This window comes from Gymnogyps californianus, chromosome 10 (genome assembly GCF_018139145.2).
Source record: "Gymnogyps californianus isolate 813 chromosome 10, ASM1813914v2, whole genome shotgun sequence".
In the NCBI taxonomy this organism is placed as follows: domain Eukaryota; kingdom Metazoa; phylum Chordata; class Aves; order Accipitriformes; family Cathartidae; genus Gymnogyps; species Gymnogyps californianus.
Window position 1 is genome coordinate 29,874,200 of NC_059480.1, and position 144,179 is coordinate 30,018,378.

The 144,179-nt window shown below is 40.3% G+C and overlaps 3 protein-coding genes, 1 long non-coding RNA gene and 1 pseudogene across 4 annotated transcripts; 3 read left to right on the top strand and 2 right to left on the bottom strand.

Moving 5' to 3' along the window:
• Positions 1–6,984: 6,984 nt before the first annotated feature.
• Positions 6,985–8,805, bottom strand: LOC127019934 (uncharacterized). The gene is made up of 3 exons (XR_007767000.1): positions 8,603–8,805; positions 7,724–7,880; positions 6,985–7,168 (listed from the first exon to the last, which is right to left on the bottom strand). It is a non-coding gene; the product is annotated as an uncharacterized LOC127019934 (long non-coding RNA).
• A 1,807-nt stretch (positions 8,806–10,612) lies between these two features.
• WWTR1 (WW domain containing transcription regulator 1) lies at positions 10,613–89,497 on the top strand. Its single transcript, XM_050902540.1, has 6 exons — positions 10,613–11,043; positions 57,350–57,486; positions 77,283–77,482; positions 86,039–86,172; positions 86,715–86,827; positions 87,902–89,497. The coding sequence occupies exons 1-6, from the start codon at positions 10,652–10,654 to the stop codon at positions 88,084–88,086; spliced, it is 1,161 nt and encodes a 386-aa protein (XP_050758497.1). The 5' UTR covers positions 10,613–10,651; the 3' UTR covers positions 88,087–89,497.
• A 9,575-nt stretch (positions 89,498–99,072) lies between these two features.
• TM4SF4 (transmembrane 4 L six family member 4) lies at positions 99,073–103,670 on the bottom strand. Its single transcript, XM_050902471.1, has 5 exons — positions 103,497–103,670; positions 103,142–103,231; positions 100,827–100,960; positions 99,383–99,572; positions 99,073–99,090 (listed from the first exon to the last, which is right to left on the bottom strand). Exons 1-5 carry the CDS (start codon positions 103,668–103,670, stop codon positions 99,073–99,075), a joined length of 606 nt encoding a protein of 201 aa, XP_050758428.1.
• Positions 103,671–113,671: 10,001 nt separating this feature from the next.
• LOC127020215 (glutathione hydrolase-like YwrD proenzyme) lies at positions 113,672–136,460 on the top strand (annotated as a pseudogene).
• Positions 136,461–138,709: 2,249 nt separating this feature from the next.
• On the top strand, positions 138,710–143,473 carry LOC127020216 (transmembrane 4 L6 family member 1-like). The gene is made up of 5 exons (XM_050902690.1): positions 138,710–138,886; positions 140,623–140,712; positions 140,802–140,950; positions 142,354–142,534; positions 143,459–143,473. Exons 1-5 carry the CDS (start codon positions 138,710–138,712, stop codon positions 143,471–143,473), a joined length of 612 nt encoding a protein of 203 aa, XP_050758647.1.
• The last annotated feature ends 706 nt before the right edge of the window (positions 143,474–144,179 follow it).

Consider the following 144,179-nt stretch of genomic DNA (forward strand, 5'->3'; position numbering starts at 1 on the left):
ATTTCTTTTTAAAAAAAAAAAAAAGAAAACTAGCTGCTGTAGAGCTCGTTGGCATCATGGTAAATGCTGGCAATTTATGTGTGTGAGATGTCCTGAAGCATGTGCTAGAAGAGAAGGGGAGGGTTTCCCTCAGTGATCGTGAGTAAAATGGACGGTTCAAAGCGGATTTTGTGAATACAGAATGTCATCAGAAAGCCTGCATATTCCCTTTTTTTGAAGCGTATTACAATAGTGTACGAGTCAAAACTGCGACGCTGAATGGTCTTGTTTCCTCTAACAAAGAATGACCTGAATTGAGGATGGTCAAGGTTAAATTTCGAAGCTGGGTGAAATTTAGAGAAACTCGAACTCTGGCAGTGATCCATGAACAGACTCAAGAAGAAAAGTAAGGAGAAAGATCCTTTACACCAAGCACGTTGCTTTTGAATTGGACCTTTCCCTTTGTTCTGGGGGAAGTACTGAGCCTGGAAAAGCAGCTTCTCAGCAGCCAGGGATTTTAGCTTAATTATTAGAAAGGTCGGTTTGCCTTCATGTGAGGTTGGAACAGGTCTTTCCACAGCTCTGCAAATTCTCTCTCTCCCTGTCTTCGTAGCACAGGCTGCAGCTACTGAGGGCTTTGCAGCTGCAACGACAGAAGTACTAATGTGCAGACAGAGCGGAATTATATCTAAAACACGATGATTCGTGCGAATGCACAGCAAACGACACTTACTGCTGTCGCTGTAATCGTACCGGTTTGAGTTACCAATGTTGGAACTGCGGTACTGGTGTAGCTGCTGGTTCGTAGGGCAGTTGAAGCAGGAGAGGGAAAAAGCATCTGCTTCAGTACCCCATAGATAGTGGTAAAATAAGAATTCACTCGTGGATCTGGATTTTTCAGTTTTAATGTAAATTCTATCCAAAATTAAAGGTGACATATGAAGCTGTATTTAATATAACTTGTTTCCTCTCATGGATCTGCAGTTGCTTTGTAGAAACCCTTGAACAAGGTATGGAGAGTACAAAGCATTATTCACAAGCTATTTAAAAAAAAAGTAACATTGCTACTTTTAACCCATTTTATTTTTAATAGGCTTTTTAGAATTTGCTCTGGCATCTAGCCACTAAAAGCAAAGTTAAATTTGAGGCCATTTCTCTACTATTTTTTTGCAAGTGTGGAAGAACTGATTGTTGATTTTATAACAGAAAAAGTGACTTTCAACTTACCTCTTAAAGAGTTCAGTAACTTTTTTGCAAAGTGACTAATCAAATTTGATTTGTAGGCGGTGCAGCATTTTAATCTTGAAGCAGTTTACTAACATCAGTTAAGTTCTGAATAATCTGTGCGGAAGTTGAGTGTATTACTATTTCATCTTTAGAAGTCTATTAAGTACGGAACATAATCTGTTACAGTGTAGAACTTCTGTATGTTTTGTTTTACTCCAAATTTAACTTTGTTTTGCAGAACTGCCCTTCCTGTCTATGTCAAGTCACTTTTGGTTTTATGAAGCGAGCAACTTGTGAATGGCTCCCTGGCACCTTTTTGATAGACCACTGAATTCAGGCGAACTTCGTGCCAGTGCAGAGTCCAAGTGCATAGAAAACTAAATATCCATCTAGTTACGCGTAAACTAGATTATTTTCTTAAAAGCAGAGTTAGGCTCAGCCCTTGGCTATCTGCTTCTCAACAGATTTGCATCCCAGTTTATTTTTTCCTGGTCTAAACAGCAGAGGGCAGAAAGTTTGTTTTTTATAATCTACAAAGGAGAAGTTTCGCTATACAATCATTTTCAGTGTTTGTCTTCTGATAAGAATTGTTTGTAGTCTCAAGACTTAGCTTGGAATGTATTTCACCTTATATTTTCCAAATTCGTGATCAATTGTAAACTGAAAACAATAAAACTTCCAGTTTCCAACCACTGTAAAACATTGTTTCTTGAATCTGCTAATTAATTTGCTAAGCCACTTAGCAAAGACCATAATATAACCCAATTCTTAAAACCCAGGATGATGTAATTTGTTTGGTGTTGTAAAATGTTTACATTCTTTTAAGCACCGAGTAAACTCAAGAAGCAATGCTTTTCTTCCTCCTGGTTTTTTTAAAATCCTTTTGAATGAAGTCTGTATGATCACTGTCCATTTTGTAAAATCTATTGTTTCAGTTTCTGACCCAAGTTCTAATCGATTCCCCATCTCTGAAGCATGTTTAGACTCCTACAAGCTTTATTTTCTTGTACTTTTGCTTGTCCCTGGCACGCCTTCTTGCAAGCTTTTAATGTACTAGACTAAATACTTTTTCACCTTTTAACTGGTTAATTAATTAGATGTTCCTTGAATTATATGGGGAAAACTTTTCATTTAAACAGCTATGGAGTTAGTTTATATATATACATGTACATAAATAAAATTAGTATCTGAACTTTGGATTAGGCCTACAAGTCTCATTTAACAGAAAACCCACTGAACTAAGATTTTGTCTTAACATTGTATTTTGAATTTAATGTTAAATGTATTAGACCTGTTTTAAATTTAGTGCTGTTTACGAAATGTGTCCATGTATAGACTCAAGGGTATGAATGGTGATTTTGTTTCAGTTCCAGTTTTTGTAAGAATGCCTGTTTCCTATACTGTGACTTTGTAATACTAACAATAGATAGTGTGTAGGAAAGGAAGTCCAAGATTAGGAATAACCTGGCAAAACTCCATGAGTAAAGCTCTGCTGTTTCTTCCTTACCTAAATAAAGGGAAGGAAGTCTCCTGTCACTCTGTGCTTGGCTTTGTGGTCAGGGTCAGGTATATGACAGCACAATCTCTTTTTTTAAATACTCGTGCTGATGCTATTTTCAAGATAAGTATAAATTGTGGCAGTTTGATTACTGCAGTTGTGTCTTGAAATCTGAAATTTCTCTCACCCATCAGGTTATTTGTATCAATAGAAAACACTATTATTTCATTTAGGGTTCTGGTTTTGATTTATTTGAAATGTGGCAGGTTTTAAACATTACCAGTAGTTCTACTGAAGATGGAGTAGTGAGCAGACTGCTTTTACGTGCATAAATGCAGTTTTTACTGTGATTGTGTAATAGAATTTTAGAATACATTTTAGGAATTACCGTGATCATCAGCTTTATGACTTGCTTATTGTAGATTCTTTATGACAACTTACTCTAAATACATAAGGACAGGCAATCCTTCAGTCCATCTATCAAATTAATGAAGTTTGTAAGAGGAATACCACTCTAAATAGTTGCATCCTGATTGTCCCAAAATGTAGACAATATTCAGGCTAAGACAGAAGCCATAGTGACCAAATATGCTGCAAAACACATTAAATAATACATTTTTTTTTCCCCACCATTAAAGATGTAAGAACCTTCTACTGATCTTACTCTTTTCCTTTCCCTATCTATTGCTCTGTCAAAGTTATTTTTTTGGCAAAAGGAAAACTTAAGTAAATAGATTAAAACTGAATTTCACTTTATGGAATCTATCTTACTCCATAGTGTGCTTGTGTGTGTGTGAACATTCCAAGTAATATTCCTAGTGCTCCTAACAGATACTTAAAATATCAGAACTGCGGAAGTCAGGAAGCTTCTCTACCAGGCCTTTCAAGCATTCTGTGTTCATAGATCTACCATAAGATAACAGAAAAATTTCTGTCCTGTTAGGTTTGTCTTCAGCAGAGGCGCTAAGTGAGCCCTAATTTTAGAGAAATCCCTCAGTTGGTAGTTACAGTATTACTGAGACAAAACTTGTTGTAAACATTTTTGTTCTGAATTTCAGGAATTGGTCAATAATTTGACATGGGTGGCCTTGAAAATCACCATTGTTTATGCTTTTCTACATCCAAATGTATCTTCTAATTTCCAGATCTAAGAATTCACAAGTTTCCCAAATACTTCTCAGTTCTTGCTGGGGATTGCCGTTTTGGATTTTGCTGCCAGACAGCTAACAGTCTGAAGTGGAAAGTGTGAACACACCGGGCAGCCATCTCAGCCTGCAGCGTTGACGAAGCTGGTCTACTTAAGTTGGCTAACTTTGCACGGACCCAGAGCGTGCATGAAGCGCTCAGATGTTCCCTTCTGCCAGCGGAGCCCTCTTGGACAGTAGCATCCAGGTAGCAGATGGCTGCAAGCAGTCTGAGGGATGAGAGCAACTGGAACTGTTCCAAGTAGATCTAACATCAGATCGTCAGAGCTTTGAGAACCAAGAGTTCAAGCCCCAACAAAGCTAACTTGAGATCTTTTGAGAAACTTTTGCTACATAAAAAAGATGAGACTTCATAATTTGTCTTGATTTTGTAATTATTAGAGGTTGTGGCACTTTTAAAAAAATATTCTCTTCAGTGATCTTTGCTTCTTCACGTGATCTGAATGTTGAGGGAATTTCCTCCTGACCGTGGCTAATTTATGGATGTGTTGTAAAATCTCGTATCACAAAGAAGTCTAGCATACAGTCTCATAGTAGCTGCAATCAAGAATTCACAAGAAAGCAAGATACATGCCTTTTATAAATCAGTCAACAAATATCCTGAAAAGGATGCATGCATTTTGAGTACTTCCATGCAGGTTGTTTTTACCGTACAAAGTTTTCTTTTTCAACCTTTTTGAATAAGTTCTATCATCACACCTTTTAACTTTTTAATACCTTGCTGCACCGGATCCAATATTTCAGATCTTCCTGCTGAAAATCATAAAACCAAACCAAGGAGGAAAGCAATACTGTGTCTTCCACTCTTCCCAGGTATTGACATTAGAAAAAAGTGTGCAGTTTTATCTCTGCACAGAGGATCCTGCAATTCAAAAATACGCAGAACAAGTCATGTAGGCCTTATCTTCTGCAGAGCGGGGAAAAGGTGAAATATACAGCGCTGAGGAACAAGTACAACCAACAACATGTGTTCAAGATGTGTCAAGAAATATATGACACTGCCTTCTTATTTATTTTTTTATATATACACACTTACTAGGTGACAACTGGTATGTTTTACACTAACAGCAGTAGCAGGATGTCGGAATAATTAGGCTCGGTTTCAAATCGCCCTGCTGAGCTTGAGCAAATCATACGCCCTCTGTATTGGACACAGGAAATTCAAACTGGAAGACTCTCCCAAAATATCAAATCCGTCTGTAATTAAACTATTCGCTTTGTTTCCTGGCAAAATTTGCCTCAGAAAACCCTCTCCCTGTACATGCAGTTTTTATTAACAAAAAAGAAAACTGTATCTTACTGTATCTTTCTGCAAGTTAAATTAGTTATGCTAGAAAAAGTACTTTTCATGCTGGTATGATTCTCAGCACTGTTCTACACTACCCTACTGCTAAAGTTTGCAGAGCTATTCCAGAATATTTTTTCCTCTGTAGCTACTCCTGTGTATTTTAGTCTTGTTAGCTGGGTAATTATTCTGGTATTGTCAGCAGTGTTCACACAGGGAGCCAGACTGAGATATAACTATTCCAGAACAACTCTTGCCAATAAGATCATCCCGTATTAAGCAATTTCTTTTTTTCTTTTTGGCCTTTTATTCTGAAGCACCAGAGCAGATCAGGTCCCACTTTATTTTACGTGACTGTTTTAGGACTCATTTATCCACAGAATTTGGCCAAAAATCATCTTCCAAATCTGTCTCGAGTAACTGTTTTTCTGTCCTTTATACATGACCACCATTTCCACAAACGTGAATTTGTTTCCTAATTCATTTATGTGCAAAGTCAGCTATATTAGCAAACCTCATTTTCATCAGCAGTTTAAGCTACCTGAGACAGATTATGGTGTGCCTATGTATTTTGTTCCACTGTCTTCTTGGGAGGGGGCATGCTAACCTCAGTAAAGAAGTTGAAACAAGCAGCTGTAGTGTGGTGGCTTCTGACACGGCTTCAGCTGTTTGCAGACGAGACACTACAGCTCTTCCCAAATCACTGTTGCAGACTGTTTAAGTGTAATCTGACTTTGTACTGATGAGGATGAGCAGTGTTGGTATGTCCCATTCCACTGGCTTTGCTGTAAGGGGAATAACCTCTGAGACACAAACATTGGTGCAATTTTTTGGTTAGCACAGCTGTTTCTGAAATGAATGTCTGAGCAGTCATCTACTATAGAGGTTTACATAGCTTTCTTGCCAGTAAAATTACATCAACTTATAAAACAACATGAACTGAGCTGACAGAAGTTATCTTTTTTTTTTTTTTTTTTGCTAGCAGCCTGTGTCCACATTGGAGGTTTTGCTGTCTTGGAGACGTTGGCTGGGGAGGTATGCTGACATAGCTATTTTGGTGAAACTTTGTAATATACACCAGGTCTTTGTATTAAATAAACCACATCACAGTTGGCTACGTAGGATATTCTTTGCGTGCATTCTGAGGTGCCAACCAAAGTCTAAAAGCTGTTAGGAACCTGAGAAACAAATACCTGTCAAATGCACACAGATAAAAAACAGAATCTTAAGCATTGACCCCTTTGTTAAAAAACACAATACATTTACTGAAGTATACCTTTCCAGAAGAAGTCTCTTGAAAATTAGATTAATATAGAACTATTAGCAAGAGCATAATATATATAAAAAAGTCTATCAATACCCAATTGCCACAAGTGCAAATAAAAATTACTAATTTGCGTAACAAACTATGGTTGTTAAAGTGTAAATGTGTGTGTATGATGCACATGTATACCTTTGTATAGTGAAACTTCATGTAACGTGTTTACTGTTCCATTGCATTCTTTGTTCTCCGTTATTTATTTTGGAGGAATAGAAGCTTTCTTTTTATATATGACTCTTCTTCACTGAAGTATATGAAAGCAACTAGATGTAGTTAATGACCGCCTGAAGTCTCTTGGCACAGCGCACACCCAAACAGCAGGCAGGAACTGCGCACGCTCTTCCTGGTCTGCACTGTGTAATTGTTACTCAGTTACCCAGAAAGCATGAGATTTTTCCAGGGAATCCTGAATGTTTTATTTTACAACAGACATCACACATGCATCTTCACCTATGTAGGCTTTCTCAGAAAAATTTTAATGGATGTAGGGTTTTGATACAAAGCAGTGACGGATCTAGATTAAAAATTACAACACGTGGTATTGTTTCTTTAAACCATTAGATGCTCATTATCTAAGGGTACATTTGAAAGTGCACTTACTTCCTCTGATCTGTTTGCTTGGCTTTCCACTGAAGTATAGATCGAATTTGCTGCTAGAAAATGTATAACAAATAGGGTATACTCAAAGTACTGTGCTTTTATAAATCCTTCAGTTGAACAAAAAAGGTCTGTACTATTCAAAAACATTTGAACAGCACAGGAAATTGAGATAAAATAATGTTATTGTCTTATTTTTTATAATGCACGATCTTATAATTAGAAGAAAGAAGTAATGATAAGGAAGCTTTCTATGTCACATTTGTGGTTTGGTTCCTTTATCGCTTAATCCAATCCCATTGTGATGGAAGTGTCATTGTCTTCCATGGACTTAAACATATTGAATCATTTTCTATAAAAGCTGGTGGTCATATCCTATTTTTGTATCCAAAGAAGGAAGGTACTATTTTCTAAACAAAGAATAATAACAACAATACTATGAGATTCAGATGAGTGGAGAAAGATGATTTAGCCTACACCAAGTGGTACAATAGCAGCTAATTATATTATTCAGTAAAAAGTGCAGCTGAAATGCTATCATCTTGCTGAAGACGACAGTTCTAGCTGTAATAAACACTGCTTGAGTTTAGAGCAGATGTGCATATACTTACTCATGAGATGCCACACTGTCTTATGGAAGTGGTCTAATTAATGTAGATGAGATGTCACCATGAATGAGATGATCAGAGCCTTGCCTTGAATAGGCATGTCATCTGGAAAGGAATGTAATAGGTAGACGGGTGTGTCTTTACTCAAGGGTAGAGAGGCCTGGAGGAAGCAAAAAAGCCCTTGTAAAGGCTGTCTGAAAAATCACTCATGTTCAGATCATTATCTGTACAATAACCATGTGCACGCACACACACACAATCGTCTAATATCCAAAGGTTTTAAACAAGGAAATTGCAGGAAAAAAAAAAGATCTGTAATATCTGCATAACCCTGGAGCAGGTGCTGTAATTAGCGCAGCTGTCGGAGCTAGTAAAAATGCTAGCAAGTGACCCAGTAAGGAAGCAGTAGAAGAATGGTACAAAAGATAGCATGGAAAATTCTTAGGGAAGGGAAGCATAAACAAGTCTCAGGAGTACTGGGTTTCCTGACCAGAAATATGGCAGATGTGGGGAAAAAAAAAACCCAACAAAACCCAAGGAGGAGATCTGCCTAGTCAATGGAAACATGAACAGGAAATGTAAGGAAAAATAAATGACAGGGAATTATTTGTTGAAGCAAGAAAATCAGGAAATGCACAAGCAAGATCTGTTCCATAGAGCTAGCTGATCCTAATCTGGAGTTCATCTACAGGCTTAAACTGTGAATCTCAGAATCTGCATTACCAATATTAAATGCAACACTGACCAAGGGACAAAGATTCTTCAAGAGTTAGGTCTGAGTTCTAAGCTGGAGAAGCCAAATGAAGTTCAGAATAGTTCATGCTTTTTCTTAAGAAATAAGGAAAAGTAAGAAATAAGTCAGTTCAGAAAAAAATTACTTACCTAAGACTTTTCTAATGTAGATTCTGATTACCGAGGAGGATGTATTCTGATCAATCAGCATAGCCTGGAGTCTGTCCAAAATGCAGAAATAAAATGAAGAAATGCATTACTAAAATAAAGTTGTGTGTTTGTATAGCCACTGTGTGATATCTATATGTGTGTAGTCATAAAAACACTGTACGCTTCCTATTGTAAAAACCAACATTGAAGTTGGAAAGTGAACAATATTATTCTTTATAGATACAGCTACTGAATTTAAGCAAATTCTGGTCACATCACCATTCAAAAGTTGTCCCAAGTGCACAAAAAAATGAGACAAGATTCAAAAAAATTGTACGTATTACATTTACTTTATAGAAAGCCTCAAGAATGCATTTTAATGACAGCTCTGGCTTCTAGTATAGACTAAATAGAGGACAAGTGACTGTGAACAGGCGGTCAGGACAGATCCACAAAGTATCACAGCTATCTTTGAAATACCACCTATGGATAGTGAGTTGGAAAGATTTATGGTACAACTCTGCACTGAATTCATACCTGTCAGCGAAGGGCTAACCCTTACCTAAACTACAACAAAGCAGTTGTAGTCCATGTCACTATGAATGCCTCCTTCCTTTTTTCCCCATTACCATAGCATCACTAAATCATGCTCTGAAGCTTGTACGTGAACTAATTTAAGCATCACTTTGCTTCCAGAAGTTAGTATCGCCCATGAACTTCACGAAGAACGGTTTTAAAGCAAAGCTATTCAGGCTGACAAATTCAGTTGCATCAGGAGAGAAAACGCTCTAAGTTTCCTTGCACACTAAAGCAACGCCCGTAACTCCATTGCGTGACAGGAAGGTGCAGCTGCTCGGCCTGCTGCGGGCCCCGGGGCGACGGCCGGGCCGGGCCAGCTGCTCCCGCCAAGGGCCCGCCGCGGCTCCCCGCGGGGCGCCTGGGGCCCTCGGCAGCGCGCAGGGCTCCGGGCCGGCGGCGAGCGGGGCCGCGGCCGCCGCGCTCACCGGAACGCCCCGCCCGGCGGCCATGGCGCCGCCTTCCCCCGGCCTCCGCTAACTTCGGGCGGGACGGGGGGAGCAGCGGCCCGAGCAGCGGGGCGGGAGGGGTGCGAGGGCAGACCCCGGCGGGCTCTGAGGGACACCCGAGCAGGTCCCCGGCCCCATCCCCGGCGGGCTCTGAGGGACACCCGAGCGGGCCCCGCCCCATCCCGCGGGCTCTGAGGGACACCCGAGCGGGCCCCGGCCCCATCCCCGGCGGGCTCTGAGGGACACCCGAGCGGGCCCCAGCCCCGGCGGTCTCTGAGGGACACCCGAGCGGGCCCCGGCCCCAGCCCCGGCGGGCTCTGAGGGACACCCGAGCGGGCCCCAGCCCCGATCTCAGCGGGCTCTGAGGGACACCCGAGCGGGCCCCGGCCCCATCCCCGGCGGGCTCTGAGGGACACCCGAGCGGGCCCCAGCCCCGGCGGTCTCTGAGGGACACCCGAGCGGGCCCCGGCCCCAGCCCCGGCGGGCTCTGAGGGACACCCGAGCGGGCCCCAGCCCCGATCTCAGCGGGCTCTGAGGGACACCCGAGCGGGCCCGGCCCGGCCCGCCCCAGCCCGTGGCCCCCAGGGCCCCTCCGCTGCGCGGGGAAGCCGCCCCCGTCCCACAGCGGCTCCGAGCACCCAAAGTTTCCGCGGCAGTTGCATAACGGCGGGCGGGGCGGGGGCCGGGCCCGGGCCGCCGGGGGGCGGGCGGGAGGGGCCGGCGCTGCCCTCGTCCCGCCGCTGCCCGGCGCGGCCCGGCCCGGGGGAGGGCGCCGCGCTGCCCGGGGGCTGACCCGCCCGCCCCTCCGCCGGCCGCCCGGGACACCGACAGTGCCGGCGGGGGCGCAGAGGCAGTCCCCGCGCCGCCCGCCTCGCCCGCCCGCCCGCTCCGGCAGAGCGGCGCTGATCCCGGAGCGCCGGCCGCCCGGCTCCGAAGGGCACGTCCTCGGCGGCGGCCTGCAGCGGGGCCGGCCCCGGCGACTGCCTGCCCGCCGGGCCGTCTGCGCCCGCCGTCGGGTTGGAAAATGAACCCCGCTCCCGCGCCGCCGCCGCCGGGGCAGCAGGTGATCCACGTCACGCAGGACCTGGACACGGAGCTGGAGGCGCTTTTCAACGCGGTGATGAACCCGAAGCCCAGCTCCTGGAGGAAGAAGATCCTGCCCGAGTCCTTCTTCAAGGAGCCCGACTCGGGCTCGCACTCGCGGCAGTCGAGCACGGACTCGGGCGGCCCGCCGCCGCGGCCCGCCGCCGCGCAGCACGTCCGCTCCCACTCCTCGCCCGCCTCGCTGGTGGGCTCGGGCGCGGCGCAGCAGCACGCGCACCTCCGCCAGCGCTCCTACGACGTGACGGACGAGCTGCCGCTGCCGCCCGGCTGGGAGATGGCGCTCACGCACACGGGACAGCGGTACTTCCTCAAGTGAGTGGGGCGGCGGGCGGCTGCCGGGGAGCGCGGCGGGAGCTGCCGCGCTCGGCGGTGGCTGCAGCCCCGGGGCGGGCGCGGAGTCCCGTGCCGGAGGGCTTGTTGTCCTGTGTCCCGGTCCGCACCGGGGGAGGGCTGTCGGCCGAGCTGCACGGCGGCCAGCGGGGGCTAGCGCAGAGGAGCGCGGCGGCGGGTGGGGGGGGGGTCGCCGGGCCGGCCGGACGAGAGCTGCCCCGTAAGGCGGCGGCGGCGGCGGGGGTGTCAGCGCCGTGAGGCGGCGAGGGCGCCGGGGGAGGGGGGGAGCAGCGCCGTGAGGTGAGGGCGGCGGGGGGCGCCCGGGGAGGGGGTGGCGGCGGCGGCGGAGGGCGCCCGAGGGGACCGGCGCCGTGAGGTGAGGGCGGCGGGGGGAGCGGCGCCGTGAGGTGAGGGCGGCGGGGGGAGCGGCGCCGTGGGGTGAGGGCGGCGGGGGGCGCCGAGACTTTCCAAGTCGGAGGTGGGTGCGAGGAAACTCCTTCCCGCTTCACCGGCGGGCAGGGGAAGGCGATCGAGGTGAAGCGAGCCGCCGGGCGCGGGCTGGAGGTCTGCTTCCAGAGCCGGGGGGGAAAGCCCTGCCTGTAAACTGTCGGTTCCGTACTTCTTTCCTGCTTGGCCACACGTCCGAGATTCAGAAACTAATTTTTTAAAAGTCGGTTTAGCAGCAGTTGTTCCGGGGAGTTTTCCAGAATGTGGGAAGAGGACGCTGTGTGTCTGTGAGCTGTCGGAGGTAAAATAGGCTGTGGATGGGGGAACTGCATAACGCGGGCTCCCGGGTCCCCAGTCCAGGCTTGAACTGCGGAACCGCCGTGTTCGTATCATGGGTGGCTTTTCACTAATGGAATGCACTGCTGCAGTACAAGTGGTGTGTATTATATTTATAGCACCCGTATCTTTAGGGACGCGGGAGGAGGCTTCCTTATTTTAGTGACAGATTTTGGGAAGTGTGGTAACATAACTGCCTATCCCTTCTGGCCGGTAATTTTGGCCAGAGTGTTTTATGTATGACATTTGGAATTTGATTCAAAGCAGTTTAATAGGCCTGAAAATGTGTAATAATTGTAATATGTGGTAAGGCAACAGTGCCCTGTTTTGGTAGATTCTGTTATCTCTGCTCCAGACTCATTACAGATTAAGTGGCACTGTATTAACCCAGTAAATGCGCAGTGACAAAATTTTTACTAATGAAATAAAACATTTACTGATGAAGCATCTACCTAAGGATTTTGAGGGAGTTAAACTGCCAGGGCTACAGGAGATCATTTACTCTTTTCCTACAGCTTTCTCAGTCAGAAGAGTAGTATCTTGAGTTCATATTCAACTCTGTGTGTGTGTATGCAGCCATAATAAATGGCATATAGACAATGCATGATGGGACTCGGGGGAAAGACAGAGAATGTTTACTGTTTAGAAAAATGAATAAATGCATAATTTACATGATTCTGTAATGATTTCTTTGCCTTGTGGCTTTGGAATCTCCAAAGGGTTACTCAAGAGCCCAATCTTTGAATTACTTTGCACAGAGTTTATATTTTTGCCTCTTGTAGTATTCTGAGTTACTAGCAAAGCGTGAAAATATGTTTCGTTTCTTTCTGCCATTCGGTATGGTACTGTATATGGTTTATAGTACTGGGTGGACATGTACCAGGGTCCAAATTAGTTTCTTTTTTAATCTGGTTTATCACTTGAATGAGAAGATCTTGTTGCTCTGCACTTTGGATGTATTTTTCTCAATAGAACAGGACAGAGAACAAGCAGCTGACTGATAGGAGCACTGTTACAGATCATTCATAAATAAATATTTTATATAAATTCTTGCTAGGGCTTGGCTAGCAGGTGTTTTCAGATACCTCTGGCTAAAAATTACGTAACATAATCTTTGTGTGCTGTTTGGTTTTTGACTAATATCAAAATGAGCTCATGTGGTTTCACCTTCCTGTCACACATTTCTGACACAGTTTTCCAAGCTGGTGGATTCGTGTTGCTTAGGCCAAAAATGCAAGTCCCTTATTAAAAAAAAAAAAAGCTATGGATAAAACCCCGAAGTGCCTTTCACTTTTTTGCAAATCCTGTCAACAGTAGTACTCTGATTAACAACATCCTTTTTTTTGTATAAAATAAAATTTTCATTGTGTGTGTAATTCATTACCTAGGTTAGTCTTTGTTTTGTTTCCTCGGTTTTATTTATGCAACAGAACTTTTCTCATTTCTATAAAAATTAATTGGAATAATATATTTATACCTATAATGTATTTCTTTATACCTCAATGCTTTTGGGAGTAATACTTAGCTATAAAATAATCACATATGAATTACAATACTTTGCAAGTGGTGTAATGTTTTTCAGGTGAAAATAGAATTTTCTGCAGAAATTTAAGATTGTTTGTGGAAAGCAGCATTTAAAACTATGTGCAATAATGTGTAGGGTTCAATCAGATGATGTGCTTGAAAATCCTATTTGGTCAAACCAGGCATACAAGGTTACATTTTCCTATATTCAAGGCCTGTCTGTCAAAAAAAATTTGCCATTTCTTTCCAGCTTAATGATAAAGATTTGTTTTATAGTCATTAGTGAAAGAAAATTGAGAAGGACATTAAGAGCAAATAGCCAAATTAGGTCCTGTTAAAGCTTTCATTATCTGTTGATGTTTAGAATGCAATTTGTTGTATTTAAACATATTTTCAAGAATTATTAAACAAAAGTAGTGATGGGACTTTCAGTGAACAGTGAGCTAACCTTGTTGACCGGGAACCAGCTCTAACTTGAAGCAGTCACACTCCTGCATGTCAGTTCCTGCAGAAATTTTCTGGCTGTGACTGGAAGAAACATAAGTAGCCTGGGGACCACTCCACCCTGTAATTAAATACCAAACCGCAGAAGTGGGGGATGGAAAACAGACTAATGAACACACACTTAGAGCAGTGTTATCTAAAGCATTTTTCTGTGTGTGCATGTGTGGAAAAAAATTTAAGTGTGATTTATTTCTGATAAAAAGGGTTTCTGGAAAGACAGGCAAACTGCCTTGCGTAGCTCTTGTGTTGGTAAGTGGGAATATCAGTTGCATATCGATCCACATGCTGAGCTGTGTACACATATTCTGTAAAAAGAATTTTTCAAGTATTACTTCCCACCAATTTGTTTTTAGGTGGTACAGCCTCATATTTCAAACGAACACTAAGGTTTTAATGTTTTCTCAGTGTGTCTACAGTGCTTCTTGGTCAGACTCTGATTTCATTCCAGAAGGTAAACAGAATATAGAGAATACGGCGTTTGCACTGAACAGATTTGTGAAACTGTCGCCACTGTTATCTTTATCACAGTGTGTTTTCTAAAATGTTACAGCGAACATTTGCCATACCAGGACATATTTGCCAGTAAATCCTGCTGAAGGGGAAAGAAGGCTAATTACTTTCAATATTTGATTTACTTGACATGTTCACATTTTTTCCTACTGGTTTCTGTTGGTGGAGAAGCTTGATTTAACACATGATCAGTTTTATATTACTGAGCATGTTCAGCAGGACAACAGGAGAAGAAAAGTAATGTAAATACTATAAAAATAGTATTCTTCTGAAAATGACAAAACAAGTAATATTAAGACAGTTGAAGTGCTCAAATGATTTCCAAATATAGCCTTTCCCTGAAAGCCATTTGTGTTAATTCTGTAGAGATTTTTATTATTTTATATTGATATTGTGCTTGGTGCTGTACAGTATTCCTAACAGAGGTACTTTTCCACCTCAGGAATGTAGTTACACAAGTAGAAATGGGGGAGGAGATGGTCAATGCATGAGACAGTTACTCTGTTAACTTCTGATAAAAATATGGAAAACACTAACACCTTTGTATGACACTTTTGCAGTATTGTTCCACAGTTACGACCGCAATTACTCATGGACATGATGCGTGCCCTGTAAGGTGGGGCTTACATCGATGTAGCTTTCTTTGGTCCTTGTAGAAAAATGGTGCAAAGCAAGAGGCCATGCATCCTCGCTGTTTTTGGTGTCATGCATTAGAAAGAGACATTTACAAAAGCATACGGCTTTTGGAGCATTTAATCCACACTTTAAGGGATTTGTTTTGTTCCCCGTCTCCAGTGGTTATTCATGTGGGACTTTGTGCCTGAACTCCTCCCCTTGCCAGTGTCCCTTTATTAAAAATAAGTTATAATGTGCAAGACAGTGTCAAGATGTATTACTACTAATGACTTTTATCTGGAGTGAATGCATGCATCTACTATTTTAAAGAGTTCCTAACAGACAGGAAAGCTGTGATACAATACCAAAGTTTAATCAATGGAAATTCAACTATAGCTCACCTTTGTAACTCATTTTAGAGGTGCTTCGGAAGTTCTGAGATTGGGATGTACACATCAGAACTAAATTTGCAAGCTGTGATTGACAGCATTAGAGGTCTATCTGATTGCTCCTTTGACTGGAGTCTGTAGTTCAAATGCTGTTTTAATGATGATGTTATAAATCCAGAGAACTTCCTTAACTTTTGTGGAAATGAGAATTGTTTTTTACCTTCCTGGGATCAACGTGATGTACGGAGTAATTTCGGCCTCTTGATTCTGAGATTGGGCCACATCTCATTTTGGCAAAACTTAAGTGATTGGGCTTTGTCTAAAGGACCTCTAATGTCATCACATAGGAGAGAGGATCAGCACATGAAGTCTTCAGACATATGCAGTTAGGTCATTTAGTTCCTACAAATGAAAATATGAAATACAAAAATAGGAAAACTAATTTTAGGGCTAGAAATAAATTGTTGTATTTTCTTGATTTAATGATGTCTGGTACTATGTACAAGCAAGAAAAACAGTGGAATTTCAAAGTTGTCTCCCAAAACAGGGAGTTATTTTAGTTTGCTAGTTAGTTTATTGCAAATATTAGGCCTTGATAGGATTTGTACCCAACTGAGGACAGAATAAGAATTTCAGAAATTGACCTTATACGTTGTTCAGGAATAACTGTTTTATTTCAGTGCAAAATATTGTCTGAATTTCTGGTAAGGGAGAGTTATATAGATAAATTTGAATATGCTCCCAAAATTAGGTGTGTAAATTTTAAAGTACAGTAGGAACAATAGAATCGGTAATCACAAGAGTATTTAATAAGTTTTATTAAGGAACCGTTGATATTGAAAGTTATTATTGGGACATACTAATAAAAGCCATAGACACTAGTTCATATTCTTGCTGTTACATACTTCGTAGGCTGTTCTGCTTCATTAGAATTGCATACCTATGACTCTAGTCAGAGTTTTCATTTCAGTCATCACAGCTTTAAAAGTTTCTCAATTTAATATATGTACATTTAATTTCTCAATTTAATATGTATGTACAGAATGCAACCATATTTCAGATACAACTGTATAAGCTTAATTTAATTACTGTACTTGGCAAATATATTAAATAATAAACACTGACAAACTATAACAGTAATTATTTCATAATAATTGCATACAAAGTTAAAATCTTTTTTTTTTAATATTACATGAAGGAAATGCTGTTTCCTGGTGGTTTTTAGGTACCTTTTTTATTTATAATAATGTTTTCTTATCGATATGTTCCACTAAATCATGAGTAGGTTCTCATGATTGTATTCAGCTTGATATAAACATGTAACTTGATAGGAATGTTCAGACAGAGCAAACAATGAAGTTCATGTGATCACTTGAAAGTCTACAGTGATGTTTTTGTTTTTGAAGATGTTTGTTAATTTTATATTTTAGATGGCTCTTTTACAAGTGCGTTGAAACAAAGTATATATACTGCCTAAGAAAATTCTGTATGATTAGCTCTTAAGTACATCCGTACAACAGTACCAACATGGAATTTTTTGTTATTTGTTTATTTATTTATTTTGTGGATTTGAAAGGTTTAATAGATTAATTTCCATATTCAGTGCTACATTAGTAGTGAATTGAACTAAAAACAGACCTGCAGTGGTCTCCACAGGAAAAAAAAAACGTTTGTAGTAATTTAATTTCTTTGTGCTTCTGTCAATGCAAAGGAGTATATGGAAGTAAAATACTGAGAAATAAAGGGCGATTAAAATGGTATGCGAAATGAACGGACAATAAATGTGATCAACTTGTTATGCACAAAGTGCAAGCTTGGATAGGTTTCACATCTGTGGATTACAAAGTTGATAGTGAAACAGATGTAATTGGTTCTTTCTCTTACAGTGAATTGTCTGGCTGAACTGTTTCTTGGGTTAAAATTTGCATTTTGCGTAATCTTTGAAGTTCAGTTGCTTTTGATTGAGTACACTTGCTAATATATTTTTCAGAAGTGGGGCAGAACCATTGGGTTTTTTTTTCTGGTGATCAAGCCAAAATTCACATTTGTGTATGAAAAAGGTTTTGTTTATATTCGATGTTGTGTATCTTTAACTCAGTAAGGACTTAAAATCATATCTTTTGTAAAATTTATGCAACTTCCAATATAGACTGCATCATCATTCACAGCAGAATGGAGCTTGTGAAGTGCCAAATGCTTTTAATTTTCACTGACTTTCTACTGAATTTGGTGAACTGAACTTCCTTCCATTTAACAGGAGGTTTCATCTGATTCTGTGATGAAATGTTTAATTAAAAAGCTGGTCTCAGGACATTATGTGTGCCATATGTTAGATTACCTGTTCTTTGTATTTTTCTGTAGCTTACATTTTAATAATTGTTGGACTATGATAATTATTTACCCAAATTATATTTTTTAATACAGAAGTTAAGAGTAAGTTTATGCGTTCACTTGCTGACAGTAGTTTACAAATAATATCTTCAGATTAATTTTCATAGAATCACAGAATAGTTTGGGTTGGAAGGGATCTTTAAAGACCATCTAGTCCAGCCCCCCTGCCACGGGCAGGGACATCTTTCACTAGGTCAGGTTGCTCAAAGCCCCATCCAGCCTGACCTTGAACATTTCCAGTGATGGGGCATCCACAGCTTCTCTGTGCAACCTGTGCCAGTGTTTTAAAACTTCGTGCTTTCCAACTAAATGGTGAAGCACCACGTGGCCAAGTAGTTTATGGAAACAGCTTTGTAATTTAATACACAGATTTTTAAAAATCGGAACGTCAGAAATATTTTTAATTTAATGTTATAATGGACCACATTTTGGTTCATGAGCTTAAAATTTTGGGTTTGGTTAAACACACTTTTTTTAGAGGTAACTGCATTTGTTGCCAAAGGCACATGAGTGTGTCAAGCATGCAGATTTAGTTACAACAACAATGGCCTTATAGCAGAAATCAGTGATATGTCAAAAACTATTTCTAGGGTCTTTGGATGGTCCTGTTCAGAGCTAGGTCACATCTTACTGACTGATAGTTATCTATTTTAGATCTTCACTGAAGAGAGCTGGTGAAAAGAGCAGAACACGGTGTTTTAAGTTATTGTATTGTAGGCTGACTCTACAGACCTGCTGCAGCCAGAGCGATGGATCGTGTTTATTGACACTGGTTGTAAATGGGCTATTTAACGAAGTCTGCTTTGAGTACTAACAGTAAGACCTGCCAGGCTTAAGCTTACGATTTACAGTGAAGTGAAAAAAAGTTATTCATGTGTTTATTTAACTTTGTGGAAATTAAAGTTTTCCTTCCAATTGACAATTATAAATACTTGGAATAGATAACTTCAAAATCAGATTGATTGACTGAAGGAAATTTTGACCTGGATAGACAAATAACTTCTTTTGATATAAGTGTATAAAGTATAGCTGAAAAGAAAAATTAAGCTAATTTCTATGTTGACATTGGAGTCCCTCTTAGATCCTTGGTGGTTTTTTAAGTTTTTATGAGCTACTTTTTTTCCTCTGAATTTGGTAGTAGGGACGGCTACAGAGTTTCCGATTAAAGCTTATAATGACTCATTTTCTGGTGCAAGATGATGTCTTTTCATGATCAATAGACTGTTTTCTCAGAATCTAAAATCACCTATGGTGTTTAATGAAATTTGGTGGTTAATACGGTGCTTAAAACGTGGTGCTTAATAAAATCTGAGGATGAAAGCAGGTCTGGAATAAAATTGCTTCAAGGACATGTTCGATTTACAGGATGTGATCCAGTTCCCTCTCTTGTTGGGTCTTCTGAGTTTGGATACAAGCTATATTTTTGACTTAGCTGTAAAGTGTCAGTGAAGAAAGCTTTAAGCAAGACTACGCTGACCCTAGAAGTGTTACCAAGGAGGGTTTCTTTTGAGGAACTATTTAAGACATTTATTGTAAAGGGCTGTCTAGACACAGAAGTTGCGCTAAATTTAGGTGTATGCACTTCTAAATGATTTAAGGAAATCAGTGAGAACCCTGCTATACACACTAGTGTGTTAATATAAAATTGGATATATTGGACTGATGCACACTTTTAAGCTAATAAATTAATGATGTGCATGCAGGGAATTGCATTGGTTTAATGAAATTTGTCTTAAATTAATCCTTTAGTCTTAGTGTTAAATCCAAAGTCCAGGAGTATTTGTGCATTAATGGATGACAACTTTCATGCATCCATGTCATGATATGAGCTGAAAATACAATTGCTTTATGCATTAATCATTAGAAAAGAATGTCAATTAGCATATTTTTAGAAAGGTGTGTATAGAATAGATACAGGTGTTAATTAAGAACGCTACCATGAAAACGTTTTTCTGGAGCCATCTGAAAGGGTACTGGCTTTACTAATGGTTTGGGTTGCTGAAAGAAAGAAAAATGAGCAGTAGGTGTATTTTTGTAATTTTTGTGAGCAGCTGTAGTTAACATCTAAAAGATGGTCTGCTTGACCGTCTTTACTCCATAATTGGTAAATAGATGACAGTATGCAGAGCCGTCTGCTTCTTAAGTTGATGAATGTGTCTAACTTCGAACAGGTTCGACAACGTAGAATCTGTAAAGTCTGTCCTTTCCAGCTTTTTACTGTTCACTCCTTCCAAACATGTTGGAAGAGTCGGTGGTTAGGCTTTGGCTTGTTTCCTGTTTGGATGCTTTGGATGAAGCTGAAAATTGATTTTACCCATAATTCCGTCTCTTTGATTAAGGAGGTTATTACAGGACAAGAGCTTCTTTGTAACAGCATATTTAGTGCTGTGGGGCCTAGCGTGACTAGCAGATACAAATTGTATGGAAGCAATTAAATCCAAAGGAAATGTCATGTGGGCTGAATTTCAACATACAGGCTTGTGGTATTTTCCCCCCTCATTTTAGAGAGAGAGAGAGAGGTGGGCGTGATGTGGGGTAGAGGTGTGGGGGGGGTTGGTTTGGAGATTTTTTTACATTGATTAAATCAAAGTCCAGGCCTAGCATGAATGCTAATGCCTGTGACTGTTGTATGAACTCTTCAAGAATGTAAAACTTGGGAACATTGCACTGTACTGCAGTATTCCCTACCTATGACTATTTTTAAGGCAGATGTGACTGAAGCTACAGTGAAGAGACAGATACAGGCTTGCTTAGAGATCTGAACAGAATGTATTGTGTTAAAACTGAAATAATTGCTTAGAGTGTCACCACAAATTACTACAATATAAGAGGAGGTGTGAAAGAGGAGTTAGCTATCTTGCATTTCCTCATGGCTAATAGCATGCACATAGGCAGTTACAGCGTAAGCACAGCAATAGTAGAGCTGCAAGTCCAGACACAGCTTTTCCTGCAGTAACTTGTTTGTCTGCCTGTACCCTCTGCAACATCTGCTGGCCCCTCACTATTTTCTTGGTCAGAATGCTCCTTTTTGTTCATTGGGTATTGATCTGTCCCTAATCCTTTTTGGGTTCAATATTCTGACAGTCTTTCAGGTTTGTAAATAGAAGGACAGTTCCATGGTACATTTGAGTTTTTCCCTGTACCACAAGTAATCCTTTTTTTCTACCTGTGATTAATTTTCCTAGTCTGTCTGCTGTTGGTGTTTTTATTACATGTTCTACATTCCTGTTTTTCAATGGTTGATTGGTGAGCAATGGTGTAAGCATCACAAAATGAAGTGACAGTCTTCTGTGAAGAAATTCTTAAAGTTTGTATTAAAGTGTATTGTGTTTCTGAAATCAAAAATTGTATTTGAACAGTGAGATTTCTGTTTATGTGAGATTCTTAGAGGCCACTAGCAGTCTTAAATTCTGTGGTGGTTTTTTTTTTTTAAACTCAAAACTCCTTGATTGACATGTTTTCTTAGGCTTCACCTTCACTGTGAAGCCCCTAAATACGGCAGCATCAGAGAAGAAGGAAGTACGAGTCATTGGGAAGCTGACCTAGGTTGAAGGAAACAGCAGTGCGGTTCCTGTTGTGCTGCAAAGTGTGACTCTTAGGAAATCACGTAATCTCTCTGTGCCTTCATTTGTGGTATGTAAAACTAGAAGAATATGTTTTCCCACTTTCTAGTAGCTCATGTGAAATGGCGTGTTAAAGATTGAGGCGCTAGCACGAAACTCAGAAGTATCTATAGTGTTATTGATAATGCAGGGCATATGCATTGAGAACTGATCAGCGTCTGTTCTTGTCCATGAAGAATTTTTGTGTATTGAAGCAGATAGTGTACAGGAATAAACACTAAATTTTTGCTCTGTGGAAGTTGTTTCTTTCAATGTAAGCTTACATCCTTTTGCAGTGTTACCGTTCTAAGTGGATACAAAGCCTGTGTTTCCATAGGGTGGCTCAGACTTCAACCACCAGAATGTCATAGTGCAGTCATTGGTGATTCTTGACCATTCTGCCAGCAGCAGGAGTTCCAAATCCGTGAAGAGGACTACAGATTGCTCTTTAATGTCCTTCTCCTGCGGCCTTGTTTACAAAAACTAGCTGTAGTTTGTACAAACTACAGCAACACCCCAGACACGTTTGGAGGTAGAACAGAGCTTTTCATAGGAGCAGGCTTCACAGATGTAAGAGGAAGGCACCTTGCCCAACTGGAGTTTGTTAGATTTACAGACCATATTTTCAAGGGTCTCTTTACCTGATAAATCATTTGGGGGATGTGGGTTTGGAGTCTTCTTTTTTAAAAAGGAAGAAAGAAAAAGAACAAAACCAAGCGGTTTTGTGTCAGTTGTTTGCCTAAGCAGCCTTTTGTACACATTAAGGTGGAAATGTGAATGTTGTTTTCAGAATTTTCTCAAAATATGGTATTTTCAAAAGCTTCAGGAATAAAAGTAATTACCACTTGAGAAAGGCTTTGGATTGTCTGCTTAGTTGGACAGTTTGGACAAAAATAGCTTTTCTAATCTTAACATCCATTCTGTACGATTTCTTTTAGAGCCACAGAGGAAGTTACATTGTGTAGATACACTTCTCTGCCGCCTCTTGCCAGTGCCATTATTCACCTAGGTTAGATATCTGGGAACTGAAACAAAGCAGGCCTTGCATCAGTAAATGAGTACAGCCTGCACTGTGTGGTCATCACTGTACAGCTTTGTGGGGAATGTAGTAAAAGGTCAACATTTTTGAGCTTACAAGAGCAGAATTTAGTGTGGGAGTTCTTCACAAAAGGGTTTTTTTATTTCACATTTGGTTTTGACACTACATTTTCCTAGTCATGTTTGTCATTTTACTCGTTCTACTGTATATATTTAAACAGAAATGTAAGTCCTTTTGCCTTGAGAGGTTAGGAAAAAACATTTTTTTGCAAATGTGTATGGCTTAATTGCATAGGCACACGTCAAAAATGAGGATTTGATGTGATGTGAAGTTAATGTGAAAATTGTGGACCAGATTTTAATGTTGAATAAATGTGTGTATATGCAATCTACAACTCCTCTAACTGACATGGCAGCCTTGCTAGCAGGAGTGGTATAGTGATACCAGTGATTCTTACCATCCCTTCATACTGCAGAGGATATACCTAGTATAATTTTTTGACAGCCATTCCTTTAATGAAGACTTTTCCAGTCATGGGATGATTTTTTTCACAGATGCTGCCATCACTGTCTCTCAGCCCTGACATCACCCAAATGGTAGATTATAATTTTAGACAAAACTAATTCTTATTAGAGGTGGCAGAGGGTTCTGCTGCTTTATTCATGTTTTATATTTGGCATTTTGATTTTTATCTACTACTGAAAGACTTTATAGCAGTGGAGAATCAATGAAATTATGCCACTGCAAGAGAGTGGACAATGTAAAACTGAATAACTAAAGAGATTTCTAGTGAGACTATTTACAATTTATTGAAAATGGAATATTGAGTGATTGATATTTAAGAGAAATTAAGGTTTTGCTAAAGATTCAGCACTGAGAGTAGTCAGTAAAGGTATGTCTGTTGTAAAAGATATTTTGTCAAAGCTAGGAGAGATCCTCATTTGAGATTTGTGACATTCCCAGGATTAAAAAAGCATCCTTTTTAAATTCTGCCAAACTTGAAAGCAGAAAATGTTGAATCAGTCATCATATTGAAGGAAAAAAAAAGAGGGGCACAATTCCAATTTTCCGATTTAAAAAAAAAAAAAAGACATCTATTTATGAAAATTTCTGGAGCTAGTGATTTTATATGACTTTTACTTCAATTATGTTCTATTTACATTTCCTTTATTTAATTTTTTAATATGATTTCCTCTAAGTTCCCTCCAAAAATAGATCAAGAATATAAAAAGCTCAGTTCCAAAGTTATTCTGACAGCCTTGTAAAGGCCTCTGTAGACGATTGTTGGTACAAAGATTGTAGATGTGATCAGCTGTAGTGGAGCCTCAGCTGAAGGTCACCCAGCCAAAATTCTGTACGTTTTTCCATCTTTGGGAATACTTGTTACTGTTCTTGTTGTCTTGCTTTTAATACATCTGGAAAGGGAAAACAAGATTCTCTGGGAAGTCTGAGACATTAGGTGACAGGTCATTTTTTTCAGTGTCACACTCAGCCACACATAATTGGACAAATTTTAATTTTGAATTAATAGTTCACTTCTGTGTTTGGGGCTTGTTGAGCTTGTTTTTAAATTTTTTTTTTTTTTAAAGACAATTTCAGAGGGCTTTCTTGTTTGAAAAGTGCTGTTGGACTTGTTCTTCTATGACTTTATTTTATAAGTCAGCAGAAAAAAACAAGTTGATGTAATGGAAAGGCAGAAGCTTAGCTGTTTTGATAGGTTTTAAAAGTGTCTTTATCACCTCTACATTCTAAAAAAAGTGTTGCAAACCATGTAATTAGATAATTTCCTGGTACAATGAAACATCTCTTTTGGAAAAGATGCTTTGCAAAATGAAATTGGTGATTGTTACACTGATTTTCTTTGTTGCAAATGAAAAGTTTGATCTCACAAATCCATACTTGAGATAAATAATTCCTATGCACAAGAGTGATGTACTTAAGGATTTTGAGGATGGAATCCAGAAGCAGAGGACCCAGACCTCCCTGCTTCATAAAGGTGTGAAACATAAGATTTGAAACACGTGCTCAGTTACCTGGCAGGGGTTTATCCATGACAGTGACGTGACTGGGGAAGGCTGCAGTGCAAGGCAATAGCTGGAGTTCACAACACCCGATGGCGGTCTGTTCAGCATGCAGTCCTGTTGGAGAGAGACTTCTGACTGCAGTGTAAACATTCAGCGACCTGTTTCTCTCTCTCGGGTCCCACAATGACAAAGGGCTGGTAGGTCAGGCAGCCTGACTGCCTGCATCTGGTATGCAGGGGTCCCAGAATGACAGAGGTGCCTGAGCTGCTGGTCACAGTGGGGCGTGTGTCAGGACTCTTTGGTATGTTACAGTTCATGCTTGGAGAGTAAGAGTCGGTGAGAATATGTCTTTCAATGGAAGTTCAATGGAAAGAATTCCATCTCTCATCTTCCCAAAGAGAAAAGAGAGTCCCAGAACTTTAAATTTAGAATTGATGGGTTTGGTCTTCTCTTGTGTTCTTACTCAAGAAGGACCATAGGACCCATACTTCAAACCAAGCAGGTCCTGAATAAGTATGGAGAACCCTAGTGACTCAGTTGTGGGATTTTGTTCTCAGAGTTCCCTTTTGCACTCTTAACAGAACGGTTTGCCTCTTAGTTGGTAGCCAGTGACTGTGACTGCATTTTGGTCCCCTGTCCAAGTAGAGACAAGATGACATGGAAGTCAGGAATGCCCCTAGAGAATTTGTATTCCCTATTCCATCCTGTTGGTTCCCTAACAAAAGGCTGACATGCTCTAGTATGGGACGTGCCACCCACAATGCATTTTATGCATTGCTTTATCACTGGCTTGCAGGAAGTTTGTTTTGCAATCTGTGATGTCTGCGGTCTGCGTAAATGGTTTATTGATTTTACAGATCGTGTGAAAATTTTTCTCCATTAGCTGCAGAGAATTAATAAGAGTATTTCTTATCCTTTTTTGATAGTCCAAATATTGTTTCAAGCTTTTATTTAAATTTCTTATTATCTCATATTGCCAATATTCCTCATTTATCCAAACGAGGCTCCCAAAAGCACTAGATGGTTTTCTAAGTTTAGATTGTTGTTAATGATCTGAGAGGTGTCAAACTCTCCATAACTTCTGTAGGCAACAGTTTGTTTTAAATGCTTAACACTTGCCAAGATGAGGCAAAAGTTTACTTTTCAAGGTTTTTCCCTTTGGAATTTCTATTTTTAGTACCGAAAGTAATTATTTTTTCCTGCAAACAGCTGAAGTAAGGGGATCTGTGTACTGATGTGTTCAGTAGCTGTCCCAGCGTGGAGACCTCTTAGCTAGGACTTTCACCAGATGTGCTTGGCTTTTGATGTTAATTAAAATAACCCTGTTGACATGATGAATAAGCTGATTTTGTTCACTGATGCCTCCATTTGTCTCACCCAGCCACAGCATATTGTTAGATAACTCCTTTTCAACAATGACTAGAATGTAGGGTTTTTTCCCCCTGGATTCTACCTTGTTATGAGAAAAAATAGTTCTGTTCTGCATGCTGTAATAGTTCTTGCCTCAAAATTTTACTTTTATGGGGTTTCTTATTCTTCAGGTTTCCAGTGGATTTTTTTTCAGAGATGGAACACATAAACACAACAAGGATACACAAACACAACAAGTATACAAGTAATAAATGTATAGTTTCTTCTTTGGAGTATCTCTCTCTGTGAGAACAGCATTCTTATTTTAGGATATGCAAAGTACTTCATATGATGGAACTGTTGTAATTAATGTAGTTATTTTAGGCTACTGAAAAGGGACTTTCAAAAAATGCTTGGTCATTTTCCTAAATTTATTAAATAAGTAAATAGCATGTTAAGAGGTACACCATTGGAAAACATGCTCTAATTGATTCTACCTAACAGAATTAATGATTTTGAACTTCTTATGAACGTAAGATAAAGCGTAAAGAAAGAATAAAAATAGAAGGAAAAGAAGCTAAAATATGTGTAGAAGTTTTACTTTTCAGGTTCCAGAGCAAATACCAGTCTAGTGCTGACAGAAGTAGTGTATGGAGTGTGGATCCCTGCCAGCAACATTTTAAAACAGCAGTAGAGGAATGTAGAGGGGTTTATAGCTGACCATGGGCTTGGAGCATGCGACACCTTCGGAGTGCACCTACAGGTTATGGGGCCAATCATCATGCTGCTTTTGCGTGAAGAAAACTTTAAAATTCTCAAAATATAGGCTGCTGTATTACTTGAATGAAAACTAATGAGAAGCAGAATGCTTCAGTAGCTAGTTAGTGTGAATAACTTGAATTGCTGGCACCAAGATTAATCGTCCACGTTGTGACCATGTACATGTCTTTCCCATTCAAATTCTGCAAGTGCTGTAAAATTACTGAACTGTAAGGGCTTTTTAACTGAGATTTCCCTGACTGGAAAGACAACTGCTTTTGAAACAGAAATAATGAAAATGAAAAAGGCATGTAAATATTCCATCTTTAAAATGAGCACAGTATCATCAGAAGTTATGATGTGCAGCTGCATGTTCTCCTGTTTTGGTTTTTTTGGGGAGGGGGGCATCCACCAGGCACTGAAGGCAGTGCTAGGACAAGAAGAGATTTACAGCTCAGTTTACTCTAATGAGATGGAGAGTATCATCCAACTTCAAGTGAGTATCTGGGGCCTTTGTAGCTTCCCCCCCCAAAAAAAGTTTAGACCAAAAGTTTGCAAAAATGTTGAGAGTTAAGTTTTTCTTGTAAGCAGATCACAGGAGAGTCTTGTCAACCTTGTTTGTTTGTGACAATATTAAAAAAAACCGCTCGTGTTCTTGAGAATGGGAAATCTGAGTCATTGACACTTCAACAGTTTTGCAAAAAATTTTTTGCCATGGGACTACTTAATGTGAATTTTGGTTTACAGTGACTACTTTATAGAAGCATAGGATGTAGTCGGAATCTAGTCCAGTCCCCTTCTATTAGACAACTCCTTCACATAATCCACTTTACATTTGTTAAAAACTTCTTAAGTTTTTTTGACCCTGCTCTTCCTGTTAACACAGTTGCAGAAACTTCTCTGATAGGCAGAAATCTTGTTTTAATATCCTGCCTTTTTATGGTGTGTAATGAGTGTTGTTATGTGTGTATAATGGGCATGTTACAATAGGGATATAAATTTGTAGGCTTCCGTATCCATTTGTGTACTGTAATTCAGTGTACAGTAACTTCGCAAATAACTTTGTAATTCTAGTCCATAAATTGTAAAGAGGATAGCTCTTGGTATTAGCCATGCCAATACTCACCCAAATCTAGGGAGAAACATTATTTTAAGCAGTCGTCTGCAGTGACTGAATGATTCACATTATTATGTTTATTTTCTTTCCATGGTAGACTTGCTCTGAGGATAGAGGGATGGTCTAACTTCGATTCCTTAAATTCTGTTTAATTATATCAACAGCTAGATCTACCATCTCTTGTGAATTATTTGACAGAACAGACTTGCCATGATGTTCCATTGCCAAACATTTGGATGAAGTTTCATGCTGCTGTGGCAGGTCACCGTTTGTGTTGCAGCATGAAATGTATAACAGTCTGTGGCACCAGAAGTGGTTTCAGGTGCTATACGTTCCAGAAAGCAACTCTTGCATGATCTGGGGTTGTGCTAGATAAAAGGAGTAATCCTATTCATGTCTGATGGTCTGCTTTTTAAAAAACGCCTCAGATTTAAGAGACCCCTTAGATTATCATATGGAGACTCTTGTGTTGATTTTCTTGTCAAATAATTGCCAAAACTTAGGCATTGTAATTTATTCCAATATTTGGTGCAGTATATTTATAGTGAAATACTTCTCAAAACATCCATTAAATTTTAAGGTTTTGACATGCTGTTTTTTAGCAATTATCACAGATCTTTCTTGTAACAGAGTAATACATTAAAAGGTGAAAGAGAAGCATAAGCTTGCATATAAAACAAATAGGGATGCAATTAAGACACAGGAGCACTGTCAGTTTCCATTTTGTGCTACTTTTCCTGTAGATACAGACATATGTTTACATTTATTTGAGTAGTTTTGGGGTACTGTCTGGTTTGCTTTACTAAAAGCATGCCTTTTGCTGAGGATATTGTCTCATGAACATTTCCTTTTTCTGTCAGGATGGCCTCTACTAGAACAATATTTTCAGTAGTCTTTTTTTATCTTGGAGAAACAAATGTCTGGTGCATTTTTCTAGAAAAAAACAGGAAGCTGTAAAGAAGACAGACTGAAAAAGAAATGCATACTATTACTTACAATTTAATTTATAAAGGTATAAAGCAAACTGGAAGTAACTCTTCGTTAGATACTGAGGGGATATTACAGTTTTACTGTTTTCCTCATATTATCTGAACCTCATGTGAAGAACAATTTAAGAGGAGCTTGTTAAAAAACAAAACCAAAAAACCAGCTACACGTATGAAAACCTCAAATTAAAGCAGCTTCAGCACAGCAGCATGTATTTTGAAAACATCAGTCTGTGCACCTTTGTAAGCTATGTTATCTGTCACAATGCTCAGTATTACTGCTGCACTATGGCTGGTACAGATTCTGACTATAACTAAGTGCTTTTCAAAGCAAAAGAAAACACCAAATGGGGAAATTTGAGTTGAAGGTTCTTCCTAGCCTGCATGAGTTTGAGATTTTTTTGAAATGGAATTACATGATTAATGGATAAAATGTTCCAATTAATTTTAGTAGACTGAGAAACCCCTGCATATTAGTAATCACGTTACTAAGCATGGCTCTTTTTGCTATAGAAATGATTAATCCTGAAGGCAAATTCTTCTCAGATTTGCATGCAGATCTGTTATTCTGGCCTTCCTCTACGCTGGAAATGCCCACAGACATTTTGCACCTTTAAAAAGCAGAATGACTGCCTGCTGAAAGGCAAGTGGAGTATTAAAAATTACGTACCACAGTAACCACTGCAGTAGGATGACGGTTCTAAGTGTATGCAATCCCAAGCAATAACTAAGTGATGAGGTGTTGATACTTCGGAGTGTCGCCGTACTGGTCTTGTACTTACCTTGCTGTACATAACCTGGTCCTCCACTCCAGTACCTTTGTTGCTATTCTTTTTCCCTGGGGGCAGTAGTCTTTATTGTTGCAGTGTATGTTGGTGAAAAATTATTCCTGTAACACAAGCATTGTTAAAACTTAAAAGATTAGGCCTTCATGTTTTATTACCCGTGACACTGGAAAGAAGCTTAGAAATTTAACAGGAATGCATCCTAAGAAAAAGAAAAGTCAAGTTAAAAAACTTCTGTTATTCTCATGCTTTCGCCCTCTGATGGATACGAGATGAACTCCCTAAAAACTGTAAAGAAAAAGCTGTATTGAAAATATGTGAAGTTCAGTTTTCACTTCTGCAGATAAATAAAACACACTGTGAAAAGATTATCTTGACTGTATTTAAAGAGCGCTTGCAGAGTGCAAAGTGCAGAACCATCAGAAATTGATCTGACTCTGTGTAGCTGAAGTCTCTGCCTTTGAGGTGGTGCTGGGAGAAACTGTAGATTTATGTCCAAATGAGGAGCGGTGCCACTTGGTTCACAGCCTTCGCAGATTCATTGAACAAAACAATTCAATTATATTTGATGGTTTGTAACTGCCAACAACCTGCTTGACCGGTACCAGCTCAACTCTGTCAGGCATCTTCACCCCAAGCTCCAAAGTTGCTTTTAGGCTTTTGATTGCAGAACACAAATTTTCTCATAATAAATAAATTTGGCTATTTTGAAGTGGTATTTTTTTCTTGATGACTGTACTAGGAACAGCAGTGAAGAAAGAAAGTCTTAACTGGAATTCGTCTTGGTGCCGTACACAAAGAGCATATCACTGCAAAAATTCCACCTGATACAGACATGACATTTGTCCTGACTTTGTTGTGCATGTCAGTGTTGCAGCTTGCCTTTTTAGATAGCGTTTTAGATATTGGCAGAAGGGAAATGTTTTCTAGTCAGTCAGTGTCCAGCCTTTTTACGAAAAAGCAAAGTTGCAAAGGCTGCTTTTGGTGTTTTACCTTAGGGTCTTTGAGACAAAGCTATGCCAATCTTTAAAATTTTAATCGATACATGATATCTTACATAAACCACAGCTTAAAAAAAAAAAAGTTAACTGCTGAGAGATTGCAGTTTACAAATGACTCATTCCTTTGAGTCATTTGAATGAGTATTCCTTTGATAGTGTAATTCCAGATGGGATATGCAAGAGTCTTGACCTGCCAGATCATCTCTGCTAGACCTAAGTAAATCCTGCAAACTCCTCCGTTATACTGAATTTGCATTTTTAAAAACATTTATTTTATTTCAACTTAAAATCCTGGTGAGATCACCTCAGTGTAAAGCATTTAAATACAGGTATTTCAAAATAAAGATAAAAAGCTTACCAATTTGGTTTCATTCTGAGACAATTTGGATTTTACAGGGCAAAGTTCTGCTTTCATGAATATTGAAGAAGAAATACACAGTGCAGACCATATGTGGTGAGTTGCTTTAAAAGGAAGATCATACACGTGAGTTTTATTCCAAAAGAGGGCTTTTATGAAAAAAGTGCCTGTGTGTTTTAATGCAATCTGCATGCACAAAATAGGCAATAGAAGTACCATTTTTCACTATTTGATATAAAGAGTTTTGTCTTCAATTCATGTGTTTGGAATTTAAAAAAAAAAAGTTGTAATGAGGATTAATAGCAAACATTTTAAATAAGCATAAGAAGTTGATGACAAGACTGTCTTTTAATATATTTTGTAATGGATTGTTAGTCCAATGTGAAAAATTTTCTAATATATTTTAGCCTATTGCTTTCCAGCAGTTGAAACAGGACTGAGAGCTAGCTGATCAGTGTTCCATTCCAGTCCATCACTGCAGGATGATTGAATACAACATTTGGTGTCTATTTCCATACTTTTTTTGTTCTTGGTAAGCCAGGAAATTTTAATACTAACTGGGATCTGGAGCTGGTTGAATGTGGCTGAGTCCCAGAGGTATTTAATTGGAAAGTGCTAGGTGAGTGGAATATTATTTATCATTGTAACAGACTTACAGGATCTTTATAGAACTGTCACTGAAATTGGTGGATATGATACATTATTCTTCCTTTGTAATTTTGAGAGTCACCTTTAACAGATCCGTTTCTTTGTATCACGTCGTCTTGGTGAGATCAAAATAGCTTTTTTTTGTTGACGTAACATTTGTAATTGGTGTAATGACTAGACAGTGTTTTAGTCCTTAATCTGGTAGCATTATTAAGCTAATTCTACTTTCACTTAATGCTTATCTGCTTAAAATAATCTAAAGCAAGATGATCATCACTTTAAACGTAAGCGAGGCATACATACGTGTTGTTCAGTTCACGCAGCTGGTTTGGCCTTTCTTTTCTGTTTGAGGTCAAACCTCAGATATCGGGGCTAATTATGCCATAAAAAGGACTACAAATTTAAATCCAGAGTTGATAAATGACATACCTTCTGACATGTTCATGTGCATGTGGAGCCCAGGTTCTTTTTGCTGTTGAATAACACCATTGTTACTAAAGATCTTCAGAATATTTTTCTTGGGGTTAGTAAAAAATGCAACTGCTAGGATACAAATATTTTCTTTTTCTATGTCAGTGGGAAGGATTTATCCATCAATCTGATGGATATCCACATTTTTGTTTGGTTGCTGATGAATGCAGTATTTAATTGTTAAACTTTTTGTTTAACTTATTTGTTGATCTTATTGTTAGCAGTCACATTACTGTTAACTGGTAGCTTTTCTTTAGTGAAAGAACTGTTACTGAAGACTTAGGAAATCTCTCTTTCATTGAAAGTTGATAAATAACAGCCATTCTTTTAAGACTGTGTAATTCAGCAGTGCACTCTCAGTGTTCCTTTAGCTATTGAGAATTGCAGCGCATCTAAGAGCTGCAGCTCCAAGTGCCCTGTTGCTTGAGAAGGTACAAGCATTACTCCTCCAGAAGAAGAAAGTACCATCTTGGATATGCTCTGCTTTATCTTGCTGCAGATGACCACTTCTTACTTGCCCTGAAGTCAGTAGATGTTTTGTCATTCACTTCAGTAGAAATAAGACAAGGGAGTTGAGTAGAATAGCCATGTCTAGTAAAAATACTAAGCAGTTGTTTAATGGGTTAATAAGAGTTGGTGGTTTTGGCTCTCACTAAGCAAAATATTGACTGAAATCAGTTGGAGTGTTGGATTAAAGTCCACAATATTTGGCACCTGAGAGAAAACAGCTGATCCCTATCTGGACGGATTTTTGCTTTGTAGAAAGATGAAAGAGAAGTGTAAGTATTCGTCAGAAATTGTTCATATAGCTGCTCGCAGGCAGACAAAAGTAAGCCAGTGCTACATAATATAGGGGATAATTAATTGATTTCCATAACTGCTGGAGAATACTCTCCAGCTCTTGCCGTGGGGAAAGTTTTTTGTTGCAGGAGTTTGGCCCAGCTCCTCTCCTCCTCCCCCTGTTCCTTTCTGCTGATGCCAGGTGGGACTGTGGAAGTGGGTTTAGTTTTGACGAATTGAACAGGCATATTAGTATGTATGATACAGAGTCTTGTTTTTAGGTACATCACAGTTGCCAAAAAGAAAGGGACCTCTATCGTACAAGATACAGAGAGAACATCATGTGTTATAACAACTATGTCCTTTAGGAACATCACTTTCCTTTAGGAAAATCACTTGTTCTGGGAATAACCACCATTTTTTCTCTGACCACAGAGTTGTAACTGCATGGTTGAGCTGAAATTCAAAGTGTATTTCTTTCTGCCAAAGACACCATTCTCTTGCTGGTGTTTTGTAGTTGGATGCCTCTTCCAGAATTAGTCCTTGAAGCTGATGCACCTCAGCGAGGCATATGGAAACTCCAATCTGCTTAGGCAGTGCTTCATGCTCTGTGGATTTAGCAAGCTAACTGCCTGCTGTGAAATACAGCAGTAGATGAGTTTTGCAGTTATGGCTATGCAGAACTCATTGAAGTTTATTTTCCTTGCTGCAAGTTGTAGTGAGTAACTTACTGATCTTCAGCGGATGACACTGTGAAGGTGCTTGCTGGCCTTTTAACCCTTTTTTACAAACTGGATGGCTAGCAACTTACTTCTTTAGAAACAGAAGCCAGACATGCATTCTACATGAAAAAAGATCAGAGGGACTTGAAACTTGTGTATAGCTTGCAAGCAATTTAGAGCCTGAACAATTATGACTCCTCAACCCATCTTTCCCCCCCCCCCCCTTTGTCATTCATATTTATAGTAACCAGGCCCATTAGTGTAATTTTTTCTATGAAACTTCCTACTGCTGTATTAGGTCCAGTTTTTATTTCCCTGGGCAACCTTTATTTTGACCCCTTTATTTTGACAGCTAAAGCTGTCTTTAGTTATGCTCTTGCATATTATTTCTCTGGCTTGTTGACTCATTCAGTACACAGGATAAAAAGTTCACAGTTAATAAACATCTAGGTGCTTTACTTCATCTCCTTTCATGTGTTCTCGTACCTTACTTACTGCACACTAGTGAACTTGTTCTGAAGACAGAAATACTATCTTCTCATTGGAGTTGCTGTGGTGCCCTTTGGTGGGTTGTGCCAGTCCTATGGATAGCCTTGTAAACTTTCCTGATCTGTCCAGTCCTTTTCCTAGTTATGAGAGATTGCCTGTGAAACAAGGGGATCTGTAGTTTTCCTCCAGCTTTGAGGTTCCAAATGTGTCTCTAGTAAAATAAAAAAGGAATTCATAATCTGGTTGTCTGATTTGTGGGTATAGTCAGGCAATTGTATACTTAAAAATTGCTAATTTAAGATAGCATTTAACTGTGGGTGACAAAACTGTCTTGTAAATTACAGGCACAAAATAGTGTTTTATTTTTCAGCTGGGTCTTTCAAAGCCAAGCCCTGTAACTGGGTGACCTGCGGAATGTTTAAGTGTAGGGGTTCCCAGCAGAAGCTGTTACATGTAATGTTCATTTCACATTGAACGTGAAGAAAAGTCTGTTTTGGTTTTTTTCTCCATATGTTCAGCTTTGGTAGAAAAACATGCACTTGTCTGTTTTTGAAGAAGATGTCTGTAAGAAATTACTTGGAGTGTAGTATTGTGGGGTTTTGTCTGTTTGTGTCTAGTATGTTCATACTGCTAGAGTATTGTTGCAGTTTTTCCAGAGAGCATACAGCAAAGCTTGGGGGGAACAATAATCATATGGAAATAGTGAGTTGTTATTTGTCTCAGGTCATTTATTGACCTTCGTGTCTTAGAGTCTGGAAGGTCCACAGAAGATCGATGGCTTCACACTTGCCCAGGAATCAGGAGTTTGTGGCAGCAGAAAGCAATTAGTTGCCATGAGAAAAAAACAGCAATTCTGGTTTCTTTCCTATGCTTGTCTGTTTTTATTTATATGCTTTCTGTCAACAAATCAGTACATAAGATTGTATTATATGATACAGTCTGTCTAACGGGAATTAGCGTAAGTACTGGCACTGACTTCAATGGAAATAACGGCACAATAATATCCTTGGTAGTGGAAGATACTGTGATGTTGGAAAGTAAAAAATAAAGTTCAACAGTCAGTTGAACCCAGTGAGAGTTCAGCTGGGTTGAGTTGAGTGAGATGAGAGCAGATTTTAGAAGTGAAGTGTAGAAAATAATTTTTCCACTCCTTTTTGGTGGTTCAGTTGGCAGTGGCGTCCAGGCTGCCCCTCAGGTTACTTACATTCTGCCTCTTGTTCAACTGTTACTCAGTTCCCTCCCTGGTAGGAGCAGAGAGCTGCTCTTCTGTTGGGTCTTCATTCCTGCTGCTGGTTTTACTAATGGAGATAAGGGGCTGATAAGCGGCCAGACATTGAAGTGGCCTCCTGCTCCTCTTGGTCTGGTATGAGCCCTGATGCAGAGGCTGGTTGATGAGACAAGGAAATAGCTCCATTTGATTCCCTGCCCTGGCTTCTTTCTATGCAAGAACAAAGACAACTACACAAAGCTATCTGTGTCAAGGACAGTAATGTCAGTACCCTCTGACTTCATCAGTGTTGTAGTCGTGGCTTTAGGGGCACATATCTGATGTCTGTCTTGGGTCACAATTCAGTTGTACCCAAAGAAAGAGACTCTGTGATTTTGTTTTGGCTGATAGAAACTGAACTGAAAACAAAAATACAGGATGATTGCTCTTACCTCTCAGTCAGGTAATAATCTGATTACTTTCATTATTGTAAATGATGAAAGTGCCAATGTATGGTTAAATTTTACCAGATAAATTTTTAAATAGGACTGCTTTATTCCTCTCCTCTGAACTCAGATGCCAATAAAACATCACAAATCTTCATTAAGATGACAGAGCTCCTTGCAGGTCATATCTTAATTTGCATTCTCACAAAGTTTCTTTTGCCTCCTAGTAGCGTATTTTTGGTCAAGGGTTCATTTTCATTTACTGTTTCGTTGAATTTGGATATTACAAATTCTTTGCCTTTTTTTTAAAGACCATAAAGGATTTTAAGGCTTTGAACTCAATAAAATACAGTCTATCAAAAATACTTACAATGTGAAATTGTAAAGGGGGGCAAAGAAGGTGGTGAAAGGAGTAGAGGACGTGACCTGTGAGGAGCAGCTAAGGTCCTAGATTTGTACAGCTTGGAGGAGACTGAGGGGTGACCTCATTGCTGTCTTCAGCTTCCTGGTGGAGGGAGCAGAGAGGGAGGTGCTGATCTCTTCTCCCTGGTGTCTGGTGATAGGAGGCAAGGGGATGGCTTAAAGCCGCGTCAGGGGAGGTTCAGATTGGATACTAGGAAAAAGTTCTCCACTGAGAGGGTGATCAAACACTGGAACGAGCTCCCCAGGGGAGTGGTCATGGCCCCAAGCCTGTTGTTGTTCAAGAAGCATTCGGATGACTCTCAGATACCTGGTTTAACTTTTAGGTTGCCCTCTGTGGAGTCAGGAGTTGGACTTGATGATCCTCGTGGGTCCCTTCCAACTCAGGGTATTCTATGTTCCTACGAAATAATTCCGCATTTATTTAATAAGAAGTCCAATTGAAATACAGGGAGACTGTTTTCCAGGTAAGAAGCTGGTCTAAAACACTTCATTCCTACTAGATTTTAAAGATCAGATTTTAGATACCAGATGTTAAATGGTTTATTAGGAAATGTTACAGCGTTGTATGACACTGCCTTTTTAATGTTTTTTCAATCAATGTCAGCATTTTTCATAGCTATGGTACAGCATTCTAATATTAAAAAAATAGTCACACCTTTTCTGAGGATAGAAAGCCTCTTTCTCTTCCCCCCTCCCTGAAATTATATTTGTTAGCCAGGTTTAATGCATAGGTTAAACATTACCTGATCAGTCACTCTCTTTTGCATTACTAAATAAATAGGCTTAGGGACTGCTTCTAAACTGCTAATAATGTAGTTAATATGTGCTGCTTCAATATCACAGCATTATTCCTTTTAAATACAGCACAGTATATTCCTTTGAAATGTACACAACTTCTCATACTTGTACCAGTAATCCTCAAAAAAGGATGCACTTGTACTTCCAATTGAACAGTGCGCCCCATTGTAAATTGGTGAGATGCACCTACATTGTTAAATGTCTGATATTTTTATACATTATTCTCAGCTTAAGGGAAGTCTTGCTTGTCCACATTTGTACTTAAATTTTAAAAAGACAGATTTACTTTCAAATAGACTATGTTTGATGGGAATGTTACTACAGTGTCAGAATTGACAGCAATTCCATATGTTCAGCTAAATCTTATTTGAAATTCTGGCCTCATTTTAAAATTCTCAAATTACGTACAGAGAGCACCAATGCAGAACTGTCACCGTTCCTCAGCTGAGGTCAACTGTCAGCTACCAGACATTGTTTCTTTATTTTGGAAAGGCTTGTTTGGGCAAAGACTTGGTCTTTTAACCAGATCCTGCTTTTCATCTGTTTTTCATGGCAAATGATCACATTTCCCAACCATTTGCAAACAGTGACTGTCTGGCAGGATTTCCTGGATACACAGTAGTTTGAGATTGTAAAAGGCCAACTTTCTGAACTCTAGCAATTAGTATGGTTATTTGTACTGCCTTTTCTTCCATGGGAACTAATCAGCTCATCATATGGAAGGTAGAAATAGGGCCCAAGAAAAATTCATCTGCTATCTAATCACTTCCACCACAAATTGTAAAGAAAAAAAAAAAAATCTAAATAGGACACCTCCCGACCTTTGTGAACTAAAACTTTCTGAAGAGCTAGAACCAATATTTTGGGAGTCAAAGTTTTGTAAGAAACTCCTGAAAAAGTTGTAAATAACCTGATCCCATTTTTGTCTAGTAGAGTGAGGTGCTGAGGACCTTGCAGCACATAAACCCATGAGCTACTGGTGTGAGCAGAAGGCAGTGGATAACGAGTGCTGACTGTGAAAAGAACCATTTCTTTATTAAACTTTTTTTAATATTCTAAGCTGACCTTCAAAATTAAAAGCAAGGGGGTAATAAAAACATGTAAACCCACAGACGCTATGAGAAATTCGACCACTTTAATTTGTTTCCTGTGAGTCAATTCACTGGAAGAAGTGGTGGGATTTTTCTTGTGTGCGTATGCCATGGAAGAACCCTTTGAAATTTTCCCATGTTCTGAGGGAACCCCCTAAATGGGTAATATGGAATAGCAGAGAAGATGTTAATGTTGATGAGAGACAGGTTTTTGTCATGATTTTCGTAGAATCCATCAGATGTTTTTCAGGTCCTGAGACTGAGGGGCTTTTTTGAGTATCGGGAGTCCTAATGGATTTCTTCTTAATCTTGCAGGGAAGAGGACGGAGCTATGCTCCATTTTCCTTAGCATACATCAGTTGATTTTGGTTGATTGCTTTCCTTTTCCTCACGTTATGAGGACTTTTGAAGAGGGCAACATTCTGTTCTACCTTCTGTCTGTTAAAAATTATGTTTATCCTGAATTGTCTTTTGTCCTTACTGTATTCTCAGTAGTGATAAAAATGGTCCAAATAGAGGAAGTAAGATGAAGTCCTGATCCATTCAAGTTCATGGGCGTCTCAGTATTAGTTTAAATGAAGCAGATTTCGTCCCACTGAATTTATTTTACAGAGGAAATGTCAAAGGCATCCTGATACCCTCTTTCTCTGCCCATATTGTCTAAAGTCTAACTTTTTTCCATTGTGTGAATGAGATCTAAAAGTTTTGGGTTTGTAGGGTTGGGGTTGGGGAGGCAAGCTGGTTAGTTGGTTGTTTTTTAAATATGTATGGATCCTCCACCCCTCTGGCTATGATTGTCTGCAAGAATGTCATCTGTGTGTAGTTACCACTGACTAGCAGGCTAGTTAGTACAGAGCCTGGTGCGGGAGGGCAGGGTTCTCAAACCTTGCGAAAATGCTTGGGCAGTACAACTCTTTCAAGTAACCATACGTCCACATCCTTATATACATATTACACATGATAAAAGAAATTTAGAAGTGTTTATTTAACTTCAGACGCATAGGTTTGAAAGAATGCTGCTGCTTCTACACCATGTAACACTGAAAGGAGAGCAGGGACCAAAAAATGGGGTTTGGTGGTTAGGTAAGCAGCATGAAGCACAGATTCTTTCTTATCCCTCTGAGCGATTCCATACTCCTTGTACAAGCATCACTCCCAGTGAAATCAATGGAAGATTTGCTTCCACAAGTAGCAGGCAATCTTGTAACGCAACTGTGAGCTGCCCTTTTTTCAGTGTCTGCTTCTTTTATTAAATAAATCTGCAAAATAAGTGTGATGCATTGCATCACTGGCAATTTGATAAAACTTCAGCAATTAACAGCTAACAGTCACAAAGTTGTTCCTGACAATTTTTCAATAACAAAAAAATTATTTTCTAAAATACTGAGAGATTTGAGGGGCTTGAAATTTAAAATAATTCTAGCTATCTCATAGCCACCATTGTGGTAGATAAATATGCATCCAGAGTAATTTTATTCACCTAAATAGTTATGTCTGTGATACAATGAATGAAGCTGGTTGTCTAAACATTATTTTTAATTGCTTATGTTGTAACTAAATCATAGGAGAAAATGCTTTTGCCAAAGTAATTTTGGCAAACTAGTTAGTCTTACTGACAAGATGTAACTCTTGGTCTGAACAATTAGCGATTTGAGGCTTTGAGGAAAAACAAAAAATATATTTTAGGATCTAGTTTGGCTCTGCATGTCTGTTGTGCTGTAGCCATTGGCATTCATATTAAAATATAAAGATTGCTGCCTGTAAAGTTCAGAGAGCAGAAGCTATGTTGACTTTTTTTGGAGCATAATAAATGTACTGACCTGAAGGCTGAGGTTGTGAGAATGATCTCTGAATGAGAGTTGCAGTACCAGGAACTGCTTTGCATAAATGTGTGTATTTTGAGCCAGAGTGCTCAGTTTCCAGTGAAGAATTGTCTGTTTGGGAAATATATTCCTGAAGCCAATTCATGTTATCATTTGGAAACTCTGACCGAGCAGAAATGGAAAAAGAGAGCTTGTCATAGGAAAAAGTTAGAACAACTGCTGTGCATTTGTGGAAAGACATTCTAGAGACTGTGGTAACACCATTTTGTTGTCTTTTTAAGAAATGCTGATCCCTGTATGATATCAGCACCAGCAGGTAGACAGGATTGCAGATGTGCCTACTTTTGGAGTAGAAAATAATTATTTCTGCAACGAAAACCTTTTACAGAAGTGTGCTTGAATATATTGCAATGATCTGAAGCTCTTGGCAGTTATTCTTCAAATTACAAAGAGAAAACAGTACATGATGGTTAGTTAAATAGCACAAATAGCAGAGTTTTATTGGTATTGTGATAATGAGTTCAACCCTATTAATTCTCTGATCAAAAGGGCACCGGTACTAGAAAAAAATCCCATTTTTTTAATGCATACGCAAAATGTACAATGCTCTGGAAACATTAATGGTGATTTTCTGACAGACTCAGAAAGCAAAACATGAAATAAAAAATCTAGACTGCAGAATTGAATTCTGGGACCAAGTTCTGCAGTGTCATACGTTTCTCTGCCTCTGGCCAATGCAGTGGGATACAACTTTAAAAGACAATTTTTCTATAACTTCGTAGGGATTTTATGTCCTGTTTTGTTCTGGGTTGTTTGTCTGTCCTACTATCTGTTCTTGCCTGGGGAGGATTTTGATTATTTGCCTGTGAGGGGTTTCTGTGTAGTTGAAAGGGGATTTCATGTTTGTTTGTTTATTTATTTTTACTGGAATGCAGAATATGTTAAAATAATAACAGCTTGTCTAGAAATGCCAGCTTGGTAGTAAAAGAAAATTTATTAGATTGGGCTGCTTCTCCCTTTCTTGACAGCACCATTTTATATTTCATGTATGTAAACCCTGATTGTTCATAAATACGGTCACTTTTGACTTGGCTTTTATATTGGTAAATAGAGGCATTCAAAACAAAACCTGATTATAGCCCTCTAGCTCAAGTGGAGAACAGTTAATTAGTTTTCATTCTGTAACGTCTTTAACAATTTCTGTAACTTCATGAATCTGAAAATGTCATGTATCTCTCACAAAGAAGTATTTTGTCTTCAGATTATTACATTTTTCCCCAAAATAAAATAAACATGTTTTTAATAGAATCATTAATGTGTCTCTAAATATGAGTGCTACAGGCACTCATCAAGTAAACAAATGCATTAATGCCATTATATATTGTATACATTAAAAAATCCCATAGGAATGTTATATATAATAGTTTCATTCAGTACCTTTTTTTCTTAGGGATTTCATCCAAATTCTAAAGGTTAAGTTGTCAATAGAACTCAAAGGGTGTTTTTGTTTCCATTTGTGTAACTAATTTAATGTTTTTTAAGTCCTCAGCATATACCAACAATGGGATCAGTCAGTTACAGGGAAGCTTAGCAGGACATTCTTAAAGTTCTCTTCACAGTAGCAAATAATGCTGAAACTAATTCAGGAAAAGAGCAACTCTTTTCACTGAGAAGTTATTTTAATTAGTACTTAGCATAGGATAATAAATATTCAAATACTTATGTAATGTTCCAGCTTCAAGATTAGAAATTACGATGAACATGCAGTAGGAGAACAAAGTCCATGGTTCAATCAGTTTAATAATTACATTGTGTCTCCTTGTTAAAGCTTCATGAAATTTTCATGAAACATTATCTGTGTCTGAAAAAGCAAGTGCCGTGAATTTTATTAGCTAAACCTGCAGGTTGAAATACTGTAGACCGTCACTTGAACCTACTAGAGTAATGAATAGTTGACCTATTGAACGTTAGTTATTAATTTCTGCACTTTTAAAGGAGAAGTGATTGAGAGAGACTGGGGTTTATGTGTTTGTGTGCTTTTAGTGATATAATGAATGAGAAGATCTTACTCTTTCCAACTGTTGAAATGAACAGTATAAATTAAATCAATAGCATGCAGCTTTAAGCTCTTCCACCTAATAGGTATTTTCTCTTCATATGTATATACTGTGTGCATGATCTTTTGCAAAATATTATTAACATTTTGGCTTTGAATGAGGCAAACTTTTTTGCTTTCCTGATTAACAGTGAATAATGTCAGCAGATAATTAAAATGCTGAAGCTAGAAAATAATACTTAACAGCTGTTCTGGCTGCCTACCACCAGTTGTTTCAAGGATATCAATAGGGGCCACCCGGAGTGCTTTGCAGCAGCTGTAAACGTGGACTAGCTAGCTAGTTTACTCTTGAGTGCCAGCGAGTGCTTTGAGAGTGCCCTAAGAATAGGCAAATGTCTTCCATTTAAGAGAGGGAAGTTGTAAAAGTTCTTCATACTAAAAATCTAGTAAAGCATGTGTTTGTTGATGTCTGGTTTTGGTATAAAATGAAAATATTGCTGTAGATTTTCATTAATCTTTCACATTCTTCCCTCCTCTGTCAGAAATCACTACACCTCAACTGAATATGAAATAGACTGAAACTAACCTGGCCATCTCACAATTTAAGGTGTTCTGGCTGCAGGGTACTGCTGAAAGGGGTGGCCTGGCCCTGCCCTCGTATTTCCAAACCGTTTTCTCCATTTTGTTTTGACTAGCAGTCATGGGGCTGCAGAGTCAGTCAGATCAATCTGTTAATCTCGCTGAAATGATCAGCAAGGTTTGTTTCCATAGGTTCAACAAGTTGACCAAGGCGTTCATTCATTTCACCTTGCCACCGCATGGCTATTGGGACTGACACAGAGGAAACGGTGAGAGCGTGCCATGCCCGGTAGGCCACCCCTTTCAGCAGTGCTGTGGCCATGAAACCACGGGGATATTCTGTTACCCAAGTGTAGGCTACCTGCTTGTGTTTTTTTAATGCAATCTACCGGGATTGAATTGTGACCTTAAACTGCCTCATGCATTGTTTGTGATGTAGACCCACAGAAAAATAAAACAGACTTTAAATCTGTTTTTTGTTTGATTTGCAACGACCCAAGTGTCCCATGGTCTGCCCCAGAGGCTTGGAAACATCAAGAAGCATCAATATGTTAGTCAAGTCACCTGTGCTAAATAGCAGGAAACACACTGCAACTGTCTGATTTTCCTACTTCAGAGTATTGTCCCATGAAAGGAGAATCTTAACCATTTGTCAAGTTTGCCAGCACTCTGTACCATATGCCTGCAGCGTGGCCCTGGATGTAGGCCAGTGCCAGACAAATACTCTGTGTCTGTACTTAGCCAACCATACATACACCAATAGTCTAACTCATCCTGTCTAGGTTCTTGTGTAGTACCATTGCTATGTTTTTTTTAAAAGAACTTACATTTCTCACATGTCTTCTTAGAGGAGATGGGACCCATCTAAAAATAAATGTACATTCCCCTTGTGTGTATGAGAAAGAAGGTAATAGCGTTCTTCTTTAAGTACCTGGAAGAGAACCGGACCTATCAACCTTTCTTTATATGTTGGAAAATGTCAGGCTAATGGAGAAATAACTTGTTCTGCAGATAGTATTTATTTTTAATGTGGTTGTTACAGGTGATAAAACTACAAGAGAAGGATGTGATAGAAGTTGTCTGTGGGAAATGCCATTTTTACCTATTATTTGCTAAAAATATTTTTGTGAATTATTGTGCCTTCACAAGATAGCGTAAAGAAAGGCTCTACTCCTTTACCTTCTGTTCATCTGTTTTAGTGCTCGCTGTATGCAAATGGATTTTTATCTCCATTTAACTGCATGAAGGGGTCTATGTGTTTGAGTGAAAGAACCCCCTGACCTACACTAGCCCCCCCCACCCCCCTGTGATTTCTAAATATGCTAGGCACTCACAGTGATAGCTGAAATCACTGGATGCTGTGTTTTGAACACAAAAGTGATACCTATTTTGTAAGGTCAGGGCCTAGATGTTTCAAAGTGCTCCCTGAAATTACTGGATACTTCTAAACACGTTATACTCCTGATCTGTAACAAGAGGACAGCCTTGCAAAACTGAACGGAAATCTCTGAAGTTGCACTGTGATGATTTACTCATTATCTTTTAAAGACAGTTTATTACATCTATCACTAGAACTGAGTTTGAGAATTTTGCAGTAAATATGGGATGAAGCCGCATGCTAGATAAAGAAAATACTTAATAGCACGTCAGTAACTGAGCCTTTGAATAGTCAAACGCACTTAGTAAGTAAAGCAGGCACTCTCTGGAAAAATAGTGTGTGATTATATAATTAACAATGGTATCACAATGCACAACCATGAGAGGACCAAAAGAAGCTAACACTGAGTGTGTTATTGGTTCATTGTTTTAAACTTTTCACATTCCTTTTTTTGTGTGTGTAATGTAAACATAAGCTAAAAGAAAAGACTAAGACAACTGCAAACCTAATGAAACTGATGCTTTGTCTGCACAGTCTGGCATGTAAACTGTCTATGCCAATAAAGATTTTTCTCCAAACATGTTCTGTGTGGGCTCATGCCAGAGTGAAGCTCATTGTTTTTAACAAGATGTGATTCAGATCATAATAACTCGGTCCCATTTCCACTTAAGTTTGCATTTAACAGAGCTGTAAACAAGTGACAAGCCATAAAAATTGGGCTATCCTACTGTAGTTATTGCATGATCTTTAAGCTTTACATTTTTAAGAGAAGTGACTCTTACATGTTTGGAAGGTGGTTCCCACGTTGTGGGGACTGTTGCAGTCTACTTAATGAGTTATAGTTATCAAATGCACAGGTGGTGCATGATGTTAGGACATGGTGCTGTAGTTTCTGTAAAGTCTTTTCATGTTGTGATGAGAGGCAGAACTTGGGTTTTGAAATCTTCCAGTCTGTGGTGAGAGAAGGGGAAAAGAAGCATGGCCAAGGAAGAGGGATCCAACTGCATGCTACAGGCAGAACAGTGTATTCTCATACACTTACCGAACCACATCCTGCCCTTCTTTTGTGCATATAATGGCCATGGAGAAGACAGAATATCTGCAAAGAAATACAAAATATTTGTATATATAAATTATAATATATCCAATACTACTTGTTCATCTAGTGGAAGGTGTCCCTGCCCGTGGCAGGGGGGTTGGAACGAGATGATCTTTAAGGTCCCTTCCAACCCAAACCATTCTGTGATTCTATGATCTTTTGAAACTAAAGCTACTTGAAGTTGAGAATTAATTAACCCATTAGTATTTTGTTAATAATTAAGAAGAGTGCTTGATGGAGGATTCTTACAAAGAAGCATTCACAAATTCTCTTTTAATATCCAAGGGAGCACATAGCATATGTACAGTTTTCTTACTAGAGACAATCTAAAGTGTTTCTCACTTTTTTAAAAGAACAATAAATTCCTCCACCTTTCAGGATCAGCAGGATGACAGCAATAACTGAAGGTATCCCCAAGTCTGCAGAACCAGCAGGTGTTGGTATAAGGTGACCTTGGTGAGACGTGGGGCAGGGACAGTGCTGAGGGTTATAGGCTGCGTATGGTCTGGCGAGGAAGAATTTTGCTAGTTGTTGTGGCACCCCCCAGCCAGTCCTCCCACCGGTTCCAACAGCTGCCATAAGCCGCTGTAAAATGTTGCTTAATTATAGAATTTCCTTGATCCTCTTTATCCCCTTCAGAGATTCCTGGCCCCACCCTTGATCAAACTAACCACCTTAAGACAAGGCATTCATGGTGGTATTACAGCGGCATCGCTGCTGCTGTGATCCTTAGGGAGCTGTTGGTGTTTCCCTAGTGAACGGTGGGCTTGGAGGTTTCTGAACATGCTGATAAATGTAACTGCTGTTGGTAAGCATTTAAAAATACTCATTTGTGAGTTAATTTTTTACCCAAAACAGTATTTTTCTTTTTCTGTACACAGTGGGTCTCACCCTTCTCCTATTGAAGTTTCCTAGGAACAGACACTAGGCTTGGAAATAATTTTGAATTGTGTGAAGGAAATGAGATCAAAGGTTTTCATAAGAAAAAAAAGGATATTTTTATATGCACAGTAATTTTTCTTCATCCTAATTGTTACACAAGACTAAGTACTTGTGCACATTTTTTTCCATTTACCTTAGAGGGGTAAAATCATACTTCTGAAAGTCACTTCATGTGATTTTGGGGGGGGTGAATTGGAATCTTGTGACTTTTTTTTTTAATAAATTACGACTGTACTAAGTAGATTTCGTTTCTTTGGATTCTAGTGATGGTTTTTGAATTCTCTGTTTAATGACGAAGTATATTGGTTCTGTGGTCTTTCCTTTCATGCTTGTTCAGTTGCACGATGTCAGAAATCCAGTATAGTGAAGGACCTTCATGGTCCTTATCCTGTTTTTTTAGCACTATACAATAGTGTATTGTCTGTATACACACACAAATTCCATTAATTTCTGTGGGAATTGGACACATGCACGTAGGGTAATTGTTTCTAAAGCTAAAAATCATTTTCATTCAATTCATATCTTAAGTTTTGCTCACCTGTGACTGCAAGACATAAAGGTCACTGAGAATAATAGAGCTAAGATTTTTAAGAAGTTGATGATACTAGACTTTTACAGATTCTGTGAGGCTAGTGAAGCAGTTCTCAAGATGTTTTAAAAAATCATGACTTTACACTCCAGTTGAGTTCATTTAGCATTTGAAGATCTCAAAGTACTATGCAGTTTAACTGGTAGAATGGGTAGACTGGCTTTTCAAATGTTGACTCCATCTACATTACCATGAAAAATCAGAGGGTTAATTTCGGTACCTTTACACTTTCTTTTTTAATGCTGTATAACTCCACCTGGCAAGGAATAACTGTGACATGAAAAAATGGCAAGGCTTAAAATAAATTTCACTTGAAGTGAACTGCAGGTGGAAAAATAGCCTTTACAATATCTTCAACAATGCCATATTTAGAAAAAAGGCTATAAAATTTATACTGCGTGAAGCCTGGAAGAAGCACTTTTTGAAATATTCAACATTTAGTAAAACCCAGGGAATAGAAAGAAAATTTCTTGTAAATAGCTTTTATGTCAAAACTGTTTTGTAACTAGAAACATATTTATGTATCTGATGTCTCTAACAGTAAGTGGAAACCGAACCAGGCTCTTCCAAACTCATTATCTGTGAACAACCTGAATCAACAGTTCCCCAACTCGCTCAAATATAACAAAGACTGTGAAAAGCCAGCCAGAGTTTATAGTCCAAGAAAAAGGGTCTTCGTTCTGACCACTGAGAATACAAGATGTACGCTGCTTTTTTTTAACCTTTCTGAAGTAATTTAGCAAGAAGCTGAGATTTTTTGTTTGTTTGTTTATTTCTGCTTCTTAGTAAGGGTATTTCCTGTCTCTCCAATCTACAGCACAGCTCACCAAACTCCCACATCTGTTTGGCTGTTTCCCTTTTAGGAAATAGGATTTTTAAAACAATCTGCACTAAATGCCATCTAAAGCTGATTTTGTGCAGTTGTGAAGTCAAATCCTAGTGAAAGGGACTAGAGTGTGAAATAAGTTTAAAAGTAGAGCAAAGGAGAAAATATTTAAGAATATTTAAGAATTTTGAGGGACCTCACAAGGCAAAGCCATATAGGATGTCTCTTTCAATGGAAAGAGTTGCAAAAAATGCCCCAAAACCCTAGCGCCTTGTCTGCTTGAGACAAATTGTTTGAAGAGAGAGAGATCAAGCCAAAGCTAGATAAGCAAAGGATGTGGGGAGGGGAATTAAATAATAAAGTACTGTGAAACTGGCTGGGTCAAGTGCATTGACAGTTCTAAAATGAGAAATCATTTTGAACTGAACCTGGAATAACAGAAAACCAGTGAACTGTTTGCAGATGGGACTGATGTGGTAAAAGATACTGTTGTATAAAAGGTACTGGGAAAGATGAAAGCACGCTACTCTATTTGAATACTCTTCTGTAGGAGAGGAAATGAGGGACTGTCTCAGTGGTGGTTTACTGTCTGCCCTCAGGCAATTGACAAGTTTTTTCAGAGATGCATGAATGTTCCAGGGCTGATGTGTACAGTAAACAATTGGCATTTATTGTTTCGTGCAAACGGCTAGTAGCTACCACCATAATTAATGAGTATGCTAACACATGTTATTTCTCAGTTGGTGTATGCAAGGTGAAGTCTTGATTTGCTCGTGATACTCACTATTTATTTTTTTAATGTGAATGTACTGTATGAATCTTTTCCCAGACCAATAGTTGTTGAATATTTGAATTGGACTGAAGGTTTAAAATAAATTTAATTTAGAAAATAATTGGAAAGAGGTCACTCTCGATTCTTGTTTTCACAGAAATGGGTTTATGTGCATTCAGGAGCACATACAAAGGCACTTCTATTTAGCAATTGCCCATTGTGTTGTGAGGTTAGTCCTGTAAGCTCCTTTTGGGCTGGGAGTGAGTGCCTGAAGATCTGAGGCGGCAGTATCCTGAACAGGCCCCGGCTTGTCTTGTAAAGGAAATGACAGCAGTAACAGTAATAGTACAGGTTCCTTTCATCTCTGCCGTAAGTCACCTCATTAGATTATAAAAGGCAGTTGCTGAAAAATAGGTGAGGGGACTTTGCATGGTTAAAGGTAAGCAAATGCAACTGCCTGAGCCTACAGTTACCTCCTTGTTCAGGGTTCTTTTTAACCTGCTTAATTTTGTGGATCTGGATTATAGTGCAACCCCACAAAACTGTAGCGTAACTGAAGGAGGGAGGCAGCAAACTGCGTTTGGGAGTGCAGGGGCGAATGTCCAGGGACAGTGAGCTCTTGTGTCAGAATCGCTGTTGGGGGAAGTTGCACACAGGTCTCTGCTGAAGGCCTTGTCTCTGGAAAGCTGACATTTTATCTAGCCCAATGTGACAGTCCGTGAGGAAATGTGTGAAGAGTTCCTGCCTTGACCAATCACTCCAACTTTTGTACCAACCCTTAAGTTGGGCTAAATTGATCCAATATATTAATAATTGTTTTGATTGGGTCTGGTTTTAATCTGTATCACTTTGCTGATTTGAGTTGCTGTCCATAGCCTAAACCAGTTGTACCAACTGAACTGAGGAGGTAGCAAAAGATGGGAATGAACAAGGTGCAGAACCGACTGTGACATTGTGTTTGGCCTCACGAAGCGCACTGCAAAAGAGGTGATAACTTTAAACTCCGCTGAACCGCTGAATGCTTAGCACCCTTGTGGGTTAGGCCCCTACACAGATGAAGGCATTCACGAAAACGAACGTGAATTTTTCTTTGTTATTTCCGCTAGTTGTCTTCAGGCTGCGCTGGGGCCATGCTGAACTGGTGGTCACGGTGAAGGCGGGCTGCTCGTGTGGGTCGTGGTCTCTCAAGAATCCTGGGCCAGCTGACTTGTGATACTAATGGTTGCTTTGATCAGGATCAGAGAGAGAGGGCCTAAATTACTAGCTCCTACTCTGGAGAAAACCCACCTTGCCTTGTGAGAGGGAGCCCTACTTGAGAGTGTCTGAGGCCATTGGCAGGGCCGGAGGGGGAAGCTGTTCCTGTAGTTACTGGAGCATCTCTGGTTTGTGTCAATAGATTGTTTTATACCAGCATGTTTTAAAGTAAGTTTCTAAGGCACTAAAAGCTTATACACAATTTCTCTTTTGCTGCTAGATCCTGCATGATAATGGTTACTGAAATACTGTGTGGTTTGGCTCTGGCTGTAGTTTTACCAGAAATTGCACTGCAGTACCATGAGCAAGCTCACACAATAGACTGGGATGTTGTGGCCTCAAGGTAATTTTCTTAAATTTAAAAAACTTTCCATCTGTATAGAAGTGTATCTGCCACATCATGCAGTGTCAAAGCACTGCGAGCGGACTCTTACTTGAGACAAGCTTCCTTTTTGTCCCTTTTTTGTTTACAAGGAACAGAGGGACAGAGAGAAAAGGTTGGGCAATGATTTGGCTCTGCTTGCGGAGATGTAAACAGATTTCCCAATGTTTAGCCATGGTGGTGTAGCCGGAAGCGGATGACTGGATGTGCTCCAGCGCAGTGGGAGCTGTGGCCCTGTTCGGAGCAGTTAATGAGTCAGAACATGAGGGCTGTTCGTGCTGATGAGTCATCAGCTTCCCACTTGCCCTGAAGCAGCTTTACTTTGATGTGGCTCAGTCGCAAAATCCCCTCTCTCAGTCCCTATGACAAAGCCCTGATAAAGGACCCCATACAAGTACTACAGTGTTAGCCAAACTCCAAGTTTGTGTTATTTCAGGTGAGAGCGCACTAACGGAATCATGTATTTCAAATCAGTTCTTTCTCCTCGATTCCCCTTAAACCTTTTTAGATGAGTAGATCTGAATTTCATAATACTAGAAAAAAAAATATGGCCTGAAAATAGAACCCACCGAGATACGTTTGTTGTTGGAGTTAGTACAAGCAGAAAGAGAATTAGTATACTTCATGCTGCTGCTTGCTAATTTAAACTAACTGAGCTGTCTTGGCAAGGCTACAGTGGAAGTCAGGGATTAGAGCCTAGCAGTTAAAAAATGCAGTACACAGCAGTAGCACAAATTCTGAAGAACATCGACATTTCAAAGTGGGAAGCAGACACCCAAACAGAAAGCATTTAACAAAAGCCTAAGGTACAACAGGTGGAACAGAATCAAAAAGTCCTAGTAAAATACTGAGTTGTTTAGATCCGAGCTTTGCTTTAATTTTTCTCTGATGAGGGGCCACCATTAGGATACAGTTTACCACTTATGGAGCTTGTGCATCATAGGACCTCATGGATGTGAATGCTGTGATTTGGGCAGCTTAGAGGCGGCGTTTATAATAGCATGTTCTGTGTCATACTTGACAGATACTTGGTGTATCTGATTTGAGCTGTAAATATTTAACTTTCCTTGATTTCGGTGGGAACACTGAAACTTCTTGTTTGCCTATGAAGATCCCCCATCAGTCTCACCTGTGATGCAGAAATAGAAGTTAAAAGGAACTTTTAACTTCTTTCCTACCCTGCTTATTTATGAATGAAGACCTTGTTGAGAAATGGCCTGCTCTGATAATAGGATTTATAATAATAAGAAATGCAAATATTGCTTTTGAAAAACTTGAAAGTGAGAATTTGAATATGTATTTTGGGGCTACTTTGTCATGTGTTTGAATATTCCTCAAATAAGAATCTTATGAAAACAAGTCTTAAAAGTTCATTACGTTTCTACATAGCAGTTCTCTCTACTTCGTAGTGAAGCTTCAATATTATAGATTAGGCAAGGTATCTTTAAAGTTTGGGGCTCCTCCTCTTTGGATTCATACACATGTAATGGAGACACTTATCTTCAAAATTTATAGCAAAGAACTGTTTCACTAATTCTCTCCCAAACTGTTAGGCTGTCTCTTTCGATAATGTGTGTAGATGATGAACAGAAAATGGCATGCAATAGAAGAGGTAATAATAGATGTATAATAATAGTAGAATATAATAATAATAAAAGAGCAAATAATTAGAGATTTAGAGCACTCATAAAATTAGTCTTTTTTAGAATTGTTCAGACATTGAGTTTCAGCTTCATCTTTGGTTGAGCAATCAGTATAGTAATACTTGTTACATAAAGTGTATTTAAATGTGATCAGCACTTTTTATTCATATACGTTTCTAAACAAAAATCGTGTTATTGTTCCATCTCCTATTTTCCTCTCCCCCTGCCTTTTAGGGGAAAAAGGAAAGTAAAAACGACAAGGGAAATTGAAAAATATTATTTGCATAACGTTGGAGCTATTTTATGAAAAACTTTTGAAAATTAAAATGTTATTATCATTTGCAGAAAATTATGCAAAAATTAAAAGCATAAACTAGCAATTACAGAAAAATACTTTTTTCTTAAGGGAAGTGGAAACTTATTACAATTTACAGAACCAGAATATAGCTCTTAGGACTCAATGAAAGAAAGATGTTTTTGTGGTATTTATTAAGTATTAATTCAGACAGATTTAGTGTAACAGGTTATCTTTCTGTATAGATGCTGCTACACCAGAATTAAGTGTGTAAAGTGATTTATAACAATATAATTCCATTGATAAAGTGGGTAGAACTAGCATACAAGCCAGTGCCTTAGGGGACACTTAGACCAGGGGTTTAACACAGTGATACCTAATTGTCTCAGTGATCCTGAAAGTTAGATGCTTAATCTTTGTCCAGTACCAGTGTAAAGCTCAGATGTTGGGAGAAGTAAAAGTTTTACTGTCTTCCAAGTGGGTCACCCATGTAGTACAGTTTAACAATGAAGGCAAGATTTCTAGCCTATGTTACTTGCCTTGGTCTGAAGCTTTGTTTTCTGTCTTGTTGTTGTAGGCTATGTGATGTATGCCAAGAAAAAAATCCTTCTGGGATTAGTAGTTCTGGAAATAATAAAACAAGGAACAGATGGATTGATACAATCCCAGATAAGGATATTTAGGGGTTCTCTCTCTAGTGTTTTTCTTTCTTGTGTACAGATACACATTTCAGAGCTGAATAAATGGTCTTCATTGCAATGAAATTTCACACGTATGAGTGAAATTATTTTTTTCCAGGGTTGAAATAAACAATGGTAAAAGGGTGTGGTTTCACAATCAAAAATACTGCTCTTCCGCCACTAAGGCTCTGAATTGCCTCTCCCTTCCTCATGCAACCATACAGCTGGTTGGATGAGAGTCCAGCAAAAACAGAATCGGCAAAACAGAAAAGAATAAGAAATTAGTATTAGCTGTGAGGGTTTGCTTAGCCTGATCTGGCAGGCTGCACGACTGCGGGATCACTAGCATCAGCCCAAGAAAAGGGATGCGAACACATGGCTGGAGACATGGGACTTCCCTCTCACCAGCAGCATGGACTTGGGTTGTCCTCAGCCAGTCATGAAATCGCAGCTTCAGTCTGACTTACTCTAACATTGGACTGTGTCATACTTTAAAAAAAAACCCCAGTCCTATGGACAGTCCAGAGCTAAATGCTACTCTTATGCCTGCTCATTGTGACTGAATCTGATCTGGCTGCTCACCACAGTGTGCATTACTGAACGTTTGTAACAGGGTTATGGATGGGAGCCACGTGTCATTTGGTGATTGTAGACTGGTAACTGCCTTTGAATTGATTTTAATGATGAGGGTCCTGAATTTTAGGACAGTATTCTGCATTTTAGTGTTTGAAAATCACCTGTAATGTTTAATGTTTTCCCCATTGGCCTTTAAGAAAAAAGAGGCTGTTCTGAATTGAATTTTGTCAGTTCTGATACCCAGGAGGCTGTAAGGATCTAAAAAAGGCTAATTTCTGTCACTGCTACATTTTCCTTTATTCTCCTGTATAAATAAAAAGATACTGGGACAAAATCTGTTATCCCAGTATAAATCCAATACATTTCAAGTGGAATGAACCAGTACCTGTTTCTGCAAAGGTTTAACATAACCTTCTCGATACTTATGTAGAAATAAAGGGGGGGATTTACATCAGCAGTGGGCATCAGGGTGGGGGGAGGCTTCTCTGGCCTGAAACCAAGCTCTTTATTTTAGAATCTTAGTCTGATTTTAAAGAATTGTTGGATTTTCAATTCTACTATCTTAAGTTGTTAAATAAGCATTGTCTAGTGTTTAACAGCCTTTTCTTTAATAACTGGATAAAACCAAATTGGTTTAGTGGTCATAGTAATAAATTCTAGTAACAACCAGCCATTACTTGATCTTGAATCATAATATCAATGCCATATTTGAGGGTTCTGTTTCAGACACTGTGTCTGCATGTTTTTTAATGAAGAAGGTATGTTTGTACACTGCCGGGATGGCACCAAGAAGGGTAAGCAAGGCCAATCGTGGATCCTGGCTATCGCTGCTGAGAAGTTATCATGTTTACACAGAAAATTCCTGTGCTTTGTTTTGTTTTAAATGCAGTTGGATTCTTTAAGATCTATGATCCTTACATTTTTTGATGAATTTTTCAGTTCTTCTGTAAGTTAAGAAGCATTGCTAAATGGTTGTCATTGCCCTACTTCTCACATGTGAGAAAGAAAAAATAAAAATGTTCTGCAAATTGCTATGCAGAGCAACCAGTCGTAAACTGTAGCTGAAAACTAATACTGCTTTTGTTCAAAATCTCTTTTTTCCTGTTTATAGAGAAAATCTGTACTTTAAAAAGAAAATGTTCTGAATTTCTTGGGCAGGTTTCTTAATTCAATTTTTCCCAGGAGATGAAGGCTCTTTCTCTTGAATGCATCCCTGAACATGATATTTCAGAACCTCTTGAAGATGCCTCTTCAAGACTGGAGAAGTGGAGCTCTTTGCTGAGCATGTGACAGTCCATTTATTCAGCAGGAGGTAGCGCAGGAACAAAACATGAACGTTTTTAAGACAGCAGTGGGTCTCTTTGGGCTACTGAATAGAATAGAACAGAACAGAATAGTTCAGTTGGAAGGGACCTACAACGATCATTTGGTCCAACTGTGTGACCACTTCAGGGCTGACCCAGTGTTAAAGCATATTGTTAAGGGCATTGTCCACATGCCTCTTAAACACAGGCAGGCGTGGGGCATCGACCATCTCTCTAGGAAGCCTGTTCCAGTGTTTGACCACGCTCTCTGTAAAGAAATGCTTACTAATAATGTGCAGTCTAAATCTCCCGATGGATGCAGCTTTGAACCATTCCCAGGCGTCCTGTCCCTGGATCCCAGGGAGAAGAGATCAGCACCTCCCTCTCCACATCCCCTCCTCAGGAAGCTGTAGAGAGCAATCAGCCTCCTTTTCTCCAAACTAGACAAACCCAGAGTCCTTAGCCGCTCCTCACAGGACATGCCTTCCAGCCCTTTCACGAGTAAAAAACCACGAATATCAAACTTTATTTTGAGATAAGTTTCACACAGATATGGTGGGTGCTGTGGAGCTCCCGTTGCCTATGGCTATGGGGAGCTTCCAGCTGCCTGTAGGACCATGACGGAGTACAGAGACCGTGGGTGCTGCGGAGCTCCCTTTGTCCACGGCTACAGGGAACTTCCAGCTGCCTGTAGGACCATGACGGGGTACAGACTAGGGCTATGTGCGTTTCCTTATCTTTAGGTCAATGTCCTTGTTCGCTGCAATGCTCTCCGGCTGAGTGGTAGAGGAAGGAGAGGACAGGCGCGTGCCGTGACCTGGTCATGTCCCTGTCCGGGGATGTGGCTGTCAAAGACAGGAGCATCAAAGAACAGAGCAGCCACTGCTGAAAGGAACTTTGATAACAAAACAGAATTTTGAAGTTGACCATTTTGGTATTCTAGTGTGTCTTTTTGTTAAGAGCCCTTCCTGTTATTGCTCATTGTACGTAATTGCCAGTTCTAGTTGAAGGTTCCAGATTAGTAGTTAGAGTGAGGAATATGTTCAAACAAGTTACAGATTGCTTAATACAACTGACTTCATAAATACTTTAACTTGTGCTTCAAGTTTTCCTAACAGGAATTTGTGCTTTCAGTTTTTAGAGGTGAACATTACAGGAAAAAAAGTCTGATTTAATTTTAAGCTTTTTGCTTAAGTTCTACAGTTTTATATGTAAAAAAAAGTTTTAAGTGAGAAATGCGTTTTGATATGAGCTTCATCAAGACAGTATTTATTTAATCACTAAAGCTCATGCTTAAAAATATGTTTCTCAGTATTTGGGGAAAAATCTTTTCTATTATATGTTGGTATTCCAAAATTCATAGCTTTGATTAAGTGTAGCTTCTTTATTTGAATTACAATGCCAGAAACAAAACAATGGAACTTCAAATAAAAATGCTTTTCATCTCATTTAGGCACAATTAGGACTTAACAGAAAACATTGCCCAATTTATCTTCATCTTTCATTCAGAATGCCATTTCTTAATTTTCGGAGAAGATCATTTAACTGAACTGGATACAAGAATTCTTATACTTGAAAAGTAAGAGTAAAAAGAAGAAAAGCTAAAATATAATAAAGGTTTACAATGAGGGGAGAATAGAGTGTTTTAATGCTAGGGAGAAGCAATGGTGGGTGGTTTCATTGTGAATGATAACAAACATATTCTAGAAGATATGAAGAAAGGAAGTGACTCAACAGCTTCAAGGCTGAGTTTTAGACGAGCATCGAAGTGAAAGTGTGATCTTCAGTTACAGTTTTGGAACTGTACTTTAAATGTAAAATATTAGGAAAAGAAAATGGCTACAGGCTAAATAAAGACGGTGTCACTTTTTTCCGTTCTTTAAAAAATGGTTCAGGTTGTTCTTTTTTCTTTCCTGCTTGTAATTCACATTGTTTTTGGTAATATCAGAGACTTACTGTAAAGAGTTTGGATGTGGTAACATCACAATAGACGGAAACTTGCTTGTGAAATAGTGCTGGTGATCAGCTGAGTCTGAAGGTGTGGAGTGGCCACAGCAGTAATGGCAATGCGAATAATGTAGGTGAAAGTAGCAGTGACGAGTTTGAGACTTAGTTCAGTAAAGATGATGTTAGACTGTGCTTTTATGAAAGGTGTATTGGCATGGTTTTCCAGACACAGAATATTTAAATTTTTATCCTTCTTTACATGTTCTTCTTAAAGGCTTCTCTCTTTTAAAGGTTTCTAACAAAAAACTACTAGAGGAAAACCCATCCAAGTCCAGCCAGTAGTCAGTAGCCTGGTTAGTCAGTTGGACAAAAACTGGACATGGAACCAGGCAGTCCCTAGATAGATACCAGACTATTGATTGCTTTAAGATAGTTCCTTTGTCTTTTCTCGTTTCAAATAGAATTACATGCCGATCCTTAAAATCTTTGTCCTCATAAGTTTCTTTCAAAACTGATGCATTTCAGTGAAAACCTTCAGTTGCAACAAAAGCACAGTTCCTTCACCACTGTATTCCGTGGCAAAAACCTTTTTACAGAGGTCACACTTTATAGTTATCTCACTGTAAAATCTCATGCAGATTTATGCACTATTCCATTGTTTTCGGGGTAATATAGGTACATCAGGATTTACATACTAGAGTGGTAGATACATTGTTGACCTACATTGACTACATTGCAAGAAAAACTATTAGTGCCTTTACAGAGAAATTGGTGATGACACGAGTCATGAGGACATAATCTGCCCCTTTTGGTAATGAGAATATATTCTGATATTCTTGGAGACATACAGACAGACTAGTTTTCATGGTGTGGTAAGGAACAAAGCAGTTGGATTTGGCAAGACAAACACTTGTCTTTTCAAAACTCAGCAAAATGACCATATATTGCTGAATGAAGAATGGCCATATATTTGAGTATGTGGAAAAAGTCTGGTAGGACAAGAGTAAACAACTTTTGGACAATTAAATAATCTGGAAGATGAGTGTGTATTACAGATTTTCAATATCATAATAGAATTCACTAGTTGTTCAAGTAAAAGTAATTATTCAACAGTAGTGCATAAAAAGTGAGAATGGCAGGGGCAGAAGATCAGAAGAAAAAATAAATGACAAGAAGATAGATAATTTCAAGTGGGTTAGGGTGAGATGAGAAGGGTGGAAAAACGTGGGATAAGAAAAGCAAATAGGACTTTCATGACATTATGCCTAACCATGTATATTATATACTCAGGTATTTTGTGTTAAGCTTGTGTTTTATGTTTTCTTTCTCAGTCACATAGAAAAAATTACAACATGGCAAGATCCTCGAAAAACCATGAACCAACCGCTGAATCACATGAGCCACCATCCTGCAGCTACTTCCACACCAATACCACAGAGGTCTATGGCAATGTCTCAGCCAAATCTCGGTGAGTACTGGATGTCATCTCTGTTGTGAAAATACAAAAGAGAGAGGAGAGCCATCTTTTACTGATTTGTTTGCCAAAGTAATTTTTGCTTCAGGAAGGGTAGCTCTGATTCTGCTATCAGGCCTAACAGTATGTTCTCCACTTCCTTTTCTTATTTTTCGCTCTGTAGAGCTGGCAGCAAGTGAATTCGTACTGTTTGAGGTGAAGTTCTAACATCTCAACATCTCATGCATTTTATTTTAGAGCCTCTGTGACAATTTTTTTATGCAGTATTGAACACAGAAGAATAAGCTCTTCCTGTGCTTTTTCATTCAGAGGTGGTATAAAGCCTCTACAAGCCCACCATATAATTTTCAAAGCTTACTGTGCGAAGTGCTGTTAGATCATCTGTCTGCAGTCTTGCCTGTGTTTCTTCAGGTCGGAGGTTGTAGCTGGTTTGCTTGTTTGTTTATGGTGGTGGGGTTTTTTTGCATAGTTAGGTTCTGCACTGGAAGCTACTTGCAAAATACTAAAAAGGCTATTTTGCAGTATGAATTACCTGAAGACTTTCTATAAATGGTGTGGTTTCATTGCTGTTCCTGTTTAGCACTTCAAGCTTAAATTTAAGCATCAACTTACATTCCTCTGATTTTGCCAGATAGGAGCCTTAGTGAAAATAAAGCCCTGAAAACTCTGAAAATTTTAAAGAAGAGATGTAAATGGAAGAAAACATTTTCATGTATAGTTGAGAATTACAAATAATCCCTAATATTTCACTTCTGCAGCTTTAACTTTTCTACCACTCAAGAAGATGAGGAACAGATAGGTCAGCTTACAGGCTCAAGATCACAAACCTATGTCAAATAGGTAGTCTTAAAAACACAGGCCAGATTCTTGTTCAAGTTAATTTTTGGTAAGTTGGTCTCGTGATTTCATGATTATTCATTTGCAGTGTGGTTCATCAAGGCTGTCTCTTCACATAGCAAGAAAATGGTAAACATTTGGCTGCCAATGGTCACAAATAGCAGTAATGCAATATACGTATTTACTTTTGTCTTAAATTTATAATAAACACCTAGGCTGTCCCCTGAGGTAACTAAGTTCAGTTCTTTCTTCTACCTTTCTCTCAACAACTGTCCTGCTTGAATATATTCAGTAAAAAGTGTTGATTATGTTATGCGATTTAGCGGACAGTAGCAAATTGTATCATGAGAATGGATATCTGAAGAAGAAACCTGAGTAAAATCTGAAAGGTTAGGGTGTACTGCAATGTGTCATGCTAAATGGTAAAACTAACAATGGCTCTGCGCACGTTACTTCAAACCACAGCTGTGTTGCGGTCAATCTGTTTATAGCAATTCTGAAATGGCCAAGAGGTAGGAATAGGACAGTGGGGTTTTTTGTTCATACTAACTCCTCAGCTTATGTTGACATCTGTTACATTCTCTCTAATGAAAAAACAAAGGAGGTACCGTAAATCAGGACAGTGTACAGCAAGCTTTTTCCCCCAATTTGTCAGTGGAAGTGAATCAAAGCCAAATCCTGTAATGAAACACTTGTATACTGAATTTTAGAGGAGGGTCTTTCTCAGGATACAAAGGATTAGAAATACATGCATACACCTAATTAAGAGTCTGTTCTTGAAGAGACTTCAGGTGCCCAACAGGGGCATTTCCACAGATTTCAAAATCTTTCACATCAAATACAGACTATATTTCATTTAGTACCCTTCACATTTATAGATGAGGTTCCACTTTTTGGTAGGTATTTGTACAGTGCTTGGCATAGTGGTTCAGATCTGTGACTGAACTTCCTAAACATTAGCCCACTAGAAATAGTATGTAAAAATTTCCACAGTGTCCATATTTATTTAATTGAGAAAATATTTTGTCAGTATGTTTTGGTGAACTTTTTCTCATTCTGGTGGCTTTCAAAAGCCATGCTGTGACAATGGGAGCAAGCAGATCTGTTTGCACAGCTGAGTAGCACTTTCAGCACCGTATTATTAAATTCAGCATCCCTGCTTTTCCAATCCACCTGTTTGAACACACCAAGTGTGACGCTATTTTATTTAAAAAGATTTAATCTAGAAACTGTGTGTGTATATATACATACATACACACACAGAAATTACAAGACTGCAATAATCTGAACAGAATACAGTAGCCTCTGAATACTTCATGTGACAGTTTAAAATACATGTGAGTGCAGTTTCCAGTACTAAAGTAGAATGTCTCTGTTTTGAAATTATCTTGGCCAAAAGGAAGGGCCTTTCTGCTCTTTTGTGATGCTAACAGTGTTACTGCTAAACCTGCTTTCTTGGGTCTGCTCAGACATTGAAGTGAGCAATTTGTTGGTCTGGCAGTCAGACCTCTAGCCAGAAGTGATTGTGCCAACATCTTACAGACATCAGAGGAGAAATGGAAACTGGATACCAAGTTAAGCCACTATTCTGGCCATAATTTTGTAACTTTTTAGCAAATTAAGTCTGTGCATCTGTCTTTTGCCTTAGCATTTTTTGGTACTGTAGGAATTAAAAGAAGTTTTTCTTTTGAAGATGTGCCACTTAAAAGAAAAGGACTTAAGTATTCCAGGTCTGCATACTGGTCTGCACTTCCAATTACTAACACATGTGTTTTCCTTGCTGTGCTTCTTACGAAGAGATGGAAAATATGGTCTGTTCTGTACAGCTTGTTGCTTTGGTTTGTAAACTCCTTTCAGCAATATTTGCTGGGAAGTGTACAAAGGCACTTATAAACATTCTGTCAAAAGTACAGAGTGTGACTAAGTGGTACCAAATCATAGTATGCCTATGCTTGAGACATAGAGAAACATATAGTGAAAGATGATTGAAATTAGTAGACAAACCTTAAAAAATCTGCTGTATTTTTCTACCTTTTTTCTTACTGTGGTTTTATGTTGTCTATTTATGAGCTACACATACTGGTTTTCTTATAACTTTAGCAGTGTTAGTTTTCTCACTAACGTTTAAAGCATTGCTTTTTAAGTGTTACATAACAAAGACATCTGAAGGCATTTCTTCCTTTGATGCATCTTGTTAAATTTACAGAAAACTAATACATGCTAAGCAGGTTTCTATGCTCATTTACACACCACCACTAAATTCAATGAAGTTTCATGAATGAAAAGGGAATTTTGTCCCAGAGATTGAAAGCATATTGTTGCAGGTTAGCATATATTCAGACTTGTTCAGCCTGCTTTTTCTGAATATTTTACCTTTGTTGTTCTTCTAAGACAGTTTGTAGATGGATATACTAAGGAAAGGACAACATTAACAGAAATCTTTTAACTAAATATTTTGTTGTTGGAATGCAACAGGGAAAATGATCAGCCTCTGACTGAAGACAACCAGAAGCACTGTATTTCTTGCATCTTCATAAGTACTTCATAAATCCCATTTACTTTGGTGCTGAATCTGCACATGTATTAGTTTTCTGCCCAGTCTGAAACATACTCTTTTTCAGCTGATTGATGAAGTATTAACTATTGCCCATCAACTCCATTATTGTGGTAGACTCAAAGACTATATGTGGAAGGAGGGGTATTTGTACACCCTTATTTTAGGCATCTAACCTAGGTCCCTGAATTAGGAGACCGAGCTCCATGGGCTTCCTGTGAATGAAAGGAAGGAGAGCACAGTTGCAGTGGACCTAAGCTAATGGTTAAACTACTGCCTGACTTAAATGACTAAATTGTTCTCTGGAAGTGCCTAAGTCCAAGCTAGGGAAGCTATTCTGCCTTAATGGCAGTCACTGGTGTAAGAAGATTGTGGAGGATGGTTTTTTTGGCTATGTGTAGCAAGATTTAGGGGAAAAAATTAGATCCTTATAAAAGTTTATTTTGCAACAATTAATTAAATGCTGCTTGTTTTGTAGTCTTTCTCTATTCTACATTATGCAACACTCAAAACCATTGTTATTTTCATCCTACTTCCTTCAAACTGTTTTAAAGAGATTTCTTTTGTGATTGTACTCTTCATCCAGTTGGTGAGCACAATCTGGTCTTCATTTAAATGTTTTTCAAGTTTAAGAGTTTGCAACTTATTTTGACATAAAATAATAAAACCCTCTGATAGTATTTATGTTTTCTATATAAATTAGCTTGGATTTATATGCCCAAGTTCCTTAAAAAGCTCGTACGAAAAGAACAGAGTCTATCTGCAAAAGAACTCAGAAGACCTTCTGGGCAAAGTGGCAAACATCATGGTACAGTCGGTTGTAGGATTTAGGCCTTACAACAAATACCAGTTGCAGACTGCAAGGCACAGTTATTCTAGGTCCTGTGTGAGTGACTAAGCTGTGTGTTAAGTAGTGCCCAGAGTTTGGTGGTTTGAGAGTTTTGGGCACTCTGCCACTTTGTAAAATGCCTTTGAGTCTATTTGGGTGTGGATAGGGGCTTTCAATTTATCTAACTAGAAACTGTGGTTAAAATGTGTGTTTCGTCTAACTAAACTCACCGAAGTCCAACTAGGCTGGACGTCCCTGATGCTCCCTAGTGCCTGGCTACCACTGTCGTCTTTGCCTCTCTCTTCACAGTGGGCAGTCCAGCATCAGCAATAACAGAAACGCATACCTGGTTTTGCCACTTTGCATTTTCCACTTCTGGTACACAAGAGAACTTGTGTGACTCATCAGACTTTGCATAGAGACGGGATTGATGGGTGAAAAGGCTTTTAAAAGCTGCAGTCACGTATGAGCTGGCTGTCAGGGAAGAAGTGATAAGGAGTGAAGCAAAGAGACGAGCAGAGCTATGTTTGTGTGGATCCCTTATGCATTAGAACTGAGCCATCATCTCTTACCCTGTCTGTTTGTCCCCTCATAATATATTATTTTCCATGTAAGTTTGGTCAAGATGATCTTTTGAGGTCCCTTCCAACCTGGGCTGTTCTATGATGATGGTTGATAAGTTGATAATTTCATAACTTGTAATTTATTATCTTAGTGCATGGTGTCTATTGGCCCAGCTAATCCTGCCTTCAGAAAACGTACCTGGATCACTGTTAATTCTGAACACTGACATAATACCTCATAACTATATGTTCTCTCAGATTCTGTCAAGATGAATTCATTAATATGTATACTTGCAGGGAAAAAAAAATCATAAAGATGCTTAATGTTATAATTCCTGAGGTTTCCAGTATTCCCGTACTCTATCTGTATCTGGGTGTCATGGTTTAACCCCAGCTGGCAACTAAGCACCACCCAGCCGCTTGCTCACTCCACCGCGGTGGGATGGCAGAGAGAATGGAAGGGTAAAAGTGAGACAACTCGTGGCTTGAGATAAAGACAGTTTAATAGGTGAAGCAAAAGCCACGCACGCAAGCAGAGCAAAACAAGGAATTCATTCACTGCTTCCCATCAGCAGCAGGTGTTCAGCCGTCTCCAGGAAAGCAGGGCTCCATCACATGTAACAGTTACTTGGGAAGACAAACACCATCACTCCGAACGTCCCCCCCCTTCCTTCTTCTTCCCCCAGCTTTATATGCTGAGCATGATGTCCTATGGTATGGAATGTCCCTTTGGGCAGTCGGGGTCAGCTGTCCCGGCTGTGTCCCCTCCCAACTCCTTGTGCACCCCCAGCCTACTCGCTGGTGGGGTGGGGTGAGAAGCAGAAAAGGCCTTGACTCTGTGTAAGCACTGCTCAGCAATAATGCAAACATCCCTGAATTATCAACACTGTTTTCAGCACAAATCCAAAACATAGCCCCATACTAGCTACTGTGAAGAAGATTAACTCTATCCCAGCCAAAACCAGCACACTGGGGCAGATTGTTTTAATTTATGTCTGTGCTGCTGGTTTTTTATCAGTTATCTGCTAGTGGCATCCTCAAAGGGGTATTGTAAGAAATCGTGAACTCATTCAGATGTCCTGAATTGAGAGACAGCTGCTAGAAGGTAAGTAATAATGTTATGAGCTTGCAAAGGTAAGGATGCCTATTCTGAGGTGAGGAAGGAAGCTGGATGAGTTTCCACACATGGCTGAGGGTTAGGCCTTGCAAATTTAAGGTTGTAGCCATCACAGAATAATTCTTGGGAGGTCTCTAACCCAATGTTCGGCTCAAAGCAGAGTCAGCTATGAGATCAGACCAGGTGCTCAGGGCTTCATGCAATCAGGTCTTGAAAACCTTTGTGACAGATTAGAGGGTCCTGGTGCAGTTCTCATGCTTTCATCAGGTAAGGGACTGGCATCATAAAGAAAATGGGTGTTGTATTGTCAACAGTAGTGGTGGAGTGTCAGAATATGTAATACACACGTAAGAATAGAGAACAATTTCTGGCAGAGGGAGAAGGGTGCTACATATACTTTTGTTTGCACTTGACACCTGCACTTTCACCTTATCAGATCATGTGTAAATATAGAGTATAAGAAAAACAAAACAACATGGCACGTCTGTGGTAGAAGCTGGTAATATTTGTCTCCATTTTATAGATCAAGCAGTTCGGGCGTAAAACAGTGGAAAGCCCAATGTTAATTTATTTAGGGTCAGTGTATGCATTGATCCTGAGGGTTCAACGATATTAACTTATTGTGTCAAACTCCAGATGAAGAACTATTTGATTTTGATTTTTTTTCCCTACTGAAGAAGAGAAAGCTCCTTACCTTAGAAGCTTAGTCTATCAAGATCCACCAGCAGGCATGACCCAAGTGATACAAGCAGTGGAGTGTTAACTGTTAAATACACTGGTTCTCTAAGGTGAAAGACATTATGTATTACACAATAGAATTTAACATGAAGAGCCTCTTACACTGACAACTGTTTGTGTTATAGAAATTCATCCGTGAATCTAAAAAGTTTAGCTTTCAGCTGTATTGCTAATGGTAATTTAATTGGGTCTGGATACAACTGGGAGTTATGGCACTTTGCCTCTGCTTTCATTTTTTTTAATCAGCCAGGAAATCCAACCAATAAAACAATGCAATAATCCTGTCTAAGAGCAATAAACACATGAACCAAAGTTTCCATATCCTGCCATGATAAAAGAGGTGTAACTATAATTGTTTGAGGATGATAAAATGCAGTTTTGGTTACCGTGTCAAAGTGAGTCTCTGGAGATAAGAACGCAGAAACTCCCAAAGTGTTTAAAAACGGGTGGTATGTATTTTAGTGATAACTAACATACATGAAATGGTCTAGATTTTGCAAGGCTTGGTTTGGCATTGCCTGGAAATTTGACTACAAATATGTAACATTGAGAGGAACATGTTTTTCCCTCAGTGTAGCCCATACCCTCACACCACCTGCACGGTAGAAAGGCTTCCTGTTCCAGGTCATTTTTAATTACTGGATATCCTGAAAGAAGCGGACACAATTCAGTTGTGGTCAATGTGAATAATTTTGGCACCTGCTTCTAGTTAATGAAATAATGCTTACAGGAGAGCTGAAAGCGTTGTAGAGGACTTGCATGTTCTGTGGGAATGAGGGTTTTATGACACAGCTCTGGAAAAGAATGGGCGTTTTTTTGGTTATTTGCAATTAAAACCTCTAAGAAGTAATTTATCAGGCAGATTTCAAATGGAATAATTTATTTATGTTTTAAGGACAGTGGCTAATAGTCCGAGAGACTAATAGGAATTAACTTCAGTATCAGGTGAATTAAATCCAGATACCTCAAAGGACACACACCTTTAAACCAGCAACTGACTATCTAGTAAATCTGAAATGTTAAAGGTTGATGTGTTCAAGACATGTTGGTATTGTTTCAAAACCTAGTAATTTTTAATTTTAACACAAAGAAGTTCCTGTTGGTGTAAGCATTTCCTTTCAAGGTTAGTAATCCAAACATGTGCCAGTGCAAGAGTAGAGCGTCATTTTCATAGTTTCAAAGCGGACGAAATGCAAAAGCTGAAACAAAAGTAAAAATAATTTAATAAATATTTTAAATAATAATGGTCATCAGTAACTGGTCATTAGCATTAAAGCTGTCTCTCCAGTCAAGCAGCCCCCACCATTATTTGTTGTTACTGATTTATTGTTAAAAGTGCTTACAGAGTAAATCTCTAATCTTTTAAATAACTTCCTGCTAAATCATAGCTTTGATGCTGCACCTGCAGGTTGTTCATTTGGGTTTTTTTTAAGCTTGACTCATTGAAGACAGGAAAGATTAGTTAAATGCGAATATCACAGAACTTAACATAACAGTTAAAACTGTTGAGAAATTTCTGTATAGCTATTTTCAGCCCAGAAATCTGAATAAAGGAGTCTCTGTGCACTGGGATAGTACAACTTTTTGGTTTAATACTTTACAGATTTTTGGAACAAAATGCACCAGAACTGAAAAGCAGCATTTTTTGCTGACCTTGTTGGAAGGCTAATGCTGTTTCTGGGAAATAAGTGAAACAAGCAGTTCTTTGTTGGCAGAAGCGGAGAGAGAAAAGGAGCGGAGCCTAGTCTTTTTTTCTTCACGATGTCGTGACTAAGTCAAAACTGTAATATGGCTGTGTTCGTTCTTTCTTTTTTTTTAACTTCTACAGACATTTGTTTTTCATCAGACTGTGTTGCGTGACACCTGACGCTGGCCAGTTCGTATGAATTAGGCTCTGGGCTGCCTATAAACAGAGTAGAGAAAAAGATCCACAGTTGCATCCAGACGCTTCTGACACTAAAATAATAAAAGTTGGTACAATCAGTTCAACGCATATGTCAGAAACAATTTACACTGGCATGTTTTGGCTTCTGCAACTTGCAGAGTCTCTTGCCCACAAAATAATCCTTGCTTAGTATATATCCAGCAAAGTCATCAACAGAAAGGTCTTCTACAGTGTCAGAAAACCTAATTCACTAGAATATCATTATTAATTTAAAAGCAAACAAAAGCAATAAAAGAATTTTTTCATTTTTCATCTAACTGGAAAAAGAAGATTACATAGGTCTAACTTGAAATGTGAACTAAATAGTTCTAATTCCATGGACTACAGTGAAACTGTGGCCACATAGTCCAGGTTTGGAACTTAGCTCTACATTTTTACTTGCTTTCATTTGAGCTGGAAAATTGTGTAATGGCTGTTTATTGAAGAGTCTTACTTCATTTTGCAAAATAAATTTGTTTTTCCCCAAGAGAACTGAATTCAAGGCCACCCTGAGTCTGTCTGCTAGAATGGTGACTACTTTTCACCTGCTATGTTATATCCAATCTCCTTTACCATAGCATGGTAGATTTGAGCTTTTCATATTTTTCCTTTGTTTGCAGAACCTTAGAAATGTTACACTGGGAGTGCCAAACCCTGCCTAGTGAATTTAAGCTTACTGAAGACCAGTTGATTTTCCTTAGTTACCTTTTGACCTCTCAAAAACAGTCCAGAGGTCCTAAGGCTCCCCAGACCACAGGCTGAAAAGAGTTGTTAAAGTGTCACTGATTTATTAGGTGAGTGTCATTGTACTGAAATCAGTATTCATATTGGGTAGTCTAGTCGGAGCGTGAACTACAGGTTTTTCTTCTTTAACCCAAACTCCATTATGTTCCTCAGCATTAAAATATAAATTCAGAATTCAAATATAAATAATAGCAGGCATTAATAAAATTGCGTAAATAGCACAACAATGTGCCATATAATTATATCATAAGGAGCAGAGATTTGTAGAATGTAGTTGTATTGTTAAGTTGCTCACTGGAGTTGACACAAGACTTTCCTTCACTGGCCTCATTCAAACCTTTAGTGACGAAGAGTTATCAGCTATATTCAACAACAGTGTTACTGAACTGTTCAGTACAGGAGTTCAGCTCTGGTTCAGTTGACTAGTTCCAGGAAAAGCAGTTAGGTAGACGACTTTTCTCAAACTAAGCTTATGTATATACCACAGGGGTAATTTTTCCATTGTTGGGATTCTTTTCATTCCAACTAGTGTATTTAAAGATTCACTATTAATTGAAATCTAGACAATATCAGACATATCAAACATGCTTAAAGGTATTCCAGGTACTATATTTTTGTTTTCCCCATGCATATTGTTGTAGCTCTACCCTTAAGAAAAGCAACTTATTCTTTATTCCAAATTTTTTTTTCTTGTTGTTTGAAGAACTCCCACACTGGCAAATGCAAAAGCAGTGAGAAGTCTTGGTCCTGTAATAACTATGTCATTGTACTTCTCCACACTTCTTTTGAGGAGACTGGAGTTCTGCCTGGATGCTTTTTTTTGCCCAAGTAGGTAGCGTTGCAGGATAAAACCTACCTGACGTTACATATAGTGTTGTGCATAGAAAATACAGAGGGCGAGGGGGATAGAGAAAAAAGAGGGGAATTGTTCTAAGTGATCATAAGTGTTGGCACAATTATATGGGAGACAAATACGACCGCAGATTTTAATGGTGTTGATTCTGTAAAGAAAATGCTGGGAAGATGCATGCAGGTAATTACCTGTAAAAGCACACTTCATTATCGATGTATAAAATAGAGGTTGATAATAGCAAGAATCAGATACTCTATTGAAACTTACTTTTGGAATTGTCCTGTCTAGGACAGTGTTTTAATTTGTACAGATTTGTAAACTTCAGTGTCATTTTTGCAAGCATAGAATAGGTGAAAATATGTAATGATTTTCAACAAAAAAACAGGTCACAAAAAAAGGTTTCCAGCAAATCTGAACCTTGGTTTTAATTTATTTTGTGGAAAGTCCAGTCATATTAATTGTATCATTCCAGGACTACATACATTGGAAACATCCATATTTTTTGCCACAGTGAAAGGAAACAATCATATTTTCTGTCATGAAATGTGGAGAAGCATGCACAGGGCCAATATGAGCAGATCCTTTGACTTTACAATGTGTAAAGATGTTTTCTGTAGTAAGATTGGTATGGGATGAAGTTATTTTTCATATGTAGCAAAACAAATCACTTGCTAGTGTATTTTGATTTATTCCCAGATGTACCTTGCCATAGTCTCCCTGTGCAGTCAGAAAGTTTGAGACGTTAGAAAACATCTGCAATCTCCTCTCCAGCAGAGAGGCCAGCTCAGTGGAGCTACAGTATGTCCAGTCGCCTCCAGATGCGGTTTCCTTTTTTACGCAGACTTGAATTCAGGTAGAGCTTAAGGACTTTTTAAATATTCCTTTTGAATTACTAGTTTCCAGCATCCTGACTGAAAGGTACTGAAGGGTACATCAGATCAGTTGTACTGCTTCTGAACAGAAAATATTTTACAGAAGCATTTAGTTTACTATACAAGTGCTATGCACTCACCCTGCATTTGTACTGGGCTTGGCTGGGATGGAGTTAATTTCATAGCATCCCCTATGGTGCTGTGTTTTGGATTTGTGACTAAAACTGTTGATAACACACCAAATGTTTTGGCTATGGCTGAGGAGAGCTTGCAGAGTGTTGAGGCTTTCTGTTTTTTCCCACTGTTTCCCCTCCCCACTGCAAGTAGGCTGGAGGTTCGCAAGAAATTGGGAGGTGACACTGCCGAGACAGCTGATGTGAATTACCTAAGGGGATATTCCATGCCATATGATGCCATGCTCAGCAATAAAAGGTCAAGGAAAGGAGGAGGGCGACGTTCATGGTTACAACGTTTGTCTTCCCAAGTAACCCTTACATGTGCTCAGCACCTGCTTTCCAGGAAGCAGCTAAACATCTGCCTGCTGATGGGAAGTCGTGAATAAATTCTTTATTTTGCTTTGCTTGTGTGCGCAGCTTTGCCTCACTTATTAAACTGTCTTTATCTCAGCCCACAAGTTTTTCTCGCTTTTGCTCTTCCAATTCTCTCCCCCATCCTGCTGGTGGGGGGAGGAATTGAGTGACTGCCTGCATGGGGGCTTAGTTGCTGGCTGGTGGGGGGCCCAATCCGCCACAGCAGGACAACTGCAGGTTTCAAAAACTATGGGTGGACTTACTGCACATTTACACTGTATTGAACCACCTATGTCCAGTAAGCCCCAAATTGTTGGATTTGCTTTGTGTGCTCGCACACACTGTACAGCACATGCAGATTTCTGCCAGACATCTCAAAGCCTTGTAGCCAGCTATCTTCCTAGTGGAATTGTTCAGTTCACCAAGAAGTCCCTTTTCCCCGTCTGTCAGAACTCCAGTGGCAAATGCTTTTGGTTGCAGCTTGTGCAGCACTACTGCATTAGGTTTTCTGAAGCATCATTCAGTAGCTTTAACTGCTCTGCCAAACTGCAGGATTTCTGGGCCGATAGTTCGTTGAGGAGGATTACGAGTTCTATGGGTTTCACATTAGTACTGCCAGTGCCTGTCTCTGTGCCTCTGGCTTTGTGTGTAACATGACTGCATTTCCTTTCTGTGCATCATTTGCCTCAAGTGTTCCAGCTGCTACTAGGTTTGCAGGGAACAGGGAAAGCTCATTTATCACTGGTAGACTTTCTTTATGTTCTTTGACCTGGACGTTTCTTTAGGTCTTCCGATCTTCTCGGGTCAAAATTTCTCTGAGATAATAGCTGTCGATGTAGGAAGCTGCAATTTTCAGTATAAGCCTGTCTGCATTCCGGTAGTATAGTCATCTTTCTTTATCTCGAGAGCATTATGGAGAGAATCCCAAATCTGAAATTGTATGGAGATCTAACCCAGGTCTGATAACGATCCTCTCAAAGGTAGTGCTAATACACTTCCACAAAATGAAGTGGGTGCCTCTGCACTGCAGTCCGTGGGTTCCAGGAGACTTAACTTGGGGATCAAATGACATCTACATGCCTCTGGAGAAGTCATGTTGGATGACACACTGGCATCTCTGTGCTGTACTCTCCAGAACACCTGATTCTGGAAACATGTTGCAAAGACGGTTTAGATATACCTGCATGCTTTCCACAAGGTCCAGAAGGATTTATTAGTGTGGGCTTTGCACCACCTACAGGTAATAAAGCTGCCTCTAGACCCAGACTGGCCCTGGATATAGCACAGGACTAATCCACGCCTGTTCGATGCAGCTAGTACTGATCTGCGTAGGTAATAAAACTAATCTGCACTCTGAACAAACCATGTAGTTAATACTTTGAAAATTCACTGTATTTCACTCCTGGCTTATCTGGAGGATATCAGTGCTGGATGCTATTCTTAGCACCATAAACAGGAAGAACTTTTGTCTTGGGTAAATCAGGAGCCCGTACAGTGTCTTTGGATTGTTGAATATCAGAAGTACTAGACTTGCTTGTGCAGTTGCAGACTTCTTCACTGGAAATGACTGATACCGACAATCACTGCATTTACACAACACTGTGAGATGCCCAAGGGTATCTCCAGCACCAAAAATTTTAAAGTGGTTCTGTTCCTCAGTCTTTTGACTGTTGTGTACAATCTGGGAATTTTCACCACTGTCTTCCTGTGCTTACCAGGCTATGTTCTCAGTCAGCTTGTCTCTTTCTTAATTCACAGCTCCTTTAGCTGGAGCTGATATACTTGTGCAACACTACTGGCTGTTACTGTTTTCTTCATTTTCCTGGATGTTTCGGTTAGATTTTCCCTGGTACTTGAAGACATTTTGCTATCAGTTATGTTGTTTTCCTGGGAGCCACAGTCATGCTTTCTATGAATGTTTCCTGTCTTGAATCAGGGACTCTTCATGTATGTAAGATTACCCATAAGTTACTGTCTCTCTAGTCTGTCTACTACATCTGTATTACTTTTGGGGATTATTCCCGGTAATACAGTCCCATTCATTTTTGTAGACTTTTCCCAGTGAGATAATAAAATCTTTCCACCGTTTTCTCATCTTTGTCTTCTGTGGTCAGTTCTGTATACAAAGTGAGGTCTTTATATTGCTGATTTGGTGTTTGCAGAGCATTGTGTAGCACAGCTGCAGCAGCGATGCTCATCTGCAGGCAATAGCTCTTTGAACTTTTTTCTTGTACTCTGCCTCCTCGGGAGTACATTCTGCACCCCTCTCTTGTCCTGGAAAATGCGTTGCTTGGTGTGAAGCATGTGTGCGTGTTCACACACAACCTCAAGCTCAAGAATTTCTATCAGTGAGAGGCCAGTGAGTCAGCTGGTTTCCTGCACAATGAGGATGACAGGGAACTGAGCAAGCAGGGAAACATGACACATATGAAGGATTTATCTGCTGCCGATGGGTATTTGCTAGTGCACAAACTGTATGAAGATTTTAGTGCCCAAATCACGTAACGTGGGCCAGGAACTGTGCTGAGGAAAATGGCAGTGGATGCAGGGTGGCTGTTGACTGAGGGGAAAAGGAGCAAGCACTTCATCTTCGGTGCTCAGCATGTCTTTGGCCTCATGGTTTATCCTGTGGGAGTGTTTCAAACTGGAGATGATATGCTGCATTTCATATGGCCCGGGCTTCAGTAGCCCCAGGAAGGTGACGAGCAGTGCTTGTCAAAAGTCTGGAGGACCATTTGGACAGGCTGTTTTGCAGAGGACGTTCCGTGTGCCATCACATGTGAACTGCTGGTATAGAAAAGCCCTAAAACTTAACACATTAACTGAAGGCTTGCTCATAATCATTTCAGTGCCTTTCAGTGGAACCAACGCAAAAGAGTACTTGCAAATCTGCCATGATTTAATTACTAGCTAGTTCCCAGAGTCAGCTGTTTTATTACCGTACATGTAACATTTTGACCCTTGGGATATATTTTTAGAGCAGCTGAATGCAGCAGTTGTTGTGGGAAGTGCTGCAGAATGCTCCAAGTTTTGGTTTCGTTCTGTTTTCTATAATAGATATAAAAAAAGATCACCTAACAGTCTTGTGTTTTATACTATTTTTATTTCCAGTTAATATTTGTTTTGAGCTAGGTTAGATTAACTTAATGTGCATTAATGTGCATTATATGCACGCACAAAAGCTAGATTTGACTTCACAAAAGTAGACCACTTATGTCCTAAATTTGCTTATGGGACATTATTGTGATTGCACTCAAGAACAATTCAAATGGAATGATGCTGTTATGCAGTTGGTAGGATCAAAACCTGGGCCTTAGCATCTGTGTATTTATAAACTGGTTTTGAATGATATTAAAAAAAGAAAATTGATTTTATCACCATATCAATTTAATGCTCCATTTTAAGTTGGACTTTATCATAAACATACTCTATCCAGATACCTTGACAAAACTATCTGTACTTGTTTGAAAGCATAGATACATGACTCCTCTATACTTAATGTTTCTGAGTCTCTTCAGTTTGGGCTGCTATGAAAGTAGATGTCTGGTATTCAAACTGAATGGAGAGTTACCTGAATCCCATTTTTTCTTGAAGCAGTGTATGCTAGAGAAAAATGTGGTGTCAGTGGGTTCAGATGACCTTCAGTAAGTTTGTCTCTATGACCCAAATCAATGGTTCTTTAAAAGCCATTCCAATTAGCGGTAGTTTTGAACAGATCTGGTTTTCTGTGGACCTGTGTCCAGAGGTTTAGACCTATGAACCTCTGAGGAGAAAGACACTGACTGAAAGAGGAGCAGAGCCAGATAGTGCAGGTGGTGGAATTGGCTGAGGATGGCCCCTACCTACTCCTTTGCCTTCTGTCTGTGCGTCTCCTGCACTGAAACTTGTAAAACTTTGCTGTCGCTGTAGCTTTATCAAACCCAGATGATGCAAATAACTTTTTTTCGGAAGTAGAATGGATTTTTGTTGTTTCTTAGAAATATGATGACATACTTACGGCATATTTGACTTGTAGGAGATTCAGTGTGATGTAATTTCTGTACTCCTAATGTCAAGGTGTGGGAATGCTTACTTTATTTACTGTACTGAGCTCCTGTAGTTCCTTGATGGTATGTAACAATGGATAGTATTGCTTGAAAGAAAAGTAATTTACTCAAAGGTATAGAGTTCATTTGACCAAAATACTCTGTCTGTCCCCATGAGAAGAAATTACTTGGAGGGTTATTGAGGACCATAGCTCAGGGAGAAGTATTCCTCAGCATTTTCATATTGTCTTGTTCTTTGCCTTCTTGCATGTATAATTGCAGCTGTGATACAACATGGGTACAGATGAGCTGATGAAGAAGAAGGGATTATTTTGTATAGCAAAGGCAACAAATAGCCATGACATAGTACTACGACTCACGCCCTAGCCCTGAGTGTATCCCAGACACACCATACAGGCTATTAATCTTTACTTAACTTTGCCTGGTTCTATAATTTGCGTGTGCTGCTTAGATGAAAGCAATTTTCTTATGGAGAACTTACTATATTGTGATAATCCCTCAGCCCGCCTGGATTCTTAGCATCGTTGTTCTATTCACTCAGCCATTGACATGCCAAAAATTTAAGCACATCCTTATGCATATGAGAAGAGTTAAATTCCTGCTTAAGTGCTTATGGTCTGGCAATTTAACACCAGATTTACACTGATAAATTTTATATAATTGTACTTAAAATATTTCTTACTTATTTTAATGTGAATAAGACTAGATTCACTGCATCTTAAAATGTGGTTCCATATATTGTTTTCCCATTATGAAAGTGGTTTGATTTCTGCACCCAGCTCTCATTCCTACCTTTCCCCTCTCAGCACTGCACTTGCTAACCTTTTGGGGTTTTTATCCCTGAAAAGTCACTGATCAGTGCTGGCTTTGGTCCGTCTTTGCTGCAGCCACCTCATTTTTCCCACCTGGACTCCTACGTTGGTTGCACATAGGCAGTTTCATGGCTACCCAGTTACTTTTGCTGGGAACGGATCTAGCCAGAAAATACCTTCTTTTTATCCCCAGGCAATTTTTAGGTTGCTGTGTGGCCACAAAAATGCTTTTGCCAGCTCAGTAAAGGGGTAGCATGTGGGCAGGAACAAGCAGCTGGGTGGGGAAGAGGTGATAAACGGCAACACTCTCGTTTCATGCGGAAGCATGATGTCATTTGTGTGGATACAGCTGTTTGTGGACCACACATAAACTGAATCCGTGAAAAGGTTATATTACTGCAGGGCTGCTTTTAACTTGGGTTATTTCTTGAGCTGGATTTGCCACTGAAGCTAAAATACCATGCAGCTGCACTCTCAAATGGTTTCATAGTCTTTACGTGCTGGACCTGTGTGATACTGGATCACCCAGAAGGAAAAATTTGATTCACATCTGATGTGAACACATATAAACATTTCTGTCAAACGAAGCTGGGCAAAGTTTATGCTGGCCTAACGCCTGTGTACCTGCATTACTCCAGTTGCAGAAAGACAAGACAGTACCTGATTTGGCAGAAAGCTGGCTAGCATAAAGTCAACCTTTCAGAAAAATTTTTAACTTGGAACTGACAGAGTGAGTTAAGTTCAGCACTTTGCATTGTATGGGTATCATACATTTGATCCAGGCTGTAAAATCATCAACCCAGTTCTTTCAATGCACACTTCTAACAGTGCTTGCTGTACTGTATCCTTCAAGGTCAGACATTCACACAGCATAAATATGTTCAGGTCTGAGAAGCATAGAACTGAGTTGAGATTGCAGTTCTCATAGTACGAACAATGAGTGAAAGATAAAAAGGAAGATACAAATCTTAGTCCTTTGGACAGAAAAATATTGCATCTCTTCTAGAGAGTATTTTAGTATCTGGGGTGTTCTTGTTAAAAGGTAGGAGCTTTGTTAATTATGCTATTGCCCCATTAGTGAAAGAATCCTTGCAAAAATGTCAATTAATTTTTAAAGCAGTACATGGCTACCACTTGTAATCCAGACTGGCTTTAGGTACTGTGTGTGGTTTTTGCTGGAAATGTGAAGGTGGGGAAGGAAAAGAAGGAACTGTTCACCCCATGGTTCAGGAAAGGCATTAGGTTGCATTGCTGGGAACTGATAGATTTTACTCAAAAATGAAAAGGAGGTACAAGCAGAGGCTATGCAGTTTCCCCTCTGTGTCTCATTTTCCCCCTGTTTTTTCCAAGCCTATTACTAAGAGGGAAACATTTCTAGAGAGAACGGGTGGTTCTGTTTCCATGGCCAAGTGATACCTGCCGTTGAAGGTGCCAAATGATTATTTTAGCTTTGTGGCATGATTACCAGAGTGACTGTGGAGCTACACAAAGACTTGCAATTTCTTTCATAACAGTTCTCTGAATAAAAATGCCCATCCAACAGAGAATTCTGCTCTGATTTATAGTTTCTGAATTTGACCAGAAAAGATTATGTTGATTTAAGTAACATTAACAGTCTAAGCAACGTTAACTGTCTGAGCAGCAGCCTTCTGTCTGCAAGTGAAAGGGTTTAGCTGGTTTACTTGAGTATAAATCAGCTTTGCTTACAAAAGGTCTCATTTCTCACCTGCCATCTATGGAGTTATTCCCCAGACGAACCTTTTGAATATCCTACCAAAGGTGGGGAATTAATGGGTCATTTCCAAATCTGAATACCCTAACAGATAAGGTTTCAGTTGTTAATCAAATGTGCAAAAGACTACTTTGGTTTTCTTTGTAAGACATTAAGTATACAATATGGTGCTTGCATATCCAGAACTCACGAGAGAGTTACAAATCTCTCTATTGTGTTAAATCAGGTCTAAAATCAGACATCTTAATCTCTAATTTATTAGACCTTTTTCATTTGCAAATGAAACCATGAATTGTAAATTCAGCCTTACCTGATTTATATAACTCCTGAGAGGAGTTATGCCAGGCCTGAACTTGGCATCTTTTTTGGATTGATTTTATACAGGCTTGCATTTAAGAACTCATTAAACTCAATTCTTGCCTGATATAACTGTTTAAAGCAACAGTGAATTTGGGCAGTTCTTTCAGTACAAGATTGATAAAGATTTTTGCTGAGTTTGATAATGAAACTGGTATAATGGATTAGTAACTTGCAATTACACTGTTTTGCTATTGATAGTAATTCTCATACTGTGAACTCAGAGAGCTAACTTTACACCGACTGCATCCTGAAACACGGAATGGCTGAGGCCATTTGGAAAAAAGAGCAGTGTTTGTTCAAAAGAGACAAAGACATCTATCAAGAAAAGTTAGCAGTGATTCTTACTACTGTGCTTTTTTATTTATGAATGTGGTACAAATTCAATTTAATTATCTTTTCCTTGCATCTCACCTGCTTTGTAAAAGTAAGTGAAAGTATGTTAAGGATATTATGGAAAGATGTAGCTTCTCATAGTTTCTGGTGTCTTTTTATTGCACTGCTTTTGTAACTTCTGACAGTCCAGCTTCTCGCTGGATCTCATTAGATGCATTTTTTCCCTTCAGTTACAGTTCTCAAGCTGCTTTTCATTACTGTAATGTGTGAGTGCCTGTGAGGTAAGGAGTGCTTAAAACACTTCTGCGAGGTACAAGAATAATATTAACCCTCCTTTATAGATGAGTACACAGAGATTGTGACTCGTCCATGATAATACAGGAAGGCTACAGCCTGCCAGGGACAGGACCTCCTGTGAGGTTTGCTTCTTAACTGAAACTGGAACATCTCTCATCTGCGTGTCATTGAAAAAAGGGTGTATCTCCTTCATAGTGGTGGAAAACACACACAGTGCTCATTATTTATGCTGGTAATTATTCTTGCAATAATTAATTTAGATCTGTCAATAAAGAAAATGTTAAGATTGAAAACATTTTTACTAGCTTACTGCATATTATAGGCACACATTTGTAGAGGAATTTTCAATTAAAAAAACCTGCATGTCATTTACTACCTATCATTAGGTAAATATTTGAACATACCAGGATGAATATAAATACTTGGTGTATTGTAAGTATTCATGTTTTATACACATGTGAAATATTAGAAATCATTTATTAAGCAATTACTAGTACCACATCTTGCCAGATGGAGTAGTTATCTGTCATTTGAAATACAGTAATTCTAATAACTCTATACTGTAAATGAGCAACATGTGTCCTAGGCCCTCTGTTATCTTAAAGTACAATTCTACTTAACCAGCCATGATTTATTTTCTTTCCCACAGTCATGAATCACCAGCACCAAATAACACCCAGCACAGCCATGTCACAGCAGAGTCGTCCTCCCCAGACTCCGCAGCCAGGGCTGTTGAACTTGCCCAGTGCACTGACCACACAGCAACAGCAGCAGCAGAAGTTGAGGCTCCAGAGAATCCAGATGGAGAGGGAGCGAATTAGGATGCGTCAGGAGGAGTTACTGCGACAGGTAACGCCAAGGATACTCTTTATTTTGTTCAAGTGCCTTTAGTTCAATGCATCCAAATTTTTACCAGGTACAATTAGTAGCTCTGTTACTTTATGTCAAGATTAACCATTGTTTTAGGTAAGGGTAACCAAAAAGCTAATATAAATAGAACATTTCATTTTTTTCTCTAAACTAGCATTGAACAGAACGCAAAATGGCCATCTGTCAGGAGTTACAGTCCTGGTGTCTTTCTTACCAGCTATAATAGTAGTGTAAGGACCAAATTCTGTTCTGCGTCTGTTTGTAAATCTAGAGCAGCTATCACTGATTAATTCTCAGTTTAACTTGGTTTGCATAGTAGACCGTGCTCGTGCTTCACTGAAGATAAAGGCAGAACATATGGAGTTGTTCTTGACTCTGATCCCAACTCTATAACTTGCACCCTTTGCCTTTGAATTAAAATAAAATCACATTCACATCTTACATGAGTACCTCTGATTTGAAGACTTTCCAGAGATGGTTCTTTGTGGATGTTTTGTTTATTGTTCTATTTCATAAGTTTCAGCTCCATATAATGACTCATATTGTACAAAATAGATATGTAACTTCCTTTACACTGCCTTAAGGAAGTAAAAAGTTTTAACAATTGTGTTTCTTCTGTTACGGACAACTCCACTGGTGATGTTGTGTTTAGTATGGCACATTAATCAGCTTCCTTAGAGAAAATAAATAACCTATTTCTCTCAGGAACAGTGTGAACAAAGTGCATTTTATCAAGAATAACACCATTATTGGTGGCCTTGTAAATGCTGCAGTTACAGTTCTAAGTACCTTTAAAAATAGTAACTTTCACAAAAGCACAGAATCACGGACTGGTTGAGGTTAGGAGGGACCTCTGGAAGTCGTCTGGTCCAACCCTGCTGTTCAAGCAGGGTCACCCACAGCCGGTTGCCCAGGACCATGTCCGGACGGCTTCTGAGTACCTCCGAGGACGGAGACTCCACCACCTCCCTGGGCAGCCTGTGCCCGTGCTCGGTCACCCTCACAGTGACAGAGTGTTTCCTGGTGTTCAGAGGGAACCTCCTGTGTGTCAGCTTGTGCCCATCGCCTCTGGTCCTGTCACTGGGCACCGCTGGAAAGAGCCTGGCTCCGTCCTCTTCGCCCCCTCCCTGCAGGTGTACATATACTTGGGTGAGATCCCCCTGAGCCTTCTCTTGCCCAGGCTGAACAGTCCCAGCTCTCTCAGCCTTTCCTCGTAGGAAAAGCAGTGGGCACACATTTTCCCTAGCCTTTCTGTTGTCACCTGGGTACTTACAGAAGCCTTTCTTGTTGTCTTTGACTCCCCTGGCCAGAGTCAATTCCAGCTGGGCTTTAAACCACTCTCGTGGTTTAACCCCAGCCAGCAGCTAAGCACCACGCAGCCGCTCCCTCACTCCCCGCCCCGCTCCCAGTGGGATGGGGAGGAGAATCAGGAAAGAAGGTAAAACTCGTGGGTTGAGATAAGAACGGTTTAATAACGAAAGTAAAATATAATACTAACAATAATAATAATGAAATAATAATAATAATAGTAATAGTAATGAAAAGGAATATAACAAAAAAAGAAGCAGGGGGGGGAAAGGAGAAAAACCCCAGTGATGCACAATGGGGTGATGCCCCAGCAGTGATCCCTCCCGCCAGCTCCCCCCAGTTTATATACTGGGCATGACTTTCCATGGTATGGAATACCCCTTTGGGTAGTTCCTGGCCATGCTCCCTCCCAGCTTCTTGCACACCTGCTTGCTGGCAGAGCATGGGAAACTGAAAAGTCCTTGACTTAGGATAAACACTACTCAGCAACAACTAAAACATCAGCTTGTTATCAACATCATTCTCACACTAAATGCAAAACACAGCACTGTGCCAGCTACTAAGAAGAGAATTAACTCTATCCCAGCCAAAACCAGGACACTTTCCTAACCTCATCCCTGCGTGCTTGGACAGCGTCTCTGTATTCCTCCCAGGTTACCCATCCTTACTTCCATCTTCTGTGGAAATAATAATTTTGTGGAATTATTATTTCATGCCTTCAGTCCTTTTGCCTTTGGGATTGTACCATAATTCATGGTTATTTTAGGGTAACATTTGTTTATACTGTATTTAGAAATACAGTATGCCATTTCTTTGCAGCAGGTAGAAGAAGCATGTTTGTTACTGGGCTAATGATATGAATTGGCTGAACTTTTCTGATGATTTATTAGAGAACCATAAGTTGCTGTAATGTTTTGAAATGTTAGTGACGTGTAAAATGCAAAAAGAAGCCTAAGAAAAATCCTCGCACTTAGATGCCCTCTGAGGAGGAGTACCAGAATATATGTCACAGGTTGACTAGCCGCAAGCAATGAGGAGTGATGCACTTTTTCTTCCAAGTCTGGAGGAGAATAACAGAGAGAAAACACATTAGTGATGAAAACAGACTGGAGCATCTCAGTGACCTCTGGAAAACTTTGTGGGTAGCAAAGAAAGGGACACATACATATTTAAAACCTTTAGATCTGAAATAGAGATCTGGATGATCAAGCAGATTTACCAGAAGGGAGATGTGCTCACGAAGGATTTGTCATCTTTTAGAGGCAGCAGTCATGAAAACCTCAAATTAATGGCCAGCTGTTTGGTTTTCTGTCTGCAGCCTTTGAATGTTGGTTTTGCTAAACATGTTGGGCTTTGGGTTTTTTTAAACGTACTATCTCAGTAAAATTAATGGAAGAAAAAGTCTTTAATGTTTGTGATGATTGAGAATTTGAGGTGCTCTTTTTCTATGCTTTTATTTCAGAACAAATAATTTTTAATTGCATTTTACCAAAACATCACTTTTCAAAAAGTAATAATAGACGTTATTACAATCACTCACCAAATGAAAGGTTATTAGAATTGTATTGAAAGTGCTTTTTTTCCTTCATATACAGAAAATGCAGTTTGATGTGGGTCTTTATACTAATACAGACTTCTAACAACAAGACTATGATTGTACTTTTCTTCCCATGTACAAACTATGTAAGTCAAATTTCTCTCCAGTTACACCATTAGAACCTTAGTAACTTCATCTTGTGCAGACAGAAAGACCAAATGTAGGATGAATGTACATACTATCATATAGTAGGCTTTTGTAAAAGAGAGATTGATAACAAAATGAAAATGGATGTCTGACAAGTAGAATCGCAAAAACATTAGTGAGAATATTTGTCAAAACACTTTGCAGCAATATATTTGCTTCATTTATATTTTTTACTCTTTTACCTCCTTCCTCTAAATATATGTATAAGAACTTAAAAAAAATAATTGCTTAACAAAAGTAATTAACAAAAATTCATTAATACGTTTTGAAACTGTACAGCACCATCTAGCTGCATTTAAAAAAAAAGCATTAAAATTACGTCCTTTTATAGTTCCTGCAGCAACACTTGGCTATCTTTGCATGTGATTATTCCCATCGTCTTTGGTGAATATCTGTACATGCCCAAAGTTAAGCAAGTGCTCAGTGCTCTTGCTGAACAGGGGTGAAAGGCAGATACGATTCAACTAAAGTTTCTGAATTTTTTTACCTGCTCATGTCAGGGCTGAATTTGACTTCATGGTTCAGACCTGAATCTGGAAACTGTACAGAAACCAACATCTTGTGCCCATGTTCAATTTCCATTACCCTTAATTTTTGGGAGTTACATCATGAGACATTACCTGTGTGTGCAGAACTATATTCAAGGTGGTGGTTTCTGACCTGAGCAGTGATCTCAAGTCTTTTGCATACCTTCTCCTTTACTATCAAGAGCTCAGAACATAATAGAGATAGGTGTGGGCAGAGAGTGGGGATATCTGGTATGAGCTTAGTCATAATTGTCATCATGCTAATAACGTGTTTAGCTATTTTTACTCTCTTTGGCTCTGTTCTTGCTTCAGGACGAGCAAATTAAGCTTCAAAACAGTTGTGCCATTAACACAAGGGGTGGTTTCCCTGCTCTGCTGACTGTGTTTTACTTTGAAACTAATACACGCACAACACTGCAGCTGTACCGTACTTAATCAAGCCTCCAGCTTATTATGCCCAGTACCACCCTGCCCTATGGTGTTTGTTTGAGCTCCACATTATATAAAGCAGGACAGTATCACTTTGCATTACTTAAGTTTTCAGAACTGGTGTAGCTCTTGGGGAACAACATATTTGCCACCCAAGGAAAGCAAGATGCAAAATCCGTCCTTCCTAACAGAACTTTGTGAACTTCCTGCCAGTAACCTGAGCGCTCCTGAACCCTGGCAGCTGAGAAGAATGTGACAAATCCCTCTGGAGTCGTCAGCGTTCAAGTACAGTTACTCCTGCCCTGACCCTTCACTGCCGCTTTTGCTTTTCTAGTGTAACCTATCTAAGGGAAAAACGCTGAGTAAATGTGCACACTGCTGCTAGCAACTGCGAGGAGGTGCAGAGAGTTTGAGTGAGAGGGGAGGAATTCTTTTGGTGGGTCACAAACTTCCTTTCAGCCTGGCAGCAGCTGCTGGCTCCCCGCAGCCATTCCTGGCTGCAGCTGCTCGGGTGGAGCAGCACACCCAGCCGGGAGGAGTAGGCAGTTCTGGAAGCTCTCTGCTGAGGGAATTTGTTTCCTTCTTTGTCCTCCTCTTCATTTAGTTGGTAAAGCCTCTAGAACTGCGGACTGAGTATATGCAAGAAGGGCAGCATTTCAGAAAACCAGTATGACAGCTTCTATTTGAATGTTTCCTTACTCAGTTTTGTCATTCTGGAAAGAGTTCATTTTCTTTCTTACTGATTTGTTTTTGTCAGCTTTCCAAAGGAAAAGGGAGAATCTGCTTGCTGCTCAAGAGCTTCTTGGATATGGAAGTAGTTAGAGGTGATGTCAGTAAGAAATCTCTGAAAGGGTCCTCTTCAGAGGGAAGATGTCCAAGCACTTCTCTGTGTGCCCAAGTGCCATCTTGCATCTTTTTTGGAAGGGTACAAACAGTCACAAAAAAGCAGCACTTCTCAGAGGTTCCTTTCAGATCCCCCGATCCTGTTCCATGAATTTGTGCACAGAAAGATACAGGGGCTAAAAAGAGGCTGTAGAAGAAGCGGTGTATGGGGATGCAGAGGAAGATTTATCACTGTTTTGTCCTCGCAGAGTAGAACCTTACTGGCCTGCTACGGCCTGAACAGAAAAATGCGCTGCTGTGCTCTTTCCACTGCAGAGACTGGCCCATAGTCTGATTTATTGATGGCACAGGCAATATCCAGATGTCTCACTTTCCACCCTAAGTGTGAGGACTGGTAGAAAAGGAATTGCAGTGACTAGCAATGTAAACTCACTATAAAAATGCCCTCGCTCGTCTCTCGCAGCTGGAGATGACTCTTGGCCAGTAAGCATGGAGCTCAGTTCGGTTCTGCCAAGGAGGGTTCCAGGAAATGTGACAGTGAATTTCTAGATTTGTCTGGCATACAGCTAAAAGGGGTTTACATCAGAATTGTGTTCAGAGGCAGTGAATAATTCAACTCGCTGCAATGCTTTGAAGGTTTTAAAGATTTTTGCAAAAAACCACTGATGAAGCTTTTTGACATGCCTTTGTGATGTCAGAGTACTGTGGGGGATTTTTAATTTATTTAGTTTTCTTATTTATTTTGAAAATCCCCTTTGGGTTTTTAAAACGGCGTATGCTGTAGTGCCAAGCAGATCATTATGGGCGTTTGGTCCTTTTTGAAGGAAATGCGAAGGATTGGCTCTGCTGACCAAGAGGAGGCACTCCTGCAGCCCGGAGCTGAGAGCTAATGAGAATAGCTAAGGCTGCCCTGGCAGCTTGCAACTGTAACGTTGCCGTTCACAGGGCTGCGACAGGTCTCTGGTATTTTTTGCCAGACTTTTCAACCTAGGGTAGGAGATCACTGAATATTCTTCTTAAGAACCTTGTGGTCATGCTTAGAATAGAGAACAGGACATAACAGGCTATCGCACAGCTTTTGTGATTATGTAATTGGTCCATTACTATTGACCATTGCTGTAGTAATATCAAAGAAGCGAAGAAGTCTAATATCCGTAGCAGTACTAAAATTGTAATGTTACTTCTGAACAAATCGCCTGCATCAGTCAGCAGCATAGGAGGAGCATACTTTAATGTATGGTAGAGCCAGTACTCTGTTTGCTTCCCCAGCCTAATTCTGACTCCAGTATGCAGGAGTCTGTTGTTCTGTATTATAAAGTACACACTGAGTTAATACTGCAAGCAACGTGCAATATGTTGAAACAAAGACAGGGGAGGTGCCACACCATTCCCCAAATGAGAGTAGATCAAGTAACTTTATAATAAATGTAGCGTTTCTTGCAACAAAGAAGAGACAGGAACTTAGATTTGTAAATGCCAGTGTGAGTCTTTCTGTAGGATGCTGGAGGCTTTTGAGCTCACAAATTGTCTTGCTTTGCAAGGCCTGTCTAAATCATGTAGTAGACTAATCATTCATGGAATGGATTGTTGGCTCTGCTGCAGTTAGCGGTTAGGAGGGCCAGTTACTGTACCTGGGGACACGATTAATAAACCTGGGTATGAAACTCTCCGTGTTGGACCAAGCAGTAGTTGGCACCATGTTTTCCAAAGAGATCACTATCTGAATTCCCTCATTGCATAGGTCAGCTGCAGGACAGAAAACAGCCAGCCAGCATTAAGGTCTGCAGATACATGTGAAATTCACAGCACTTTGTGCAGGAGCAGTAAGTCCAGTGTCCTGGGAAGAACGGACATTTTGCAGTGCTTTCCGATTTGTGGAAGGCAGTTGAAAAAGCCGGTCTGCCCATTTTTTGAGGTTTGTACATTTTCACAGACTCCAGCTGATTTAATTATAAATGGAAACATCACCATTAGAATTGTCACTTGACAAATGTAATGATATACATAAGCTATCATACATCAGCTATTAAGAATCTTCAGACTATTTATTCTGAACACTTACTAAATAATGATACCATCTAATGTAAATTTTTATTTATCAGTGAATGTATTGATAATTTGATTATAAAGGAAACATTGCATTAATAGGTGCCAATATATGTTAATTCCCAATGAGTAATTGTTTACATTATTCATGAAGAGACCAGACTGGTCCTTCTCAATGAAAAAATTAATTGAAAACATAGTAAAACATCATATTCTAGCCTCAAAAACATGTTAATCTTTTCTGTACTTGGGAGAATGAATGACTGATTCGGTGGAGAAAAGTTTTCTACTAGGATTTAAATGAAATACTTCCTTTGCTTATTTCATTAAAAAAAATAATAAGGTTGAGTAAACTAGGTAAAAAACAGATACGGCTTTATTATTTTAAGGCCTTAGGATATTTGTTTGGAACATCCCCGTGGAACCAAACAACCTTTGTATAGACCTCTGTACCACTAGATGTCATGATTGTTTCACAGAGATAATGCTAGAAGAATTTATCTTTCAGGAAGAGTTCTGAAACAAGTTTTCCTTGGCTCTAATTGCTCGTTTGTCATCCTAAAGACAGTGTACATGAGACAGGTCATTAGGCAGATGCTTATTATTAGGCAGAGAGTTCATTCTAAAGATTATTTGGTCAAAGTGTTGGTTCCAGTGGTTTTCTTTTAACATGTTAAGTACTTTATGGTTGCAAGTGATATTCTTCTGCTTTGGTATGTAGCAAACTGTGTCATCTAGTAGCAACTCACATAGTTTCAGTGCCTGATTTTGCTCTCTTGTGCACCAGTTTAAACTGAGAGCAATTTCACTTAAGGTAAGCTGTTAGATACGTGGGAGATTAAATTTGAGTCTGTAGGTTTTAAACTGCTTTATTATTGCTACTCCAGCTCTCAGAGAACTTTGCCTCACTGAACATTAAACGGAAATTGTAATTTGAGTGTTACACAGCTCTAGTATGCATGTGAAAACCCTCAGCTAGAGTTAGCTGGCCCATGAAGCATGGACAGGCTGCCAATAATCAGTTGTAATGTGCAGGCCTATCAGTGCTTTATGATGAGGTGACACACAAGGTGTCCAAAGTTATAACATAGGTAATTTGATTTTGTAGGGATTATCTCTGTGGCCAGCAAGGCTGTAGAGGTGCAGTCATTCTGCAGGTAGTTGTGCTTGTTCAAGGCTTGACTTTCCCCTGCTGTCTGCCACTACCCCTCACTAGAGGTTGCCAATGTGACAGCTCTGCCAGTAAAGCCATTTATATGAGCATTTCGTGATCTGCGTCACAGAAAAAGAGTGAGGATAGTTTAAACGGGCAAACGGGCTCTCTGGTTTAGTGTGAAGCTGATTAGAAAGTCCTCAAACACATCTGCCTGCTGGCTGAACTATGGGACTGGCTTCCAGCCGTGGTAGTAACTGAAAGGTAGATTCTGCAGTGTTTTAAGCCAGCACAGGTGGATATGAAAGATGCTGTCTGTCTACATTATGATTTTCTTCACACCAGTGTCAACAGTCATCAGTTACATTGTTTAGAATTACTTTCCTAAATAAGATGTGTATATATTACATGTTCGCTTGTTACAAGACTGCAGTACTTCTGAGCTGTTGGAATAACCCTTCCCTTGTATTTATTTGGCTTTTCAGGAAGCTGCTCTATGCAGACAACTTCCCATGGACTCCGAAAACATGGTCCCAGTTCAGACAGCTGTGAATACACCTGCCATGACACAAGACATGAGGCCTATTACAAATAATGGATCCGATCCTTTCTTGAACAGGCAAGTTCATGTCCTCTTCATTAGACAGTTGGTTCTGTTGCCTTCTCTACACTTTTAAAGCTGTCTCTCTAAAGTAGTTTCCTATATCATCTTCTTTTGTACTTACTGTGAACAGGGGGTATGGCTGAGTGGCTGACCTGAAATCTTTCAGGTTATACTTCAAGAAGGAATCTTAGAAAAATCAAACAAATGCTAGCAGGTGGTTTTAATTGTACTGTAGGTATATGTAGAAGACTCTAGGTAGAATAGGTACGTTACCTAAGTATAAATAAACTCCATTTTTTTAGGCTATCAGAACTGGTTTTGTCCAGAGAGTTATATATACATGTGTGTATTTCAAAATTTAAGAGTGGCCTCACTTCAGTTGCTTTATATTTGGGCTGATGTAAGATGACCACATTAGTGGCCAACAGTTGAGAATGAGGCTTAATGACTCAGTATTTAACCTTAATCTACTGTGCTGTCTTTTTTCAAACACCATGATCAGGGACTATGTCTACCAGAACATCTTTACTGAGGCTTTTTCATGTTTCAATTTATAGTGGGCCATACCATTCCAGGGAACAGAGTACAGACAGTGGCTTGGGATTAGGATGCTACAGTATACCAACGACGCCTGAAGATTTCCTCAGCAATGTAGATGAGATGGATACAGGTAGAATACTTGTTTTCGCTTGAAGTATAATGATATTGATAACTGTGTTATAACCAGTAATGTTTTGTAATTGCATAACTGAACGATAATCTCTCGCTTTCATATGCAAAAGAACAGACTGAGACTGTGGGGGAAAATGCCTAAAAGGTACTTAGTGCCTAGAAGTTTCTCAGCTTTAACTTAGGTCCAGATTCTACCCTTTTACCTTAGACTGATATTAAACAAAATAAGTAAAAGTTGGAAAATGTGAGCCTTAATTTGTGTTTTCATACCATAGTCCAAGGTAGGAGGAGTAAAAATCTGGTCTTGGGTTACATTCTTGGTACAAATCACTGCGTTTTCTGACTCTGGGACATCAATCTCATTAATAAGTCTCTTACAACGGCAAAGTTGGATTTGCCTTCAAACAGAATGTATTTTGCTAGTTTAGGTTTTGGTATGTATTTATTTTGTATCGGTGCCCTCATGGTGTTTACAATACTGAAATAAATTACTAGGAAATCAACAAGTTTTTTTCCAGATAGTGAAATTCTCAGCACTTCCTCACCTCAAGTTCCTTTTGAAGTCATCAGAAGTTCTAGATGATGCAAAGAGTGAAAGGTTTCTCTATTAAAGGTTTTCATGCTCATTATTAATGTATGAAAAAAGTAATACAGTATTGAGGAGCTAAATTGCTGTGAAACACTTTTTTCAATTGTGTCTCATGGACAGCATTCACCCTTGTGCAGAGGGCAGGATAGAGGGTTTACCTAAGACCTAATTGCATTGCTCCCTGTGCAGACTAGTGAACTTTGAACTATCATGCTTCCCAAGCGGAAGGTCAGAGGCTGATTACTTTGAACCCTGCTGGAAAGGGCCTTTTGTGCTTTTGAGGGAAAAGCAAGGACATGAAATTAACTTTCAGAACAATATGCATTCTGCAAGCAAATATGGTTTTGAGGTAACGTTTGTAGAGGATAGGAATGCTCACAAGTGCCTATGGGGAAGGGGGAATCTAATTTGTATATCAATTGTGTTGTTTTAAATTACCCACAAGAGTTTGGTATTTCAAAAGTTCTTCTTTACTTTTTCTAGGAGAAACCATAGCACAGACAACAATGAACATAAATCCACAACAAACACGTTTCCCTGATTTCCTCGACTGTCTTCCAGGAACAAATGTTGATCTTGGGACTCTAGAGTCAGAAGACTTGATCCCTATCCTCAACGATGTTGAGTCAGTACTCAACAAAAATGAGCCCTTCCTTACCTGGCTGTAATCATTCAATGCTGATTGGGCCTACAATGCAATTCAACATTTCTTTTTCCTCTTGAGATAGAGGTAGAATATCTGAAAATCCTCAAGAGATACACCTTACTGCCTTAATGACTTTTGTTACATCATCGTTATGGTCAGTTTAATCTCTGCCTGGATTTGATTGACACTAATTTAAATATAAAATACATATATATATATATAAAAATACATATATGCATACATATTTCTTCCTCTTTAAAAAAAGCACACTACTTTACACATCTGTATACTTCTTTACCTTTTCAGACCAGGCAGAAATCTTTCACTTCAAGTACAGAAAGTGGGTGGTGGTTGTGCATGTGCCTGACTGATCTCCTAGGTATTGAGCAACATCACGAACCCTTCATGAGTCACAAAAGCTAACTACTCTGTCACTTGGTTCAAAGATCGTGCACAGCATCAGACCGTGAGAGCAGTTTTATTACTATGTTTATGACAGTAGAATCACAGAATGGTTTGGGTTGGAAGGGACTTAAAGATCATCTAGTTCCAACCCCCCTGCCAATAGTATCAGAAGCTTTTTTTATCAACTTACTTAAGCTTTAAAATTCTTTCTTTCGTTCTTAGTAACTAACTGTGCTGTATGGAATACAGATTAAATCTGATCCATATCAGCCATAATAATTCTCATTATATTTTTGTAAAGGCACAAATAGTACTATTGCAGTTTCTTTTTTTCAGTATATTACTGTATAGTTTTCGGAAAATAAATACTTGCAATCTGAAAGTACCAGAATTGTTTAGCAACGTTTTTACACTACAATATTGTTGCAAAATAAACCAGACTGGTACTGACTGCTGCCTTTTAAAAACAAAGCAATGTATTATAAACAAGCATTTTTTAAAAAGATTTTAGATTTTGATGTTTATTATATTAAGCACTACAATTTTGTAACTTAACGTATGAACAAACAATTTTTTATATATATAAAATCTGTGGCAAATATCTTAAATGCAAAACCATGCTTTTAAAATCAGGTCTGGAAAATGTGGCACAACTTGTTAATGTCATGTAGTGGGGAAAAAACCTTGCTCATACTGTTTTCAGTAATGTTTTTAACTGACAATGTCAAAATACATGTAGTTGTATACATGAAAAAAGATGGTAACTTTATCAGGGCAATGCTAAAGCAGTATTGTGACTTGTCTGGTAAAGTTGCTTAGTTCTTCAGTCTTTCGCTTCTTGTAATTGGTGTACAGGACACAGGGCGTGTTCTGTGTATTTCTACCTATTGTATATCCTACAAGTACTTTTATCAGAGGTTTGGGACTGAGAAGGCATCAAGGACATTAAGCTTGCAGTTCCCCTGAAATGCAAATGACGTCCTAAAATTCTTAAATATTTTGAAATTATATTATTTATAATCTATGAATTTAAGCTTTTTATATTGAAAAATATGTCTTTTTATGAAAGGCATTAAAACTTTTCTCTAAGCTTAATCCAGGCTGTGTAGAGAGAGGAGGAGATGTAGCACTCAGTGTAAATGTGTGTTTGCCAGGTCTAATAACACTTAACAAGATCTTACTGATGCACCAGAATATCGATCGCTAAAGACTTTTTTCCATCTGGTTGGGTGAAGGTAGGTGAAAAGGTCAGAGATGAAGTGATGGGAATATGGAGTGGGTTTGGAAGACAAGTGATTACGTAACAAATGTAGATCCTTGCCGGGAAGGGTGGCTGCAGATAGGGATACACAGAAAACGCATCGCCAGTGTTCAGTAAAAAACACAACAGAGCTTGATACAATAAACTGCCTTGTCGATGATGAACCGCTGGGTGTACATGATATCCGAAGACGGAAAATAAAAAGCACACACAGCAAAGTTTTGAAAAAAGATGGAAGGCAAAGACGTACAGTCGTGAAGTTGTATTACATAGGGAAAAGTAGCTCTTTATATGTTGGGTTGTTTGGGTTTTTTAATAGAAAATGAGATGTGACAGCAGAGTTGTGTCTGCACAGAATTTAATTACTGAAGGGGCATTGTGTTTCTTTTATTCTTTTGGAGGGGTTATTTGTTGGGGGATTTTTTTATTATTTTTGCTAGTGCTAACTGTTGAGATAGCAGAAATTTCTTTTCAACAAACAGGGGACCGGGGAGGGCTGACCGATATTACTGTAATTATGGTTAATCTCTCTCTTTTAAGAATTTCTTCAGGTTGTCAGCCTAAATGAAAAAGAGATGGTCCTAAGGCTTTGTTCTTTAGTGACATGACTGACTTTGGTAAAAGAATTGGAGATTTTTTGGCGTCTAGTTGTGATGCCAACTTGTAAGGCCGACTCGTCAGCACTGAACGACTGGCCTAACAAACTGAAAGCCATTGGTGCTAGAACAATTTACAACAGCTGCAGATCTGAGCTCTAGCATGATTCAGTTGATATTGCTCATCATTAGATTATGTTTAGAAAATGCAGTTTGTTCATTTGCTAGTAAGTCTGTACTATTGTAAATTTAAGTTTTGTCGTAATAAAAGATACTCGAAGCAGGTCAGGTTCTCAGCTGGTGTGAATTAGCTAACCTCTGTTGACTTCTGTTTGGCTACACTGATTTTTATCAACTGAAGGCCATACTTCTTACAGTGAAAACTGATGCAGTTTTCCAGTAAAGTCACATAAGATGTTTATCAGAATTGTGAAGCTACAAACTTGATTCCTCTTTCATTGGTGTTTCAAGTGGTTAAGTGTCTTGGTTCAAAGACCTTAAAGAGGTAAAAAAGTCAGTAACTATGTTTCCATATTACTTCCATAATAAACCAGCTGCAGATTTGGAACAGGAGGGTGCTATGTGAAACAATGCTTCCAGTGTAAAACAACTGCCATAATCTTAGGTCAGATCTTTACTCAGTCATGAACCGAATCATGGTTAAGTGAACAGTGCTTCTTTACACTGTAAGCTTTTCATTTTTGCAGTGGAGAGGATGGATCAGATGAAGTGCAGCAACAACAAAATTGGTTTTTAAAGTTCTCTTTTTTTAAAAGTTTCTGGCTTTAAACAGGCTTATGGCAGAACTTTTAAGTATTCAAAGCATATGTAATTCTTATGAAACTAAATTTATTGCTGACAATATTTCACTGTACTATTTCAGGTTTTGAACATCTACTTTACTAAATGTACACTGTCTGCTTGTAGTATAAACACAGTAAATGTGCCAGCTGGGCAGTTTTACTGTTGACCATCACTGAGGGTGGCATACATAAGTCTTGGTGATACAGACGTAATGGGACATTGTTAATCACAGTTTGTATTCTGGTAATACTGTTCGAATGTAACTTGGGGAGGGCTTGGGTTTGACTTTCTGACAACAAGTGCTATTTGGGGGAAGGGAAGGATTTAAATGTCTGTTTTCAATACAGAAAAATATGGGTGTTCACATAAACTTGTTTCCTAATATACTACATCCATGTACATGCTAGTACTTTAACTTTTTTATTTACTTTTTTTCATTTTGTTATATGACATGTGTGAGCATTTGTTTTTAATTTTGAGTACCTTGCAACAGATTGTATGTATCAAAAGCAATCAGATCAAACTGTTGTATCTAGGGTTTGATTCTGTTTTTTTTTATTTCTTTGATCTTGTACATGAAAAACAAATATAAATGAACTTAAAGATTTTGGATGCATATTGGTTTATTACATTGTTTCTTTTTTTTCTTTGGAGGATTTTAGTATGTGCTTCCCAGGGAACTGTGTAACACTGCTTGGAATAAAGGTACAGATACACTATTCTGTGCAAAAGGCATACATTTTTAATTAAATGATTGGCACGTAGCAAATGAAATGGGTTATTTCACCATTATGGTTCAGTTTATTAGTAGTTGTTATGGCCATTAGTGGTGGTTACAGTTTTACTCGTAATGCTTACAGCATGCTCCCCAGTGCCACCATTACTTACTTCTTTTAGCGGCACCTTGTAATTGATAATTCACTAACACAAATGTTTTGTTACGATTTGTTTAATACTGTTATCTCTAAGCAGAAGAGTTAGCACCAAGTCCATTTGCTGTTAAGTTCTGTTTTGGGGACTTAAATAGTGCATTGTTTTCAGTCTGATCTCCTATTCAAGAAGTTTCTTAAATTCTGCATTAAGAAAATGCCTGTCTTCTTTCCTAGGAACAAGCCATGAAACCTAAACATCCTGGGCTTGTATTTGAATATCTGGTCTTTACTGTCATGGTACAAGACATGGGTGATTTAAGATCCAACACAACCGTTATTATTAATTACTTTCAATACTCTTCCTTGAATCATTCGCTTACATAATTTATTCTAATTAATTGTTGGAGTGCTTCTCACAATATCTTGTGTTTATGTAAAAAAGCTCTGGAACCTCCACCAAACAGAAATGCAAAGTGTATTAGCTTCTGGCCCTGTTTTGAGAAATGCGTTTGTTAATTCATGGCTTATTTACTCAGGAATATTAATCAGGTTTCTTTGGCAGAAACACTGAATGTGTGTTTGTTTGTAAAGGTCATTCAGTTTGTTCCTAATGATGCCAACTCACGTCTTGGCAGGTTTCTCTCTTTCCTTCCAAGCTGCTCAGCGGTGCTCTGTGCAGATTGCCGCTCCTGTGTGTTGTTACCTAGGAGCTGTAATAAAACCGTTCGTCAGGGAGGGATTTCCTGAGATTGTGATGTACTGAAAGCCCCAGTCGTTTCAGAAGGAAGCATGTCAATACTCTGGCTTTCCAGGCAACAACTTAATGTAGCAGTCCTACCGATGGGCCTTCTGTTCTCGTTTCTCTGTGTGAGTTCAGAAAGCCAATTCGGGCTGCACCAACAGCTGCACACCAGCCAAGGATTCCAGTGCCGGTGTTTTCTTCTGGGTCAGTGGTGTGCACATCACCCCTGGGACTCTCACCTCTCACACCGCTTTCCGTAGAGCTCTGTCGGGAGGGCATCCCGACAATGTTAGTTTCAGCGTGGTACTTCAGTTAAAATCTTTCTTACGCTTTTTTCGTACCTGGTCCTCAAAGCTCGCTCTTCCCAGTATCATCAGCAATGCCTGTGTCCCCCACCAGGTACCTTTTAGTTCTTCAAAATGGGATGGCTACAATCGCAATATTCCAGAAAAATTAAGACCTTGTGTTGGGGGGAGGGGGGGGGGGCTGTTGTTTTGTTTTCTTCTGAAAACAAGCTTTCTTGCAAACTCTGGTTTACCGAATTTCCTCAGGAGAGCGCGGACGGGCAGAGCAAGGGGCCCGGCCCCGACCGAGGCCAGCTCGCTCTGCCCAGCCGGGCCGCGGCCTGCCGGGCCCCCCCGCCGCCGCCGCCTCAGGCGGCCGCTCCCAGGGCGCCCCTCGCCGCGGCCCCCGCCCGGAGGCGAGCGGAGCCGGGCCCCGGAGCCGCGCAGAGGCTGCCTGCGGCTCCCACCCTCTCCTCAGGAGCGGGGCCGGCAGCGGGAGGAGGCGGCGGGCGGGGGAGGCCGCGGCGCCTCCGCGGGCGCTGGCCCCGGCCGGCGGGACCGGGCCGAAGGCGCGGGCGGCGGCTCGGCATGCGGGCGCTGCCGCTGCCTCGTTGGCCCGACCTCCCCGGCGAGGGCTGGGCCGGCCTGGGGCTCCCCGGCCCGGGCGGGGGGGGCTGCGCGGGGCCGCGCCGGCGGGGGCTGGGGTGGCGCCGGGCGGTGCTCGGCCTGCGGGGCCTCTCCCCCCGCCGCTGCCTCGGACGGGCCGCAGCGGGCTGCCGGCTGCGCCGCCGCCGCGGCGGACTCGGCGGGGTGAGCTGTGGCGGGGGCCCCTGCCCGCTGTCCCGGCCAGGAGCCCGGCGGGGTGAGCTGTGGCGGGGGCCCCTGCCCGCTGTCCCGGCCAGGAGCCCGGCGGGAGGTGCCGCCGGCCCCGGGAGGGAGCGCTGCGGGCCGGGGCTGCGGGCCCGGGCTCCGGGGGCTGCCGGCCGGGGCTCCCCGCGCTGTCCCCCGTCCCGCACCTTCCACCAACCGTGAGATCCCACACCGGGCAGAACTTGTACGCGCAAAGGCTGTGGAGACCTTTTACCGGCGCTGTTTTCTGCACGTACCAGAATTATGCACATACCTAGCACAATTAGTTAGTAGATTGTGTATTTTTCAGTGCCTACTAATGACTTTTGTCGGTTTGGGTTGTTTGGATCCACAGGTGGGAGCAACTTGTGTTTCAGCAAAGGGTCCTGCAGCAAATGAGCAGTGACCGGTGGAGGATAATGGTGATGCTTCTCGGGTGAAGATGTCTGTAAGAAAGTCCCGCTGTATTGGCAGAGCTTTTGTAATTTCAGTTAGAACGAACTTCAGAGGTGTTTTATCTGGGTTTTTATTCATGTCCATCGCTGTGACACCAGTGTCCGCCCTCTGGGGTAAAGACCCCACCCATATCACTGTCACAGAACAAGTCAGTCTCCCCATCATCGGGCAGCAGGGTTGTTCCAGGGTTTGCCGTTGTTTGCCTTGTTGCTGGTTACACCATGAGTAACGTAGAAGCCACGAAGGGGGAGCTGAAGTTGAACTGGGGGCAGGTGATGAACATTCAAGACTAGAATGATGTTAGGAAATAGCCTTTGCTCTTGGCTGGGCACATGTCTTTTAACTTTGCATATGTTACTTCGTAATTTTAGAAACAAACCTTTTGCAAAGAGTTGCCAGTTAAATAACACATCATTCCCTGACAGGTGACACTGTACTGTGGTTAATGTATCATCTGGTTGCAGTCTGTTTATTGGAGACAATCAATAAAGAGAGCTCCAACTGTATATAGTTGAGCCGTGCAGGGGCACCAGTTTTGTCAGGCTGAAGTTGAAATGTGTGGGCTCAAAATCACATGCATACACTCCATATGTTGTAATCTGAGTTGTTAAATAACCTATATGTTTCTCTGTATGTAAACTCTCAGCTGAAACAATGCCACGCAATGTCAAAACTGCCATGCTCTCAGCACCCTAGGCAACCACTGACTGAGCGGCCAGTTTTTATGGGTGAATAATGAAGCTTCAGATAACGTACATCTCGGATTTCACAAACGATACTAATATTTTTCCTTTAGGCTACTAGGATTTCTGTATCTGTATAAGCATATATGCTGACATTTGTACACGCTAAAACTGTGTGTGGTGTTCAAGTTGGTCAGGACTACCGAGGTCTGTTTTAACACTTTCAGCTCTCCCTGTTGGTGGTTTCTCTCTTCCCATCATCTTTCTGTCCCTGTCTAGCGCTGTACCTTCTTTACCTGTGACTTCTCTCCCAGGAGTACCACTGGCCCATTATATCTTTCTCCGTTACAACCATTGGTCCCTCTCCTTGATTTTACTGGATGCTTCGCTCAGTAAAAACACAGAGAGCAACCTCCAGTTACTGTGGAACTGACACTGGAGGTAAGTGCGATTCCCTTGCAATGCAATGCTAGGGAGAGCCTCAGATGTTAACCATAACTGACTAGATTTAGGAACACTGTTGTTGGCACTTCAAAATGCTGGATCAGCTGAGTTGCTGGTTCCGGTTCATTTACGCTTGTTCAGTACACCCCAAGACCAAGGTGCAAATGCAGTCCAGATCACAAGATGAAACGCGTGTGCCTTGTCTCAGTATCTGCTATATATTAGCTCATGTTAGAAAACCACCGTGTAGTTGGGCATCGTAGAAGCATCGACTCATGAAGCACCCGTTGTTTTTAGGCATCATCGCTTCCTGTCTGTTATTTCTTACCCCAAGTCTCCCACAAAGATTTATGTATTCTGTTTATTAATACATCAAAATTCTACACTATGCAGCCACCCGTCCCTGTGTTGAATGCTGATGAGAAACATTCCATGTTCCCAAAGGCTTCATATAAATAAAACGAGACAAATGCGAGATGAGGTGCTGGACAGCTGCTAACCACAGATGAAAGAATAGATGTAAGATGGTTGCATCAGTGGGTGGTGATATAAAGGGTACTCTCAAATTCCCTAGCAATGCAGCAGAACAGGTGGGAGAGACAGCTGTTTCTAAAGAGGTTTTTTTATAATTTCTTTTATCATCTTGCACAAGGTACCACTGAGGCCACTTTGCTTTTATTAATGTAACTCTTAGTACCTAAATCTAGCTATTTAACATTTTTGCATATTGCTCACCAGCTTTTAGTGCTTCTGAAAATTCAGTTCTGAATATTTAGTTCTTCAGTTTAGTTTATTTAGTTCTTTCAGTTTAGTTCTGTAGTAGAATATTCCAAATATTTAGTTCTTCAGTTATCTCTAGTATAGATACAGAGTACATGAAATACATTCTCTGAAAGCACAGGCCACAGAATCGTTATTTCAGGAGAAAAATTTTAGGGAAGAGATGTGGCAAGTACACTGATGAACTGGAAGCCTTGAGACATCCAGTCTGGCAAGCTGGTTTGTGAAAATTTGTTTTAGGAATTTCTTAAGAAGCATATCAGTTGATCTGAATCCCTCAAACTTCTCCAATCCCTCTTATTTCCTCCTTGATTTCTTTGGGAAGTAGTTTTTTCTTTTTAAGTTTTAAAAGACTAGTTCTTTCTAAAAAAGTATTTTTGCCTTTCAGCTCTCTGTTGCCTTTCCTATCTCTTTCATAGCACTGTGCCAAACACAGCTAAGCTGAACTTCTGCAAAAAGATGAATAAATAGCATTTGCACTCATGTATAGATTGGAAGCTTTAAGAAGAGGAGTTACGAGCTACTCAGCTTGACTGAATAGAAATTGTAACCTGTGTTGAAGCCACAAGTCCAGTGTTCAGCTTCTGGAAAGTTGTAGGAGAAGCTGCAGGAGCACAACGTGAGTACTGAGTTGTGGAAGAACATCAGTTATGATGAAAGAGTGAAAATTGTTTGTTTTGTCAGAGGTGAGGATTGAAACATGACGGGAGTCTCCAAATATGTAAAAGTTTGCTGTGAAGAGGAAGACTTTTCCGTAAGCCCACTGGGAATAGAACAGCTTTGTGGCAGGGGGGTGCATGATTACATATTAAGAAAGTCTGTCTAACTTTCAGAACAGTTAGCAGTGTTATAAAATGCTGAAGATGTTGGATCTCTGAACACAGAGATTTTCAAGAAGAGTTACACAGATGTCTTACAAATTATTTGTTGTTTGCACTGTCTAGGCTCCCGAGATGCCTCCCAGACCTGTTTATCTGTGACTCTAAGTCACCGCATCACCTTTGTTAGGCAAGAGATCACTGTTGGTTAGTGCCGTGAACAGGGGGTTAAAAGCCCTTTTATTTCACAAGTAGAAATAGATTTGGTTACTTACTGTGAATATTTCTACATCATTAAATTATACAGGCTGCGCAGTTTCTGTACAAGAGAGATTCAAGACAAGGATTACAGGTATAGGACATATTTCAGCATGTAAATAGATACATACGTTGAAGTTTTAATTGAGTTTTCTCATCACATAGCTGGATTTAAATAGCGTATGCCCTCTCCTTTCCATGGGTACCAATTTTATATTGTGTCAGAGATGTGGAAATTTATTTGATTTTCTAGAAATGAGGCCTCATTTACCATTTGTTTGGAGCCAGTGTTTGAAGATGATGTTCTGTACGAGAAATCAGCTTGCTCTCTAACAAGACCTGTGGGATTCACAGCAGTGACTGATCGGGTTGTGGCTCATCCTTGTCTTTGTAGCTAATGAACTTTGCTGTTAGAATAAACGGCTAGGGCAGCGTGCCTGTACCTGGAACACTGCTGCTCTGTCCCTCCCATCTCGGAGCGTGGTGGGGAAAGTTGAAAAAACTTCAAGTAAAGGTCAAACAACTTCTGTATGAGGAACGGCTAAATATACTAATGCTCCTCAGGCTAAAAAAAGAGGCAACTGAGAGGAGATACAGGAGAACCTATGAAAATAGGTATCATGGGGAAGAGGGGACAGGGCTGGCTCTGTACTCTTTCTTGCAGGCAAGAACCCGGAGGCCTCGAACGAAAGGACCAGGTGGCAGGGGCAGAACAAAGGAGGTTCTTCCCACAAGATGAAGTTAGACTGTGGAAGGGATATTGTGATCCAAGAGACAACTGGACAGCTTCATGGAGAAGGAATCCCTCAAGAAGAGTTAAATGCAGAGATGGAACCTTTGTCTCAGGAGGTCCCTGGGGTCCAAAGAATTGTAGTCTGGGAATGTCGCTCTACAAGCCTCCTGTATTCTTATACTTTCTGTTTTCAGTTTCATCTTGTACAGCCGCACTGTGTTGTTACATTCCCTCTGGTGAGAGTGACTGGAGAAAAGCTGATGATGGATTAGTGAAGAAGCCAGATCCCCACCGTGCTGAGAAATGGCTGTGAACTGGCCTTTCTCTCTGAATTCCTGGTGTGAAGCAGGGTATGGTGGTGTCCACGCTGACTCGTAACACCTCAGACAAGGGATCCACAGCACTCTATTCTTTTGCCTGTTACTTTGACCCTACACTTACCTGCACAGCAGTGCTGCTGAATACAGCCTTCTGTCAGACACAGTCAAGAAAAGAGACCTCACCATGAGATTCATTCATCTCTTTTGTAAGTAACAGAGACTCTATTCACAGAGAGCGTTTTAATCACAGCAGGTCTGGAAGAGAGAAGTCCTCGCTTTTTCATGTAATGTAAATGTACTCAAAAAAAGTTAGACTTGTGATATTTCCATCTGATAAACCTCAAAAGAAAATAGACACAACTGCATTACAGCTGAGCTTGTACCAGCATCATTCTGTGATCCCCGGTGGGAAAGCTGACTCAGGAGAGAAAATACTTTGCCTGAGAATACCCTGTTTTTAAATGGAAGCTGTTTTACAAAAATAAATGTGAATGTGAGAGTTGAATTTCATTTATTTTATTCCATGATGAGGGGTTTCAGGAAGGCTAGAAAGGGAGTCAGGGCTTCATAATGTCGGGGAGGGGAAGTGCCCTTCATTCTCATCTTCTTAGCCAGAGACGACGCATCTGAGGGCTGCTTTATGGAACGGTTGCAAAAGGGAGCCTCCCAAGATAAGGAGGGTTGTCCGCAATATTCGTGTTCTTTAGACAGTTCCATCTCCCTGGAAGAATAAAAACATGGAGGTAGTTTAGTGGCTACTATTCCCGTGACTTTCAAAGGTTTTTATTATTTCCCAGTGGCTATGGGAAGCTGCCAGATAAACACCATGAATATGGACTGAGATCATGTTTTCAGCACCTGGCAACACTGTAGGGTTTCAGCTGTACTTTGGAAAACATGATCGTGGCACTGAATGAAGGCCAGTTTAGCTTTTTCAGACTGTCAGCGAGTCAGGTGTATACGTAACTGTTATCAGTGCACGAAATAACGAAAGAAAACCGTCAGTTGCTCACCCCACAACATCCGCAACATTTGCAGTCCCCACAGATTGTTCCAAACAGGCCGTTCACCATCTGAATGCCGCAGAGCACTGCCTGGATCCCACTCATGACGAGCAGCAAGGAGAAGAGGGCCAGGTTCCAGGGGACGATGTTTTCGGGCGACTGACACATGTTCCACAACGTGTGGTTAGCGAGGTAATTCCTGGGGAGGGGAACAAGACAGGTAGGAAGACGACGACGTTAGCTCGCAGAGGTGGGCTCTGTCCCAGCTGACAAGCTGTCGCTGTCGCGATACGGCTGAGGCTCTGTCAGCTTCAGTACCGCCAGAGAGGGTTCCCATTGCCACCCTGGCGCTACGGGTCTAGAACGCGATTTCGTTTTCGTTTCTGGATCAGTCGCAGGAACTGGCTGGAAGGGACGCGGCGCCAGACGGGGCCGGTCGGGGAGGAGCGGGCGTTCCATGCGGCCGAACGGTTCCTGCCGGGCCGGGGGGAAGAGCTCGCCGCCCGGCGGGGCCGCCGCGCGGGCTCCCGCGGCGTGACGCAGTGCTGACATCTGGCGGGGCGTGACGCAGCCGCCACGCGTGCCCCGGCCGCCGGGGGGCTCGCGGGGCCGCCGGGGGAGCGCGGCACCTCCCGCAGCTCCTGCTTGGCGGAGACCCCGGGCTTTTACTTGATGACAGTGTTGGAGTTGTGTGTGTGTGTGCCTGTGTGTGTGTGTGTGTGTGTGTGTGTGTGCGCGTGTGTGTGCGTGTGTGTGCGTGCCTGTGTGTGCCTGTGTGTGTGTGTGTGTGTGTGTGTGAGGTCTGATGCTGGAATGGGGCATTCAGTCCAGTACCTCAAAATGCGGTTGGGAACAAGGAGGCAATGTTGCCTTCTACACCTGAATATTTGTCTTTATTTACTGTATTACATTGTAATAAAAACAAAACAGGTGAATTATCAAAACGATGGGATAAAAGATGAATAAACTCAATTTTCCTAACAAAACATCAGATGCTGCAAGACCAGTCGCCTCTTGCCCACTGAGCAGAAAAGAACGACCTCTGCTGTTCTAGATGCCTCGTCTAAAGAACAGCAGGATTAAGTAAAAGTATTTTCCATAATTTTTACCTTCACATTTTGATTTGTGAACTGCTTAACCACTTACTACATTTCCTCTGCATATTCTTAATGCTGTTTTGTTTCCTGTGTTCTTGTCAAGTGATTCCTTGACCACAACCAAAATTATGTTTGAAACAGAGCATATTTTTCCAAAGTTCTGATCGTACTTGCTATTCTTTACATCCGTGCTCTTGAACCTTATTTAGTATTGCTGTGCGTTGCTGGCTCTTCTAAGAGCTTCTGTGTTTTAGACAAACAGTATAATTCCCATTTTTATGCAACAGATTTGGAAGTTAAATCATATCACAAACTTAAAACATGTATAGCTTTTTTTTCTGATTGTCTTGTCTTACCCATCCTGGAAAGGATAGGTCCATTCTGTTCCAGTGTAACATTTAGGGCCTCTGTTTAGGGCTACTGCTGACAAAACAAAGCAGTATCCAGCTCCCAGAACTCCAACTGCAGCAAATATGATAGAAGAAAACATCTGATGAAGAGAAAAATGATGTTATTTTTGTTCTCATTCAAACAATGAAATGTACCTTATTAATGTGAATGTACATTCCCTAAATCCAGCTCTTAACGGTCAAAATAGTCAGCGCCTGAACAGCTAAAATATATTAGTTTGCAGTTACATAATAGATGTATAACGCATACCTGCACTGGTATTTAAAAGCTTTAAAAGAATTAGCCCCATTTGCCTGCAGACAAAAGGGGCCGATGCCGACACAGTAGATGGCACTCCTCCCCTTTAGACAGTGTTTATCCAGTAGACCTCCTTGTTGTTCAAGGTCCTGTGTGTCACTGAGGTGGATGTCTTTCTCAAGAGATTATAAGCAAGACTGAAGTGCTGGACCACTCAAGGCATTAAAAAAAAAAATCTACAGTACCCTTTACAAGTTAGCTTTGGTATCTTGGTCTTATTTGGACCAAGTAATTATATTTTTCCTTCCTGAGTCTCCCCTTCAGGTTTCATATTAGTATACTTTATCTCCTCACAGGTATTTGTCATCATGAGCTCTAACAGTGCAATTGGAATGGATTGGAAGGGATGACTTTATTTTTCTGGCTTTCCATTACAGCATTTTCATATATTCTAATATGTAACTCATGCAAAAACTAATGCCCTGCTTGAACTCTGAAGCACTTGTAGCCGTCATAGTTTGTAGGCAGAGGTAGTGTCTTTTATTGGATCAAAGTGATATAGGCAAAGGAAAAAAAGAAACATACTTTCAGGTCTGTGAGCTTTTATTCAGACCTCATCATGAGACTCTTGCCTTGAGTGTTGACATGCATTTTTATGTTGATATATCTGATGGGGCTAACTTAAACATTATGTTTATGTAGTAGACATCATAATAATGGTGTTCCTGCTAACATACAAGAACAAATTCTGTTCTCGGTCATGCTGTGCTAAGGCCACAAGGACTCTTTTAGCACGGCGTACTTAGTACTTGTGACTGTACTAATATTCCCAGTCTCTCAGTCAGCTGCACTCTAACGTGAGTCGTCAACAAGGCACTGCACTGCAGAACGCAGGTTGCTTTATGGGCAGCACCGTGCGGACACGGTTTAGCTTACGTAGGCCAGCAGGAGCCCTGGCAGCGAGCGCTGGCAGCTCGTCCCCCCTGCGTGTAACCACGCGCCGGCTCAGCTGCGTTGCAGGAGTGTGAGCGGCAGCCTGGCAGCAAAACGTTAGTACTTCGGTAGTCGCTGAGGTATATGTGGTCTTCAAAGCTAAACTGAGATATGTTCAGTGTGAACAGAAAATTGATAATACAGTGTGGTGAAGAGAAATATGTGGCTCCATTTCCCCCTCCTCGAAGTTTCACCTGCTTTGTTGGGATTGCATGAAAACAGCGTCAAAGACAGGGATTTAAGGAAGGCTCCTTGTTAACCTCGCAGTCATGATTCTTTTCCTATTTGTTTTTTCCTTTTTTTTTAATTTGAAAACCTGTTCCTTCATAAAGAAGTGTAATGATCTACTTGAGCCAAAAAATTTATTTCAAAAGGCAGGTTTTCCTAGTAGAAAATTTTTTTTCCCCCTAATCTCATTTTACTAGTTTCTAGTTTACTAGTTTCTGAAATGTTTACTAGTGTCTGAAGGTATCCATTTGAAACCTTTCACTTCTAGTGTGAAAGGAAGCTATAAATTCAGAGTGGAGCCTGGTCTACCCGGCTTTAAGCAGGAGGTTGGACTAGGTGACCTTCCGAGCTCTCTTCCAACCTGAAATTTCCTATGCACCTAATGAGATACAGCCCATGGCGTGGGTCTGCAGTGAGCTGGGAATGTAGTGCCCAACTGTCAGAATAATTTTAAAAAATGCCAACAAAAAATGGCTAAAGAGAGAACTGTTATGCTCTGCAAAACAAAGTGCAGATCTTTCAGAAATTTGTTTTAATTGTGACAGCAACTGTAAATATCTTGTGATAGCAAAAGACAACAAGGCAGTACGGTTGTGGTACCTGTGGCACAACATCAACAGCATAATACAATTTTTACAGCCTGCTATTTCTACTTTCCAGCACCCAGACAAATGGCAGGGCTTTCTGTCCTACACTCTGGACAGCATCTGTCTAGTCTCTCAGTGACTGTGAGCAGAAGGTACATATATCATATCAGTAACAATTTAGCTTTTACTTTTTTGCCATGTTTCCTCTCACTTACCGCAAACCTCTTCCCACAGCTCTCATTACCACAGCATCCACAGCAATCATTATTCTTAAGGCCAAAAAATACCAAGGCAGGAAAGATCATCTACCAATAACAGAAATACAGTTTGAATTGGGATGAATTCAAGTTACATTTGCTTTTAAATACAATAGTTCTATGTCTTTTTTTTCCTTATCACTAAATTAAGTTACTTATTGCAAAACTGTTGGATGACTTGTAACTTATTTGTTTGTCAAAGAAGAATTTGCAGCGTTGGAACCTGCATTTGAGGTCCTGAGGAAATTCAACAATGCAAAGTCAAGGTGTGGGTGGGGGGGAAAGGTGGGAATGTCTGAATTTATATACTCACCAATACACCAGATCCCAAGATCCCGCCGAAGTACCAAACCTCATTTGTAATATGTAGATTGTTTTCAACCACTTTTCCTCCAGGGAAAAACAACAAAATGTTAGCGAGCGTACAGAGCACAGCCAGGGGGATAAGAGAGGTTCCCAGGCACTTAGCACAACCTCCTGTGCACATGCTTTTTTAAAGAAATGGCAAACACAATTAAAGGCAGAGGAAAAATCTCTCAGACGTTCTCAGAACTGTTTTCTAAAAAGGAGCTTCTCGGTGTACGTTACAAAATCCAGTTTCTGCTATGCCTTTAGAGGAGCTGCACCTGTAGAATGCTCCCTTCAGAGATGTTGCTGCAGTCGATCAGAAATGCAGTGTGCTGGTTATTTATACGTTCTTGCAGCCGTGATGTCAATTTTCTGAACATCCGTAAATGAAATTACGTTCAGTACAGCCTCTCATTTTACTATGACAACCAATAACCTCTGTTAATATTTTACTAACGTGGATGAGACACTTCATTATCTGGGCTCAGGTCATGGGTAGATATCCTTCTTAGTTCTGGATCATTGTTTTTACAATACACGGTCCTTCTTCACACTACAAAATACTTCTTTGTAAAGACTGACATGAAAACACATAACGAATCAGCTGATGTTAATAACAGCTGGGTGCAATGGAAAAGTTCTGGTGAATTTTCTTCTCTTTGGGAAAGCTGAGCTAGTCATTTGTTATTTTGAAGCACTCAGACAATTAATAGATTTGCAATAGGTAATGAATTATTCTGGAGGCAGTGCTTTGCAGCTGGTATCTCTGAATACAGGCTAATGATCAAAAAAAGTTTCAGTGGACTTGCTCCTTATGTTGTGTCATTTTGTGTTCTCTAAGGATGTGTTCCCTCAAAGCTCAGCATTTCATCTGTGCTCAGGCAAAATTTCCACTTAAAATTACGCTGCATGTGGCAGGCAGACTCCTGAGCTCAAGCAGAGCCTCACTGGCTTAGCATGAAACATTTTATTCAAGCAAGCACCTCTTTCAAAGCAGGCTCTGCAGCTCTTTAACAGATACTGGATACCTTCTCTTTCATATTTAGACTTGGTATATTGTCCTGTAGAACTTGTGTTAGGATGATTTTTGCACCAGTCTTCATTCCTAGCAAATAGTGCTAGATGCAATTCCATTGCCGTCCCTGTGTGGACATGAGAATTCCATGTATTTTGAGATGGAAACAGTTTCCACTTTGCTCAGAGGGTAAAGCTCAGGAAATTTTCATTCAAATTTGAAATAAGCCTTCTTTTAAAAATGTTTGAGGCTTTGTTTTGATCCATATAGTGGATCTCTGCTGAATCTTCAAAGACAGGCAGCCCAGAAACATCTAAAAGTTTACCTTGTACAACCACAAAATCCCATGAAGTACATGACACTGAACTGCCCAAAGCTGTCTTGAACTGTCCAGAGCTACGGCTTCAGGTTAAGTGGCAATGCTGAATAAGATGGTTCTCGCAGCCACCATCCTTACAGAAATGACACAGCTGAAAGAAATCCGCCACTGTTCGTCTGGACTAATTCCCTGATCTGGTTCATCACAAGCCACACCAACAATTGCGCGGATGCAAGGAAGGCGGGAGAGCAGGGACAGGGACATCTTGAGCCACCACTGATGCTGATGAAATGTATTTGGAAGCAGAGCCTGGGCCTGTCAGCTTTAGGCTTCTTTGCAGAAACAGAAGGGTATAAAGCAGTTTCACTAGACTGGAGGGCCAGACCTGATGGTTTTAGGCAACTACCTTTTTAAGGCGACAGTAGTAATACTAGAAATCCTATTTAGTTACATATGCAATTCTTGTAGTTGTGAGGTGCAATTGGAAGGGTTGTCAGCTTGTGAGAGGACTCTCAAGTGCCTTTTTTCCTGAAGGTGCCAACAGGATTGAACACAGACAGGTACTGTCTCTGGCAGATAGTGTGTTTGGAGTTCTGCTGTCAAATATGCATCAAACTTAAAGGAAATTAGTTACTACTAAGTTAGGTGTGGTTTAACCCCAGCCAGCAACTAAGTACCACGCAGCTGCTCGCTCACTCCTCCCCGCTCCCAGTGGGATGGGGAGGAGAATCGGGAAAAAAGTAAAACTTATAGGTTGAGATAAGAACAGTTCAATAACTAAAAGAAAATAAAGTAAAATAATAACAATAATAATAATAAAATATAATATTAATAATATTTGTAATGAAAAGGAATATAACAAAAAGAGAGAGGGAAATAACACCCAAGGAAAGACAAGTGATGCACAATGCCATTGCTCACCACCCACTGACCGATACCCCAGCAGCGATCCACCCCTCCCGGCCAACCCCCCCCCAGTTTATATACTGGGCATGATGTCATATGGTATGGAATATCCCTTTGGCTAGTTCAGGTCAGCTGCCCTGGCTATGCTCCCTCCCAGCTCCTTGCACACCTGCTTGCTGGCAGAGCATGGGAAGCTGTAAAATCCTTGGCTTAGGATAAACACTACTCGGCAACAACTAAAACATCAGCTTGTTATCAACATCATTCTCACACTAAATGCAAAACACAGCACTGTGCCAGCTACTAGGGAGAAAATGAACTCTATCCCAGCCAAAATCAGGGCAACTGGGTACACTCCTACCGTTTTCAGTTCTGTCTAACTTCAGGCAGAAAGGATTACAGTCTTGGTTTTTTGATTAAAAGATGAAACTTTGAAACCCATTTTTACATCAGACTTAAGACTAGATTTTTGAGCTTCATGTTTACTTCAGGGAGCCTGCTCTCGGACTAAGAAAATTATCACAGTATGATTTTATCTTTGCAGGTAAAAAATCAGCTCACTTATTTACTGTGCACTCACTTGGTCTTGAGTGGAGCAGTTTCTACAAAGAAATCTTACTTTTTCCAAAGTGTTCTTCTCCAGATACTAGGAACCAACTGGGCAAATGCTAAAGGCTGTCAGGTTCTTTGATGGGTTAATTGATAATCACATCTTTCTGATATGTCTATTGTTGCTTTAATTAAAATAAGTATTACAGATATATAATATCTATATATAATATAGATATTTAATATACTTTATATATTATATCTAATTATAATTATATAGTATATAATTATACATTATACAATATATAATATATAATTATTATATATTATATTTTTATATTATTAATAATATATAATATATAATAATATATTATATTTATAATTATCTATAATACAGATAATATGTATTATCTATTGTATAATTAATAGATAATATAGTAATCCATTAATACATGGAGGGAAGTGGAAAATACTCACTGAAAGTTTTTATTATTGCGAATTTATGGAACTCCCAATACCAGTCACTAAAACAGCTTTTAATGGCTTGGGGAGTAAAAATGGTGCTTCATTTACAGAAGGACCACTAAGGAAAAATATGTGTGATTCACATCAGCTCCACACCTCTGGCACCAGGAATGCCCGTGGCGCGAGGAAACCAAGAACTTATTTAAACAACTCCCCTTCCCCTGAGAGTATCAGAAGTCCCTGGGATCGTGCTAGAGACTCTTTACTCTTTAGCTGAGCTTTTCTCTGGCAGACTCGTCTGTGTAGCTGACTTGCCAGAGGTCAGATACCTACAGACGTTTTCTATTGGGCTGTGCCACAGAGTATGTTTTTCTCCAGATTTGGGATTAAAAGGTTGATTTTATATTTATTTTGTGATTTCTGGAAACTGTGCTACATGTTTGCAGGCTGTTTGCAGGAAAGACTGAATTAGAAATGCTCTAATTTTTAATAGCCCTCTTCACTGAAACATTGTCATATGATGAAGATGAATCAAAACCTGAATGTATCTTCCATAGGTTGTATTTTGAAATTATGGCATATGCCACATTTTAGGATAATGCACACAGTTTTTTGTTGAAAAGGAGAATGTTTCATATCATATATACTTAAGCTCATTCAATATAGGATGGCAAGAAATGATTATCACCACTGCCAAAATAATCATATGCATTCTTTTGTGTATTAAGAAGACCAGAGGATGGTTCCTCTGTGAGGACCACTCCTAGGAGCAAACACGTCTCTAGTGCCGACGTCTGCAGTGCTGAGCGGACTCGTGATTCCTGAGAAAATCACACTAGCTTACTTTGTAAAAAGAGTTTTATTCAGGTATTTAGTAAGACAAATTTTGAGTGGCTTCTCAAGTTTGCATATAATGCAACACGAATGAAGTCCACAGGTTCTTGATGTGAAGAGCAGGTCTAGCAGAACAGCCTGGACAGGGACAGTGGTTGTTCCCAGGGGACTGGAAGATCCCGATCAGGCACAGTGTGTTCAGTGCTATTGGCACAGGCGGTTTTAGGAGGAGCCTGTAACTGACGATTCATTGAACAGTTTCTGGGAGTTGTGCTGTATTTGTTTTTCTTCTTGTGTCATTCTGATTCCTCTCTTAGCCATTTTGCTAGGAGTAGTGGAGGCTGTGAACAACCTAAGCTGTTCGGTATACATTTGGAAAGCAGGGCCCTTTACCTCCCACTCTGCTCAGCCACAGCAATTGCCTCTGTCAGGCTCTGGGAGCTGCCTGCTGCCGGCCGCGCGCTGCTTCGGCCTGTGTCGTATCTGACCTGGGAGCTCGATGAAGCTCTCCTCCTCCTCACGGAACAGGCACTGCTGGAGGCATTGCCACTGACCGTCAGTTCGGCCCCTGAAGGAGGAAGGAGCGTCTGGTCCCCTGCGCGTGAAAGCAACGTGCGCATGGCCCCTGAGGAGAGCAGTTTGAAAGGCTCGTGCTCGTAAACTTAACGTTTCATTCCAAGAAGGACAGCTATCGCGCAACAGAAAAGCAGACAGAGAAACACATGAAGAAGTCCTGGCTGACAGCACAGTCTACACGTGGTGTTCAGTAGGATGTCAGTTAGGCCAATGTAAGCAGTTTTCGTAACTTTCTACAGCCTGCTATGGCTTCTGTGGCAAAGATTCAGAACTTGAAAACTCTCCATACTTCACCTGATATGTTAAATAGACTTTCCTGACATTCCCAGTGGGCAGAGAGCATCTCTAATTTGGCCCCCAGTTATAGCATAGTGACTCAGTAACAGGCATAGGGAAAATATTTATTGTAGCTGGAACATAAATCTTACTTGGTTTTTTTTCCCCTTCTCTGTCAGACTAGAACGGGGCTTTTTTGCAGTTGTGAATCCTGGCTTGCAGTAAGGGGAAAAGGTTTAAATTGTATTGCATCCAGCACCCTGCCATCCTGATTTACTGCAAGTGGCTCAAGGCAGATGCTTCTACCAGGCTTTTGCCAGGCTTTCATGCTGAGCTTCACAGCAATCCTGCTCTTCCCCTCTTACTCCACTCACCAACACTGTCAGTACCACAGAAGGCTAGCCAGACTCCTCTGTTCAACTATATTCTTATTTATGCATGGCCTTTTTAAACTACTGCCAACCTTTATGTGAGAGTTTAAGTTACACTTGCTTGTCAGCAGGGATGGCTTAAGGGGAAGTGGCATCCAGCCTGAGCTGGAAAACAAAACTCAGATTGACTCAAGCCTTTTTCCAGGGAAAAACTGTGTGACTTGCACACTCCTTTCCTCTTAAAGGAGTTCTTCCCTTCCGTTCTAGCCCACGTTTTCCAACTCTGGCCATCTATCTGGGAGGAGGACCAGTGAGCCCATTGTTCAAGCATTAGCCACAACTGCTTGTCCTGGAATAAATACTCCATTGTAGAGACTCTGAGGGCTGGTAGCTGGGGTGGAGCTGGTCTTTGAATGTTGTGTCATCCTGTCCTGTTCAACAGCATTTTCCTAGCAATTGTGGAGTCATGAGGGGAGGCACTCCTTTCTGGCATGCTATGAGGGAGTGTTTCCTCCTCTCCTCACCTCCTAAGTCATATAGAGTCCATGCTGTGCAGAGAAAGGTGAAATGACATATTTGCCTATGGAAAAATAACAGGAATGGAAGGCCACTCAGATAGTTTTGGTAGTTTCAGGAGGTTGTAAGCAGTGATGATACCTTATCAATTCTTTACCTGGTTTCTTAAAAGAGACAAGCAATGATCTGCAAACTACGTGGAGACTAAGAAATGACAGGAACAGATAATTTGATAGATATAAAGGATAAATATAAATACAGCTACATGCCCTGTGGCTATATATAAACCCGCAGAGCGCGTGGTAGCTGGTAGCTGTAAATGAGAAGGTTCAATAATCGGAAGCAGTGATCCTGAAACAGAACCAGATGTAGCATAGATGGTAACCTGAAAAGTAGAGTAAATTATCCTGGATGCAGCATACACTAGTTAACCATCCTTTTCTCAGTAGCTGGGCTAGCCCCCTGAGATACCACCGGTACTACTCTCACAAGAATTTCCATTTTTTTGTTGCCATGGCTTTCTTGCTGATCTTGGTAATCAGATTTTGATTTTGCTCAGATAGATGAACATCGCTTAACATGTATTTTGATATATCTATTCATTTTTAATTGTAGATAGGTGTGTCTTGATCAGTTCTTTTGTCAGTTGACAAACTGAACTCATTGACAGTTATGACCCAAGGTCATGAGTTCTTGCTCTTGTGATTTGTGTAGCTGCTTCCATATTCTAAATGCAGTTTGGATATCTGAAGCTTCATAAGCTTTTGCGAGAAGTACTGATCCTGCCTCCAATTAAGCCAGGGAGGATTTTGCTAAGAATTTTTGGGTAGGATTGGTTTTACAGTAGCATAGCTGAAACTAGGTCTGTTCAAGTCTCTGCTGCTGCAAGTAATTTGTGTGTATGTGTGTTTATATATATCTTATATGTATGGTGACACACTGATCTCAAGCAAGAAATACAGAAGAAAGTTCCTGCATAAAATCACTCTGCACACACTTCACACAGTGGTGTATTTGCTTCTGTGTTGTGCCATTCCACTGAGGACCGGAGAGGGGCTGGTAAACTGTGGACCGAGTTCCTTTTCTTTGAAGAGAGAACAAAGAAGCTGAAAAATGTCTCCCTTCATGTTACCCCAGCCTTCATTGCAGTGAAGGGTCACATTAATACAAGCTCTCCTTTGGAGAACACCCGAAAGCCCCCCAGCTCTGATACCTGTGTAATGAATGCAGTCAGACATACGGAGGGGACAGACCCCGCTCCTCTTCGCTAGTGATTCAGATGAGCCACTCCTTCTCTGTGAAATGCGTGGATATGGAATGCATATCGGTGAGATGCTAAAAGAGCGGGGCTGCGTAAGTGGGGCTGTGTATGTGCAAAGTGAAAGCCGTCATCAGACCCTTAACCACAGCTTTGACACAGAAGAAATTCATTCCCTTTTCTATTCACAGACTTCTCCGTCAAAGCTGGGGGCTAGCTGCGTGGTGAGGCGTGTGAAAGCAGAGAAGGGAAAAATGTCTAAGAGACAACTAGGTATCGTGGGCTTCCTCGTGACGGCGTTTTGCTATCCGAGCCCCAGCTGCCGGACTTCCCCCTGGGCTCTGAGGACAGACTGGAACAGGCACAGTTTCCCTAGTATCTCGTTTGACCTTTGTGCTCTTCCTGACAGTTCTGTTCGGATAAGAGCTTGTGACAGATGTAGCTTGGCTTAGGTGGTATTTTAAGTTGCACATTGATATCACTGTGAATACAGAAAAGGAAAGTATGCTAAAGAAGAGTATTTAAGAGAAGTGGGCTGGAAGGTATGTTAGAACCAAAACAAGCCTGGATTCATGTCCTGTGTGGGCAGTTCTGCTATCAACACTCAGGATGTAGGTATGATTTCAGCTTCCAAGAAAGAGCAAATTAATTAGGTCCTAGACTGAGTATCTACTATAGGTAGATAATTGCCAGCTTAGAGTGGGAGATTCCTCTGCCTCTCTTGAGAATGGAAACAGGTCAGATGAAGAAGCCTGAATTTTAATGTCCTATTCCAAGTAAAGTTTTTATTCCATGACATCACTCTGACATCTGATAGCCTAGTCCTTTCTTATTAGAGAAAAATATTTGAAAAGAAGTTTTGATTTCCATTGGTGTCAGATATTGTTACTGACATTTGCATTTAAAGTGAAATTACACAGAAATTTATTTTACGAATTGGACTTTTACAGCTTTACTGTAACTCACCTTTATACTTCTTTGCTGTTTTACTGTTCTGTAGTCATGTTCTGTTACTTTTCATTTTATCCGCTCCCCACTGCCCATTCACCAACTTTCCCACAAATGCCCTTTTCTATGCAGAACATCTTCTGTTAAGGTTTTAATAATCCCATTCCTTCATTCTCCTTAAGGCATACTCTAACCATGGGGCCAAAAGTAACTGTCAACCAGTAGCAAGTAGGCGTGTGGCCCCTAAGAAATCTCTGATGCTTCTCTGATTTATATTACTTCTAAGTATGTAAAAATCATGTAACTATGTGTATATAATGCTTCTTTTTACTACTGGTATATTTGTTGAGTCTCGTGATATTTATTTTTGTTCTTTTGCAGAAAAGGTGTTTTGTTACTTATTAATCAAAATTGCTTTTTTGTAAACCACAATGCCTGTAGCAGAAAACAAAGGAACTTCAATAGTGTTGCAGGCCATCTAAGCACCACTGAAATACTTTTAATAATTAGTACTGAGAACTAAAATTCCACCTGAGGTATTTTCCAAAATGGGAGAGCAAAGGAACTGTTTCCTTTAGGGTTACCTGTTAATTATTTCTGTGTGGGGGTGTATGTATGTGCTTTATAGTTTTGCTATGATTTTTGTGAAGTCCCACAAATTAAAAGATCAGAATTATTTACAGAGGTTATGCAGAGTTTACAGTTACATATTCTTCCTGTCACCATGAGTGCTGAAGTGCACAACTGTCTGTCAGGCACCGTCATTCTCTTGCTGAGTATAATTTAGATTTTCTTTTTCATCTTGACCTTACAGCAACAGGCAAACAGGCAAGAGGTGCCTGGGAAACCATGCCAGTTTCTTCAAGTTTGGGAAACAGATGAATCTGCCTCATGTTTTTACCAGATGCTTTTGTTCTTCCAGTGGATGAACTGGTTCTCCTGCCTTGCAGGGGAAGCGTCACTGGATGCTATCGCCGCTCTTGGTTTTCTGTAACTTCTTTCTCAGAGTGACCATTTGTCCCTCACTTATCATATGTCTTCAGAGCTCGGTAGTGTTCATCCTGACTCAGTATGTTTCTGAAGAATGCAGTGATATACCCTGTGCCTCCATGTGTATTATCCCCATCAAAAGCAGTGGTTTTCATGCTTTGGTCTGCTTCTAGTTTCTTTTCCTAGCAGTCAGTGCACCAGATGTTTCACAAGAAAATTTCAGTTGTAAGTAACATTTGTACAAGTTCTGTAAAGCTTTGAAAACATGAGAAATTGAAATTACTGTTGCTTGAGTGAAATCTTGGCTACAACTTGAAGGACATCGTTCCCACCAGGTTCAGTGAGGGCAGATTTTAATCTTTGTATTGTTGTTTCTGACAGGTTTTTTATGTCTGTCTTTTTAAATTATCATACTTCTGTGTCTTCTGCAACAACAAACATCTTTAAACTAAGACATTTTCACATCTTATGTCTCTGAAACTGGAATTTCCTTCTTTGCATCTATAAGCACTCAGATCCTTATTATCTGGTCATGTAGTGGCTGGACAATTTTGCTGTTTTTTTTTCTCTCCCACTCTCCTTTCAAGGGGACTTTCAGGCTGCCCAGATTTTGGTCAGCCTCCCTGGTGCAGATACCTGAAAGAACGGCAGCAATGCTGCTATGGCTGCTGCGTTGCTGCTGTGGCTGCTGCCCTCAGCGTCACTGAACCTGTCAGTGCTGGCGTAGGTGGAGTTGCTTCTGTCTTTACTGGGATGCAATCATCAAGTGCATGTGTGGTCTTAAAGGAAGGTAAGTTCCAGAGATAAAGCCTGGGCGTTCTTATCCCTTGCTAGATACCAGTGCAAATGAGAGGAAAATCCTCCTGTGAATTCATTAACTCACCTTACCTAGGAACAAATTGTGGCCTAAGTGGCCCCAAATGTAAAGCAGGAATAATGCTGCAAATTTGTATGGAGTTGCTTTGCTCTTACCCTGGAAGAGAATACCTGTCTCTCTTTCTCATCTTTCTTTCTAGACTTGGAGGAGATGGGAGCAAAGGAGAACTAGCTCTTAATTTCTGTTGCTTGTTCGTGTTGCTGATAAACAACATTCCCCGTATGCTAGCTCTTCAACACCATGTGGGCTCCTGGGGTAGTGAGGAGATGTGAGCTGCACATCAGTCGAATCGAGTATCTCTCTCCAGTTGCGTCCCTGCTGCTTGGCTTCATATCCCCCATTTGTGTTGTCCAGGTGAGTCGTTCACATGCTCCATGGAAATGACACGATGGTGGCCCATTGGCTCTTTTGCTTCTCCCACCCATCTTTCTGTAAGGGATGTGTCTGCCTTAAAGACATCTTTGCTCTAAAATCCCTTATGTGGAAATGGTTTGTGTGTCACGGAGGAAAACAATGGACCCTGGTTTGCAGGAAAGAATTCCTATGGTGTAAAAGGTGTTAATCTTATGTTACGATATTGATACTTGGAATATCTGGATGGTATAGGTAGGTTCAGTTTTACTTCCAGATCACCTGTCCGAAACAAGGGCACCTCTCATTACGGATCATAAATTGCTGATTGTTTAGGGAGGCAGACTGAAGAAAGACAGGAAGGCTGTCTTTTCTGTGGAAGTGGAACTGGATAATTCCTATTTCCATTTTGGATCAAATTTGAAAGACTCTTACGGTTTTGAATTTGTTCAAATTTAAGAATTGCCATGGATCATATCTTCCAAGCTGTATGTCTCATGTACTTAGATGTGATTCTGTACAGCTTTTGATTGACAATAAGAATGCCATTATGTACTGCATTCATTTTAATCCATTTGGTGTGAGGCTGGGATGCTTAATGCCTCATATTTATCTTACTCATTACTACAAACATGCTTCCAGCTGGCTAGTCCATCTCCCATGCTGATTTCACTGGGGACATTTGTTAAGAATGGGGTCAGAGTCCATGTTTACACGTCATTTCCTCTTCAGTTGTTTGTTTAGCTATCCTCTGCTTGAATTCTGTTGAAAAGAGAGATTTTCATGACCAAACAGTATTTTCTTCCACACTGAGCTCCTCTGATAGCAAGAACCAAGAAGTTCTAAAGGAAGCAGCCAGTTGGGTTTTTAGCTTTGGGATGCCTAGAACTCACAAATGTGACTTTTTTCTTTGTTTTTCCAGAATACATAAAACGTTTAATTTTTAGTTATACATTAAGGACCTAGTTACATACCCTGTATGCATCCATGGTTCCCACTGACTTCTGTGGGAAGCCTTGTTGGAGAAGAAATGCAGAATTGACTTGTCTTACCAAAATCTTTCTTCATCCACAATTAAGACGGTGCATTATTTTGCCCAACATGTCTCAAATTGCTGGTGGCTTGACCTTTCAGTCTCTGTGCTTCCTGTTGTCAGCGTTAGGCTCCGTAGACTCTTGGAGAGCTCATCCTTACGGGCAACATGTGACTACATGTTAGTGGCCTTACCTGCCGTGGATTTATGCCCTGGTCACTGCTGTAGTGGAGAGCAGAATCTGAGCAATTTGCCTTTGCACTGTTGTAGTTGTTCATCGATTTCTCAGTAAACAAATAAATTAAAAAATGAGACAGATCATGCAATGGTCAGTCTAATTTCTCACCAATTCTGTGGAAGTTTGTATTCTTCTCTTTATGAACCAGTTGAAAATGTATAAAATCTTGGGTGTTTTGTGAATTGTGTGCTGTTTTTTGACGGCCCCGTGCTATCCAAAGAAAAGCCCATGGAGGCAAGGATGTGATGTGCTATTGCTGTTATCAGACTATTACTACTTTTTTTTAGCTTGGATTTCTTGGCTAGAGTTTTGGAGGGAGGACGGGACACCCCCCACACCTTCTCCCAGCCTCTTTGCCCCTTCAGTTCTTCCTTTGCTCTTGCAGCTTTGAGAAGCTTACCCTGTTCCTGTTTCCAGAGCATTCACACGAGGGGTGGTGTATTTTTCATATTCCTCTCTCACCCTCCACCAAATCACCTTGCAATCATGAAATTTGCATTGGGTACAGCAACAAATTGGTTGCTCTGTAAATAGACATCCAGATGGTCTAAGGCATATGAACTGTTTTGTATTACATATTGTTTGTGGCTGGTAATTATTGATTTGTTGTTATCACATTTGCCAGGCTAGGAGTAGAATTATACTGCTGGTAACAGCGTCCACATTAAACTTCAAATGGTCCTTGGCACTGAAAATCTTGCCTCTGGGTGTGCTCTGTCCCTCCTTGTAGCATAGTTCTTGTCATTGTCACTATGCAGTGTCTGTTTAGACAGGGCTCTGTTGCTGAATTGTTACTAAACAAAAGGATATTCTAGCTGTTCCTTCATTTAGTTACACATTCCTTTTTTTTGCAGGCAAAGTTTGTCCCAGCTTGAAGCTGAATTAGCTGTTACTCACTCATTGAAAGCCCATGTGGTTTTCAGGTATAGTATACTAGTATCCTGTCAAGAGCGGAGTTGGAATATGTTAACTATTTCACAGATTTGTCTTTTATTATACTCGATACTTTAAAGTTTCTTTTATTTCCTGAGATTTGACATGGACCATTTCATTTTGTCAACATAGTTATTGAAAAAATTCACGACACATTTTTCTGAAAGAATTTGACAGTCTGGATTTCAGAAGAGAAAACAAATTTTAAACTTAAGTTCTAAATCAGATCTTTTTGTTTCAAAACAAGCAAGACAAATCTTTATTGCTTTTTTTCAGGAACAAGTTACATTCAGTTTTATAGATGGACCTTCACTTGTATGCTCAAAGTCGACGCACATCTGAATTCCTTTTCACCACTTCAGTTTAAACTCTATCATGAAGTATAAAAAAAAGGCGCAAGACTGTGTGCTGATGCATTTCTCACTAAAGCATGGAATATACAAGAATTGAAGAGCAGCTGTATTTTTCTTGTTGTGTCATTGAAATGATACCTACATTTAATGAGTAGTTTACCGGTTAAACTGCGGTTTTACCGTAAATGGGTTAATTCATGGAGGTTTTGCAGCAGCCTCTGTTAAATTGGTTTTATTTCCATGGCAACTCTTTATGCTTCCTGGATAACTTTGTTTCAGTAAATGTAAGACTGAAGTGAGTGGAAGATAGGCCTTTCTGTGTAGTAATAAGTGGGCAAATACAATAAATTTCCGTATCATGAACAGATAAATATAGGCACTTAACTTTGTTGTGTAGGGAATGTAATGTTACAGGTTGCTGAGAACCAAATGTCAGCAAAAATAAATAGGTAATTGAGAGTGAGAGCCTATTGATAGTGCTAGCTCATCCATGCTAAAAGCACGTACAGGATCTCAGCTGTAGGAAACATGATGCCTTGCTTTTTTGTTTTCTTTCTTTCTGCTGTGAAATTTTATTGTGTTTGCTAGTGTGACTAGAGCTAGGTAAATGTTAGTCTATTCTATAAAAAACCCTCTTGCTCCTGTTTCTGCTTCAAATTTGAAGTCGGCTACCATGCAATTAGAAGGCCCAGAGAGAAGTTTGCCAGGACACTGTTTATTTCAGAGATATGTCATGTATGGGTTTAGGGTTTGGTTTTGTTTTTCTGAAGGTATGGAAGTAATCCAGTTGGAATGCAAAAGACTGGGTTGTTCCATAAAACTATAAGAACTACAAGCTCTGGGCAGGTTACAATTTTTGGCTTTTTTCCCCCCAAACAGCAAAATAAAATTCTGATCTTTTTCACATATGCCTTTCCTCTCAAAACTATAACGTAGCATGTCTTACAATAATTTATGTGCTTAGACTTGGTTTGTTAAACTTTTTTTGTAAATGGTTAAAACTGTGGTCAGAGTTGACTCACCTTGAGTAGATTAGTTATCACTTGTGTTAATATTTAATGGTATGGTACCAGGCTGTACCCTGTTACTTTCAGAACACTCCCATATTGTTTTGAGAGATAACGCCTCTCCTGCCTTAATACCAGGTACCTGGGATAGAGCGTGCTGTGTGGCCTCAAAGGCCCGGTGCTTCTGTTGCATTCGTCTTTGTGTAAAGGCTGTGATGCATCCTAACAGTGCAAACATTAAGATTCTGAGAGCCTAATTCTGGTCTTGCTCACAGTGATTAGAAAAAAGTTAGAAATAAATTAGATCAGAAAACAAATAGAAATAAATTACAAATCATTCCAGTTAGTTATCCGTATCTCATTGTCAAAAATATGCTGACCCTTTTGAAGCTGGCCTGAGGTCGAGTGACTGTAGCAGCCCTTAGATCGAGTGTGAGAGCTGGGTGGGTGCAGGAGCTTACAGTCGGCCCGTGTACTCTTGGGGGCTGCAGTGATATGCTGAGGTGCTCCCAGCTCTTGCTTACAAGATAAATCCCTGGACACATTCAGTGCAAGTTGTTCCCACTGCTATTCTGGAAGGTGGGAGTAAAACCCAGCGTTTGTGCTGATGGTGGAAATATGTAATATGGAAATATGCGGTGTTCTCAAGATGCTCTTTCTATCCCTCTGCTGTTCCGAATGTCCCTGTATGCCGTGCAGTGTGCCCCGGGGTAAAAAACCATGAGCAAGCCCCTGTGCCTGCCCTCCCTCCTGCTCAGCTGGTAGGCAATCATAGAGGAAATAAGGCCAAAGCAGGCTTTTTCCTTTGTTCTTGCCAAAGGAATGGCAGTGGGTGTACAGTGTGGTGGCTGGCTACCTTGGAAGTGGGTCTCCTCAAAATGCCGTCTGATGTTCCCTGCCCTGGGAAGCGACAGCCTCGAGCTGCGGTTCAGACAGGTTGTACCTCAGCTTGGGTTCTGTAGTCAGATTTGCTCATGGTTAAAATATGTATCAGCACTGGGTTTAACAAAATTGGTGCGAAATGTGGGTTAGCAGCAGGATAGTGCTTTGGAAACTGGCAAAAACTGACTGCGGTGGGGTCTCCTGCCTTGGTTTGCCTAATGTAGAGGTGTCTTTTTGTTTTAATTCTTTTTGAGGTATCTCTCCGGTTTCCCTTTTGGACTACTAGCAGTCTGGGGTGATTTTAGGAACCAAGAATGGACTTACATACGTGGTACTAAGGGTTTCTCTTAATCGTTTCAAGTTCAATGTGTGTGAATTGATTTTATTGCTGTATGTTTGTTAACTTGTTGGTAGCTAATCCTTACATCATTTAGAGCAGCTGTCAATAACTGTTTTCAAATTTAACCAGGTATCTTACTCTTCTTTTCTTGGGGGGGATTAAAATATTTTTTTTAAATGGTGAATATATTTCAGAACCTCGGTAAACATTATAGCTTGGCTGTAGCAAAGTAGGTTCTTTTAGATCGTCACCAGTATGTGTCATAATACCACGCCAGGTTGTGCTTAATTGACCTGACAGGGGATTCTCCTCAGCGCCTCTGACTGTCATTACTGTATGACTTTGTGCAAATGCTTCAGCTGCTGTCACACCCTTACCTTTTTGAGTAAAAGTACAGTATACTTTTGCAATATAATGATCTATAATAACTCAAAGCTACCTGACCTGCTACCTGAAGTGTCATCTTAATACAATGAGGTCTTTGTACCCAGCTTCATTTTTGTATTCTGCTGTTTTTACTGACTTACCAGTCTCTGTGAGTGTAGAGCTCATCCTGTAAATTTGACAACAGCATTGAAATGTGCTAAGCCATTTTATATGTGCACATACATGGGATAAAATGGCCATTTCTCCAGAATTCAAGAGCAGGAGGAGCTCTGATTGCATAGCTGTTTCATCTTTCGCTCACACACTCAGAGCCACGCTTATGCTCCCAGGCACAGCAGATCTGCACTTTGACTTTGTCAAAACTCCTGTTTTTTACAGCATGCTTCTCTTAGTTTTTTGTCTGTCTTTAAATGGAAGTCCCTGATGTGCATGAGTTTTTTAACAGACCTTAGTGTTTTAATAAACCATTCCACTTCATAGAATGCCATTTGTCAAAGCATCACAAACTAGTGTAAACGTTAAATCTCCTCACCTTTCTGTGATATAGGCTGGATTCCTTCTTTATAACCAGGTACAATTTAAGGACAATGTTGTCAAACTTGGATTTCTAAAATTTGTCGCCTATAATTTCTATTTAGGCAGCAAAGTGACCTAAATTTCAAGGTGCTGAATATCCCAATACGCTAATTGAAATCTTTGGGGTTTGGTATGTGAATTGCAACCAACTTTAAGTGTGAACAGCAATTGGAGTAGTTACACATTTTTCAAGAAACACTTGTAGCCCTCATGCAGAAATCTTTCTCTTGTCCCCACTACCTCTGCGGTTAGTTATGTTAGTAACTTCTTGGTACTTAGTCTGGCTCCATATTCCTTCAGTGTTTCTGTGCAGTCACTATGCTGTGCTGTTCACACAAGAGCGTTCTCTTTCTGTCTGAAAACACTGCTGTTTTCACCTGATGGTGAAGAGCCACCTTCCCCAAAGTTAAGGGAGAAGTTACAGGCAGCTCGTCTGAGGAAGCCTACTGCTCTTCAGGACAAGCTCAGGTGATGACTTTCTGTCTGAAGCTTTAACTTGCCAGACGACGTTGCATGTCTGCTCGGACTTTTGCCTTGTGGCGGCCACAGAATTCACCGAGGGATTCCCGTGCTTGTTCAGCCATGTTACGCTGAAAGTAGTCACTAGGAATGCACTGGGCGTTGGTTTATAGATCCAAATGATGAGAACTCTGCTGCCAGTCTTGATGGTCTGTCCTCTGGTTATTTTTCCCCTCTTCTACTTGGAAACAAGAGATCTCTAGTACTGCTGATAGACCATAGAAACGATGCTTCCTTAGTGGTGGTACATTTTGGTGATATCTGTAATGATGTGGAGACAGATGTTTTCAGAACTGTTGTTAGTCTTTAAAAAGTAACAAATATGGAAGATTTAAGACAAAGACTTTTTAAAAAGTGATCTCTATTTTCTTGACTGTCCCAATCATTATCCCTGACAACATGCATTTCTGTCACATATACAGCAATCGTTACAATGTAGTAACAACAATGGGAAAAAAAAAAAAAAAGACAATAATATCTTTAGTTCTACATACTGTTCTAGGGCATATGATACAAAGGGTTTGCTCCTAAGTTATTTTTCAGCTGGAGTGCTTCTACTCAAAAGGTATAAATATGATCATATGTACAGGTATACCTTGTGAGTATTACGCATAGAAAAGCAAAGTTGCATTTTTAATTTCTTGCTGATTAGATATTTGAGCTTTGCCTAGCTATACTTCCTAATATTCCTCATACTTCCGAAAACTTGTGTAGTTCTGTTGTATACTGAGGCTATATAATAAGATGATAGTTGGGTTGCAAAATGTGTGGAAGAAGGGAAGGTTTGTATTCTTACCATAGAAGAAGTTACTACTTGCGTTGTCTCAGCAGGTCAGCGTACTCTGCACACCCACCTGTTAGACACAGTATCCTGAAACACCATAATGCTTCTTACTCCCAAGAGCAAGCATTCCTTCTAATCCAGGGCTTGCTTACAGGAAAAAGTTATTAGTCATTCATTCAGTGGCACACCCATTGCCTATTGAGAAATATTTTTAGAAAGAAGCAGAAGTCCACAGCATGGCTCACAGAGGCTATTTTGAAATACCTGGCTACATGCACACCCATGCCTGTAGCTTTTACTCGAGGAAACTTTTTAATTACATCAATGGGAGTTGTGTCCAAGTTGAGCAACAGAGGACAGACTCTTAGGACTAATGGGCTACTTGTTGGGCTAGTGAATTTCCTATTTTCAAAGCAGGAAAATCAATGTGCTGAGTAATACTGAAACCAAAACATCCAGACACATAGCAGCTTTGGAAGCAGACATAAAACTTTACAAGATTTTTGTAGACTTAGCAAGATAATTTGGGTTAGCTCAGTGTTAAAGGAGGAGTTGGCTTTAGTGCTCAGCAGGTGTGTGTGGCATCTGAAACATTGGATGCGTTTGTACGTGTGCTCTGCGGAGCCAGAGCATGGCTTGCCAAGATGATGTACGCTGGGAGAGGAATGGGAAGTGCTTGATCTGTCTTGACACGGTCTATGGCTAGAACTGCAAAGGCACCTCGGAACCGGCACTGACTTCCAGCGGGTGCTGGGATGCCTGCGCTGGAGCCGTGGCTGCCTTGCGGCAGAGGCAGAGAGAATTCCTCCCATGGGGATGGATTTTGCAGCAGCAGGTGGCTGCGAAGCTGGCTGCTGGAGCATGTTGGCCAGGAGAAGTGGGTCATGCCTTTTGGTCCTGTCAAAGGGAAGAGGGAATTTTGGAGGTTGTGGCAAATCAGTGTGCAGAGGCACGCCATGGAGCAAACATCACTGCTTTTGGAGCACAGCCGTAGAAGAAGTTGGGGTGCCCGGTTCTTAACAACAGACCATTAAAATGCCTCCCCAACATGAGGAAAGTCACAGGCCTTCCCCAGCCTGAGGACATTTTAAACCGTATCTCTTACTCCATGTGAAACCCCTTATCAGTAGGCTGATCTTGCTGGGAGTGCCGCCTTTTTGTCTTATGTGCAACCTCGAGTAACAAAAGGGTTCGAGAGATTGCAAGGCTGCAGCGGAGCAGCAGCTAGCGCAGGGAGCTGTATCCTGGTGATCAGGACTACGGTAACAGTTGTCCGACAAAGCAGAAGTTTTAGGTACGTGCCTATTTGGCAGGATTTACAGGGCATCTTACTTCTACGGATGTCCTCTTACGAGCAAGCAGACTTGTGGTCTAAGCTTTTATTCTTTGACAGGTAGTTTACAGATACTGTGCTGAAGGCAAAAGAGGGCTTTTCATAATTTTATATGCTTCTCACGAACAGTTTTGACAGGCGCATTTCTGCTGTAGACAGGTTCTGAGCTTTTTCGCCTCTTGGGAATACTAGGCAAAACCAAAGGCCACAATCTGACTCTGAATGCACCAAGTGTTAAGTAACCTTCAAGTGCGTTATGAAAAATGCGTATCTGTAGCTAAGCAGCAGTTGAAATCTGTTCTGTGTGAAGGCTCAAGGTTTCCCCCCATGTAGCAATAATGACAGTATTAGCACTTCTCCCACTGGATTGGACAGCGGATGGGATTACTGTTGCAGAACACTGTGCTAATTTATAATGCTTACATCTTATTCTAAAAGATTGAGTTGGAGAAGTGGGGAAGGCCACTACCTTGCTGTTGGCAGTTTGTGTTTGTGTTATGAAGAAATACCTTCACTCTGTGCTGGTTTTAATGTGAATTTCTAATAATGCTCTTTTTGCTGCTGTTTAAAGCAGGGGGAAAAAGCCTTTTTTCTCCCTGTAGTGTGTGAATGTTTGGGAAATACCTCCAAGTGGAGAAGGAATCACAGCTTTGACCCTAAACATTTTGGAGAATTCTAAAGTTAACGTATGGCTTTTACATCCAGTAAGGGATTTGAGAGGCATGTGTTTGTTTTTCAAGTCTGGCCAACTCTGAAAGGGTGATTCAGACACAGAAGAATGAATTTGTGAGAATTTTCAGCCATTTACAGTTCAAGGAAAGTCTTCATTGAAGCCCGGTCAGAAGGCATGACTTCAATTCAAGTAAAATGTACAATTCATTGTACAAGTACAATGAATAGTTTTCTACTACTAAATAAAATGTGATTTTTATTGGAAAGAGGTTCTTAGTATGAAACTGTTTTCATTTTTATGTTGAAAATATTATGTTTTGCAAGCTACAGTATAAACTTCAAAGAAAATCTCCAGTATGATTTAACTGATTTTTAGAAAAGACTTTATACCATTTCAGAATTCCTCTTTGCTAACTACTGCACAATGCTGTGAACAACATGATTAAATTAATACCTTAAATAAGTTATGTGAATAATTTCTGGATACACAGTGCTCTTTATTATGCAGTAACACTGGACATTTTAAAATGTGTGGTAAATCTAGTGCAATTGTACTTTTGTTGTTGCCGCTTCCAGACATGGGTCATAATACAGCTGGCTCTCTGCATGTGCTGACTGAGGCCGTGAAACTCAGCTTCAGCGATGCATTCTCAATCTGTGCTGACCCCGACAAAGTTCTGGTACCTAGGAAAAAATCCTGTCCAGATCCGATGCTAAGGAGCATTCTCAACTAATTAATTTGAAGTATTTTCTCTTCCCTTGCATTTATGGATTAGGCATGTGAGTACACTCTGTAATATGAGGACGAACTCTGTTACTGGAGATTTTAATCTGCTTCTGTACATATGATGGTCATAAGACTTCCCTCAGAATTACTTAGTTTGAAGTATGCCTGTCTCTTAAATCATTTGGCTCAAAAGATTGTTTGATTTTATAGCATTAGTCCATGCATACTGTTGTACTACTAAAAAAATGAAAGGCAGTAGAAAAAGAGCAACTGACAATTAATAAATTGCAGTAAAGACTTATTAGAAACAATTAGTCTGCAGATTTTAAATAAACTAGAAAGTATAGAAATGGAAGAGGTGCACCAATATCTTAACCTAATTTTAAACAAAATGCTTTGAGATGTTCAATTTCAGAAATTACTCCATAATGACTACATTATATTTTCCTCTTGCTTAAGAATAACACTAAAATTTTTTGCTGGGACAGTCAGGGAACGGAAAAAAGTGAGAAAAATTTGGCTCAAACTTTAAATCTCAGTCAGCGTGATCAGAGAACCCCACGGACACTACGGCACACCCCGGCGTTATTCAGTCTTTGTGTATCTGTGGGTGCCTGTGCCTCTTGGCAAGTGGTTTCTTCAGTACTGACTTCTGTCACACAGGGGCCGTAAATGCAGTGTCAGCAGCAGCCTTCCCGGCGGCAGAGGGGAGAGGAGAGGAGCTCCCTTCCATCAATGACTGCAGCTCTCCCAAGAGCTCTGCTGCTTTCTGTGGCGAGCGTTCAGGCCCCGAATTTCTGCCCCGACCCGAGAGCTCAGCGTGGCAGGAACCGCACCCGCACACGTGGAGCAGAAAGTGGAAGGTGAACCTGGGAACAAAAGATCGCTGCAGTAAAGCTCTCCAAACACACGCCGCGTGGCTCTGCTTCCCCACCAGCCAGCCTTCGGCACTATTCTTTCTATTTAACGGTTTTGTTTCATCGGTGTGTTTGAAGGGCAGAAATGACATATCGGAGGCTGATGGGGTTTGCAATCTGGTCAAATTCAGTAAGGTCCGTGCTTAGCAAGGTCTTGTAGCTAAAATTCATCTTAATGTTTTGTACAATGCCAGCCTTACTGAAGGAAAACGAAGAAAGTCCTGTGAGCCCAGTGATTACTCATGCACACGTAGAAATTCCCATGTGTGTAAGTACCAGGCTGTGTTACTCTGGTTTTGTGTACTTTAGATAGGTGTGTTTACTTTAATTTATTGGCAGGATTGTGTTTGAACTTAACCAAATATTAGTTACAAAGTTGAAATGCCTTATTGATACAGGCATTACGTGGCTATAAGAGGACTTTGGCTCCATCCAGTACTTTGTCTTTCATATGATAACGTCTGTCATTTCAAAGTGCCCATCTGAAACTTGATGTGTCACGTTTGTTTCAGATTATGGTTTATACTACCAATTTGGAGTTACTTTTCTTAATTTTTCTCCAGTTCTGTACTAGTGTGAGGAGTCTAGACTAATCCAGCCCTTTGCTTTAATAAAGCAAGTATGGATTAGAACTGTATTTTTGTCATTTACCTGTATAAATATATCCTCTGGTTCCAGTAGGACAGTTCACAAGACGGGGTGAGTTATGTCTTGTAGGTATACACTGGTTTATTTTTAACTGAGCCAGAATTTTTATGTGCGCCAAACTTTATTATTTTCTGCATTTCAGAGCAGTAAGAAATCTGGTTCTGAAAACATCTTGCCGTTAGAACCGAGACAGTTTACTTCACGGTGGTGGATCCTCAAGGCAATGCCTGCTCTTTCATCCAGTGCAACTGCATGGGCTTTGGCACAGGACTGGTTCCGGATGGCTGAGGATTTACGCTGCAAGTGAGAAAATATTTCCCAATATAACATGTTCTAGTATGTGTGAAGACTCTTTGAGAAGATGATCAGAGAGTCCAAACTGTACTATTCTTACAGGATAGGATAGTTAATTTTCAGATTTTTTAAATACGTATTTCCTGTTCTTGTTAAACTCTGTCTGACTAAAGGAACTCATTTTTGTTTTACACAAAGCCTTCTTTCTGCAACAGAACAGGGGTGGAGTTCCAGCCTCTTCTGCCTGTGTTCTCATTCTGCATAGCAGATGTGAGATTCCAGGGGAGGACTGACTGACATGTGTCTTGGCCGAGCCCAGGAGGCGAGGTTGTCACACACCTTCACTAGCCTCAGCAGATCAGCCTTGTGTCCGTGCAGAACTACGCAAATACAGTGTTGGTGAAGTTAATTTGGGGTGCTGCAGCCATAGTTGAGCCTTTTTTCTTTAAGGCAAGGAAAGATAGAAATGTCTTCCATGACTTCTAAGTACTTAAAAGTGACTCCTTTAGCAGTGCAAGGTTATATCGCCCTGACAACTGTGTACCCTGTGACCCCTATGTATAGAACTCTTACGTGTAACCACTGGTGATAGCTTTTCTTTTTGCTCTTCGTAAACATAATTTACAATGTGAAGGAAGTTCTTTGAGTTGCTTTGCAAGATGAGCTTGTAAATTCTAGATGTTCGAGAGAAAAGTAGAAATGTCTTATGTTTCTTGGATTACTGTCTTACAGTCTTTGCACCAGTTAAGCACCCACACAGGAATAGGATTTTCTGTTACTTGTTTTTCACAATGAGGAAATTCTTGTCCTCACTCAGTTTCTGTGGTCATCTCTTTGGAAGGATTCTGTTGCTATATATATTTCCTCCCCTTTTCTTTCCTTGTTTGCTCCACTTTTACACGCTAAAGGGGTGGCCTGAAAACTTTGAGCATAGCAGGTTGTATGGTTCTCTTTTCATCAAATATAATTAATAGTAGGGTTTATTTTTACATATCAAATGCAGCAGAAATTTAATCATTGTTAAAGATAATAGCAATATAGGTTTGGTATAGACAGCAAGTTCTCAAACTTTGTACTTGAGGGGGGGAAAAAAAATCCAAATTCTGCCTTGGCAACATTTGTTCATTCAGAATCCTGAAATATCAAGACTGAGTTATTAATGATAAACTTTAATAGCATCTTATTGTGTATGTTACTTAGCAATGTACTGTTTAGGCATTTGTCATGGTTTAACCCCAGCCAGCAACTAAGCACCACGCAGCCGCTCGCTCACTCCCTGCTGATGGGATGGGGGAGAGAAAGGGAAGGGGAGAAGTGAGAAAACTCATGGGCTGAGATAAGAACAGTTTAATAATTGAAATAAAATATAATAATAAATTGTAATGAAAAGGAAAATAACAAAGAGAAATAAAACCCAAGAAAAACAAGCAATGCAAATGAAGAACAATTGCTCACCACCAACCGACTGATGCCCAGCCTGTTCCTGAGCAGCGGCCTGCCACCCCCCGAGCAACTCCCCCCAGTTTATACGCTGAGCATGACGTCCTATGGTATGGAATGTCCCTTTGGGCAGTTGGGGTCAGCTGTCCCGGCTGTGTCCCCTCCCAGCTCCTTGTGCACCCCCAGCCTGCTTGCTGGCAGGGCAGCACGAGAAGCTGAAAAGTCCTTGACTCAGTGTAAGCACTGTTCAGCCACAACTACACCATCAGCGTGTTATCAACATTATTCTCATCCTAAATCCACACCACAGCACTGTACCAGCTACTAGGAAGAAAATTAACTCTATCCCAGCCGCGACCAGGACAGCATTTTTGTTTGCATCAGTGTGGATTTTTAAACTGAATTAATTGGTCTTGCTCTGTGAAGAAATTGTGTCTTTTTGTGAAGAAAATTACTTCCTGCCAAAAGGAAAATGGCACTATGTATTTCTCTATATTTGTCTATTAGCTAGCTAATTCCTGTTGATACTTGTAAAAGCCATCATATCTTGTGGGCCATACAGTTGTTCTTATTTCCCAAAGAATTTCTGCACAGTTTAAATGAAAATGTATATGTAATATATAAACTTTGATATTTACTAATCGCAAATATGCACATCTGTATTTGGGAGACTTAACACTGTTTGAAGCAGGCCTGCAATTTTTAAAATTCTACTTGTAGAGTTAAATATTATAAATAGTACTAAATGTTTGGGTTTTTTAAAATAGCTGAAATCGCTTTCACCACTCAATAAATATAATGCAGTTGATGTTATGTAGGAGAGAGCATATAGGAGAGCAATCCACAAGGATGTTTGCACGTATAGCTACTATCCAGTTGCAGGATATTTCACTATAGCATTATGTCAACTGTGCCATTTATGTTGTGTAACTTTGAGAAGGAACAGAAAGTGTCAGCTTTTGATTCTCTATGAAAAATTTAACTTGTGACTTAGCCAAAGAAATTGTAGGTGCTACACATCTGAAAGCCGTGGTTTATTATATGATGAAGAAAATTTGAGGCGGTTCATTTAGCGGCTTGCAAGCCAGATTCCATGAATGTGTTTACGCTGGTAGGCTATGGCAGGTAAAGATAGGCATAGCTATCCAGATTGGAAGACTGAAAGTAACAACAGTAAAGAATTCCTCTATGCTTATTGGCTTGCTAGAATTGTAGCTTCCTTATCAGATCAAAAAAATGTTTAAGAGGAGTCCTGACTCCTGCACCGAAGTTGAGGTACCTGGACTCTGGTGTGTACAATCTTTCTTTGGTGTAGGTCTGCCACATCTTGTGCGTGCAGCAGTTGTGATACTGACAAGATATTTTTCTGTCTGTACGTCTGAGCTCAGGCAGCAGCTGGGAGAAATAAACTCCTGAATACACATTTCAGCAATGCCGCAATTGGCTTCAAGTAGCAGGCTTCGAACAGCAGCATGCAGATACATTGAAGTGCTGGTGCATTCCTGATGCTCACCGTGCTGCGCAGACAGGCTGGCTGCTCCATTCCCAAATATTTTGCAGGTGTTAAAATGGCAATATATATCTTACAGAAATCCTTCAGTGGGACCACCATTTGCTTTTCATTGTTTTCCCCTTCCATCTTCAATTGAACATATGTTACTGTTACAAGGGCAAAAGTGACAGCATATGATGTGAAGTTATGATGTTTTAATATCAGTTACTTTGTTGGCCACATCTGTATTTTATATAGGTGTTTGCTCTGCATGTCGCTTTGTAGAAAAGCACCTAACTCTATAAATACTGTGAGTGTGACTTCATTTTCTGGGATTTCTTTTTCCTCCTGATTTTAACAGACATGCAGATGAAAATGGACTCCTTCAGAGATACAAGTGGCCACAGTTAGTCATTGGCACGTCTGCCTTGATAGTCCCCTTTTAACCGTTGGTATCTACTGGTGTGTGTGCTGAGCATCCTCCAGAGAATGTTTCGCAGACTGCCGCCAGTCCTGCCCACTTCTCAGTACAGTCAGGGTCACTGTGTACCATCTCAGATGTTGTAATCACAGGCTAGCTGATCAGATCCGTCTTGCTGGCGGTCATGCACGATTACTGTAGGTCGGTTGTTCTTTCAACAACATTGTCAAATATAACCTATCCATCAGTTTGGTTATATAAGGTATATTATGTTTATGCTTTTTCAGAGTAGGGGAGGTAACCTCTCCCTCTCTGCTAGCCACTGAAAATGCCTTGCACCGGGGAAACATCCATGTCACACTATCAGTCCCACCCTAGCGACTGCTGTAGAGAGTGAGGAACTCCTGTGCTCCTTGAGTGATGGGAGAATTCACGCAACCACAAGGACAGATGCAGGTAACGCTTGCTTCTTGGCGGTGTACTGACAGATGGAAGGTTTCACTGCTTTTTGCTCTGGGGAGTGTTTGAACTCTCCGGGCAGGATGTAGAAACCCGCAGTCGCTACCTTGATCTTTGTGTATTATCACTTAGCCTGCTGACCTGTGTTTGCGGGTGTATTTACTTATTTTCTGGTGTTAAAAAAGAGCCTCCAAATCTCCTACAAAAAAGTTGCAAAGCAAATTTCACATCCAGAGCTCTAAGAGCTGTGCTCTGCCAAAGGGAAACTTGAGGAGGAAAGTCCTTTCTAGTGATCTGTGCATGTTTTTATTCTGTTTGGTTACTGCTGTGGAATGTGCTAGTGATAAATAGAAAGTGTAAGTGAGAGGGATGAGAGGATGATGAGCCAGAGCTGTCAGAAGAACTGTATTCCTTCCTCAGACTGCCAGATGGAGTCTATAACCACTTCTGTCACTGTTTTTGTGCTTTCCTTAGATGTCACACATCTTTTTTAGTTTAGTATGCCTACTGGTAGTTCCTGCTGATGGAAGATTAGAGCTAACACAGGCTTGCAAACAGTTTAAAAAAAAAAATATGTAGCCAAAGCAGACATGGTGAAGAGCTGGATTAAGCTTAGTCTGCTTTTTGTATATCTGGTTTATTCACTACAGTAATCCTCTTCCTGTTTCCTTCCCTTTCTGATGCTCTCAAGGGCTGCAAGAACACCTTTTTTCTTCTACAGCTTGTGTCATACATGAGCACATGCCTTTCCTGTAGAGTCTAGAGATGTGTTTTCATTAGAACATAGAGGCTCAAGAATAGGGCAACATAGGACATGCAAGCAAATTTCTGCTTCTTCAGCCTCTGTTTCCAGTTATTGACAAGAACTTTGCTTATCTTTTCAAAGGTGCTGCTAAATATGTTGGAGTTTGGGATGAATCCTCAACAAGCCTTAGCTGCAGCCTGGCTTTGCTTGAACTCTTCCAAGAGAGGTATGATCTTAATTTAATGCTTGAAAAGTAAACCGTTAGGCCAGGAGTTTCCAGTTGTAGCACAGACACAGTAGCAGAAGTGACTGTGAGGACCATGTAGCCGGCAGTTCCCAGCATTATCTGTACGTAGCAGAGAAGTGGTGGTGCTGTGCTGTCGTACTTGCCTGCTGTTCTCAGGCCTGTTGGTAAAGGAGTGTTTTGCTTGCTTAACGCATAATCTGAAATAAAATGAATTTGCTATGAGGTGGTGTGGAAGCTCATTCCTGTTGTGATAGTCTTTTTATATTCATTGCGCATTAATCATAGGCTGGATTAATCAGCAACCCACTTACAAAGTCTGCATATGAAGAACTGTGTAAGGGCTTTATAATTGTATGGTTCCACAGGGCACATTTTAATTTTCCTTCAGCCTTTTGTATGCCCCTGAGTAGCGCTCAATTAGTAAGCCCTATGTCTTAACTTAGGGCAGAGTGTAATTGATCAGAATTTTGGGAGCTGATGGAGAGTAGCATGAAAAAAACCCAAGGTGTGTTGCCTGACAGGCAAGCGCTATTGTTAACGTGGCTGCAGTTTCCTCAAAGACAGTGCCTGCCTTTTTGGAGGAAAGTGTCACCTGACTCAGCTCAGATACTAGGGAAGGGCTATGGGTTTTGCGTGGGTGGTTTTTTTTTTTTTTGTCCTCACCTTTAGAGGAAACTTCCAGTAGTTTTGTTTTGTTTCCTTTGTCTTTGTGTTTGTGGAGAGCAAAGAGCAGGACTACTTGTCTGCTGTGAAGATCTGTAAAAGAAGAAAGTTGGTTTACTTCTGGTTTTTTAACTTACCGTATAGTAGTGCTCTTCCTGGAAGAGCTCTCTTTTGGAACTAGTGCCTGAACCAAATCCAGTCCTACTGAAGCCTTCAAGATTTACCTCGGTGGGTACGATGCCTTAGTTCAGTTCCTGTTATTGCAGAGTGCATTGTGCGTGGCTCCTGTGCCGTCAGTAGCTGTTACCGAGCACTGTCGTCTTATGCAGAAGGCAGGTGGCATCTGTCACTTGAAGACAGTATTCCATGAGCTGTTGTAGAAGACTTGGGAGCCAGAGGTCACTGGAGCCAGTGGCCCATGCGTGGGCACAAAGAAGCCTGTTTGGTCATAGCCTGATTATCAGTAGAGGGAGCTGGTGGAAATCTTGGGGTTCTTTGTCTTCCAAGCACTTGCAGAAAGTCCTGTGGGCGGGATCTGACCCCTGAGGAGATGGCTGTGCAATGGAATACTACTCTGGAACGAACATGTGTGTAATTCTGCAGCATTAACTTCCATGTTTAGGTGCGCTGGTGACATGAATACTTTTAGCTGTAATTATAGTTCAAAGGAACATAAAACTCCTAATTCAGGAACTTAGTCTTTCCTCACCCTCCAAACCAAATTACAGTTCATTAGAATGGCACCACATATATGAGTTAGAAGGACCTTGTGAAAGGAGCAGCCACAGTAAAGCATCGTATGTAGTACAGGCACCATATGGCAGACAGGTATTTTGTATATCTACACAGAACACAGTCTCAGTTGTATTGTTCCAGCAGGTTTCCTTAAAAAAAGACTAAGAATTAATTAAAACATAATCAGTGTTAAATGTTATTTTCTTCTGCTTTTCTCCATTAAATGTTGCTCAGATTAAAAGAGATCTTCTGTAGTCTGATTTATTCTTTAACTGTATTTTTTTAATTGTTTTTTTAATTAACATTCTGCTATTAAAAATGTGTGCTACATTTGTGTAGCATTTTTGAGGTGTTGATGTGCCTGGTGGAGGAACATGACCACGAAATAGTTGGCTATATGATTGACAGCCATTTGAACGACCAGCTGGTAGCAAAAATTCAGTCCATATTGTTAAATGAACTTCAGAGTTCCAGCGTAAATGATGATAGCAAAGGCTGATGGAAAGGTGGGAGTGCAGTTTAGGAAATCATCTTTCAAGAATCTTGTGGTCATGTCTGATTTGCTTTTCTGATTGTGATGTATGTGATCCAATTACTACTGATGCTGAAAGATTTGCAAGCAAATACAGCATGCTGCAATATCAGTCATGGTAACATGAAAGACATGTTAATTTTAAACACTAAATTTCACATTTTACTGCTATGGAATCAATACATAGACCGTTCTTAGCCAAGCAGTAGTTGTGGGACCATTCAGCAAGAATAATTTTAAAAGTTTTTAACTGGCGTGAGCTTACTAATGGCTAATTCCAGAGACATGACTGCATGAACAGTGCATGAAGCATATGCTAATGAAACAAAATGGGCAATGAAATTTGTTGCTTTTCTTTTTTTCTTTCCTTTTTTTGAGCCTACAGATCTAAAATATATGGTATGATAGAGGTAATTTTTTTTTGCTAGATTAGAGGTAAGTAGAAAACTACTCACAGGATCACTATATGAGAAACAAAGATGCTTAATGATTGACTTTTGCACCACAAAAGCCAAAGACATACTCGTGATATTTTTTGTTCCATGTTCTCTGAAGTGTCAGAATTGGATGTCTTTTACTGGATGTCTGTTTTAAGGATATTGCTACAGGGCAGGGGAGTCACAGAAGCGGCACGCTTCAAGCCTGAAGACAGTCTGTTCATCATGCTGTGCTATGCAGAGATATGTATGCTAAGCTAATATACCAATTTTCTGATTCATACGGCCATTACATACACACAGTATAGAACAGAGTATGCTTATAGTACAGTGATGATAATGCTTCATGCTTGTTTAACTTTGGCAAGAATGTCACGATTTTAGGGATAGACTAGAAATATAGAATGCAAACCTGTGTGTAAATACTACAGTCCAAGGGAAACAAACTTTTGTGGCCATTTTGCATGGCCAGGGTTTTGCCCACAGGCTGTGGCAGAAGTAGAAATAGAATTTGTTTGTCTTATGTCCTACTTCTATCATAATAACATTGTTGCAAGAAGTAATGAATGCAGGCTACATCATGGTTTTTATATGTCACCAGAAAACAGTTTTTTGAAGTGGTTTATTTGATTGTGGAATGATGTTACAGCAGCATTGCAAGTCTAGGGTCAGTAATAGTTGTTCTTAAGGAAGGTTTATGGGCTCTTCTTTAGAGAGAGGAATTTCTATACACTCATTTAGTCGTAGCTCTGCCCTGATTGTAAGCTTTTGAATCTCCAGGCTGGCTGGTTAAGTGTCAAAACTACTTTTCTTGCATCATTGCTGACTCCTTAGGTCAGCATTATTACTAATAAATTAAACCTTCTCTATATGTGTCAATGTGTGGTGTTGCATAAAAGTGTGAGCGCTCGCTTCAGGCTCACTTCTACAGTTCAGATCAGTTTTCTGTCTCAAAGTGATGGCAGAGATAGCAAGTGAGCATATGCATGCGTGTTACAGCTGTGTAAGGAGTGACTGCGTGTATGTTCAGTGATACGTCCGATGGCAACAGGTGGTTGCTCCTCCTCAGAAGTAGCTCATTAGTTCATCCGAGGAGCTGTCATATAATTAATAAAGGTAATCTGGAAACTTTCTTCTGGCTGTGGCCAGGAGACCATAGACACCAAGGACTTCAGGGGAGCAGTTTCATCTCGTGGCTGTCCAGGTGGAGTTTACTGATTGCCGTGCACTTGTGAGGTGGCGTGCCTGAGGACAATTACAGCTACAGCACAGTGTTTTTGTGGACAACGGCTGGAAAACATGAGTAATGCATCACTTGGACGTTGAGAAATGGATGGTAGCATGGATGAGTGTTTCTCCAGTTGATCAGAGGGAAGTCGTGGATATTCCTAAGGTCACTGGGAGCTCTGTCTGAACAGCTGGCCGAGAGGCTCCCCTTAGTTTAGCTAACAGGTGACCGCATATTCATCATACATTCCCAGCAGTTGTCTGAGCTAGCATTTGCCTCTGTGAGCAGTAACCTACTAAACAGTAAGGGAAGAACAAATGAGAATAGCTTATAAGGGAATACAAGCGTGAATTCATAACCTGTATCGATACACACACGTTGTGTTGCCCAGTCTTTCCAAATGCAGCAGCAATCTGTGCAGCCCGTGCTGTTATTTCCCGGGCTGTGTCTCATCTACAGATGTCATGCAGTTACCACATCCTGCCAGTGCTTCCACAAGAGGTACTTCCCTCCCATTAACCTTGTGCCGGTGCTGGGTGGGACCAGAAGTTTTGCAAGAAAAGTTGTAATGAGAAACTCTCTGGTAGAAGTTGTAGTGTAGGGTGTCCCCTTGATTCACATCTGACCAGTTTTTATAATGTAAAAAATTTTTACTTGCTTCAAGGCTTTTTCTTTGTTTTTTTTTCTTTAGATTGTTTTCAAGGTAATTGGAAGACATTTGTCGTGATATAGCTGTGTCTCTTGATCACTATTGTGTCTTTTGGCAAACCATGTCTAGGGGTGGCTATAAGGCAGCATAAAGCAGTAGGACTGACCATTTGGAGCATTAGAAGAAACTATCGGGAAGAAACACGTTATGTTTTTCAGTAGAGTGACATCTTTCTTTCCATCTTTCTGGCATCTTTAATTTAAATCAGGAGATTGCTTATATTTGCTCAGAAAACAGTGATGGCAGAAACGTTTATTGCAAATGTTTTATCCTTGTCTTGTTATAAGGAATGAGAACCTCTTTAGGTGCTAAAATAGTTAAAAAAACAAAGAAACCACCCCCACCCCCCAAACCGAGCGAAAAAAAATCCCACAACATTCAGTTTAGGGAGGATTAGCAAGATTAACACTGGGGATTTGGGATAGCTGAGCTATAAAAATCTCATTTCCATGAAGGGAATAGCAGCCAGACTGTCCTGACCATGTGCCAGAGGGCTAAGGAAAGAGCATTCTGTGGCATCCTCAGAGCACAGGAGCCTTACAGAGTACACATGCAACAAGTTCAAATATGGTAGCATGCCCAGTGTCCAGCCAGGGAAACTGAGCCTAGTCTGTGTGACCCTGTTCTTGGCAGCACGCTGACTCTGACATGGTGGGTCTGGGTCTGTCTGACCACTTCTGTGTTTGTTTTGCAGATATCCTTCCCCCCGGCCCCCCTTGATTTCCTCTTTAGTAGACAGATAGGGTGTTTCCAGGATTACTGTGGGCATTAAAATATATTAGTGCAGTATGGAGATCTCCTTTTTTGTATGGCACTTTGTCATTGCAACTCAGTTTGTTCTGTTGATTATGATGAATCACTTTGGGAATCTGGCTTAGGGCAGAGTGCTAAACATGATTGTAGCCGAAGTAATTTGCTTTTGCAGGAGAAACATGATACTTCACAGTTTTCTTTTTTCTTGATAAAATTCTGCTGGTTTGTGTGTTTTGGGTTTGGTTTTTTTTTCCCCTCTCTGCAAGTATTTGGTAACTTTGCAAGTTGTGGTAATTTTAACAGTCTTTGATAAACTGCTTGTCTTTACAATAGGTAAACTTGGGACTTGTCCAAAAATGTAGCAAGGGTTTCCAATACACCGCTGAGCTGGAGAAAGTAATTTCTGTTACTCCTGTTGTGATGGTTGAGGAGCAGGTACAGAAAGCTGGAGAATGTTCTGCTTTTCAGAGCTTGAATGTAGAGAGCTCTTCTGTTTGAGATCTCCCACTTTTTGGCATCAGGAAACACTAGTCTCTTTCTAACATCTTTATTTTGTGAAAGAAGCAGGCTTCTGTCCTGCTGCAATAAAGAGCCAAAGCAACAATGACTACTGAGGTGGGGTTTTTTGTTTTATAGAGGGGCTGCTGGATCCTTGGACCCCATGTGAAATTAGGCTTGGTATTAGATACCTCAGTAATTGGACAAGGCACCTAACTTCAGGCACTTCTCTGGCATGAAGGGTCAGTGTCCTGCCCCATGTAGCACTGTTCTGCTGACCAACTTTATCCTGCAGAATTGATGATTCGGGGATACAAGCCAGTTGCTGTAATTGTTTATAAACCAGCCACCTTCTGCCGGGAGAGGATATGGAAGCCTTTCACAATGGTCCTACCTGCTGGACCTTAGTGTGTGCTATCAAAATTGCTTCGCTGCCCCTTTGATTGCCTTGTCCTTCCTGTACCACACTGCAGTAGGTGCTTCTCAGCCAGAGCTGACGACTAGACCTACAGTCTAAAGTCAGGCTTTAGCCTAGAATTAGACTTTTATTGTCTGTAATAACACTGGGTGATTGATTGCCTTTTAATATGTGTTCTTTGTCCAGGACAGGCATCAGAGCTACAGGAATAGTCCTGTGAGAGAAATAGTAGAGCTTCCCATGGGGAAGCACCTGTGAGTGAGTAAGCAATCATCTTACCTCTTTAAGTGCAAACACTGTGGTTCTTGTATAAAAGACTCAAAACCCAATTCTGGTTTTGTTTACACTGGTGTAAACTCTGCCGTCTCATGGTGCTGGAGCATGTCACAAGCTGCAGTTTGGGCCCTGCTGTTCCTCAGGCTGATGAGAAGCTCATGTTTGGCTACTGCTCGTGTGTGGGTCAGCTTTGTCATTTAAAACTCGGCACGCCCACGATGCATTCCAAAAATCCACCGCTGCTCACTTTGCCGAGCAGTAAAATCAGGATTTAGGAAGCAAAGAGGCATAAGAAGTAAACAAGCTCGAGATTTTTGTAACCTGAATGATTATATAGGAGAGTGATCTGAACTACTACTCTATTGTTGGGGAGTTGGTAGTAACTGCAGACTGCAATGCCCATGCAATGCCCTGCATGCTCGATAATGTACAGAATTGATTTTAAATATAGGAAGTTCTTGATTATGTGAAACTTTATTTCAGGTCAAGTGTTTAGAAAACAATTATACAGGTTATAAATAGAACAGACTTTAAATCTGCTTCCCAGTGGCCATATGTGTTGTGTGGTTGCTGCGGGGGGGGGAGGGTGTTGGGCGCTGTTTTTGCGGGGGGAGTGGTTTGGGTTTTTTAGCATAACACAATAAAGGGAGTTTTCAGTTGCGTAGCCATCTCCTTCTGCAGAGGAAACTTGCAGGATGATGTTTATGCTTGTTTTAGTCATCAGAGGTGAAGTGCACAATAATGGTAAGCCTATGGTTCTACAATTGGAGGATATTTCTCATAATGAAGGAAGTCTCCAAGGTCAACAGCTACAATACCCGGAGAAGTTACATCACAAAACCACATCTGCTCAAGACTGCTCTCTTCCTTCCCCCACCGCCCTTTTCTTTTTGCGCACTCTCTCTCTCTCCGCTTGTGTTGCTCACATCCCTTGCAAGAATACCATGGATTTGATCTGGACTTCTGTTTACAATGTTATTCAGCTGTTAAAAAAAAAAAACAACAAAAACAACACCCCCCCAAACAAAAAAAAACCTGAATGAGTATTTTTCTCCCCAAATAATTGAAAAGGTCTCACTGTAGTCTTCTAATATCCTGTACATTCCCAGACTCAGTTTGTCCAGCTCCTGTTTGTGCAATGATATGATGGCAGCAGCAGCACCTCCCAAATCTAGTCTGGGCCTGTGCATTTCTTAGTTATCTTCTATCATGTGATAGTAGTGGGCATGGCAGCTCATGCCTCTGTGTTGAGCTGTATGTATGTGAAGAAGAAAGCTTTTGGCTATTTTAGCAAAATTCGCATGAGGGAAAAGAGAGACGGCTAGATCTCAGTTTTTTCCAGGTCACTTTGTATCTCCTTTTACCATGAAAATTAATGTTTCTGGTACATGTAACACAATTTGGAAACCTCTGATGGAATACATTTCTCTCTGTTTGGGGTTTTTCTTTTTTTGTGTTTCTATACATGAAATTTCAGTGCAAGGACTGTATTTTATAATCCTCTTTTTGAAGCAGTATTTTTCACCGGTGTTCGCTTGGTTCAGCTTTAACAAATGGCTGTTAATCTAAATTCAGCTTGTCTTATAATGGCAAGAACAAGAACACTCCTTAGAAGCCTACCCATCCATTTTATTTGTTTTTCAACCTCCTGATGAGGTTTGTTCTTATTCCATCAACAGGTTAGCAAAGCAAGAGGTTGTTCTACATAATCCTCATTGCTGTAGACCTTATTCTATTTACACCCAAAACTCTGACTCAATACTGTTGAAGTCAGCTGAGTCTTTCCCTGGCTTCAGGTTGTTCTGAATCAGTCTATAAACCTAAAACTCAAAGCTGCTTCTAATAAAGAAAACAAAACATTTTTCCTTCAGTTCCTAACAGAACTTGTGTTGTGGTTTAAGCCTGTTGTTCATGTCTAATCATGTTCACTGGTGATCATTCCAAGCATCATATATTAGAGTGAAATTACCTAGTATTCAATATTTCCTTGATTGCATTTGGTTTGTCAACAATTATTGCATTTAAAAAGGGTGGTGGCATTCTGCCATCCCTGTTCCCTCACTCTGCAATTGGGAATGGTAGTTATGAAGAGGTGTACACGTCATCCAGGTAGCTAGGTAACTCTGAGTATTTAAGGAGGTGAGAGTAAAGGCTGACCTTCTTTTAGGTGTGGGCAGGTATGAGATAGGTTGGATTGGACTAGTAAAAGAAGGATTTGTAAAGCTGAGGACATGTGTTTTGGAAGGTGTGCTAGTTGTATTGGTTATAAGTTGCTCATCCTTGCCTTGCTCAGCATTGTGGCCAACATTTTACTTTATTTTCCCAATGGCGAAACAAGATTTGCTTCAGAGCATCATCTCGGCAAATATGTAGAGTGCCTTCATGGCATTCTAGGTGGAGGCTTTTTGGTAAGTAATGAGCTAGTGGTTTCTTTAAAGTTTATTTTTGAGCTACTTGGTATTACTGTTTCTTTACTAGTTAATTTATTGATCAAATATCTCATCAGCAGGAGTCTCTAGAGTTGTATCGAAAGAAATTAGCTGTGTTACCCCATACGTATTATTAATTACTATTGGTTATCTTATCTGCAACATTATGTCACTTTAAAGCTGAGAAAATCATAGGGTCTAGGTTGCAGAATGCAAATGCAAAACTGGAACCAAGCCTCTCAGCAGGTCACAGTTTGCGTAAGGGGTTAAATCTTACACTTTTGTTATATTATTGAACTATTCTCCTTTTAAATGTCCCTAGATAACTAGCATTTAGTTACAATTCCTTAATTTCTTCTGAGAAGTTGACAGTTATTTCTCTGACTTAGCTCTTTATTCAGAGGAATCAAGTGGCAGTTATCAAAGCTTTGCATTCGAGTAACAGCAAAGGATGAAGAATTGAGTATGTTCGTTATAGGACATTGTTAATCTGAAGCTATTACTTTCTACCTTTTCAATTTTGTGGACCACATTGTAGCATATTTAAGTTTCCTGACTCCAGGCTTCCTTTTTTGTTTGCTTTTAAAAGTCCTCTTAGAAATAGGCTACAGATTTCAAGGTGTCTGCAAATCGCAGGTTGAAAAAGATTGCAGGATAAGGCCTTCTGTCTTGTGAGAGGTGCTTACAGCTGTGTTACAGCCCCATTGGAACCTAGACCGGGATTTGCAAAGACTGGGCTTTACACACAGAATAATACAAGTGAAATCAACAGAACCGCTCCTGGAACACACTTGTACAACCTCTTCTGGACCTGCAGCACTGGGGCTCAGCCATAGGTTTCAGTAAGGGCTGACAAGTATGTGACTGTTCAACTGGATAGTTTTAGTGTCTTAAGTAAATCTGTGCAGTTTGCACATAACACTTTGCTCTTTCTTTACGGTTTTCCAAGGTACTCCTGGGTGCAGAGTCTTTATAAGTGCAAACTACTATTAAGTCCTGTTAGTGCTGGTGGGGAGGATACTCTGTTTAATCAGCTCTGCTCCTTCTTGATTTTATGCTAAAAGCTGTGGAGTATGGATGATTTATGTTTCTTACAGATAGCTTCTGCTTTGTTACTTTGCATTCCTGTCACTGGAAACTGGTTGTGAAAACCTAGAAAAAGCTAGATGTCTGTAATGAGATGTTTGCCTGAATTGGGCAAAATATTCCTAGACTTTCTACTCTAGTCAGACTGGTTTGTCACACAGGCAGTGATGACTACTCTTCAGTGACTATTATGTTGATAGTAGTTGTTTTTTTAACAAATAACTGAGAGATTAATCTCGTAGTCCTCATTTGGCAGAAAGTGAATGCATTTTTTTGCAAAGCATTTTATTTGCAGGATACAGCCTTTTAACAAAAACTTTTAAAGTTGAAGTACTTTAAATTGCAGCAATACCACAGCAGGCTCTTTATCGACAGGCTCTTTATGCACTTAAGTGCTGTGTATACACAAAACAGAAATAGAAATATACCTGTCCTGGTGTTGGTGCTACTGAAATCAGTAGCAAGATGCCTACGGTGTTAAATAGGAGTAAAACTGAATGATCTATACAGGTTGCCCCCCACTCCTCTGCCAAGAAGCAATATAAACGAATGCAACGTGAGGACCGTGTTTTATCTGCCCTGTCTGTGCAACAAAATAGAACAGTGTGGTTTGTTTGCTCCGCACCTAGGTACTCATTCCAGCTGCAGTATTCATCGGGCTTCACAACGATGACTGCTGTGGGTGCTTTGGCCATGAGGACTGTGGGAAAAGCTGTGCTGTAAGTGAGCCTTTATGCTCTAGTCCCAGACAATACCAAAGACGAGGTGATGGCTGTGTTGAAAGTTCATGTCTATGTTTGCTGTGCAGATGCTGTCCTCAGTTCTGGCAGCCTTTGTTGGGATCCTTGGCTCTGGATACTGTATAATCATTTCAGCACTGGGCTTGTCTCATGGACCGTATTGTTTTACTCACCTAGAAAGAAACTGGATCTATCCTTTCACTGAATCCTCTGGAGGGTAAGTTGTCTGTTCATGAGGATGTCATATCTTCCCCCATGTACACACGGGCTTTATTCCAGTACCTTTCAGCAATATCCAGTAACCATATACCCAGATCCATTCAGTTTTCATTCAAGTTTGTGCTTCTCCCTCACTAAGAACTAAACGGATGGCATCAGTTACCCGCACTGCTATAGTTTAAAACCAAAGCAATATAAATCCTCTGTCCTACAAAAAGGGATCTGAATGTATATATAGGTAATAATATCTATATATCATATACTGTTCATGTCCATGAACATCTCTAACAAAGTTTTAGGACTTTGAGGGATTTAGAAACTATGAATAGCAGTTGTTATGAAATTTGTCTTATTTGTGTAAGAATCTGTTTTGTGAGGCCTGCTTCTGAAGTTGCTTTGCGTCAGTGTAAACTGGCATAATACCTTCATTAGTGACAATGGCATAGAACCTTTGTAAATGAAACGAGAAAAGGTTTATAAGAATCTTTGTATGCTGTAGGGTGGGGAGGGCCAGAAGCTCTTCATTATCCCTAATTAGGGTTCTCCAGCAAACCAAGCCTATGTAGCTGAGTTGTATATTACTCCCCATTAATCCCCACAAATCCTGTAGGTTAGAAGAGGATTTGGTTTGGGTCATGACATGTGTTTACAGTGTCTGTGTGGTTGGCAACCTCGAGGCTGTTTGTAGTAACAGTTTATGGCTGATGCCAGACTAGAGACAGTTTGAGTACTAAGAAGCCACATAAAGCTCCTTTGCAGCAGAGAGTTTGAATTTTACATTTCAATTGCGTCTCTCCCAAGAGGAGGCATTCCTCCTCCTCCATCCCCCCCAAACTATAACTGAATATAGAAGAACCGAGCTAAGTTCTTGCTGAAGGCTCCTCAGTGCTGATGCTCTGAAGATGTGGGTGAGGATTAACAGCTGGAATCCTGCAGTACCCCTCTGAATTTGTTCTGTGCTTGGCTCTTCCAGAGTAGGCATGTGAGGGCCCAAAGACAGCAGCACAAGAGAGGAAGTGATCCATTTGCTTCAGAGCAGTAATCGGCTGTCTTTAGAATAAAGGCCCAGTCCTGAAAAGCTCGGTGGTTGTTTTGAGAAATAGCTTTGCTCTTTCAGCTTTCTTGAGCTCGTGTCTCGCTTTAATCAGTAATAGAAGATTCTGCCTTTATAGCTTAGATATTTTTTAAAAAGAAATTAAGACTTAACAAAAATGTATGGTAGATAGTTCAACAAGTTCTTAAACAGAGCAAACTCTCAATGGAATAAACCATTGCATTTTCTATTCTCACTTAGAGCGATTACCCTCAACGCAGTTACAGACTAGACGTAATTTGGTTCTAGTGTATGGTAAGCATCCCACTCTGTCACAAAGTTAATATGCTTTTAATTGCTGTGTACAGGTACTTGTTTGAGTATAACAAGTGGTCTGAATGCCAAGAACCTCAAAACATCGTGCAGTGGAACGTCACCCTCTTTTCCATCCTCCTTGTCTTGGGAGGAATAGAGTTCATTCTGTGCTTCATACAGATAATCAACGGCATTCTTGGAGGACTATGCGGGTTGTGCTGCAGTCATGAGGAGGTAAGCCATTTGTAGTTATAGCCATGCTTCTCAGATGAACGTGAAACACGATTGTTACTGATGCTACGGTGGAGTCTTACTCAGCAGCTATTTTTTAGGTATTCTTGTACACTGAATTGTTGCTCAACTTTTTTTATAGCCCTGTTGTGTTTAGCACTTTCATGTAGTATTTGACCACATGCTTTCAGCTGATTCCTCAGCTGTCACAGTGAAGTCAGTCTTCATAGGAGCTGGAAGGCTTTTTTTCCCCCCTCTGGCACGTGTGGTCACTATATAGATGATACAACTGAAATACAGATCTGGTGGTGGTGGTGGTCTCTGCCATAGCCTAAACCATTGCTGCGTGGTGTGGTGCAGTTTTGTGGTAAGCTGCTTGTTCTAACTGTATTGCTTTAGCCTTGTATTTTGCTCACAGCAGCTGCTAGACTACTGAGAATATGCCGTATGTAATGAAAACTGCAGCATCCTGGCCTTGCTTAGTAAAAGTAAGATAAGAGAAGGAATTAAATTGCACATAGCTAACAAAACCTGCAGACAGATCTGAAGGGTTTTTTGAGTGAGGAAGGGTAATTTCCTCCAAATTTCTTCAGAGTCTTGTTAAACAATTAGAGCATGTTAAAGTAACTACCATAGTGGTAGCGTTGGAATTGCAATGGCTTAAGGTATGAACCAGATATGATTTATATCACACACACATTATGGCTAAGAATGTGTTTCACATTTTTAATTGACATAGTTGAATGCTGGGGCTCTTCCAAAGCTGCTATTGTCTTCTCACTCCTGTCTTCCATGCTGTAACTGCAGTATAAAAGAGCCATGCTATGGTTGTCTAAATGTGGTCAGGTTAATTTTAGCTCTTAAAGGTGGATACAATATTAGCATTCTTCCCCTTAATATGTTTCTTTCTTTTTGTTCCCCCCACAGACATACGTTTGTTAGAAACCTGACAGTGCATTGACGTCGGTCCATGTGTGTGGTGTATTGAGTACTCTGTGGTTTTTTGTTTTGTTTTTAATATTCCATGCATACTAAAATGCACATTGTTTGTTGTCAAACTGTGCTGTTGCCATCAATTTAACTGACTTGGGGCCAGCCTTTGTTGTTGGAGTCGTATGCAGGTTTTCCACTAACCTGCCTGTATCTAAAAGCAAGATGTATCCTGAATTTCTTTGGTTCATTTCATCTTAATATGGACAACTGCCTCAACACATGTCACTAAAGAAAGGTGTGCTTTTTTTTTCTTTATACTGGCACAACAGCTCTGTACTTTATGCTGCTTTCCCAATAAAGTTGCACTTTCATTCTCATGTTGGAATGAACACAAACCCAATCTAGTCTGGCCTGGATATAAATGAATACTCAGCTGGAGCAAAAACAAAGTAGCAGTAAAATGTGGGTGATCGAGGGCAAATACATGCACTTCACCTTTTCAGGATTTTTCTGACCTTCTCCTGTATGTCACAAATAAAGATTTGTATTAAAAATACCCAGCAGGTGTCAGTGATTCTTTCCCTGCCCATGCTGAAACACTGCTTTCCTGGTCTTAGAGTAAAGGACAGTGGTGGCATGAGAACATGAACATAAAGTAGTCAGGTTATAACCTAGTTTTCCTCTCCAGCAGGCTCTGTCAGAGTGGGAACTGCTT

Bases quoted from the DNA above. Each gene is read 5' to 3' on its own strand.
- WWTR1 (XM_050902540.1), top strand. From the start codon at position 10,652: ATGAACCCCGCTCCCGCGCCGCCGCCGCCGGGGCAGCAGGTGATCCAC. The intron at 11,044-57,349 runs GTGAGTGGGGCG...TTTCTTTCTCAG, and splicing joins GGACAGCGGTACTTCCTCAA to TCACATAGAAAAAATTACAA. The intron at 77,483-86,038 runs GTAACGCCAAGG...TTGGCTTTTCAG, and splicing joins AGGAGGAGTTACTGCGACAG to GAAGCTGCTCTATGCAGACA.
- TM4SF4 (XM_050902471.1), bottom strand. From the start codon at position 103,670: ATGTGCACAGGAGGTTGTGCTAAGTGCCTGGGAACCTCTCTTATCCCC. The intron at 103,232-103,496 runs GTGAGTATATAA...TGTTATTGGTAG, and splicing joins TCTTGGGATCTGGTGTATTG to ATGATCTTTCCTGCCTTGGT. The intron at 99,573-100,826 runs GTAAGACAAGAC...TCCCCTCCCCAG, and splicing joins ACCTATCCTTTCCAGGATGG to GAATTACCTCGCTAACCACA.
- LOC127020216 (XM_050902690.1), top strand. From the start codon at position 138,710: ATGTGTTTTGGAAGGTGTGCTAGTTGTATTGGTTATAAGTTGCTCATC. The intron at 140,713-140,801 runs GTAAGTGAGCCT...TTTGCTGTGCAG, and splicing joins ACTGTGGGAAAAGCTGTGCT to ATGCTGTCCTCAGTTCTGGC. The intron at 140,951-142,353 runs GTAAGTTGTCTG...TGCTGTGTACAG, and splicing joins TTCACTGAATCCTCTGGAGG to GTACTTGTTTGAGTATAACA.